The sequence below is a fragment of the Manihot esculenta genome, chromosome 17 (assembly GCF_001659605.2).
Source record: "Manihot esculenta cultivar AM560-2 chromosome 17, M.esculenta_v8, whole genome shotgun sequence".
Taxonomy (NCBI): Eukaryota; Viridiplantae; Streptophyta; class Magnoliopsida; order Malpighiales; family Euphorbiaceae; genus Manihot; species Manihot esculenta.
Genome location: NC_035177.2, coordinates 24762466 through 24880959, shown reverse-complemented (window position 1 = coordinate 24880959; position 118494 = coordinate 24762466). Strand labels below are relative to the sequence as shown.

The 118494-nt window shown below is 36.0% G+C and overlaps 16 protein-coding genes across 23 annotated transcripts; 8 read left to right on the top strand and 8 right to left on the bottom strand.

The window, feature by feature from the left end:
• Nucleotides 1-1164: 1164 nt before the first annotated feature.
• LOC110605371 (apoptosis inhibitor 5-like protein API5) lies at nucleotides 1165-8439 on the bottom strand. Its single transcript, XM_021743895.2, has 17 exons — nucleotides 8274-8439; nucleotides 8012-8141; nucleotides 7731-7892; nucleotides 7336-7435; nucleotides 7193-7258; nucleotides 5875-5969; nucleotides 5713-5787; nucleotides 5459-5608; nucleotides 4867-4932; nucleotides 4707-4772; nucleotides 4060-4170; nucleotides 3763-3852; nucleotides 3575-3681; nucleotides 2244-2358; nucleotides 2092-2157; nucleotides 1913-2016; nucleotides 1165-1642 (listed from the first exon to the last, which is right to left on the bottom strand). Exons 2-17 carry the CDS (start codon nucleotides 8096-8098, stop codon nucleotides 1456-1458), a joined length of 1647 nt encoding a protein of 548 aa, XP_021599587.1. The 5' UTR covers nucleotides 8099-8141; nucleotides 8274-8439; the 3' UTR covers nucleotides 1165-1455.
• An 887-nt stretch (nucleotides 8440-9326) lies between these two features.
• Nucleotides 9327-13838, bottom strand: LOC110605533 (ATP synthase mitochondrial F1 complex assembly factor 1). The gene is made up of 4 exons (XM_021744154.2): nucleotides 13116-13838; nucleotides 12230-12309; nucleotides 12092-12150; nucleotides 9327-10086 (listed from the first exon to the last, which is right to left on the bottom strand). The coding sequence occupies exons 1-4, from the start codon at nucleotides 13410-13412 to the stop codon at nucleotides 9782-9784; spliced, it is 741 nt and encodes a 246-aa protein (XP_021599846.1). The 5' UTR covers nucleotides 13413-13838; the 3' UTR covers nucleotides 9327-9781.
• Nucleotides 13839-22700: 8862 nt separating this feature from the next.
• Nucleotides 22701-25370, bottom strand: LOC110604748 (GDSL esterase/lipase At5g45960). The gene is made up of 5 exons (XM_021743039.2): nucleotides 25018-25370; nucleotides 24785-24915; nucleotides 24074-24307; nucleotides 23238-23502; nucleotides 22701-23092 (listed from the first exon to the last, which is right to left on the bottom strand). Exons 1-5 carry the CDS (start codon nucleotides 25310-25312, stop codon nucleotides 22896-22898), a joined length of 1122 nt encoding a protein of 373 aa, XP_021598731.1. The 5' UTR covers nucleotides 25313-25370; the 3' UTR covers nucleotides 22701-22895.
• Nucleotides 25371-29444: 4074 nt separating this feature from the next.
• Nucleotides 29445-30459, top strand: LOC110605494 (ethylene-response factor C3). Its single transcript, XM_021744096.2, has one exon. The coding sequence runs from the start codon at nucleotides 29555-29557 to the stop codon at nucleotides 30395-30397; it is 843 nt and encodes a 280-aa protein (XP_021599788.1). The 5' UTR covers nucleotides 29445-29554; the 3' UTR covers nucleotides 30398-30459.
• A 1427-nt stretch (nucleotides 30460-31886) lies between these two features.
• Nucleotides 31887-32802, bottom strand: LOC110604662 (pathogenesis-related genes transcriptional activator PTI5). The gene has a single exon (XM_021742921.2). It carries the CDS (start codon nucleotides 32624-32626, stop codon nucleotides 32066-32068), a length of 561 nt encoding a protein of 186 aa, XP_021598613.1. The 5' UTR covers nucleotides 32627-32802; the 3' UTR covers nucleotides 31887-32065.
• A 14877-nt stretch (nucleotides 32803-47679) lies between these two features.
• On the top strand, nucleotides 47680-49346 carry LOC110605005 (rac-like GTP-binding protein RAC13). The gene is made up of 7 exons (XM_021743294.1): nucleotides 47680-48052; nucleotides 48151-48238; nucleotides 48335-48444; nucleotides 48570-48633; nucleotides 48754-48818; nucleotides 48893-48958; nucleotides 49059-49346. The coding sequence occupies exons 1-7, from the start codon at nucleotides 47954-47956 to the stop codon at nucleotides 49158-49160; spliced, it is 594 nt and encodes a 197-aa protein (XP_021598986.1). The 5' UTR covers nucleotides 47680-47953; the 3' UTR covers nucleotides 49161-49346.
• A 1683-nt stretch (nucleotides 49347-51029) lies between these two features.
• Nucleotides 51030-54095, top strand: LOC110605037 (WUSCHEL-related homeobox 9). Of its 2 annotated transcripts, none has more exons than XM_021743332.2 (5): nucleotides 51030-51383; nucleotides 51587-51860; nucleotides 52156-52938; nucleotides 53387-53619; nucleotides 53893-54095. In XM_021743332.2, exons 2-5 carry the CDS (start codon nucleotides 51725-51727, stop codon nucleotides 53896-53898), a joined length of 1158 nt encoding a protein of 385 aa, XP_021599024.1. In that variant the 5' UTR covers nucleotides 51030-51383; nucleotides 51587-51724; the 3' UTR covers nucleotides 53899-54095. The 2 variants fall into 2 exon arrangements, with proteins under 2 accessions (XP_021599024.1, XP_021599023.1); XM_021743331.2 differs by having other exon boundaries at nucleotides 51036-51383; nucleotides 52153-52938.
• A 1896-nt stretch (nucleotides 54096-55991) lies between these two features.
• Nucleotides 55992-57946, top strand: LOC110604998 (ras-related protein RABA1f). The gene is made up of 2 exons (XM_021743284.2): nucleotides 55992-56388; nucleotides 57191-57946. Exons 1-2 carry the CDS (start codon nucleotides 56168-56170, stop codon nucleotides 57621-57623), a joined length of 654 nt encoding a protein of 217 aa, XP_021598976.1. The 5' UTR covers nucleotides 55992-56167; the 3' UTR covers nucleotides 57624-57946.
• Nucleotides 57947-58770: 824 nt separating this feature from the next.
• LOC122722284 lies at nucleotides 58771-60662 on the bottom strand. Its single transcript, XM_043952613.1, has 2 exons — nucleotides 59863-60662; nucleotides 58771-59026 (listed from the first exon to the last, which is right to left on the bottom strand). Exon 1 carries the CDS (start codon nucleotides 60660-60662, stop codon nucleotides 60294-60296), a length of 369 nt encoding a protein of 122 aa, XP_043808548.1. The 3' UTR covers nucleotides 58771-59026; nucleotides 59863-60293.
• LOC110604997 lies at nucleotides 58771-64964 on the bottom strand. Of its 3 annotated transcripts, none has more exons than XM_043952609.1 (9): nucleotides 64487-64964; nucleotides 64056-64259; nucleotides 63411-63905; nucleotides 63011-63121; nucleotides 62736-62924; nucleotides 62221-62448; nucleotides 61779-61899; nucleotides 60291-61699; nucleotides 58771-59026 (listed from the first exon to the last, which is right to left on the bottom strand). In XM_043952609.1, exons 1-8 carry the CDS (start codon nucleotides 64919-64921, stop codon nucleotides 61587-61589), a joined length of 1896 nt encoding a protein of 631 aa, XP_043808544.1. In that variant the 5' UTR covers nucleotides 64922-64964; the 3' UTR covers nucleotides 58771-59026; nucleotides 60291-61586. The 3 variants fall into 3 exon arrangements, with proteins under 3 accessions (XP_043808544.1, XP_043808545.1, XP_021598975.1); XM_043952610.1 differs by having other exon boundaries at nucleotides 61374-61699; XM_021743283.2 differs by having other exon boundaries at nucleotides 63411-63902.
• Nucleotides 64965-65100: 136 nt separating this feature from the next.
• On the top strand, nucleotides 65101-67188 carry LOC110604672 (transcription elongation factor 1 homolog). Its single transcript, XM_021742940.2, has 5 exons — nucleotides 65101-65252; nucleotides 65824-65947; nucleotides 66274-66344; nucleotides 66706-66727; nucleotides 66839-67188. Exons 2-5 carry the CDS (start codon nucleotides 65835-65837, stop codon nucleotides 66897-66899), a joined length of 267 nt encoding a protein of 88 aa, XP_021598632.1. The 5' UTR covers nucleotides 65101-65252; nucleotides 65824-65834; the 3' UTR covers nucleotides 66900-67188.
• Nucleotides 67189-68033: 845 nt separating this feature from the next.
• Nucleotides 68034-72182, bottom strand: LOC110604671 (transcription factor VOZ1). 4 transcript variants are annotated; one of them, XM_021742937.2, is made up of 5 exons: nucleotides 72027-72182; nucleotides 71346-71610; nucleotides 70997-71146; nucleotides 69263-69770; nucleotides 68034-69119 (listed from the first exon to the last, which is right to left on the bottom strand). In XM_021742937.2, exons 2-5 carry the CDS (start codon nucleotides 71571-71573, stop codon nucleotides 68566-68568), a joined length of 1440 nt encoding a protein of 479 aa, XP_021598629.1. In that variant the 5' UTR covers nucleotides 71574-71610; nucleotides 72027-72182; the 3' UTR covers nucleotides 68034-68565. The 4 variants fall into 4 exon arrangements, with proteins under 4 accessions (XP_021598629.1, XP_043808546.1, XP_021598630.1 ...); XM_043952611.1 differs by having other exon boundaries at nucleotides 69263-69761; XM_021742938.2 differs by having other exon boundaries at nucleotides 71950-72151.
• Nucleotides 72183-79407: 7225 nt separating this feature from the next.
• Nucleotides 79408-87759, bottom strand: LOC110604505 (OPA3-like protein). Of its 2 annotated transcripts, XM_021742692.2 has the most exons (4): nucleotides 87370-87758; nucleotides 87117-87251; nucleotides 80350-80436; nucleotides 79408-79777 (listed from the first exon to the last, which is right to left on the bottom strand). In XM_021742692.2, the coding sequence occupies exons 1-4, from the start codon at nucleotides 87496-87498 to the stop codon at nucleotides 79619-79621; spliced, it is 510 nt and encodes a 169-aa protein (XP_021598384.1). In that variant the 5' UTR covers nucleotides 87499-87758; the 3' UTR covers nucleotides 79408-79618. The 2 variants fall into 2 exon arrangements, with proteins under 2 accessions (XP_021598384.1, XP_021598385.1); XM_021742693.2 differs by lacking the exon at nucleotides 80350-80436 and having other exon boundaries at nucleotides 87370-87759.
• Nucleotides 87760-89984: 2225 nt separating this feature from the next.
• LOC110604807 (trans-resveratrol di-O-methyltransferase) lies at nucleotides 89985-91554 on the top strand. Its single transcript, XM_021743114.2, has 2 exons — nucleotides 89985-91029; nucleotides 91117-91554. Exons 1-2 carry the CDS (start codon nucleotides 90253-90255, stop codon nucleotides 91417-91419), a joined length of 1080 nt encoding a protein of 359 aa, XP_021598806.1. The 5' UTR covers nucleotides 89985-90252; the 3' UTR covers nucleotides 91420-91554.
• Nucleotides 91555-93937: 2383 nt separating this feature from the next.
• On the top strand, nucleotides 93938-95561 carry LOC110604802 (probable O-methyltransferase 3). Its single transcript, XM_021743110.2, has 2 exons — nucleotides 93938-94982; nucleotides 95083-95561. Exons 1-2 carry the CDS (start codon nucleotides 94203-94205, stop codon nucleotides 95386-95388), a joined length of 1086 nt encoding a protein of 361 aa, XP_021598802.1. The 5' UTR covers nucleotides 93938-94202; the 3' UTR covers nucleotides 95389-95561.
• Nucleotides 95562-109067: 13506 nt separating this feature from the next.
• Nucleotides 109068-110350, top strand: LOC110605664. The gene is made up of 2 exons (XM_021744309.2): nucleotides 109068-109485; nucleotides 109562-110350. Exons 1-2 carry the CDS (start codon nucleotides 109318-109320, stop codon nucleotides 110132-110134), a joined length of 741 nt encoding a protein of 246 aa, XP_021600001.1. The 5' UTR covers nucleotides 109068-109317; the 3' UTR covers nucleotides 110135-110350.
• Nucleotides 110351-118494: the final 8144 nt, after the last annotated feature.

Genomic DNA, 118494 nt, shown 5'->3' with positions numbered 1-118494 from the left:
TTTACATTTTAAATTTTCATTAATCTATGATGTGCATATAAAAATAGAAATAAAAATTAAATAATAAATTGATAAAAAAAATGTTGAAATAAAAATATGTATTTTAAGTTTTATTTTATTAATATTTAAATAAAATTTTAAAAATTATGTTATAATGTCACATTAATTTTATAAATTTAATTTAATTCTTAATAATAATCGTGATAAATTTTAAAAGTGTGATAAATTTTAAAAGCGTGATTTTTATTATTTCAAAATTTAAAATTTTAAATATAAATATAAATTACCACAAACATTTAAATTTTTTTCAATAAACCTATTTTTTTTAAAAAAATATTTATTCGTTTATTTTATTGTATCCACTTAAAAGTATAGATAATAAAATTAAAAACTCACACTTTAATAATTCCTTTGTCCAAACTCAAAATTAAATTGTCGAGGTTGAATTTTCTAACCCTATGGATAAGTTGGTAGATTGAAAACAACTCTGGTATATACCTATCTAGGAAAAAAGTACAAACGAATTTAATAAAACTAATTTTGAAAGAGTAATATTTGGGCTTGGCTTGAATTTTGCTTAGACTTGATACTTTGCCTTCTCTTGAATAGGAAGATGCAAATTCAGACCTCAAAGAATGTTGATTTCAACTTTCAAGAGAGTATGCTTTGCTTCGGTTAAGATTCTTCCCCATAGGCGGTCATAAAACGGCGCAACATTTTCTTATCATATTCCACACTCACAGATTGCAGTCAAACGATAGAATTGAAGAGCCAAGCAAGATGGAAAATCGGACAGGAGTTTACCGGGCAAGTCTCAATAGGTCGGTATTCCGGCCTTAGACCCCGACAACCACGCAGTGAACAGTAACGCTACTGAGCTTTTCTATTCTCCTCCACAACCAAGTCCACCTCAATTCAGTAAGAGCAAAAGCCAGCCATCGAATCCACGGTCTCAATCAAAATTTGAATACTAAACAAGTTCTTAAAACTGTGTATATAATATGAGCACGATCTCCTCTGCAACTAAATCTAATTACCATCAAAATATTTATACCGAGATATATATATCCTTAAAGCGCAAAGAACGAATGGAAGAATATGCGAATAGCGGAAACATCTAAGATACACCCAACGCACCAGCTAATAAACATGCAAAGATGATTCTTTAGCCCAGGAATACAGCTTGGATTAGCTCATAAATTGGTTTCAGATTGGGAACACAAGGCCCTAATCACTGGCCAATCTAAAGACTACAAACTGAGAAACTCCATAAAAATAAAGATTGTTAGCGTCCACGACAAATCCCAAAATGTGTCGGTCCCCTCATGTATGAAATCTCATTCCAACAGAAAAGAATTTTTCTTAATACATAATCGATTCCCACCTGCATCCCTCTGGTACAAGATAATGCTCCTCCAGATTCTGGTTGTGCTCTTTGCACATATGCATCAAAGTTTACCTATAGCCTCTTCCTCTTCCACGTCCACCCCAACCCCTGCCCCTGCCCCTTGTGCCACCCCTCCCTCCATGAGATATACCTTCCAATGCCCTGTTGACTAGTTGGTTCTGTAAGCCACCAGCACCTCGGCCCTTTTTCGCTGTGTTGCCAGACCCATTAGCAGCATTAACAGGCCGTTTCCCTCTGCACAAGAAAGTACACTCAGAATAAGGATAGATAGTTTAATACACGAAATTGCATATCATGCACAAATATCACCATGATAGTTGGCATGGGTCCACATTTTCTGAAAAATTAATTTTTCCTGCATTTTTACGCTTGTACAAAGTGCACTTGGACGGATTTTCTAAAAAAGCTATGCAGTTGATTATGAAACTAGACAAATAAATTGAAAACATAAAATATAATAAAAAGCAACATGGATGCAATTGCAGAAGTGAGCATTTCTTGTACCCAGTTGCTGTAGTGGTGGAACCAACAGAAGGTTTTGCTGCTTCTTTCCAAGATGGATTGATACTCTTATCTCCAATAAACGATGGTGTCTTCGAATGCAATGGCTGTAAATTGACAAAAATGATATATGTTAGTTCTGGTGATTCAAGAGTAAACATCCATGAAATTTTGATCATCACCTTTGTCATTGCCAAAATGTTATTGCAAGTTCGCAATCCAGTTGTAGTATTCTGTTTCTGAGTTTTCTGCACATTCGATGAGGAATATCCTTGTAAGCAACATGATATAAGAAACTACAGGAGATAATGCCATCTACCAATAATTGACTCACTATGTTATCCTTTGCCTCATCCGACTTTGCAGCTGCCATTGCTTTGTTGTGTTCAGCCATTCCCTGAGTTAATTTTTTCATGGTAGCCCTAGTTAGCTCTTCTACATTACTCAACCTGCATTATCCGAACAGAATGAGAACTTCAAAGCCATATCCAAAAAGCAAATAGGAATAACATGAGAAATAGAACCTCTAATTCACTAAGTAATAGGCTAGTTGGATTACAAGTTGAGATCAGTAGAGAGTGGTCAAGAACACAGCCAAAAATCCTAACCTACCAACAAATCTGCACTTTGGCTTAACCTTATCTTTTATTCATACAGAGAAAAGCCAAACCTTTTCAACTACAAAATCAGTGACATTGCCACCTCCATTACAGAGACCAATAAAAGCAAAGTAGTTGGCAGAACAATTTGGGAAAGCTTTATAATAATCCTTATACCTTCACATAGACAGCTGCAATGGCACACTGGCTAATAGAAGATATTAATCAACAAGTTTTGGAAGGGAACAATAAGGATTGCTTAAAGACAAGGTTTAGCTCTATGGAAATCATCAAAGGAAATAAAAGTATCAATCGAAACATCATTCTCCATGCATGCATTAAAAATTATTAGTACTTTAGTTTGAGAATGGCTACTGAATGATACAGCTTTAACTATTCCTGATCTAACAACAGATTTTCATCCACATAGAGACTCCATAGTCTTAAAATCACCATATAAACACATTAGAAATTATTTCAAGGTCCATTGAACTTGACTAATGGACTCAATTCATCAACAGCCTCAGAAAAATTGCAGTCAACAACCCCACCCCAAGCAGTCAAGTGGTGACCATTTGTTTTGACGACCAATCTAATGAAATTATGTCTCTTGACCACAGAAAACACTCTATTCCGACCTATGAATTATATGAACCTATGAAGTTTACTCAACCATTTTCCCAGACATTTAATACGTGCAATCATTAGATATATCTTCAGAACTTCATCTATTCAAGAAGGTAGTGTTATTTTATCCATGCAGAAACTTCAAACATTTTTCCATCCATAAATCTCTCCTTTTTTTAAAAAAAAAAAAAAAATTTCTCCACAGCTTGGCCAATTAACAGAGTAGGGGCACACAATTGCTTCAATTAAAAAGAAGGAAGAAGGGGGTGGGGACTGGGAGGGGGGGGGGACTAGTTCATACTCAACCTGGATATCTCATAGTTGCCCCAACTAATCCAAAAAAACCATTTGTTCAAAATGAAGCAAGGAAGAATAAGAAATATGTTTAACACAATAACTCTCAAGAAAATACTCGATAGAAAGGAAAAAAAAAACCTACCTCTCAGTAAAATCCTTATACAACTCAGAGAAGTCCTCTCCAAGCCTATCTGATGGCTGCCCAGTAACTATCTTGTAACCACATAAGCTGTTTGTGGCATTGGGAGCCTTGTGATCATACATCAAATAAATATAAAAAATTAGAGAATTGTAAGAGTAAGAAGATGAAGGTAATTAAACAAATATTACCTTATGAGCTAAATGGTGAAATGCATATAACAAGCATTCAACATAAGTGAAGTTCATCTCTTCTCCAGTCTTCCTCCGAGGCATGTAATTCTGCAGTGGGAAAAAGGCAAAAATATTAGACAGTTTATGCCAACAACCAAGAAGTTGCAAAGATATTATGTTATTTGTGAGAGACTTCAATAAGCACACAATAAAAATCTGTCCCAGACGTAGATCTGAAACCTGAGAGAACGAAAACATTAAGACATGGAAGAAATATCATATGTTATCATTTTACGTAAGTAATATAACTTTTACCTTCAACAACTGAACAATAGAAGGAAGAATCTGGCGTGAATCCTGTGGCAGAGTGTAAGGCGAAATTTCTGCAACTGCTTTGAGTAAGTCAAGCTTTCGTTCCTCAGGAAGCTGGCAGCGAATCGGCATTATTAGAATAAAAACATTTTTATTTTCCACTATATAGCATATCTCTCTAAGAACAACTCTACAGAAGCATACATAAATGAAATCAAGTGTCCAAAGCGTAAGCAAACATAGTAGTGAAAGGCTGCCATCCATCTAGTAGTTCCTAGTCAGGAGCAGCAGTTCTGGGCCAGGAGGGGAGAGACAGAACCAGAGAACAGGGGCCAGTTCCCCACAGTTCTGGTTCAATTCAGATTGAGGCAATCCAAAAGAAAAAGATTTGTTCAATGTTTTTTCCTTTTTTTTTTTCTCTTGTATGAAGGTTCAAACTAGGCCAAAGCACTGGTTAAAGGTGGGGAGAGACTAGGACCAGCCCTCTACCAAGAAGTTTTCAGTCCAGTTCAGGCCTGTAAACCATTGACCAGTTCCAGTTCCGAGTTTGTTCCGGTTCCAGGCCCAACCTGGACCATGGCTGAGTACACAGAAGAACCATTTAAAGAATTATAGATGTAAGATATAAAGAAGAAAAAGTAACGCATTACCTTGTCAAAAACAGGTATAATATGCTTGTTCAAATAGTTCAGAAACTTGCTGCCTGATGCACCCCTCTGTTTAAGAATCAAGGTCAGGCTATAAATTTCGGAGAAAGATTACACCATATATGGAATATTTCAACAAAATTGAACAGTCCTTATAACTTACAAGGAAAAATGGAAGCGCCATGTAAAGGCATGATATCAACCTGTCAATATGCTCTCCATCCGAAACCTGCATTGTTATAGCCAATCAAATCATATCAAGGAATCAGAAAAAATTCAACACATCACTTTCAAAAGTTAGTTCTACAAGCTCAGAACAGAAACTAAATTGGCCATATAAGGATCATCATAAATGTGAAAAAATGCTCCCTTCTTTCAGCTTTTAGTTTGCACTCATTAGCAACCAATTAAAAAAGGAAGAGGAGAATACACATGTCACCAAGCTTGCCAAAAGTTACAAAGTGCATAACTGAGGAACAACTTATCCAGCTATAAGCTACCCCCATCCTTTCACTATAAGTATAAAAACCTCCAAATTCTTTTGTAAAGAAAATAGAATCAAATACAAATCTTTGCAAAGAATGCAAACTACTTTAAGACACATATGAGAATCAAGTATAGGTCATCAAAACAAAGCCATTTCAGCACAAAATACAATTTTCTCTCTCTTGTTCATAAATATATTGAACAGTTCAACAGACAGGAAGATAAACCTTCCAAATTTACCAACAAATTGCAGCAAAAGCAGCACTCACATTGAATTGTGCATCTAAATCAGCCTGTCCTTCAATAATTTCAATAAGTTCTTTCATCCGTTCTGGGGGTGCTTTATCTCCAAATATGCTCAAACTTCTTAGGAAGTCCATGAACATTCTGAATTCTGCTGCAGTTACATCTTCTAGGCCCTGCATAGGACCAACACAAATTATTAAAAGACGTTCTAAACAGAATACCAGAGATGAATTTTATGTATGTTGTCAACTAGCAATAAATAAGTGGATGAGTATACCTTTTTAATCAAATCAGTTATGTGCCGTTCCATTTCCTCTCGCGGCCTCAAAAGTTCAGCCTTGAGAGGGAAAACCTGAAATCATGATCAGTAGTTGTCAATTATCATGATAAAATGGGAACTAAAAACAATTATGAGTATCATCTGAGGCAATCTTCTAACCTTATCTCTTATAAAGCCTAAAACTTTCTCACGTACGTCTTCTGGACCTTGTTCATCTGTAGTCCCAATATGCTTAAATAAGGCAGTTAAAGAGGCTGCACATCAGGAATATTAAATAACCTTTAGATAAAACCACAGAGAAGGCATACCAACAAATGGCATAGTAAATAATGTGCTCATGATTATGCAAGTAAATTAATTTCTTGTGCAATTCTAATTTTAATATACAATGCACAGAGAACTGTTGCTTAACAGATGCACCATTTAAACCAAAATGGAGTTTACTCTTTTAGTTGATATTTTAATTGTTCCCCCTTTGTGCTGCAAAGAACCAAATTTCTATCAAAACTATTCTCTTTCTGAAAAAAGAAATGCATAAAATAAATGAGTTTAGGATTGAACAGATAGAAAGAAACAGCAATGGCAACAGCAAGTGTGTCAGGTTAGGACAAGGCAATTTATCCTTGACCTGGTCTACATATTTGTGCAAAGACAAACAATAAAAATGTCATGTATAGGCTATGCAAGGCCAAAAAAAGGGCAAAAGTAAGGCTTAGAACTTAAAATTTAAACTGGTATATATGGAGTATTTATACATACTGATAGAAAACAGAAAGCAGCATATGTCAATAAAAGGTTTAGGTCTGACCCTGTTACCATCAATCAAGTAAATGCTAGATGGATAATGGATTCTTCAAGTCATTTGATCATGAAACATCAAGTAATTACAGCTAAATAAAACTAATCAACATAAAAAAATTATAAAAAAAATTCTCCGACTGGGACAAGAACCTTAGATCAACAGCAAACCATGGAGCTATAAAATCTTCAATAGATTTAGAAACTAGATCCACTGGCTTCTCAATATTATGTAATATCATGATTACATTACAATCTCATACAGAGTGCAAGTACATGTATTCAATAAGAATCAGGATATGGCTACAGACTGAATGAATAATACACAAATAGGCTGGATAATTAAAAACCAGGTCTATGCCAAACAAAGAAAAAACTTATCAAATATAATTTATCAAATACATTTATCAAATATAATTAGAACATACTGATATAATAAACAAAGAATTCTATCGCTGGTTTATGTTAATTACAGAAGGTCAAATATTCAAATATAGAAGAGTTTGACCTTACATTTCAAAGATATAGCACTATAACTTTACTCCATCCTATATAATGAACATTCACATAATTTCACAAACTTAGTGCTATATTATAAACATTCACATAATTTCACAAACTTAGTGCTATATTATAAACATTCACATAATTTCACAAACTTAGAGATTAGGAAAATCACCTTTCACATCCTGCCTCAGCAAAGACATAAGAGCTTTATGCACAGCATCACGCTCCACAATTTCCTCTGAACCATCAAGAATAGTCAAAGATTAGAAATAACACATACAAGTTCTCAAAAAGGCCAAGACAAATCCAATTTACCAGCTACAAGGAGCTGCACAAGAATGTCAATGATTTTGGAAAGATATTCTGGTGTATCCTTGCAGAATAGTGGCAGCCCCCTAATTGCTTGCACCCGTACCTGCAGAAATGATGAAATTCTATTACAAAAATTACAGAAATGGCAACATAGAAAAAAGGATGCTCCACATTTACTTAGTAAAAGCAAAGTACTCACAAATTCCACCCACATATTTCCCTCACAATAAATACAGATTGAAGATGGCCACTAATTAATAAGTTCAAACCCTAAACTTATTTGTTGTTCGTTGATTACAATTACCACAACCAAGCATCAAGAAAAAGAGTGCATCTTTCCTGAGCTCCCATATATGGCAACTTTATAAATAAAAGTGCGTATTTAGAAAAATACAGACCCCAAGCTCTTCTTCCTCGATCAAATCAAGATGGGCATCGACTGCCTGGCTGGAGAGATCAGGGAAGAACTTGAAGAACCTTGGAATCAGCTGAGCCGCCAATTGCTTCGCCTTCACGCTCGTCCTAGCCGCATCTATAATCCCCTGGTAATCCTTCACATTCTGCAAATTACAAACAAACAAATAATAAAAGAAGGAAGAAAAAATAAATTTAATTAAACAACAACAAAAGAAAAGGGAAAAAAAGGAGAAAACCCTAGAAGTGAGAGAAGCAGGGGAACCTGAGACTTGTCCTTGGACTCATTGAGTCTCTCGCCGAATTCGTAGAGCTTCTCGATGTGCTTGGCGTCCTCAGTGGAGTCACTCATTTGGGAATAGAAGAATAAATATAATTATTCTCTCTATAAAGAGCTGAGAGAGAGTGAAATTGAAGAAATTATTTGAGCAGCATTTGGATAAGAATTGGAGGCAGCAAAAGCAGAGATGGTGAACAGTGCATATAATAAAATTTGTTAGCTTGAGATTGGAGAGCAGATGACGTACAAGCTTCTTTTCACTTAGCTGTGTGTGCAGAGCTCAGCGAGCGAGATTTGTCAATGGAAGGAGAAAAGTGCAGAGTTGGAGCTTTCGTAAAGGAATCAGAAATTAGAGAGTAGAGAGAGCGAGCGAGCGAGCGAGCTAAAACGAGGGTTCGATTGAGCAAAGAATAAGAGAGAGGGAGGACTCTGTTCTTGTCGGGGTCCGCTTGTGTAAGGTTGCAACGGCGTCGTTTTCTCTACCATTTGAAACGCACCGTTTCCTCTCCCCATTGTAAATTCAATTATTCAAATATTATACAGTTAAACTCGAATAAATGTAAAAATATTTTTCATCTTGTTTAAGTTTGGAATATTTAAAAAAAATTAGTTAAAAAAATTTATATGAAAAAATTAAATTATTTTTAAAAAAATGGCTAGTTCTTTCAATAAAGATAAGTTATTTTTTGTATTTTAAAAATTTTATTAAAATTTATATATAAAAATTATTAATATATTATATTATTTAATTCAAAAATAAATTATTTAGTTGAAAAATATTTTTATAGAAAAATTATAAAATGTTTATATGAAAAATATTTTTTAAATATAAGTTGTTTTTTTTTTTAAACAAATGAAGGTTTAGTTTTTTTGTTTTTTTAAATAATAATTTATTAATTATTTTTTTATTATATCGTTATTCAATATGCATTGAAAAAAATTATTAATTTTAAAAATAATTTAATAAAAATATAAATAAAAGGATTATCAGTAAAGGCAACATAAAATTTATTGATTTCAATTGGATCTAGAGTATATAATTCCAAACTGCCTCAACAACATAACTATGCTTTCAAATACAAACAATTTTTAATAGTGAATTCCAATTTATTTTGCTGAATCAGAATAATATACAGTTAAATTTTGTATTTGAATTTGATTCGTAATCTCACAGAATAAACATTCCTCAATAGCTCCGACAACGGCCGGTTAGAAATCACACGGTTCAATTGGATGGAAGTCGACATGGCACGTTCTACTTAAGTCACAAGTGAATCGGAGCATTGGACTGAAACTAAAATCGAAATCAAAAGCATCAAAGAACCTTAGATATCAATTCAGACAGGTTTGGTAAACCAAAACATCCAATGGCTAGAACTACCCTCCATGCTGCCAAGAATCCAAACTATAGTTTAAAGCTGATAGCATTAACAGAACAAATTAGCTTAACTTGTCAAGATAAGTTCACAAACTCATGAACTGCACTGCATGAATGCTTTCCGGTGAGACTGATATTATTTGATTTTCTTCTCTCACTTGCATATTTGCAGTTATTAGATGATAACTTATCTTCAAACGGAACAATTTGCAAAAGCAACCAAATTCTATCCCAGTAGAAAAAGAAGTGCATCAGCTTTTCCCCTGGTGCTGTGGAACTTGCAGCTGCTGCATGATAAAATTTCAAAATTCTCAATTCATCAACTCGTTCTCCCTTGTAGGCATACTTCTATTTGGCAGAATTTGTTAGTTCAGCAATCACAGAATAGGCATATCCAGTGCTCGCAAGACATCCTTGAATTCAAAATCACGTGTCTCTTTGTTAAATCTTTCAACCAGCTTGTACCTCCCATCATTCAAATAAAAGGATTGAGCAGTCTCTAAAAGCCATTTTGCCTCTTCATCTGTGAGCTTGCTGGTGAAAACAACATCTCCACGTATAAGGACCAAATCCTTTGTTTCTGCAAATTCAGTATAAAAAGAGACGGTGAAGTACGGTGCCGCCTGAGTTCCTCTTTCTTTGTAATCTTCAAGTCCAGTGAAAAGCATGTATGGCATCTGTACTGCAAGAAAGGTTCAGAAAAATACACAGTAAATACGCCAACACAACAAGGCCAAAACCTAGTTTTATCTTAATGCAGCAAGCTTAGGAAATCATTGGAGATCTTAGGTCAACAAGTAAAGGCTTGATGTATTGAGAAGGGTTGGTTGCTCAAAATGATGAAGAGTTCACTAAGCACTTGACTCGCATTATCACATACAACTATACAAATGTTATAGGTTATAGGAAGTAAATATATTAATATAGGAAGTAAATATTGATAGATGTGTCAGTTGCTTAATTTTAGGAATTGTATAATTATAGACTTGATTTTCCTTTCTGTTTATATACCGTCTGTCTCATGTATAAATAGGTTATAATCTCTATCGTAAAATACAAAAAAAAAAAAAAAATTATATTTCTACATGATATCAGAGCCTCACCAACAGAAATTTAAAGTTTTTTGGGCTTTGTTCATTTGGGTTACCTATAAAAGATAACATTTGGAGACTCAGGGCTCTATGGTTACCCATAAAGAGTAACTTTGGGAGACTTAAGACTCTGTTTATTTGGATTAAACATAAAAGGGTAACATTTAGAAATTTAGGCCTCTCTTTATTTGTATTACTCATAAAAGGTAACATTTTGAGACTCAATCTGTTCATTTTGGTTATCCATAAAGGATAACATTTGGAAATTCAGGACTCTGTTCATTTGGATTACCTATAAAGGGTAACATTTGGAGACTCAGGGCTCTGTTCATCGGGAATTGTTCATCGGGTACTGTTCACGGGAATTGTTCATCGGGTACTGTTCACGGAAATTGTTCATCGAGTACTGTTCACGAGTACTGTTATTGTTCATCGAACATTGTTCACGCGTACTGTGCTTCTGATCCTTTGTTTATTTTGATTGTTTTGGGTTGGTTGTCTTTATGGCTGAAGTTAAAACCAATGTGATTCTTGTGATGACTAAAATCACGAAACACAAATTAAATAGATCTAATTTTTTGGATTGGAGTAAGACTATCCGTATTTATTTACGAAGTATTTAAATGAATGATATCTTATCAAGAATCCTTCTACTAATGAAACTCGTAGAGATTGAATGAGGGATGATGCTTGTTTATTTCTGCAGATTCGAAATTCTATTCATAGTGAGGTGATTAGTCTTATTAATCATTCTGAATTTGTTAAAGAATTCACGGAGTATTTGGAATTTCTATATTTTGGCAAAGGGAATATTTTCCGTATTTATAATGTGTGTAAGGCGTTTTACCAAGCTAAGAAAATGTGGTCTCCCGTTCTAGTACTGAACCTGAATGTCGAGTCATGGCAAAAGCCGTTTGTAAAGTTTTGAGGGTACGTCAACTATTGGAAGAAGTTGGGTTCACAAAGTCGGTGTCTACTAAGTTGTATGGGACGAGTTGATTATATGTAACAAGTTGGGCATGATTAACATTTATGCTCCAACTTGAAGGGAATGTTATAGGTTATAGGAAGTAAATATGTTAATATAGAAAGTAAATATTGATAGATGGGTCAGTTGCTTAATTTTAGGGATTGTATAATTATAGACTTGATTTTCCTTCCTATTTAGATACCGTCTGTCTCATGTATAAATAGGTTGTAATCTCTATCGTGAAATACAAAAAAAAACAAAATATTATAGTCTACAACAAACAAGATAATCAACACTTTCTAGCAATTCCACGTGATCCAATTGATAAACTGACATCAAGAAGTGCATCAGCAATTCCACGGCATTTCATTCATTAAATCTAGGAACAGATTTGCATAACTTGTGCAATAGCACATCAAATCCTAACAGATCCCCAGGCATAGGATACAACATTGTGCAATGGTAATGACAATGGATGGCTTAAGATATATTAATCCACCAATAAGATAATCATGAAGAAAATTTTGCTTAACACAAAAAAATCAATATCAAAAAGGGCAACTTCTAATTATTTGATATCACAGCATGTATGTTAACCACTACTAATCAGAAGTAAGAAGCCTAACCTTGAGCAAACATTGTCGTATAACCACTTCCCCTCCACAGAGGAATAACAAAGTACAGACTGCAAAGACAGAAATATGAACAATAAAGATAGAGTAAGAGGACATGTCTGAAATAAAAACATCATGCAATACAATTACCAATCCGCTGCTCTTTGCACCAACAAATGATAAAGTTTGGCTGTCATAGATGCACCAATATGACCTCTTCCCAAGTGATACTGACATAAGAAAAGTCCAAATGTAAACACTCAATTAAACAAAAGTCAGCCATATATTATATCACAAACTTTATCATTAATAATTGCTGGGAGACAATGAAGTGAATCTCTGATAATCTCTGATAACATCTTTTCCTTTTCCCTTTAGAAGGCAAAAAAAATTGTATGTGATATAACAATATAAATACTTGCTCAAATCAAGATCCTTCCAAATAAGCAAATATGATAGCTAAGAAATGGTAACACCACATGAAGAGATACTGATATAAAACATGTAAAAGGCAAACTTAGTTGTAACCTAAGGAACTGAAGAAAAGATAAAAGAGAAGATAAGGCTAGTCTATGAAATCTTCAGTGTGCATATCCAATTTTGACCAATTTTAATTCTCAGGAAAAACTATAATTGTACTACATCCTTGAAACATTACAATTATACATCCTCGTTACATTATTAAGCAAAATTTGGTTTATTAACAAAATCTTATTTCAACCAAGTTAGAAAGATGATCAAAAGTACAAGTGCTTCCACAAAAAAAAATATATAAATAAATAACAAAATTAATGCAATGGACAAACAACTATCTCCGTAACCAGAATTGTAGTATACTAGCATTAATAGAACATAAGGAATGCAAAACATCTATTTGAGAGAGAAACACTAATTAAACTCGGCCAAAGATTAGATTTCAATCAGAGAACAAACAGAACGCACTTGAAATCAACCTGTACTTCACCACACTTAACATTTTCTATTCTCTGCAAAAATAAAATAAATCAAGAAAAGATTGCAGAATTGGATACATTACATCATCCCAAATGGAAGCGAGATCCTCAGGGGACTTGTCCTTAGCCCGTTCAATATCCATTATCGAATCGAGCGGCTTTCGCTGCAACGGAGTAAACCCAGTTGCAAAGCTTGAGGTTCTAACAAAACCAAGCGAAACCCATTTGAGCAAACGACCTGGAATGGTGAGTTCTTGTTGCTGGAGGGTTTGGAGAGTTGAGCTGACGGACCGGGTAGCTAAAGTTCGCTGTTGTACTGAAGTAGAGGAGAGAATTGAGAGCGATAAGGTTCTTGAGAGTCTTGATGATATGCGTTGCATAGTGTTTAAGCTTATCAAAGAGGATCAAGTTCAGTTATCGACAATTAAAAGATAGCTATGCCTATACCGAGGAGAATTCAGAATGGTTCACGAGTTCATTCGAGAATTTCATCAAACAGCACAGGTGCAGGAGTGCAGGCACAGCGTCGACGTCTTGCCTCATAAAACAACTAGTACATGGCTCGTAGGATTGCGGTCTGCAAAAAGTGATTCCTCCTCCTCCTCTTCCTATGATCGTGTCGATGCGATATCAGCAACCTTTCATGGTCGAGCCGATTTCTTCATTGTTTGTGACAAGGCTGCGATGCCTCTTTCCCTAGTCGAACAAGGGTTTGTGATGTATGTGGGGCTTGGGCTTCTCTGTTTTGATTTGGATAGCTTTAGTAGGCTAGGAGGTCCTTGAAACCTTGGATGTCCTTCCATGGGCCTCAGGCTTCTCCTTCTTAATACACCTATTTGAGAAGAAACAAAAGTAATAATTACTCTTAGCTTTATAGTACTTCTTTGTCTTTTAATGATAAAACAATATGTATCTCTGAGAAAAAAAAAAAAGAAATAATATAGAAATTTGGCAGTAATTATGGTAGCTTGGCAGGTGGTGTAGTCTTCCACATTCTGCCGCAGCTTGGCCATTTAACTCATGTCACAAGCAAGAGGTCGCTCTATTAACACATGCTCTGCATTTAAAGAACTCACCTTTGGTTGAGAAGTGGTATTCACTCTATCCCACTCAAATTCTCTAATATAACTATGCCATAGCTTATTGTCCATAAAAAATGTTCAGTTGTACACAGTTTTCCATATTAATTGCAACTGTTCACAAGCAACCTGACCCTGAAATTGACCCAATGCTCCTTAGGGCACTGAGAGTGTCATGCCCAGATTTTGGCGGAATGAGGATATTGTAGTGCCATTTGATGTTACTAGTCCATGCTTGTTTGACCATGCCTATCATGGAAACTTGGAGTTGGAGCTAGATTGGGCTTGCTGGCATCTGATCAAGCTCTGTTTTTTGACTCACGTACCAAGGCCCTAGTTGAGAAGCCGGAGAGAATAAGCTAAAATTCTTCCAAGCTTTTTCACTAGCAATGGATAAAATGGGTTCTATTGGTGTGCAAAGAGGAAGAAGACATGGATGAAAGAGGAAAGGTTGTAGCATACATGCGTTATAGCCAATTCGAGCTTCCTATATTTGTTTCTTTTATTTTTTTATTGGTTGAATATTTATGTACCTAAATTTTAATTTTAATATTCACATGAGATTCAGACAATTTTAATTATTTATTTAAAGACATATTAACTAGATTTTTGTTAAAATAGTTTTATTTTATTATTGGATACCCATTTCGAGCTTGAGTTGTCGTATTTTAAACTTATATTTATTAATATAAGTTGTGTTTGAATAGGCCACTCGAAGTTGATATTAAAATTGATAAGCCCTGAAAAGTTCATCTAGAGCTATTGTTCTAAACAAGAAGTATTTGGACTAAGGAGGCCTTACTGCTTTTCTATTTTTAGTCTTGCTGCTATTTTTATAAATTGTTATTTATTGCAATTATCTTTTAGTTGTTTGTTTTACTTAGTCAAATAGCATTTAGTTGATTGTGGACAATAATATCTCTTTGTGCTAAGTGTGGCCAAGAGAATAGGACTAGATTGTTTGATTTGTTCCTATTTATATTCTCTGTAGCAGCAGGCTTGGGGGGAAGAAAATATCAGTAACTTCTTAATTTTCTTTTGTTAATCTTCTTGACTTTGACTGGGACCTATCATTGGTATCAGAGCCACATTTTTTTTTCTTCTCAATGGCCACAAACAAGGAAAGGATCTAATTGATATAATTACTGCATATTTTAGATATAATGCATAATTTAATTGTTGCTTTTCAGATTCCGTTCGAAAATAGGGTTTATAAGTTTTATGTTTTCATATCAGCATCGTTATTGTAGTTAATATGACTGTTAAAAGAAGTTGGATGTATGCCCGTCTCAGAGATGGTTTACTTAATCCGAGATATTTAGAGGGGATCAATGAATTTATAGAGAAGACTAAGAACTGCCCAGATTATTTAAATGGCGATCAGATTCGCTGTCCTTGCAATCGATTTAAGTGTCAGAACCGTAGCTTTCAAGATGAAAATACAGTTAAATATCATTTAATGAAGCATGGTTTTGTGCAAAATTACCTTGTTTGGTATTTGCACGGTGAAACTGAAGTGCATGACGGATCTGGTGATGCACTATTAGACATGTCTTATGGTTCTGATAGTGTTAATCACCCAAATTTCAATCGGTTAGAGGACATGGTCATGGATGCAACAAGCCGTCATGTAATAAATAATGATACATATGAGATGCCAAACTCCGCTGCACAGAAACTGTATGATATGTTAAATACATCTAAGCAAGAACTATGGCCTGGATGTGAAACTCACTCTCAGTTATCGGCTGTTTCACGTTTATTAAATCTGAAGGCAAAACGTCATTTCTCATAATGGTGTTTTGATCAGATTTGTGAACTTATAAAGGAGATGTTATCGAGTGACAATGTCATGACGGATAGCTTTTACTCAACAAAGAGACTAGTGCAAGGATTGGGGCTTCCTGTACAAAAGATACACTGTTGTGTTAATGGTAGTATGATTTATTGGAAAAATGATACAGAACTTACCAGATGCAAATTTTGTGACCATGAAAGGTTTAAACGCCTCAAGCACATCGTGGGGAAAGGGAAGACTCTAATGCCATACAAAAAGATGTATTACTTCCCCATTACACTACGTTTGCAAAGACTTTATGCATCGTGTATTACAGCTAAGTATATGACTCGGCACAGTGACCATGCAAATGAGAATGGGGTGATGCGTCATTGTTCAAATGCTCCTGCTTGGAAGCATTTCAACCAAACTCATCCAACCTTTGCAATGGAGGCCCAAAATGTCAGACTCGGCCTTTGCGCTGATGGATTTCAACCATTCGGTCAATCTGGACAACAGTATTCTTCATGGCTAGTAATATTAACTCCATACAATTTGCCACCAGATATGTGTATGAAAGATGAGTACATGTTCCTGACAATTATCATACCCGGTCCCAAGAATCCAAAAGAGAAGCTTGATGTCTACATGCAACCATTAGTGAAGGAATTGAAAGAACTTTGGGAAATTGGTGTGAATACTTACGATGCTTTTCAGCAGAACAATTTTATTATGCGTGCTGCTTTAATTTGGACTATTAGTGACTTCCTTGCTTATTCAATGCTCTTAAGGTGGAGCACAACAGGATGCACTGTATGTCCCTACTGTATGGAAAACATAGATGCATTTACATTAAAAAGGGGGGGGGTAAATAAATATGGTTTAATAGTCATCGAAAGTTTTTGCTTGATGACCACCCTTTCCGTCGAAACAAGATATCTTTTATTAAAAACCGAACTGTCTCCAAGTCACTGCCGCCAATTAGAACTGGGGAATACTTACTAAAAGAAATTGAGCAAATTGGGTTGATGCGGATAACAGACATTGACAGTCATGAAATAAATGGCCGGCTTTCAAAGAAAACTGGTTGGCGTAAGCGGAGCATATTATGGGATTTGCCATATTGATCATCAAACATGATTTGCCACAATCTTGATGTAATGCACATTGAAAAGAATGTATTTGAAAATATTTTTAATACAGTGATGAATGTGGAGGGAAAGACGAAAGACAATATAAAATCACGGGAAGATTTAAATGAAATATGCAGGAGACTAGAATTGAAGAAATATCCAATTAGCGGAAAATATCCAAAAGCTAGTTATTGTTTAGACAAGCAATCAAAGATTATACTGTGTGATTGGCTTAAAACACTGAAATTCCCTGACGGATATGTTTCCAATCTAGGGAGTAGTCGGAAGCTTAGACTTTTTGGTATGAAAAGCCACGACTGTCATGTTTTCATGCAACGAATTCTTCCTATAGCTCTCATAGAATTGTTACCGAATAATGTTTTGCAACCAATAACAGAGTTTAGCAATTTCTTTAGATAACTTACTTTAACTACACTTACTAATTGGGACATGCAACGGTTAAATGAACAAATTCCTGTGATCCTTTATAAGCTTGAACGAGTATTTCCTCCAAGTCTGTTTGATTCAATGGAACATTTACCAGTACACCTTGCATATGAGGCATTAATTGCAGGACTAGTACAATATCGGTGGATGCACCCATTTGGGAGGTACACATATTAATTCTTTACGTATACTGCTCAGCATGATGATTTACTTAGTATACATTTCTAATTTATGTTTCTACACACTAGATACTTGAGAAAGTTAAAGAACAATGTCAAAAATAAAGCAAGGGTCGAAGGTTCAATATGCAATGCTTACTTGGTAGAAGAAGCAGATGCATTTTCTGCTCATTTTTTTGAAGCACATGTAATGACCAGACATCGAAAGGTTCCATGCAACTTGCATGAATTTGTCTCCGATGATGATGTACCGGGTAAATTAAGCATATTCAAATGCACAGGTAGAACTATCGGAAAGGGAAAATCGAGATATATGACTGAAGATGAAATCCAAGCTGCTCAAACATATATTCTCTTAAATTTTCTAGAGGTGAAAACATATATTGAGTAAGTATTGTTAGTTATATTAATAGTATAATACCTCTTACATTGTACATTATTGTTAAACATTACTTATTAATTTGTATGTATAGCATTTATGTAGAGCGAGTAAAGTCGGCACAACCAAATATCACAGATGCAGCTGTTGATGAAAAATTGGAGAGAGAGTTTGGCCAATGGTTTTACAAGTATGCCCATGAATTGCAGAACAATGTAGAAAATCAGCTTATACAAGATCTGTCTAATGGACCACTCAGAAGTGTTATCACTTTTGATGGGTATTATGTCAATGGATGTATTCAACACAATCAATGGAAATTCAAGTACTAACTCAATGAATTTTGGTGTATGTATAAAAGGGAGTAATTACAGTTCTGAAGAAAGTGACTACTATGGACAGTTGGTTGAGGTGTTGCGGTTGGAGTATCCAGGGTTACCAATTAAACAGACTGTACTTTGCAAATGTGACTGGTTTGATCCAACACCAAAAACGGGCACCAAGGTGCATAGACAGTATAGAATAGTCAATGTTAACAATAAGCGAAGATACACTAAGTACGAGCCATTTGTATTAGCCTCTCAGGCAACATAGGTCATTTATGCTTCATACCCGAGCAAGCGTCGTGACAAAAATGATTGGTGGGCTGTGATGAAAGTTAAAGGTAGACCCGTTGTTGAAGTATCTGAAACGTCTTCAAAGACATATAAACCTTTTCAAGAAGATGAGATTGATTACGCTGAAGTAAATCTGGATGATGTTACTCAACAACACTGCCTGAATGATCCTAGTGGAGGAATGACTGAGATTCATGATGACGTTTCGTCAGATGAAGATAAGTTTCTTAGTGACCCAAATTTTGATACAGATGTAGATGGTGATAATGAGTTCAATTCGTATGAATCAAACTAAATTAATTTACATTCTAAATCAGTTTGGAGTTGTATATTTCCATTATTTCTCAGTGAGTAACTTACTACGTTTGTACGTTTTTAATTTAATGTTTATGAACTTTATATTATTTTTTGCGTTGACTATTTTTTTTTTGTTCACAGATGGACGTGGAAGGGTTAAGAAGCCCAGAGGACCGGTTCGACTTCCTGCTAGTACAAGTCAAGAGGAGGCGACTGCAGATGGTGGACAAGAGCATGAGCCGCAGTTACCACGGGCATCGACGGGACTTGGGGATACGGAGCTCCAAATATGGGTACCACTTGCATCCGGTGTACAACTATGTCATAGGGATCGATCATGTCCACCACTTCCACCATGTACCAATGCATTGCCTCCCCGTCCCCTTCCACCTCCTCACCGTCCCACTCCAGCTCCACGACCTGCAGTATCACATTCACATTCAGCTCAACTTGCATCCCCTTCTGCTACAACATCAGCTAGAGGTACATGATATGCATCAGCATCTACTCCATCATCTGCTCTAGCATCAAAGTTTGACCACTGCTGTAGGCAGCACACAGTCATTCCGACAGACCATTTCACTCATTAATAACAAGTAATAGTTAATTATTTCTTAATTACGATTAATTTCAATGTTATCCTATACTAACTCACCATTGTTCATGTAGTTTACATCCGTCGGAGATGTGCAGTCGCATGATTACTCTGATAATAAAAGAAAGACTGGTCGCGGAAGGGCACTGTTGGAAGACAGTGCCAAATGACACTAAGGAGTTTTATTGGTAGGAATTCAAAGTGAAGCATAATTCTTTAAGCATTTTGAGCTATAATATGAAATTTGTAATTACTAACTACTCATAACTTTAATCTTTTTGCAGAAATACTTCATATGAGACCAAGCAATTGACAGCTTGATCAAAATTGTATGGCAGAAAAAGGCAGCTGAGAGATACAGGGGCTTAATGTGGGAAATTAGGAAAGGGAAGACGAAGAATCTGGCTACACCAGATTTTGTTTTGAGGAAGTGGCAGGAAACTTGGAACACTTCTGAATATAAAGAGAAGTGTGACAAGTTTTCTGCCAATAGGCGCAATGAGGCTGGAGGGTCAAGATCTGGCATTTTCAGGCACGCATGCGGATCAGTTTCACAGTATATCCACCAGCAGATGATGGTATTAGTAATCCCTTCACTATTTATTTTCTTATAAATATTTTTTTTCGATACTAATTGCTATCCTTCTCATAATTGGTAACAGAGAGAAAGACTAGGCAGAGAACCACATCCTCATAAGCTTTTCGAGGCCACACATAAGAGAAAGGGGACGAAGGAGTTTGTTGATGTTAGGTCAAAAGCTATTTATGTAAGTTGATAATAAATGTAGTTATAAATAATTTTGATGTACTTAAATCGTTTTACTAATACGTTATTTGAAATTTATAATGCAGGATAAATACGTACAACTGAAGGAGGCAGCAACACAGCAACAGGAGGGAAGCAATGAGCCGACGCCCATAAATGAAGCCCAGCTTTACTACGAAGCGGTTGGCGGGCAGAAAAAGAGTCAAGTTTATGGATTAGGGTCCCAGGCTTCAGCATATTTTCATGAGCCATCTCATTGTTCTGCTTCATACACGTCTGCACTCCCAGTGGATCCTCCTACAATTGAAGCAATGAACAGGATGCAGAATAAAATTGATCGGCTAGAGACAGAGAATGGTCGAATTACCACAATGTTGGACGAGTTGCAGACGTTTATGCATAGAATGATGGCACAACAGGGTATTGAGACATCCACTCAGACATCTGCTCCTAAGGCACCTCCAGCTCCATCTCCACAGTAGCGGCATGATGATGCCCCTGTCATTGGTGATCATCATATAGACAGTGATTATGATACAGATGATGAGCTTGCTAGTTTAGTTTAGTATGTATCTTTTGTTATGACCAATTAATAATTTTTATTTCAAATTATAATTGTAGTACAAAACCTTTAAGTTTTAAATATATTTTAATGATTAATTTGATTTTTTATGATTATAGTTTAATAATATCCAGGATGATGATGGATGTATATGAATGTATAGGGTACAGGTACAGGTGCATAATGTATGAAAATATAGGGATGTTTTTGCAATTTTATGATTTACCAACGGATTACCAATGGAATTTCTGTTGGTGTCACTAACGGATTCATGTCCGTCGCAAAGGAAAACAACGCCATTTTGTATTCACTAACGAATTATTAACGCAAATTCAGTTAGTATAACTAACGGAATTGCATTCCGTTAGTAATCCGTTAGTGTTACCAACGGACATTTCCGTTGGTGATCCATTAGTGACACTAACGGATACAAATTCCGTCAGTGAATAATTTACCAACGAGATTTTTCCCAACGGAATGAATCCGTCACAGATCCGTTAGTGAAATTGTTTACTAACGGAATATCAATGTTTACCAACGGAAATTTCTGTTAGTAATCATTCAAATTTTTGTAGTGCTTACTATTATGTAAGAGAAAGTCCGAGTCGAGACCCATTCTATACTATGGATATATTAGGTTTAAGAAAAAGTCTTGAGAAGTGACCGTCGTGGATCGGACACTATTGAAATTATGGAGGGTTACAGATGAGTATAAGTTCATTTTGATGTGAATTCTTTGTGTTGTGACATATTTGTATGATCATATATTTTATTAAATTGTTTTATAATTATGTTTCTGCTCATTAAACTCTAGTAATTTATCATTTTCCACTAACTCCATATTTGCAGGATTAAAGTTAGCTCAAAAGGCCAATAGTGTTTTATGGTATAGTTATAATGTAATAGTTATAATTGTGGACATGAATAAACTGTGATATAGAATTGTGTTTTGTCCAAATTTTATTTTATAATTCTTTTATTTATGATTTTATTATGTAAAAATTTTAAAGTTTAAATTTTATTTGGACCACATGTAATGATATACTGGAGAATGATATACTGGAGAATTTGATGAGAACTATAATATATGTTTATGTTTTCAGTTATATTTTTTTGCACATGTCGAGTTTTAGTTCATAAGATAAAAATATTTTTGTATGTTTTTAAAATTATGTTTGGAATTATATTAAGTGTAACAGGATGTATAATAGGCTTGCTATGAGCTCCGGTGACCTTAAATCGATCTGAACTCTAACGCCGTTTATGGTCCAGTTTTCGGATCGTTACAAACACTTGTAAATAGAGAATTTGAATTTTTAAAAGAATGTGTTAGAATGCGTAATTTAAATTTTGTGTACATTTTGCATTTGTTTGTAAGAGAACTCGTAATTGTAGGTGTAATGATAACCTATTATGTAATATCTGTATAAAATAACTAAGGACTAGATCAGATTTATAAGACTAACTTTGATGATCCAGATGATCAAGTCTATTCTCACTTAAGAACGAAATCTAAGTGATCAAGAATCGCAATTTATTAAAATTATACCACGTGATCTCATCATATGGCGACAACGCATAATTCTCTTAGGGTAATTATTATATCATATTAATTTCTATACTAAAATACATATGCATCCATCCATTAGAATTTTATTATTTTAAATTAACTTTATCCTGGTTTTAATTAATATATCATGAAATTTTGATTTCATCGTTGTTATTTGACATAACTTCATCGTTAAATTATAAAATTTTATTATATAACTTATAAATTTTTATATAAATTTAATTTTTGCTTATTCACCTTGTATAATGTAAATTCCATCAATAATACAAAAATAAAATTGAAATTTAGTAGAATTTTTTATTATTATGATCACAAAATCACATGATAAAATCAAGTTTGGAATAATACTCCCTAATTCCATTATACAGATTCCTTGACGAGTAATTATACATTTTACTGCATATCCTCTCGTAACAATTTTTTTAATAAAAATAAACATACCCATAAATTTAAAAAAAAAAATTAGGCATCACTTATCAAAAAATCAATAGTAGGACGTGAGGCCATAAAAACGTCATAATAAGTCCTCTCAGTTGGATGTATTGAATCCCAAAATACGTATTTTGATGCATCATCGCACAGAAATGACTTTGGATTGCACAGTATTCCTGCTTCCAGGTACCCCGTTCCACAGCACCCACTGTTTACCACCTCAAACCCTTCAACACCAATAAATAATTATCAGAACAAATATACATACTGCAATTCAAATAATAAATCATTTTTAACCCTAATCGATTTCAGTTTCATTTTGATTAATTACTAAACCTATAAATTATAAAGATCAATTAATTATTCTCTTACTAGAGCTTTGTTGGCCTTGGATCATGTCTGAGAGTGGTCCATATGCATCTGAGATAGCGATTTTGACGTCGGGATATCGATCGTGTAACCGATTTACTTCATTTTGCAGCATTTGGTTGAATTCTCTTCCAACGGAGGAAAAGTATTCAATACAACCGCGTTCTAAAATCGCATTCTTCGAGAAAAGTGTGATCACAACCGGCAAACAGCCCATCGGAGGTAGTCCGGTCACCGATATTCTTTTTGCTCCTTCGCCGATCAATTCCTATAATTATCACACATAATTACCTACATTAATTCTACTACTATATATTTAAAATAAGAAAGAAATTAAAAAAATAAATAAAAAAAAGCCAAATATGCCATTTATCTCCTGATCTCTATATAAAAATCAATTAGCAAACTTAATATTAATTTTTTTTTAAATTAAGATCAGAAATTAAAAGAATAAAACCTAAAATTTCTCATATTTATCGATAATATAGATGTAATTTTTAAAATATTATAATTCGCTAATCAATTAATTTTATAAAATAACCATTAAAATGAAATATTTAAGTGTGCACGGCAGATTAAACAGTTGGGGAGATGGGTCATAACAATAAATGCAGATGTTCACTGAAGAACCAGTGCATTGTGAATTGCATATAGGGACTGAATTTAATATCTGAATGTTTACACTTTACAAAATAAATAAGAAAACACTTTTAAATTTTTATTTTATTACGGAAAATTAAATAAATAATGAAAATTTCAAGCATGTAGTATTTTAAATTCGAATTCTAAAAAAACTTCAATAGAAAAACAAAATTATTGAGAAATTAATATAGCCAAACCTGTATGAATTGCAGAGCATTATTCAATATGAACCGCTGGTAACCTGAAACGGAGTAGGACTTTCGTCGAACAGGTAACGTGAAATAGTTAACAACGAAGTCATTTGTTGCAGCACTTAAAATAAACAAAGCTTTATTGATATGATTTTCTGTTCTTTTCTTTCCAATGGCAGACTCCAGCCTTTTCTTGTACTCTTTAAAATACTCTAATTGCTCTGGTATCCCTATCACATTCTGTCAAGTCCACACACTCGATCATGATCAGTGAATTCACCAACTACCCATAATAAATACCATAAGATAAACTACAAATATTATTTATTCATAAATAAAATGTAACTTAACGACATTAAATTTATTTTTAAAATTATAAAATTTCATGTGGTTCTTAACTAAAATTAAAAATAAAAAATATATATAAATATATACATGTAGTTTAATTTTTACCACCCTAACCACTAAGTATATGTTTTGGTAGTTGATTGGATAATAAATTTCTAACTGCTTTTTTGCTTTTTTTCACCGATATCATTTCATATGCTAGGTGCATTAAGTAATGGTAAAGCAAGCATGTATTTACAGATTTAGTCTGATAGTAATTACATCTGAATAAATTTTAGAGATTTCACGTTCTATTTCTACTGTTCCTAAATCTCAATTAAACAAAAATGATAAGGGGAGGATAAGTAATTGAGAGAGAGAGAAAGAGACGCTTATTTGGGGTGTCAGGGGATCAAATCCGGTGCCGGCCGATGCAAAGCTGACTCCCGTCATGAGGTCCTCAATGCTGAGATTTGGGTCCAAATAAGGAGGCACAAAATCTTTCACACCAACGTATGAAGCTGTTCCAAATTAATAGAATAAACAAATAAATATATATGTTCCATTAATCTATATATATATATTCATATGAGAGAAGATGTTCATGGAAAAGAAAAACTTGCCAATGAAATCAGTGGAGAGGCGTCCATTGCTGAAACGTCCGGTGGGCTGTTGATTTGGAAAATCTTTTCCATAAGGTGCGAAGTTGCCTTTGAAAATGGTCTTGACGAAGTTGTTGTTTCCAGAGTCTACTGTAGAGTCTCCAAACACTAAAACTGCAGTAACCGACTTCTGATTCAAAGCCCTTGCTTTTGCCACAGCTTCACTTTCTTCAGCAAGGAGGGTTGAGAAAGAGGCAAGGAGATGAAGCAGCAGAAGAACAAGAAGAAGAAGACTGTGTCTGTGACATGTATCCATTGCAGCTGCTTCAACTTTAAATGCATCGCGTATTCCCACGAACGAATTTATATATTTATATATAAATTGCACTCATCATAACTGAGTAATGAGTTGAGTTATGGCCGATTGGGTGGGTTGTTTATTGAACATAACTATATGGTGGGTCACGCAGCAGTTGAAATTTTTTATTATCAATTCTTTTCAATTTATATCTTTAATATATATTTGAAATTCACATATTCGATTAATTTACATTCCCAACGAAAGAGGTAAAACGCTACCTCTGAATAAGGGAGAAAAAATTCGTATTAAATTTTTTAAAAAAAATAAATAATTAAAGATATATATCATACCAATTAATGAATAACTTTAAATTTAAATTAATATATTTTTGATGATGAGCTTAGGAACACCTAAGGCATTTCCAGAAAGATCAGTTCTATTTCAAGTTGGTTGCTGCAGGTTTGGAAGCCTAACCTTTCCTTATCAGTCTAAGAGTTCTTAACTACCTTTCCATAATCATCCGACAAAGGAGAAAATTACCTAAACAGCTTTAAAAAAAGTCATAAATCTTAATAATTCAAGTTTTATATCCATGTTAATTTGATTAAATTAAAAATGAATTATTTATTTTATTAACTTGTGGAAATTATTTTTATTTAATTGATATTTTTTTTCAATTTTCTAAAAAATCAAAATTTTTTTAGTTGAGAGAAATCACTTATTGACTTGAATTTTAAAAAATAATATATTTAAATTAAATAATAACTACATTTAAAAAATATTTGAAATATAGTGAAGCACATGTGAATGCAATAAATGTAATGTTGATTAGATATTGGACAATTTATACTTCTTTCATTTCTTAAAATTAGGATTTTTTTTTACATTTCTAAATTATATTTTATTTTTATTTTAAAATAATAATTTATTTATAAACATTTTATTTAATATTTTTTAAATTTAATAATAATTTAGTAATATAGCAAATATGAATAGAAAATATATTAAGAAAAATTATAAAGATTAATTTTTTTTTTTGGCTTTATGGATAAAGAAAGTAATATTATTTGTTGTTTTTTTTTTATTAAAATAATTGTGACAGCTAAAGAGCAATCTGAATGACATTGAATACTATTGGAAATTAAAACAACAGAAAATAAGTGGGATTTGAAAATTGCTGAATTATTTGATGTCATTAATACCTACTAAATTGGGTGGGGTGAAATGTAGGTGGCAGTTTCTGAATTAGGTCAGATAACAAAAACAAGGAATCATTTCCGTAGGTATTTATTTAGATATATTTATCGTCAAATTAAGTATGTGAGTGTTTATATAATAAAAATTTTATATTTTAAATCACATTTAATTTTAAAATATTTTTTATTAATTTATTAATAATATACCTTATTATAATATATATTTAAAAAAATAAGAGTAGATTTTAAAAATTATAAATTTATAATAGGGTAATTGATGTTATATGACTATCACTTAAAATAGCCATGAATTGTCATTCTTTTCGGATTCCCTTTTAAATAGGTTATTTATGTTAGGTTATAAAATATTTTAATTAAAATTATTAAATAATTTAAATTAATTATTTATGTTAAATAAAAAATAATTTAAATTAATTTAAATTAATTTAGATCAGACTGTTATAATATTAAATAAAAAATATTTTAAAAAATGTGTATGGAATTCATTTGTGGTCTCCTCATCATAATTTAACAAAGATGAGAACATATTGGAAATCAATGTGTCGATTTGAGAAATAAGAAGGCACGGGGTTGAGCATTCGGTCGGTTCAGTTTGAAACCAAACCGAACCGAATAAACCAAAAACCGAAATTTTAGTGTTTATGAAAATCGAACCGAATCGATTTTGGTCAGAAACCGAACCGAACCGAACCGGTCTGATTCGGTTCGATTCGATTCGGTTTAATCAGTTTCGATTTTTAATAATTTTTTTTTACACTTTATTTTTAATATTTTAAAATTTAATTAAAATATTTTAATTTTAATATAATTTAATTTCTCTATATTATTGAAAAAATATATTATTATCACTAATCGGTTCGGTTCGGTTTTTTTGGTTTTTTTGATTAAAACCGAACCAAATCAAAATAACCGAAATTTCTGAAATTAAAAATCGAACCGAACCGAAATGTATAAAAAACCAAATTAAATTTTTAAATCAATTCGGTTCGGTCAATTTTTTCGGTTTGAACCGAATATTGCTCGGCCCAAAGTGTAGGTGGTGTGATTGGTTCCACTATGAAAGAAAGAAATCCAGGAAAAAAAAAAAAGGAAAATGCACAATTGGTAATGCGCCATTAGCAGTGGTGCTTTCTCTTTGACAAGTTTTCATCATTTGAATTTTTTTTTTTCTTTTGAAAAAAGATCATTTGAATTTCTTTAATTATAGTCGGAAGTGTACATTTAATTAATTAAAAAAATATTATTTTATTTAAAATTATAATATATCATATCTAAAATTATAATATTTTAAATTTCTATTAGCATAAAGAGGTGGTTGTTAGTTGAGTTCATGTTTAATGTTCTTCATAAAATGATTGGAGTGTCGGTTTTAAAACTGAGTTTCCGGTTTTTAAATTTACACTAATTTATATTTTTGAAAGCTGCACTTTCAATTTGGTCCCTATATTAATGGTTAGCCCAACGACTTTATTGCTTCAAACGCATGATTTAAATTGAAATTCGTTACTTAGATAAGAGGAAAGTGGACGAGAAAGAAAATAATAGTGAAAAGTAAAAGAGTATCTTGATATTCCTTTGTTTGGGAAAGGAAGGAAAACAAAAGAGGAAAATAAAAAAAAAATGTTTATTTCCTTTTAAAATTGGAGGAAAAATAAAATAAATTTATTTTTATTTCTTTTTAAAAATAAAGGAGGAAAATAAAAAATAAAAATATTTCATCCTTTTATTTTCCTTCCTCTCTCTATAAATATTCCAACAGATAGTAAATTGATTTTTATGGTTAATAAAATTTATTATCGGAAATTCAGAACAGATGACCTTGAAAAACCCGATTAATTTGAGGACTTTTTTTCTTTTTTTTGCCAGAAGATAAAGGATACAAACATAGTTCACTAAGGCTAACTAGCCCTTGATGCGAAATCGACCCAGTGAAAAGACCTTCATCATCCAAATTGTCTCTTTTGCTCCAGATCTCGGGTCACCAACAATACAAAAAACGACCGCTTCACCTCATCTCCATCAACAACAGCTTAGAAGCCATACTATCAACTTACTAAAAACTAAAAGGAGGATGTATGTGAGGAGAAAGATCCAAAATCTAGAGGAGATCATCAAGATCAAGGGTTTTCGCAGCAAAGTGAACCAAAAAGCACGGATATCCAGCATCAAGATCAAGGGTTTTCGCAGATCAAAGAGCCGCTGGTGAAGGAGAAGAGAATGCGCTTTTCGGTGTTCCAATCGCGCCTTCTGAAGCTGTGCTTCACGAGGCACCCTCAAACAACCCTCATCAGTCTTAGACTACAAGGAAAAGTCGACCTGCATGCGATCAAACAGAAGCAAACATAAAGAAACGAGAAATAAAAATAAAAATGGCAAAAAAATTTCCTCACAATTTTGCATAGTATGCTAAAAGAAACAGAAAAATAAAGAAAATAGAAATAATTACCCAGGAATGAGGAGGGAACCCACTTTTCGAGAGTGGAAGAGAGATTCCAGGAAAAATCTCTCACTAGAGAAACTTAAAAAACACCTAAAAGAGCTTCTAACAAATGGAAAATTCACCTTAAGCGAAGGAGCGTACAAGCTCCTAAATATCAACAATCAAATGGAAAATTCATCTCTCGTAATTCCTCAATAACTAATTGGAGTATCCTTAATCCAAATAAATATCTAAAATTATTATAATTAACATTAGATAAATAGGTAAAACAATTTGAATTTGAATTTCATATAACTAAGAGAAGCAAAAGAGTGGATTAGATTAAACTCAACCATGCATTTGATTAATTAATTAATCCCTAGAAACATTCTATTCATGTGGTTGATTCTGAATTCTAGTTTCTTGCACCACAAGTTTCCTCTCTCTCTATATCAAGGTTTTAGCTGTTTAATGGATTAAAACACAAGCTTCCAACTGGAATTTTCGTTCATGGAGTAGGATAAGCATAGCTTAGCTGTTAACAGATTACACACATAATCTTCTATAAATTAACCAATCACAAATTTTTTTTTTTTTCCTTTCTAATTAAGACTAATAGTAATGGAAAACATGGCCATCCAAAGCGATCATTATCATCATCATCTGCTGGAGAATGTATGGGCGACCTTCATTAATGGAGATGATGGAGGAGACAAGCGAACAAGAAATACACAAGGGGATCCCAAATCATGGGAAGATCAGTTGCCTTGTCTTGACGGGAGAGAAGATTCAATGAAGATCCTTCAACGGCTACCAAGTCTAGGCAGGTGGATGTCAATGGGAGCTGAGGCCTGGGAGGAACTTCTTGCAGGGATTGTCCCCTCTAGTCAGAATATTACAGATTCTGCTTTCGATTATAGCTCAGAAAAGAAAAGCTCCAAGTTGATGAACAATGTCAAAGGAGAGAGAACGACTCAAAGACATTACAGGGGAGTGAGGAGGAGACCTTGGGGTAAATATGCAGCAGAGATAAGGGACTCGTCGAGGAAAGGAGCTAGAGTTTGGCTTGGAACTTTCGATACGGCAGAGGATGCAGCTTTAGCTTATGACAAAGCTGCTTTAAGAATCAGAGGGCCAAAAGCAAACCTCAACTTCCCATTTGAGACGGTTGCAAAGGCCATGGGCGTCGACTGCTCTAGCAATCTTTCATCAAAAGCTTGTAACAAAACGAGCGAGAATTCCTATAAATTTCTTGCAGGCAGCAATGGCGACAATGTTCCAAGGCATAGAAAAAGGGTGTCAAGAGACTGGGAAGAGAGTAGTACGGACATGATGCGTGATCAAGAGCCTGCATTAAAGAGAATGGCTACTGTGGAAGAGTCGAAGTTTGGCAATGGATTTGATGTGTTAGAATTTCAGGACCTCGGCAGTGATTATTTGGATAGTTTGCTTTCGTCCTTGTGATTTTTCAGGTGTCAAGATAGAAAATTGCTATCAGAGATTATGTTGTAATTTAAATTTATGGGTAAATATTTCTTTCTTTCTTTCAATGCACCTATATAATTTCAAAAAGTTAAATAATTATAAAGTTAAAGGATTAAATAACAACATTTCATAAAATTTAGAATTAAATAATTATATTTTTATGAAAAATTAAAAATCAAATATTAATAACGAGAAGATTAAGATACCAATCATTTTTCCAAAATAAAAGAGAGGCGTATGTTAATAAAATTGGAATATTTGTTGTGTTTTATGAAGTTTGGGATTTGTTAACATCAACCTGTCATAGTCTGTCTCTTATTTGAGCAATTTTATCTTTTTCCAACACATGGATTTCAACACCAAAATTTCTTGATCCGAACCAACGTGGAAAACGACACAATAAAGGGGATCATGCATCTCATTTCCATAATCATCGTGCAAAACGACACTTCAAAAAGGTATACATTACTTCTCTTCTGTTACATGAATAGTTGCTTCATCAAAAGAAATTATTCCTATATATGGAAATTATTCCTAGCATGCAGTTGTTTTCATATTAAATGAATAGATTTTAATTATTAATTATTGATAATGTTTATTTACAATATATTATAGTCAACGAGAATAATTAAAACTATTATATATGTAATATTCAACTGTTTAATGTGGAAATCGGTAAATTATGAATAAATTCTAATTATTTTAAAAATATATAAATCTTAACTTTAATACTATTAAATAATTTGAATTAATTATTTTAGATTAATATTTATTATAATATTTGGTATTGTAGGATATGATTAAAATTTGAACTTGAGAGCAATAGTTAAAAAAAAGAATTCAAGTTGATACATACCATTTGATTAAATTGTGTTCAAATCAAACAGATCTATGAAGTAATAAAATGTTGCTTTTTAAATTTTTAAACCTTTTCATGGACATGGTTGAAATTTAAAATATTTATTTAAAAAAAAGAAATATTATTTTATCTTATTTTTAAAGTATTTTTTTAAATTAATTTCAAAATAATAGAATGAAATTGAAATTAGTGGAGATAATAATATTATTTGGGTGATATATACCAAGCCACCTCTTCAAAATTTTGACCGTTTGAAGATGAGAGTAGGAGGGACTTTCTAGGAAGTTGATGAATTTACATGCGGTTCAAATTTGGTAACCTTAATTGATGACAACTTTGTTGAATTTTCTATAGCGACTATTAATCAAATGAATAGATAGTTATCTCATACACGTCAAACAGGTTCTTGGCCCCTTTGACAAGTTATTTTAACATGTGAGAAACCAGTATCATTTTTTCCCCTTTCAAAATTGCTTAGTCTTCTTCCACTTTTCATCATGACATCGTCAATGGATCACCTGTAACGTTACACATTAAAAAAAAAAGGTGAAATCTGCACGAGGGAGAAGAAGAAATAGTACTTCTTCAAATATTGCATTTGATTAAATTTTGCACACTTAAACAATTTATTTATTAATTCAATACTAAATTTTGTACCAAAACTCGCATTTTCTGGCCAATAGTTCTGGCTCTATCTTGACCTCTAAAATATGCTGAATATTCACATCAAATAAAGCAACCCAATATAGCAAAATGGTAAAATTTTGATGCTACTCAATGTGCCCATCTTATCGACCGATTCTGAGCAAATAATCAGACCCCACCACATCTCCGGATTCCCCAGTAGTGCTGCTCTCCGACTCTGATTGTGATGTCCCATTAATCGTCCCCGTGCTAGAGCTGCCTCTGGTTTCCAAGCTATTCCTACTCGAATTTGGCCTAAGTTTTTGAGGTGTTGTTGCAGCTATCACCACTTCAGCTGGGAAATTCAGCAGGGCCTTAGAACCACGCATCCTAAAAGCCGCTCTATCGTAAGCCAAAGCAGCCTCTTCCGCTGTCTCAAACGTGCCTAGCCATATGCGAGCACCATGTCGCGTCGAGTCGCGAATTTCAGCAGCGTATTTGCCCCAAGGACGACGCCTTACTCCTCTGTAGTGCTTCTTGGCTATGGTCTTCGCCGGCTGGAACATGTTTGATGTGTTAATTGGGTTTAATCTTTGCTGGGTATGTGAAGTATTGGGTGGTGTAGCTTCGTTTATCATTTGGTATATGACCATATCTTGCGAGTCATTCTCATTAAATGGAAGCTCACTTTGAGAGGCTAGCACCATGGTTTTTTCATTCTCCATGGGCTGGAGGGAGACCAAAGGATGAAGTTCGTGGAAAAGGGATTCAAGTTTTGGATAGAAACTTTGGAATATGTGAGGGAGGCTGATGAAAATCTTGGAATTTTATTTGTAGGAACCAAGGAAGGTGGAAGGAAAAAGGGTTTTCCCCTTTTCTTTTATTTATTTTTTTTCGTACTTGCTTGGTGGGTGGTACTTATACAAATACATTGCTCTTAATTCATGTCTTGGTGATTTTACAATATTGCACTCCTCTCTCTCTCTCCCCTAGGCAGCATTGAAAATGTAACAGATTATCAATATGAACCTGAACAAATACACTGTACGCAAGAAGTGGATGAAGAATTTTTAATGGTGGGCTGGACTAGACTGAGCTGATTAAAAACGCAAGTTTTGAAAACAACAACTGAAGAGGAAGATGTTGGAAAATTGAAAATTGATTGCATGGAAAAAGTATTCTCAACTATTCTGTCACTCTTCCTTTTAGCCTAGTCAGCTTGGATCAATCCTATCACCTTTGGAAAATAAATTGTCCATTTTTCACTTCGCTTGCCTAATGTGGAATCTAGTCTAGCGAATCTGTGAAGAATTTAGCAAGGACTCCAAGTCACTTTTTTTATTTTAAATAAGGGATAAAAAAGTAAAATTAAAAATGGAAAAACCAAAGGAAGAATAAAACGTAAAGGGGCAAATGGGAAAATTGATGCGGTAAACAATGGCAAGATTGTAATAGACAACAATTTCTAGATGAACATAATGAAGGGGGACCATTCTAGATGCAAATGACCTAAGCACATAGATGACCTCATCAGAGTCGTCGATTCTTGCTTTTTGGTGGGACCCTTTTCCTGATCGAACCAAAACAAAGCAATCTTTATCTTTGACTTTTCTAACATTTTCTTCTTCCATCACGTGTCAACAAATAATAAACAATCATAAAATAAAAATAAATAAATCAATAATAGAGGATCCTAAATTATTTGGAAAATAAATAAAATGGTTTGTTTGTTATTTTAATTTCAATTAATGAACGATAATTAAAAATAAAAAAATAATTTCAGAATCACACGAGTGTAACAAGACAAGTAGACTGAAAGTGAAAGCTGTAATATTTTTCCTCCTTAACTTATTTTAAAATTAATATATACCCTTTTTATTATTTAAAATTTAATAATTTAATTTTTATATTTTAGTTTTATTAAATTGAAGATACTTCAATCCAATTTTTTGTTAATTATTTAATAAATTGTTAAAATACAAATAACTAGATTCATTTATCGATTAATAATATATGGGAAATTTTTGTTGATAAAGTTTATTGTTAAAAGAGATAAAGTTCATTTGCTATTCAAATAATATCTGAATTAATTTAATTTTATATTTTTAATTAAATATTTATACAAACAATTTCATACTTCATCAATAATTTTATTTCAAAATATTAATATTTCTATTTTTTAAAATTAAAATAAAATAATGCAAAACTTGACTTAAATAACTCTTGAATTTACTTTTCTCTGATTTTAAAATAATTAACTCAAATTATTTAGCAGTTTCGTACTAAGTATTATATACAATTTAAAATTTTTATAATATGTCGAGTGGGACGGAAGCTGCGGTAGAAACAGTTGAATATCACACTCTTTCCTACTAAATTTGTGACGTTCTCGTTGCAATTAAATCAGATATAATTGCTAAATCAGAACCGAACTCTAAGATATTATAGTTCGCTAGTATTTCGGGTGACTTCATTTTATCTCACACGGATAGCCCTTTCCTCGCAAGTCCACTAACTCTGCACAATTTGTCTGATCCGGGGTGACTCTGATACCGATTAAAATATTGTTATCCAAATTGATCCAAATAATTTTTGGACCTACTTTCCACTTGATTCAAAATGGTTAACCCAAACAGTTCAGTCCAAACTGACCTAAATAACTTTTGAATTCACTTTTCACATGATCCAAAATAATTAATCCAAGTTATTTAGTATTTTCATACTAACTATTATATAAAATTTAGATTTTCCATAATATGTCGATATGGGACGTAAGTTGCGGCAGAAGCAGCCGAATATCACACTTTCTCTTGTTAAATTTGCGTAGTCCTTGTCGCAATTAAATCGGATACAATTGCTAAACTAGAATCGGACTCTCGGATATTGTGGTTCGTTAGTATCTCGGACAGCTCCACCTCATCTCTGTAACGACCTGAAAACTGGACCGCTACCGGCGCTAGGATCCAGATCGACTTAAGGTCGCGGGGACCCGTAGCAAGCCTAACATACATCCTGTCATACCTGATAAATCCCATACATGATCAAACAATTACATAAAAACTTTAAACTTTTCACATGTGTACCAAACTTGACCTGTGCATGCACTATAACTATATACATAAAACCCCTTACTGGAGCCCTCATCAAATGCTCCAGTTGGGTTAATATCTCATAAGTCAAGCCTGGTTCAACATGTCTCGTCATTAAAACATTTACATCAATATCATGTACAATAGGGATTTGCAATAAACACTAGGGCCAAACACAATACTAATCCTCATTACATTACTTTACATTACATCATTTTACATTTCATTACATTACATGTCCACTAACACTCTATTACATGACATAACCGTGACCATTACCCTTGCTGACTCCCTGAGCTACCTCTGGTCCTGCAAACCTGGGGGTTGGGGGAAGGGGTGAGCTACTAAAGCCCAGTGAGCAGAGCAATAAAACAATTTATAAAGGTATGCCATCATGAAATGCATCACAACACAAGTAAATCACCTTAAGATGGTATTGTCACCAATAGCCCTTTACATATCCAATAAATGCCCGACCCTCTACGGAGCTCCTCAGGACTTCTTCTTAAACATATCATAACATATCCAACTGTGCCAGGGGCGATACGGCCACACCTGGTCTTCTCTTACATACTGCCAGGGGCAATACGGCCACACCTGGTCTTTTCTCACATATACATATTGCCAGGGGCGATATGGCCACACCTGGTCTTTCCATCTCATAACATATCATATCACATTGAGAGCTAATAGATCATCCAATAACCATCCACATCAACAATAAATAATGCAATGCGTCATATTCGTGGATTCTAATGCAACAACCTATAAACATGGCAATCATGATGCATGAACATGCTTAAAAGTTTATTTGCTTTAAAATAAAAGAGTCGTGTTCTACTTACCTCTGGCTGACGCTTTACTGACTCTGTAGCAGCTAGCTCACTGCAGACCTCCTCAGTCTCTCAGATCCGATCCTACACAGGTGGACTCAAATGAAGGACCAAACATACTCTAACATAACTCTAAACATCTCCCCAAAAATCCCCTAAAACATCACCAAAATATGCATAGAAAACATGCAAAGGAAGGCTGGACAGGGCACTTTCAGCGGCAGGTTCGGCAGCCGAAAGTCCCTCCAGAGCCGAAAGTCAGGCACTTTCGGGGGCAGGGTTCGGCGGTCGAAAGTCCTTCCAGAGCCGAAAGTCACCCACTTTCGGGGGCAGGTTCGGCGGCCGAAACTCCCCTCCAGAGCCGAAAGTCCAAACTTTCGGGGGCTAGTTTAGGCAGCCTAAACTGCCTTCCCTGGCAGGTTCGGCGGCCGAAACTGACTTCAGCGGCCGAACCTGGGCTCTCCCAAAGGGCAGAACCCGAGCCTCACATGCACACCAGCCACCCCAAAGCCTCCCAATTCATACCAACTCATACAAAAGCATGCATAAACACATTTTCAAGCATTTAGGGGCTTAAAACTAGCCTATACCCCAACAAACATCATATTAAGCATACATTTCTCATAAAGGGTACATAAACCCTAACATTTTTGATCTACTCTAAACATGCATTAAAACCCTTAACCCCTTCTTAAAACTTACTTAAAACATGAAAGAAGAGGAGGATCTACACTTACCTCTTGAAGATCGAGAGGAGATGTGATCCCAAACTTGGAAATGTGGAGAAACGAACTCCGGAGGTCTCCAAGCTTCTAAAACCTTGATCTTAGCTTAAAATCTTCAAAACACGATAAAAATTCATAAAAACTATGGGAGATTTGAATGAAAACATAAAATCAACCATGGAGGGTCAAGAACTCATCTTAGCCCGAAAATGGAAAGAGAAAAACTCGCCCATTTTCGGACATAGGGCATTTTATAGGTGGTTGGCCAGAGCACCTTCGGAGGCCAAAGGTGCTTCCACAACTCCACCATGTTTAGCGGCCGAACTTGGGGTTCGGCGGCAGCAAAAGGGAGCCATCTTCGGCGGCCGAACCTGGCATTTCCCTTCAAAACTTTCTTTTCTTTCAAAACTCAATTTTCTTTCTTGATCAAACCATGAAAACATGTAGAAAAATTTTAGAAAACCTTTATTTTGCCCTTCTAGAAGGCTTCCGACATCCGAGGAATTCTGGATTCCAATAGAGATTCCACCGGAAGGTAGAAATTCCGATGACGGGGTCTAGCCGGGTATTACATTCTTCTCCCCTTTAAGAATATTCGTCCCCGAATGTTCAACAAACAAGTATAAGCATCAAGAGAAACACATAAAACCTAGAACACTCACTTTAGAAGAGATAAAGATATTGCTGGAGTATGAACTCCCGGGTCTCCCAGACACACTTTTCCATTCTATGGTGATTCCAAAGGACTTTCACCATCAGGATTTTCCTGTTCCTCAGCTTTCTGATCTGAGTGTCTATGATCCATACTGGCTGCTTAACATAGGTGAGATCTCCTAGGATCTCTACATCTGGCTCATTAAGAACCTTGCCCGGATCTGACACGAACTTCCATAATATGAAAACATGGAAAACCGGATGGATTCTCTCCATGGAAGCAGGTAAGTCTACTCGTACGATACATTTCCAACCTTTTTGCGAGACCTCGAAGGGTCCGATGTATCGTGGAGCTAGCTTACCTTTCTTCCCAAAACGAACCACCCCTTTCATAGGAGACACCTTGAGCAACACCATATCTCCCTCCTGAAACACTACAAGCTTTCTACGGACATCTGCTCAACACTCCTGCTGGCTCACAGCAATTCTGATTCTTTTTCTGACCACTGGCCTTCTCCATGCTGTAATATGGGATAAACTGCCAAGTGATTTCCGGCTGAGGGCATTTGCCAAAACATTTGCCTCACCCGGGGGATACTAAAAATTGTAACCATAGTCACTAAGCAATTATACCCATTTTCTCTGTCTCTGGTTCAACTCTTTTCGACTCAAGATGCATTGCAAGCTTTTATGATCTGTAAAGATCTCTCATTATACCCCATACAGGTAATGCCTACACCTCTTGAGTGCAAAGGTTACAACTGCCATTTCTAGATTATGTGTAGGGTAATTCAACTCATGCTTCTTCAGCTGCTTAGAAGCATAAGCAATTACCCTCTCATACTGCATCAACACACAATCTAGTCCCACTCGGGACGCATCACAGAACACTGTGAAGTCTTCATTACTGGTGGGCAGAGCTAACACCGGTGCTTACGTCAACCTTCTCTTTGACTTTTCAAAGCTTTCTTCACACAATCCTGACCAAACCAACCTCCGATTCCTTTTGGTCAACCCGGTCATAGGAGCAGTAACTCTGGGAAAGTTCTGAATGAACCTCCTGTAGTAACCTGCCAAACCCAAAAGCTCCTAATCCACATTATTGTAGTGAGTCTGGGCTAGGTTAGCTACAACTTTAACTTTCTTGGGGTCTACCTCAAAACCCTTTTTCTGACTTATCATGACCCAAGAAAGATATGCTCCTTAACTGGAACTCACATTTGGAGAACTGGGCATCCAAGCCATGTTCTCTCAGGGTCTGCAACACTGTCCTCAGATAATGGGCATGCTCCTCTGCATTCTGGAATACACCAAGATATCGTCAATGAAGACAATAACAAAGTGATCCAGAAACTGACTAAAAACTATGCTCATGAGGTCCATGAATGTTGCGGGGGCATTGGCTAGCCCGAACGACATCACTAGGAACTCATAGTGCCCATATCTGGTCCTGAACGCCGTCTTCGGCACATCTTCTTCTCTGATTCTTAACTGATGATACCCGAATTTCAGATCTATCTTGGAGAAACAACCGGCTCCTGCTAGCTGGTCTAAATAGATCGTCGATCGCAGGTAACAGATACTTGCTCTTGGTAGTGACTTTGTTCAACTGCCTGCAGTCGATACAAAGTCTTAAGGATTCATCCCTTATTCTCATAAACAACTCTAGAGCACCCCAAGGTGAGGTACTCGGTCGAATGAAACCCTTGTCTACCAACTCTTGCAACTGCTCTTCAACTTCCTTAACTCTGCAGGTGCCATCCTGTAGGGAGGGGTAGAGATGGGTCTGGTTCTCATCATCACTTCAATTTCAAACGCTATCTCCCTAGTAGGTGGTAAACCTGGCAGCTCGTCTGGGAAAACATCTAAGAACTCTGTGACTGCGGGCACTGAGGCGGGCTCCCTAACCTGACCGCTATGCTCTCTAACATGAGCAAGAAACCCCTGATAGCCTCTCCTGAACGACCTACGAGCCTGTAGGGCTGATATCAAACCTCTAGGTATTCCCACACTGTCCCCTCTAAAGACTACCTCTGATCCATCTTGGTCTCTGAACCTGACTACCTCGTCTCTGCCATCCAAGGTAGCACCATGAGTAGAAAGCCAATCCATCCCTAGAATGACGTCAAAAAATCAGTCAAATCTAGAACCACTAGGTCGGCTAGAAGGCATCTACCCTTAACATACTCTAAACTATATTGGCAGACTGACTCTGCCACCGATGGATCACACTTAGGTCCACTGACCCAAAGGGAACACTCTAACCCAGAAGCTATCAAACCCACTCTATCTACGGCTCACGGAGCAAACAAAGAAAGAGAAAAACATCAGGGTTCATTAAAGCATACACATCAGAACATACGAGAGTGAGATTACCTGTCATCACCATGTCCGATGTGTCAGCCTCTTCCTGGGTCATGGAGAAAATCCGAGCTAGAGCTGATGGACCTTCTCCGCGGGAACCTGCTGAAGAAGGAGCTGTCCCCCTTCCTCTACCTCGACCACTGCCCTGCGTCATGGCTGGGGCTGCTGGCTGAGCCACACTACCTGAAGCTGTCTGCTGGGACTGTGCCAACAAGGTCGCAGTGGGACACTCACGTGCCATGTGTCCCTCCTGTCCGCACCTGAAACATGATGTTTTCCTAATCCGATAGACTCCCTTGTGCGGCCTACTGCATCTCTTACATCCGGAGCCATCTGAACCAGAGCTCGAACCATCGCCTAATCCTAGACCAGACTTTAACCGATTCCAAAACTTGTTCTTCTGAGGCCTCTGTCCCCCTTTTTACTCTTCGTGGTAGCCTCGCTCAGAGAGGAGAGATTAACATTCCCTGTCCCCGGGATTCTGGAATCCGAAGATTGTGCCACCTGTTGTTTAACTGACCCCTCAATGATGGCACTAGCCTCCATCTTCCGTGCTGCATCCACAATGGTGTGGAAGCTCTCCCTCTCTGCTGCAAGGATCAGGGAGGAATACCTAGAGTAAAGTCTCATGGTATACCTCCTAGCTTTCTTCTGATCTGTATCATATGCTTGCCCCACATACTGAAGCAACTCAAGGAACTTGTCTGTGTACTCATCCACACTCATATCCTCCGTCTGCCTTAACTGCTCAAACTCAACAACCTTTAGCTCCCTTGAACTGTCTGGAAAAGCCCATCCTGCAAACTCATTAGCAAACTGCTCCCAGGATAAGCTTTCCAACCTTGGGTCCACATAGTTTTTAAACCACTTCTGAGCTTTCTTACATTTTAATGTGAACCCCGCCATCTGAATGGCTCTACTGTCATTAGCTCCTAGCTCATCCGTTATCATTTTCACCGTCTTGAGGTACTCAAATGGATCATCTCCTGTTTTAAACTTGGGTGCATCCAACTTCAGATAGTCGGTCATCTTTACTTTGCTCCCAACTGATGAGCTAGGTTTGGATGTTTGGACATCCGGGACTATTGGTTCTGCTGGTGGTGGAGGAGGTGCAACATTCCCTGGGTTAGGATTTGCTGGGTTTGGAAAGAAGGGTGAGGGTGGATACATGGGATACTGTGGATATGGCGGGTAAAAGGGAGGTTAGGGCATAAAGGTGGGATATGGGTTATAGCTAGAGAAATCTGATGTAACTCCCATCGGATACCCTGGCCCTTGAGGGTAGGGTGGATACTGTGGTGGTGGAACAAAACCCGAGGCCTGAGCGCCTCCTTGGGACTCTCCCATATCCTCTTCTGACATACTCATGCCCAAGCTACCATCTCTTCTCTGATCATCCTCCTCTGATCCCCTCACATCCGCTGACATACCACCCTGAACTGATCTCCTCCTGCTCACATCAAAAGACCTTCTAGGGTCCCTTGATGTTCCTTCTCTACTGGACTGTAACGACCCGAAAATCGGACCGCTACCGGCGCTAGGATCCGGGTCGACTTAAGGCCGCCGGGACCCGTAGCAAGCCTAACATGCATCCTGTTTACCTGTTTAATCCCATACATGATCAACAACATACATAAGAATTTAAAACTTTTCTTTCATACTTGCTATCATACACCAAACTCAACCTGTGCATGCACTCAACATAATCATAATCATAATCTTGACCCCTCTGTGGGATCTCATCAATGCCCCCAATGGGTAGCATAACATGTGTTGAGTTGGCTAAACATAGACATTAATAAACATTAAGATCATGTATCAAAAAAAGGGATCACAATATACTATGGTCAAGCACACTTCTAAACCTCAACATCGTTACATTACATTTCTATACATCATTATACAATTTGTCATGTCCACATTCTAACTATTACATACATAAGACTTCATTACTCTTCTTGACTTCTCTGTCTAGCCCGTACCTGCAAACCTGGGGGATTAGGGAAAAGGGATGAGCTACAAGAGCCCAGTGAGCAGAATAATAGAAAACAATATTTAAAATCTCATGCCATCATGTAATGCAACACATCACAACAAATCACATCTCGGATGGTATTGTCACCAATAGTCCTCTACATTCCAAAGTGCCGGGACGTAGAATGGGTACAACCGGTCTTTCTCTTAACATAACATATCATAACATACCAATGTGCCAGGGACGTAGAATGGGTACAACCTGGACTTTCTCTTACATAGTGCCAGGGACGTAGAATGGGTACAACCTGGACTTCCATACCATATCATGCCGTAGCATCATCATACCATATGAGGACTAAATGATCATTCAATAACCAATCCACATCAACATTATAAATGCAATGCAACATATTCGTGAATTCTAATGCAAACAACCTAATTCATCACATGGCATTCATGATGCATGAATATGCTCAACTGTATAATTCATTTGCTTTAAAAACGTAAATGTTTATTCTACTCACCTCTTGCTGAAGCTCTACTGACTCAGAAGCAGCTGAACTCAATGTTGGGGTCCTCGGTTCCTCGGGTCCGAACCTACACAGGTGGACTCAAATGAGGGACCAAACAACTAGAACATAACTCTAAAAACATCCCCCCAAAACCCCCTAAAACATCTCAAAACATCCATGCAAAAAATACAAAGAAAGGCTGGACAGGGCACTTTCGGCGGCAGGTTCGGCGGCCGAAAGTCCCTCCAGAGCCGAAAGTCAGGCAGGTTCGGCGGCACCTTCGGCGACCGAAACTCCCAGACAGAGGCGAAACTCATGCATGTTCGGCGGCACCTTCGGCGGCCGAAAGTACCAGATAGAGACGAAAGTCTCTTTTCGGGGGCAACTTCGGCAGCCGTCTTTTCGGGGGCAACTTCGGCAGCCGAAAGGCCTGCCTCCCCAGCCATGTTCGGCGGCCGAAAGTTCATTCGGCTGCCGAACCTGGTTTCTGCCAAAGGGCAAAAACTTGGCTCCTTATGCACATTTGCCTCTCAAACTCAAACCATCATGCATTTAGCTCAACCAAAACATGCATATAAGCTCCTAGGGGTCTCAAACTACCTTAAACCCCAACTACAACACATCAAACGCACAATACAAGCCACATTGTTCATGAACATACATTTATACCCATAAACATAACTAAAACCTAAACATGCATTCTACCCCATAGATCTTGCATAAAACTTACTTTAAACATAAAATGAGCTTAAGATCGGCTCTTACCTCTTGAAGATCGAGAGAGAGATGTCCTAAACTCGAAGGTGGGAGATTTTTGAGTTCTTGAACCTCAAAGCTCCAAAACTTGCTTTAAACTCGAAAATCTTCAAAACAACGTAAAAACTTGTGAAAATCTTGAAAGATTTGAAGGGAAGAACTCAAGGATGGTGAGGAATGGCGGAAGGACTCACCTTGGCCGAAAATGGGGAAAAGCTCGCCCGTTTTCGGCTAAGGGACCCTTTTATAGTGGCTGGCCAGGCCACGTTCGGGGGCCGAAAGTGCCTCCGCATGCATGCCATGTTCGGCGGCCGAACTTGAGGTTCGGCGGCCGAACTTGAGGTTCGGCGGCCGAACCTGGACTTTCCTCACTTATGCCTTCGGGGGCCTAAAGCACTCCCGAAGTGCATGCATGTTCGGCGGCCGAACTTTGAGTTTCGGCGGCCGAACCTGAGTTTCCTCCAAGGGTGTTTTTATTCAAAAACTCATTTCCTCTTTACTTAAAATCATCAAAAATATTAAAACATTTCATGAAAACATGGTTTTACCCTTCTAGAGGTCTCCGACATCCGAAATTCCACCGGACGGTAGGAATTCCGATACCGGAGTCTAGCCGGGTATTACATGGACCTACTAGACATTGCCCTTGGCAATGCGGGAGGACGGGCATCCATGCCCTCATTCTCAGGTGGGACTCCAGTCAATCGTACAGATCGACGAGTGCCTTGCATTCTGCTTTCTGAGAAACAACATACACACAAACATCGGCATCATATGATTCATGTGGAAACACATGAACTCACATCACATACACCACATATCATTAATGCACATGCATATTATCATGGCATTTCACATCATCATCAAAACAGGACTCTACATCCTATCCTAGTGGATATGATTTTTCCTATTATGCTTGCCCTTCTATGACATCTATGAGCCCAACACACTCTAGGTCCAACCATATGAACCTAGGGCTCTGATACCACTCTGTAACGACCCGAAAACCAGACCACTACCGACGCTATGATCCAGATCGACTTAAGGTCACCGGGACCCATAGCAAGCCTAACATACATCCTGTCATACCTGATAAATCCTATACATGATCAAACAATTACATAAAAACTTTAAACTTTTCACATATGTACCAAGCTTGACCTGTGCATGTACCATAAACAGATACATAAAACCCCTTACTGGAGCCCTCATCAAATGCTCTAGTTGGGTCAACATCTCATAAGTCAAGCCTGGTTCAACATGTCTCATCATTAAAACATTTACATCAATATCATGTACAACAGGGATTTACAATAAACACTAGGGCCAAACACAATACTAATCCTCATTACATTACTTTACATTACATCATTTTACATTTCATTACATTACATGTCCACTAACACTCTATTACATGACATAACCATGACCATTACCCTTGCTGACTCCCTGAGCTACCTCTGGTCCTGCAAACCTGGGGGTTAGGGAAAGGGGTGAGCTACTAAAGCCCAGTGAGCAGAACAATAAAACAATTTATAAAGGTATGCCATCATGAAATGCATCACAACACAAGTAAATCACCTTAAGATGGTATTGTCACCAATAGCCCTTTACATATCCAATAAATGCCCGGCCCTCGACGGAGCTCCTCAGGACTTCTTCTTAAACATATCATAACATGTCCAACTGTGCCAGGGGCGATACGGCCACACCTGGTCTTTTCTTACATATTGCCAGGGGCGATACGGCCACTCCAGAGGTCTCCAAGCTTCTAAAACCTTGATCTTAGCTTAAAATCTTCAAAACACGGTAAAAACTCATAAAAACTCTAGGAGATTTGAAGGAAAATATAAAATCAACCATGGAGGGTCAAGAACTCACCTTAGCCCGAAAATGGAGAGAGAAAAACTCGCCCATTTTCGGACATAAGGCCTTTTATAGGTGGCTGGCCAGACCACATTCGAATGCCAAAGGTGCTTCCACAACTCCACCATGTTCGGCGGCCGAACTTGGGGTTCGGCGGCAGCAAAAGGGAGCCATCTTCGGCGGACGAACATGAGGTTCGGAGGCCGAACCTGGCATTTCCCTTCAAAACTTTCTTTTCTTTCTAAACTCAATTTTCTTTCTTGATCAAACCATGAAAACATGTAGAAACATTTTAGAAAATCTTTATTTTACCCTTCTAGAAGGCTTCCGACATCCGAGGAATTCCGGATTCCAATGGAGATTCCGCCGGAAGGTAGAAATTCCAATGCCGGGGTCTAGCCGGGTATTATAGTATCACACGAGTAGTTCTTTCTTCATAGGCCCACTAGCTTTATATAATTTGTCTGACTCAGGGTGAATTTGATACCAATTGAAACAAGTCAGTCCACTCTGCACAATTTGTCTGATTCAGGGTGGCTTTAATACCAATTGAAACAACCCGATCCAAACTGACACAAATAACTTTTGGACTCACTTACCACTTATTTCAAAATGGTTAACCCAATTTATTTTGTAGTTTCATGCTAGCTACTATATACAATTTAGATTTTTTATAATCTTGTCGATGTGGGACGGAAGCCGCGGCGGTAGCAGCTTAAAATACTACTAAAAATTAGTAATTTACTCTCTCCTGCTAAATTTGCAACGTCATCATCGGAACTAAATCAGATACAATTGTTAAACCAGAACCAGATCCTCAGGTATTATGGTTCGCTAGTACCTCGGGCGGCTCCACTTCTTCTCACACGGTAGCCCTTTTCTCACAGCCCCACTAACTCTACACAATTTGTCTAATCCAAGGTGACTCTGATACCAATTAAAACAGTCAGACCCAAACCGATTCAAATAACTTTTGGACTCACTTTCCACTTGATCCAAAATTGTTAATCTAAATTATTTAATAGTTTCGTATCAACTATTATATACAATTTAAATTTTTCATAATCTTTGTCGATTTGGGACGGAAGCCACGGCGGAAACAGGTTGAAATACTACTAAAAATTAGTAATTTTAAAATAGAATATACTCGTCTCACACAGTAGCTCTTTTTTTGCAGGTCCATTAACTCTGCACAATTTATTTAATCTAGAGTGATTTTGATACAAATTGAAACAGTCTGATACAAACTGATTTAAATAACTTTTGAACCCACTTCTATTTGATTCAAAATGATTAATTTAAGTTATTTATTAGTTTTATGCTTAGTTATTATATACCATTTAAATTTTCTATAATATTATCATTGGAGACGGAAATCGCGTGGAAGTAGGTTAAAATACTACTAAAAATTAGTAATTTTAAAATAGAATATATTCATACACACCTATATGGGATCTCTACCCCAAGTCAACCGAGCTGCTCGGCCTTACACGAAGGAAAAGAAATTAACTAAGCATTCTTATTTATACATATGATAGATTTTTATTAGACTTCTAGGGCAGTGTAAAGCCAAACCATCAGAGGCAGCGTGTACGTACCTTCAGTGTTGGAGCTGTGGACCGTATAACTGTTGGCTATTCTCAGGAAATTATGATTAAGTAGATTATTTACTCTATGGCTTCTTTGATTTCCCTCTACATTACATTGATTATGATCATGATCGTGAACTGCCGTCGGTTCTTGCTTTTTCTGGCCTCCTGGAGGATGGTTCAGGTGCAGATCTTGGACAATGAAAATCTCCTGTATTCTGTGTTAATCTTTGTTGTCCATGCACAAAATTGGAGCCAACAGTGGATTCACCTTGCTCACAAAAGCTTATCTCTTGACTTCTTTCTGGGTTTCCTGCTTCTTTTGCTCGAAAAGAAGGCAGTTTTCTTTCTTCGCTTATGCATTGTTGATCTTGCGGGTTTGGCCATAAAGGACTACTCAAACTGCTGAGAAGCTGTTCTGTGTTGCCAGTGCCAGTAATCATTGTTAAGTCCAATTCTAAAGTTTCAAAATTTGTAACAAAGTCGCTGTTGGGTACCGTTTCTTTCCCATTAAATTCTTGCATCCCCATCGCAGCATATGGAAGGACTTGTTGCTGCAAATTCAACTGATTTTTCAAGAACTGATTTTCTCGTTCAAGTTTCCAATACTGTCCTAGTGGCCCGTTAACGGGATCTTGCTTCCATATTAAAGCTTCCCATAATAAAGATTTAGCGGCTTTGTCTCTATCTTGAACTTGAAGTCTTTTTATCATCTTGTTCATGTTACTGATCCCAAAAACCCTATGAGCCGCTTCAAGATCTGCCATTCTTTCTACGGGAAAATAAGGACTTAGAAGACAGCACTCGTTGCACTTTCTCTTTACATACTTGCATGCTGCGCATACATTCTTACTTCTTGGTTCCGCATTGCTTTCTCTTGGCATCATTTCTTGCCCAATACGCAAAAAGAAAGAAAACCCAACAGAAAAAGGGAAAGCCAAAAACAAAGACGACGATACAAAGTTATAAGATTGGTAGTTGAGCATGAGAAAAGAGAAAAAAAATCAGGAAGAATAGCTAATAATAATAATAATTATGAAAACTTTTCATATTATTGAAATGTATTTCACTAAATTTTTGATAATATAGTATATAGCAACCTCTTGACGTCAGGCCCAAGCTGGCCCTTCAAGGTTCAAACTAGCGCCAGAGTGGGATGAATTTATAGCACAAGTCACTTGCTCAAGCCCATCAATGTTTGACAATGTCCAGCCCATTATCAAGTGAATCCCAAATGAATCAAAACACTAAAAATTTCTTTTTAAATTAGTTTAGGACATTTGCATATTTCTTTACTTTAACTTCCATCATATTAAAGTATCATAGTGCATTAGTTAATAAAGCAATTCTTTCATTTTCATTATCAATTATTTCCTCCCTTCTCCAACACTTAAACTCACTAACAACCAGCACCAAACCTACTTTTGTCACCAACATCTACTTCTGTCCTTGCACTTAAAGAAAAGAAAACCTCTTCTTGCAATCATTTTACAGTTGATGAACTTCAGCTACAGTGCCTGATTTTGGCTTTCTGGGTTGTTAAATTCCTCCATCTTCCTTCCATTTTCTCTCATACTTCACAACTACTTCTTCTATTATTATGGTTATACGTATAAGTAGAGAAGAAACAAAAACATACTTTTATATATAAAGATTATAACAAGTTTGGCTTAAGTGGCTACGAAAAATGAGTACTGCAAGATTCATCAAGTGTGTGACAGTCGGTGATGGTGCTGTGGGAAAGACTTGCATGCTCATCTCCTACACTAGTAATACGTTTCCAACGGTATGATCATGGTGATTTCTTCTCTTCTTTGTTTGATGATCATGGGTTTTCTTTCAAACATAGTGACTGTTTTAGAACACTTGTTTCTTTTTGTGTAGGACTATGTTCCGACAGTGTTCGATAATTTCAGCGCTAATGTGGTCGTAGATGGAAGCACAGTGAATCTTGGATTATGGGACACGGCTGGTAATTTGAGTTCAATGTGATTTTTGAATTCAGTGGGTGATTATTTACGCAGGGCAGGCCAAGAATATGTGTGAACTTTGTATTTGTGGATTGCAGGGCAAGAAGATTACAACAGGCTGAGGCCACTGAGTTACAGAGGAGCTGATGTGTTTTTGTTGGCGTTTTCTCTCATTAGCAAGGCCAGTTATGAGAACATATACAAAAAGGTCTTTCCATTTCTTGTCCATGCTTTAATTATTATTATTTTCTCTTCAGGTTCCTTTTTCATGCAACATTTTCATTCTTGAATTTTCAATACTTTTGATACTGTTCTTTGATTCATCACTCACAGTGGATTCCTGAATTAAAACATTACGCTCCAAATGTGCCGATCGTGCTTGTAGGAACCAAACTTGGTAAGCAATTCATTTCTGATATCGTCAACTTGATAGACAACCAACCAACCAACCAACCAATATTACTTAATCTTTTTTTTTTCTGTTAATTGTATTTAAATTTTCAACACTTAAACGTAGATTTGCGAGAAAACAAGCAGTACTTGATTGATCATCCTGGAGCAACACCAATAACAACAGCTCAGGCAAGTTTTCAAATCCAAAAACTAATAACAAGAGCTTGCATTTGAATCTCTTAAATTTAATTTTTGATGAGCAGGGTGAGGAACTGAAGAAAATGATCGGCGCCGTAGTTTACATAGAGTGCAGTTCCAAAACTCAACAGGTAGGCCTTCTCCTGTGCATTCAAATTGTAATATAAAGATAGATCAAAAGTCTAATTTGGCTTTTGATTTTCTCTTGTCTTGTCTGGTTGGATGTTTCAGAACGTGAAGGCTGTGTTTGATTCAGCAATAAAGGTAGCTCTGCGACCACCAAAACCAAAAAAGAAAGCACCAAAGCAACAGAGAAATTGCACTTTCTTGTAGATGACATGATCATTCTCTCTGCAACTTAAGATTTACCATATGTAAGAGAGGACCTTATGAGTTTTCCTTGTGTCTGTAAACATGTTCAATTTGTATCCTTATGTTAATTAACGTTTTCAATCAAAGATTGAGCAGAGCAAAAGGGACATATATTAAGAAACCTAATGCATGAATGCTCTTCCCATATCTCTTTCAGTTTTTCATTTTTATTAGGAAGAGAATTCAATTCTAGCTAGGCTGCTTTGTTTGTATTAAAAGAATCTAGCTAGGCTCTAGATCAAGGAAACCCATAAAAAAAAAATTCATGAAGAAGAAGCAACAAAACTTGTGAATTTGATTCAAGTAGTGTATCTATAAAAATGAAAAATCAAATAATCATTCCCTTTATGAATCAAGCAAAGGGAAAAGGCTAAAAGAAAATGCGCAATAGAAATAAGGCAGTGGCAGTAGCAGTAGCAATGCCTTGAATATTTTCTGAAGACAAATTCAGAGGAAGGGAAAACAGACACAAAGATAGAAAAGCAGAATTAATATTAGGGATTTGTACAGAGTACAGAGAAGAGCAGATGAAAAGTGAAGAAATGGGCATGGAACAGAAGAAGAGCAGAGCAAGTGATGAATAATTAAAGCTATTATGGATGAGTAGTACAGAGAGGGTTAAGTTGAGTTTCCTAAAGACCTTTGATGGGATATTTTCCCACACTTTCTGCTGTCAGGACTCACCATCCAAACAAGGAGAGACACTGGGAGATATCTTAACTTCTCTTAAGACTCTTTGGTCCCATGTTACTAGTGTCAGAGTTCACTTGAGAGAGAAACTATTTTTTTTCTCAATTTTATATAATTATAATAAATAAAATTTTGAGTTTATTTCAATAAAAAAAATAAAAATTGACATATATGTATAAACTTCTTTCAAAATTAAAAATAAATTTAAAAATTATTTAAATCAGCATATTCCAATTGGTACGAGAAGAGGACATATCCAAGGAGGTCGTCTGTGAACTTTGGTTGTCGGAATGGGACCGACAACTCCTATTCCAAAACTTTAACTCTCCTCCCTCCCTCGTCTTTGCCTGGGGAGAGGAGATTTAGATTCACTTCGCATTTCTGCTCTATCCTTTGCTCATTTTCTCGACCCCCTATGTTAAAAAATTCAACGCTCTCTCCCCGCTTTCCCATTCAATCTTAATTTTTTATAATCTCAAGCAGAAAGTCAAAAATTATACGAAGAACTAATCAGTTTTTAATTAATATCATGTTTAATTTTAAAATTTTTAATTATTTCAATACGATTCAATTTTAATTATAAAAAAATTTTTTAAAAATAAAACGAATCGATTAGTGATAATAGTATATTATTTTCAATAATGTTGAGAGATCGGATCATATTAACGTTAAAATATTTCAATTAAATTTTAAAATATTAAAAATAAAGTGTAAAAAATAAAAAAATTTATTAAAAATTTAAATCAATCATACTAAATTCAATCGAATTAAATCAAATCGATTCAATTCAATTTAATTTTTAATTAAAATTAATTTAATTTTTATAAATATTAAAATTTTAATTTTTAATTTATTCGATTGCGATCCAATTTTAAATCAATAACTCTCCCGGCGAAATTTCAAGTGGCTTGACTAATTTTTTCAAAGGTGGGAAGGTTTAGATAAACATGTAATTAAGTTTTAGATAAACAAGTAGTTAATTAATAATATGAATAAATAAAGGCAGGCCCTCGAGTCAATTCAAAGCACACCTTACTTTGCCCAGAATAACTCGAACTAGCAATTACTGTACCTCCACCGCTTTCCAATCAAACCCTACATGCCTCTCCTTTCTTGACTTTCAAACACCACAACCACAAATCACTCTCCCTTATTTATTCCTGCAACAACTTCTTCCATTACAATAATCCCACACTTATTTTCTACTCACCATTAATATCCTGCAAGCAAGTGAAGCAACAGAATCCTCTCTATTTAAATCTGAAAAAACTCCTACTATATCAAAAAGGAAAGGGACAAACTCATCAGAAGTACCCATTTCTCTAAAGCTACAAAATTTCTCTTTCTTCACCTTTCATTAACACCAACTCTGTCAACTCTGATGAAGATTCTAATTAAGCACCCGGCATGTATTTTCCTCATCTCCTTAGTTTCCTTCTCGTCCGCTGGAATTGATTTGTACTTTGTGTAGCACTGAGGCATTTCAGTTTTAATGTAAGACTGTAAGAAAGGGATGGGAGTTTGTACTTTCTTCCTTCCCCTTTTTATTTATTTTGATTTCCCTTCTTGTTTTTATTGTCACAGGCGATTCCTGTTGTGGGTTTTGTCTATTTTATACATTTTCTTTCATTATTATATTTTGGGAGAAGGGATTAAGTACTTCTTATTAATTGAGATGAAATTGAACATATGGGCAGGTGAGGAGGCTATAAGAAGGGATGTTTGTGTTTGGGTAGAGCATTCAGTACCAAAGGGCTATATATCTCTTCTAGCTTCTCGTTTGGTTGGCTATTGAGGTATTTTAGCTCAGATTTCTGCCTTTTTCTTGTCATCACATGGCTTCATCAAACAGACACTGGCCTAGCATGTTCAAGTCCAAGCCCTGCAACTCTCACCACCACCAATGGCAGCACGATATCACCCCATCATCTCTGCTATCATCTGCTTGCCACAGAACCCCTTGCGCTTCAGGTACTAATCTCACAATTTCAATCACAGTTGGTGGTTTTCTTCTCCTCCTACTTTCTTATTCACAATTATTGATTAACACGAACACTTTTCAAGCCTAAAGAAAGGCTAGGCTGTGTAGCCCACCTCATAATCGAAGACTTTGTCATCTTTCTGTTAAAATACTTCTTAATTGTCCTTTTTAAACAGTTCTTTCTAACTGAAAATTGTTGACAATTGGGTTTCTAGCGCTCTGGCTAATTTGGTGTAGTCGGTTTCTTCTTCTTTTATCTTTTTTTGTTTTTTTTTTTTCAAGGAGTTCCTGGATGTGAAGAGCGAAGTTCAGAGCCAAAGCCAAGATGGAACCCAAAGCCTGAGCAAATTCGGATATTAGAAGCAATATTCAATTCTGGCATGGTGAATCCACCAAGAGATGAGATAAGGAAGATCAGAGCTCAATTACAAGAGTATGGTCAAGTTGGCGATGCCAACGTTTTTTACTGGTTCCAGAACAGAAAATCAAGAAGTAAACACAAGTTGAGACACCTCCAAAACTCAATGCAACAAACGCATCAAGCCCCTTCCGTTACCACATCAATACCTACCCTCACAGCACCTTCTTCTTCTCCGTCATCTTCCTCAGAGAAATCCTCTCCAAAAGCCTCTCAAGGAACTCTATCTTTGACCACTCCGACTGTTGTTGATATATTCAATTCGCCAACCGGTTCAGTGAATCAGACCTATTTTCAAGCTCATAATGAATTCGTGCCTGAACCCTTTTTCTTCCAAGCTCACCAGACTGGAGCAGGAGGAGGAGCTAGGCCTTTAACACAAGGGTTTTGCTTCTCTGATCTACCAAATCTGGTTCAAGTTCAAGATAATACAGTTGGGCCTTGCACTAGCCTTCTGCTGAGTGAGATAATGAGTTCTGAAGCTTCAAAAAAATATCTTTATCATGAAGACAAGAACTTGAAGATACAACCACGCCTTAGTTACCCTGTCACGGCTCCAATTTCTCACTGCATCGGTTTTGCTCCTCTACCTCTTCCTACTACTCATCCTAATAATGTCACTGTTCCATCTACTATCAGCCAAATTCAAGGTAACTCCTCTTTTCTTGAATGCCCTACTTACAGGCGAGTGAAAACACGCCCAAATATGTTTTTTTGGAAACCTAACGTGCGAGGTAAAGATTCAAAAGTAGGGTAAACTAGGTTAGAGAACATACGTCGTTTGTTCTTTTTATACCAAATTTACTGAGTACGTATAAATTTGAGTATATCCACTCCAAGAATCCATGGACATGATTGATGTATGTATCAAACCATTTTTGGTTATTGTAGCAGCAAGAGTGAAAATGGTACAGTTGTCATAAGTAGGTAATGATGGGGATAGATTTGTCTTTTAGATATTCTGTTTGCAAACTCCTATCCAGATCAACGTGCGCATGTCTTGGTTATGGACTTCTGGTTCACTGCTGTCTAGATTGAAATTAACCATTGTTTTGCCTCAGAGGAAAGAAAAAAATGATGGTGTGCTTGCATGCGCAGGAGAGTCGGCTTCTGTGGGTTCCAGTGGCGCAGTGAGATCAACGGTGTTTATCAATGATGTTGCATTTGAAGTGGGAGTAGGGCCATTCAATCTGAGGGAGGCATTTGGTGATGATTTTGTGCTGATTCACTCATCTGGTCAGCCTGTTCTCACCAATGAGTGGGGTGTCACTTTCCACTCTCTCCAGCGTGGAGCATCCTACTATTTGGTACCCATTTCCATGAACGAACATGTTAGTTTCTATTTTCCTTCTCATATAACAATTTTCTATTATTCATAAGCGAATTTGTTTTATTGGTGGACAAAGAATTAATTAATTAATGTTTTAGAAATGAACTGTAGCCATTGGGGTTTGCAAAGGGCATAATGTTGGCAACCAGCTTGAAATTTTCAGTTCACATTCATAATCCACATTATGAGTTTATGACTTTTTTTCCCTGGTGTGAACTGTGAAGCTTTTGTTTACTAATGATTAAATTATTACTGGGTTTTTCTTGAATTGCAGATTTGAAGGTGGAAATCTTAGGATGTGGGCTAGCTAGCTTATGGTTCCTGTGCTTCTCTTTCTTTCATATCTCTCTTGGCCTAGGGTTTGAATATTAGGTTTGCAGCTATTTATATATGGATCTTAGAACTTGTGGACCAATGTATTGTCTTTCTTGTTATAATATATTTGAAAGCAATACTAAATGGAATATGCTTATCTACTCTTTCTGCTGTACAGTGGTTGATCATGTAGTTGCATCCATGTCCAAAACTGAGCTGAGATCAAATTCTCATAGATAGTGTCTGCCAGCTTTTAGCGTTTTTAACTTATTATTGAAGGAAACCTTGCTGGTTTTAAGGCATTTATGTGATTCACCTGATATTAGGTCAAACCTGCCACCTTGTAGCTTTGAGACTTGTCATGTATATGGATTCTTACCGTATGATCCATCTATCGTAACCACTGTATGTGCTAAAAGTTATTTTCTTTCTTTTTCTTTTTCTTTTTTAAGTTACTGGGGTGCTGTCAACACTTGATTGGTTAATTCGTATATAATCACATTATTGTATTTAATACTTCTATAAATATTTTCTTCAAGAACACTTTTCACATAAAAACATACATGGAAGTTACGATCCACCGATCAAACAGAGATTCAATCCTGATGTGCAAACCCTGCTTGAAAGTCTTTTCTGGGGATACTTAGAAGTCTGTCTAGCTAGCCATAACAAGAGTAGTTTATTATTGGGCTGAGTATTCCATGGCGAGTTTACAGCCATGGTTGTTTCATGTGATAGGGTTCATAAAGAAACAATCCTCAAAAGGATACATAGTTCACATGGCGGAACTGAAAGACGTTTTGCTTGCAGAATCAAAACATACATATCTGACATGAAAACGGAAAGATATTGATGTTGTCCGCGACTAAAAGATGAACGTTTTGGGAGCAGGAAACATGAAACTACTGTTTCTTGTTTTTTTTTTTTTAAATAAATCTGTATATGAAGAGAAAGAAGAGAGAGAGAGAGAGGGTTATGGGTCAAGCCATGATTTGAGTGGTGCAGATAATTTACGTGTGCACTGGTGAGAACAGTGTTAATACTCAAGACTTGGATTTGACTAAGTGATGGATTTTGATAGATCAATTGCCTGATCTGCCTCTACGTCACTCTGTGTTTTTGCATGAACCATCACCAACTACAATCATGACTACCAAGAATCACCATACCATGTAGCAGAGCCCCTCTCCTCTCCTCGTTCTGACTCTTTCACTTCTCGCTTCTGAATATGGACAGAATTTCACAGAATTAAGAAATTTAACCCCAACATCTAGACACACAGGGTCCTGGGCAAGTGGAAATGCTCTCCGAATCTTCAAAAAAATTAATTTTGGGGAGAAAAAAAAAAAAACTTAACTTTATTTTAAATGATTTTATAATATAAAATAATAATATGGTGCGAGGTTGATTTCGGTTTAGGGAAGATAGGCCCATAGTTGCGCGGCATATTCATGGCCCATTGACTTGCAAACCTTTTCAAGTTGGGTGAGCCCAATAATAATTACATTTGCCTTTTCTCTTTCTCTAATATGATTTTTAAATGAAAAGTTATATGAGCTCTGTAAATTCAATTATAATAATTAAAAAATTCTATAAAAATCTTAAAATTTTTCAATTGATGGATAAATACTCTACTTAATTAATTAAAATTTAAAATAAGATTTTTTTTTATGTATAAATATTTTAATTTTAATTTTTTTAAATTTTATATGATTTAATCATAAAAAGAAATAACGTGAGTCTTATATGAATTATCAACGGTTAAATTTTATCTAAATTTAATAATTTTAATGAAATATAATCTGAATTTGTATATATATATATTCTCTAAATTTAAATGTACTTTCTAAGGAAAGTGGCCAATTCAATTACAACTTCAAACCCTATTATTATCCCGTTGTTAAATAATAAGGAAAAAGGATTGTTTTATGCTTTATTTTATTTTTATTTTTATTTTTGAAAATGCTTAAAATAAAATAAACTATTTATTTTTTTAAAAAAAAATTAAATTGGGAATTTGTTTACCAACTTAGAAATTCCATAATTACAGCTCGTTATCCATCTCTCTTTCTTTTTCTTTTTCTTTTTTTTGTCTCTCTTTCTCCTTCAAGAAACAATGCTTCCTTAATCCGTTAATCCAAGATTCCGCCATTCTCAAACCTCAATTATAGAAAATTAATAGCAATAATATTAGAAGAAGAAAAAGAAGAAAACCCCAATAAGAGCCAAATCAAATGGGAGCTTATAGAGCAGATGACGATTATGATTACTTGTTCAAGGTCGTCTTGATTGGAGATTCTGGCGTCGGAAAATCCAATCTCTTGTCTCGTTTTACCAGAAATGAATTCAGCCTTGAATCCAAATCCACCATCGGTGTGGAATTCGCCACCCGCAGCATCCACGTCGATGATAAGGTCGTCAAGGCCCAGATTTGGGATACCGCCGGCCAAGAGAGGTTTCACAACCTTCTTCTCCTTTCATTTATTCTGCATTCTTTTTTCATTTTATTAATGGATATATGTTTGCATGTATTTGGATGCATTCTTTTTTCATTTTATTAATGGATATATGTTTGCATGTATTTGGATCTCGATCCAATTGATCCCCATTTCCACATTTTCTTGTGAAACAATTGACTTCATTTTGCTTCTGATCATTTTGGTGTGGAAATTTTGATGATTGGATTGGCCACATTTTGCGGCAATCTTTTTATATTAGAGGATTCATTATAGTTACAACCCATTAAGGGAAGGAATTGAATTATAGCGAATATCATAGAGCAATGAAATAAAATTGTGCACTTGCCTATGATAAATGGTTCAAATGGCTACTGAATGCAAGAATAAACCGTGATTCCTGTGGCTGTGAATGTGATGGCTGAAGGGTGGCAGATGTGATTAGGGAGATTAAGAAATTCAGGGTTGATTGCTGAGGAATGATTTGAACCTAAAAGAAGACATTTTCCCCCCGCAAATTAGGTGATAGTTCCAACCAAGACTCTTTAATTCTGAATTTAACTACGAAGTCCATGCATAAGCATCTTAATGGTCAAGGTGATTTTCAGAGGAGTAATGCATTTATATGTTTCAAATCTCAGGATATGCAAACAGCTAGCTTCCTTCGCTATTTTCAATTCCACTTTTTTTCTTTTTCCCTTATGTTTGTGTTCTTTCTTCATTATGGAAATCTCTCCAAGTTTATGCAATTTGTTATTTGGATGATGTTTCAAAAATCTGACAAATGTTTCTTTGGCAAAGATATCGTGCCATCACAAGTGCATACTACAGAGGTGCTGTTGGAGCTTTGCTAGTGTACGATGTTACTCGTCATGTCACATTTGAAAATGTTCAGAGATGGCTAAAGGAGCTCAGGGATCACACAGATGCCAACATTGTGATCATGCTGGTAGGAAACAAGGCAGACCTGCGTCACCTGCGAGCTGTTGCCACTGAAGATGCCAAGGGATTTGCTGAACGAGAGAATACCTTTTTCATGGAGACATCAGCTCTGGAATCTATGAATGTGGAGAATGCATTCACGGAAGTGCTGACCCAGATCTACCGAGTTGTAAGCAGGAAGGCTCTTGACATTGGAGATGACCCAGCAGCTTTGCCTAGAGGACAGACAATCAACGTTGGAGGCAGAGATGATGTCTCAGCTGTTAAAAAGGCTGGATGTTGCTCGTCTTAAGCATGGATAAATTGCCTCGGAAGAATCTCATCTTTGAGGATTTCAGGGAGCGTACCTGTGAAGAGAAGAGGAGGTCTAAAGGTCATCAAACTTCAGATTCTTTGCCCTGTTCATATCATAGAGATTTGTCTGACAACATGAAAATGTTATCTTAAAAAAAATTGTTAACTCTTTGAAGCTTGTGTTCCAAAAGCCAAAGAGGATCTGTATGCCGAAAGTTTAGGATATAAAAAAACGAAATTCTGCTTTTATTTTGAAGTTGTGAAGCGCTTGCTTTTCCCCATTGTAGTACCTTGATTATTCAATTGCTGCAGTTTTATGTACAGTTAAGTTTTGGTTGATATCATATAAATAACCTTTTTTCAACCGTATCAGATCATGATCGACAAGCTTTCCAGGCAGACCAATATCATATAATACATAGAAATGGGGAGACAGCCCATCTACTCTTCCAGTATCAAATCGTTGATCTTCCAGCAAGCACCTTTTATTCTGAGGTTACTACACCTATTCTAGGGTAGTTGCTTCTTCTGAGGTTTCGTTTCCATTGCTTTGTGTTATTAGATAGCATTCTACATATCTCGGGCACAAGCGTTAGAAGCAGTGAACAAATTTAGCTCAAGCGTTAGAAGCAGTGGACAAGTTCTTTAGAGGTAAGTTCTCTCGATATCTGCCAGCAATTTCCTTCTCTCAAATTTAGCCGAGCATCTCTCGAAGGGCAGGGGAGATATGGTTTGGTCAGGTCAGCAGCTGTTTCATCTCCGATAGCCTTGCAAGCATCCTCACTCCACCTTGTGGGGATATTGATATGGATATGGCGTTGATGTCTTTAACAGGTCTGAATGTTAAGGTGAAAGTGAGTTTGTAAAGTGCTGTTTGAATGGATAAGGAGTTGGCTGTCAGCAGTTAATTCTGGCCTCCTTCAGTGACTGCTGATCCTTCAGGCTACGCGAGATTCAGAGCGCTATAGGCCAACTCACTATTGTCGCCTCCACTCCCCGTTGAATGTCTGCTGTGTCTCAGATTCAATAGAGGCCTCGGGTTCGGGTTTCAAATGGACCGGTAAGCATGCAATATTTGTATTGGCATTAATTTTTTTTTTAATTAAAAAAAACGACTTCCAGCAATGTTTAAAGAATTTATCAAATAAAAATTTAATTAAATTAAACTTCTTCATTTTTAGACTTTCCAAGCGTTCCCTACAACACTTGTTCTGAGAGAGAATCATGCACGCTAACATGCATATTTTGAACATACAAAAAAGTAAGGATGATATTACTCCAGACCCCAACAACATGAGACTCAAATTTTATGATATTGTACATCAAAACCAGGAGAAAATTGATCTGTTGACCTGCTGATCTGCTGATGCTGTGCCTTCGTCTTCATTTTTCTTATGGCATCTGCAAAATACAGATCCATCATGAATCAATAATCTATTCAGCTAAGGGCCTTACAGTGCTTCAGTCCTTTATCACTATCAAGAATAACTTATGGGTTTTTTTAAGCAGCTGGAGAGACTTATCAACATATCAACAAGACAACAACCACATTTACAAATACTACCCAGAAACACATACTAGTCCCAATTGGACTGCGAAGTAGACTTCAACAGCCAAACTCTACATGTGAAAATGAGCAATTGCTTTGGAATCGGATCATCCAATAAAAGAAATATCATGACTAAGAATTAGCAAGAAGTTTAAAAGTAGCAACTTTGCTGCCTTAATGTGATTCATGCTTTTGTAACAAACATTCAACAAGTAAGACCCAACAGAATGACCACCTCAACAATGCAGAGAAAGTTAGTAGGAGCAGGGAAAAAAGCTTTATGTTTCCCCAAGTCACCTGCATTAATAAGACCATAGATTATATATAATGAAACAGGAATGTACAAGTTACCCATGACAGAGTTTTAGCTAATTATCGAAAAAAGCATGACCCCCCTCTAAAACTCCAACAAATTTCCTGCTCCAAGAAAATTAAATTTCCGCTTTTCATAGAAAATATCATTTTCCTTACTTAACATTCTCATCAAGACTACTAATCTTTTTATCCATAAATCTATTAATATCCTTTCTTTTTTTAGTATTGCTACAACGAAACAAGCCAGTGCAAAAGGAGCTGAATAGAAACAACTCATTTGAGCAAGTGAATAAGCCACTCCAATTCAAGCAACTCAGAAACTGAAATACAGTTAGCAATTTTGCAGCAAAATAACACAGCAATAGGCTATTACTCTGGGAGCTTTCAGTGGTTCCTAATAAACAGTGGCATATATCACCAGACATGCCCAAAAGCATAGATTATGTGCCTCCTAATCCATCTCAAGTAAATTAGGCGATCCAGATGCACTAGCATATATAAAAATGTGTACCACCAGAGCCACTAAACATCCAAGACAGCACCAACATGGAACTAGAAGAACGCATTACATCACTTCAGATAAAGCTGTACACTTGAATTCCTTGTTTAAACCATATTATTTCTTGACTAACCAAGTCTTTTACTTGTTACTCCTCACAGTGCCAAAAATCCAAGACTTTCTCTTATTCAAAGCCAAAAGGCCACAGATTCTATAATTCATAATTACAGCTCACTCCCAAAATCAAAATCAGAATTCACTAATGAAACCTTCACAAAACCCAGAATAAGAATCACACTCACGTTTCACCGGCGAGCTTCGCTGGCATCATTAGGAGATGAAGGGGCAGAAGAAGAATCGTCTCTCTTGAAAGAGGGAAGAGGATTAGAACCCTTGATAATCCAACCCAAAGCGAAGAAAGAGAGACCCGCGAGAATTGCTGTGCCCCAAGCGTGGGAGTACCATTTGCTGTACTGCCGGATTGCAAATCTCCACTGCTCCCTCAGTGTTGCGGGGTCCGGGTTTGCCGCGTCTGGCGGGTTGGGGTAGTGGACCTTCTGGCCCGAGACTTTGGCGTTAGCTTTGGTGTTGGGGCTACCATTTGTGATTTCGGAAGGAATTTTAGGAGGAGGAGGTTTGTTTTGAGGGATATTGGGGTTTTGGGAGTCCGCCATAAGAACACTTCGCAGTTATTACTGTGACTCGGTGCTGACAGCTTAGTTATATACAAGTGCAAATATTTTACTGAGCTTCCTTATGTGGGCTGAAATTTTCTGGGGTTTGAGCCTTTTTCCTCATATTACCATATTCTAGCGGTTGTTTAGAGCTTATAGGTTGTAATGGACTTTAACCCTAATATTTATATAACAAATTTCAATCTCTTGACAAAAAAAAAATCCGCTTAACCTAACGACAATTTTTTCTTTATAAGGTTATCTTCTGACCTTTGATTGTTCACACTTTACATCTTGGCAGATGCCGAATTACCAAATGGTTGTTCAAGGTTTGCTACTAAAAATATCAGTTTTTGTTTGCAACGCTACTTCTTTGGGGCTCACGTTTGGTTCTTGTACGACTCCTAATTTTAGTTGCAGGTTTGCTCAAAATTGTTTTGTCGATATACCAGATCATAAGGCTATTCGACAACAATTTTAAAGATAGTATTTAGTATTTAGAGATTGAATGAGTGAAGAAAAAAAATAATTCTTCATCATTGTGTTTTAATGTGGCAATCTCTCAAAAATGAATTTCATATCTTACATAAAATTTGATAGATTACATAGATGTATGACATAAATCTTCAAGGGAAAAAAAAAAGATAAGATAAATTCAAACCACTTGCAGCTACCCAGTCAAAAATCAAAATGCATCTAAGTTTTTATCACCTGTATTTGGATTTGATTGCTCCAGCAGTGCCTTCAAACTTTTGGAATAAGGATAATAGACCAAAGACTGAAATATTGGGGCTTATCAGTTGTGATCAATGCAATTTATACAGTTTCACACAAGTATCTGATCTAGCAATTTAAATTTCCCTTCTCTTCTATACCAAGTGTCCAAAAGCTGCACATGTGATATTCACATGCATCAGGTAATGGTCAGCGAGCTGGCCTTGCCAATGCAAAGTAGGCATCCGAATTGACTGACATCAACAGCTCTATCACAACAATTTCATTTGGAAGGTGGATCTTGTGGCCACGTTCAACAAAGCCTGCTTGCCATAGTCCAAGAAGTGTTAGCTATCAACTCAAGGCATAAAAATAAATACAAGCAGAGCAACTCATTCTCACCAGGGGACAGCCTTCGTCCACCATACAGCTCCCTTGCTAAGGGATTGGCAGCCCAATGATTCACGCCTACCCGACTTGTAGGCTGGAACCCAACTATTTTACCATCGGTTGAACAAACAACCTAAATTCCAATCACGGATACAAGCAAATTAATAGTGTCAAACAGCAGTACTGGAATGATGATAGACTAAAGCACAGGGACAAGACCTGCAATATTCTGGCTAATAACAATAAAAATTCAATTATCAACACAATACAATCCCAAAAGATAAAAATGACAACAGGTGGCATGAATTTCTGATATATCCGTACCTGCCCATCTTATTTCAAGTTGGGGTTAGTACAGATTTGTATTAGAAAGCGCTAAATATAGCAAAGTAGCAAACCAGGGTTCATATAAGATGCAAACATGACCAAAGATAAATTGAACAAATTGGATTACCTGATAACTAGCAACATCCTGTGCAGATGATTTCATATCTTCATCAATTTTCAGTTCAGGAGCACAAGTTGAACTGTCTTCCCTATTGGATTCAGATCTGCCCATAACTTTCAAGTATTTTGGAACATCTCCAATCCAAGCACCACTGTCTGTTTCTGTGGTTATATTGTCAGGCCATCCAAATCCATCCTTAATCTTTTTGATGATCAGAATGCATATTTCTTGTAACTATCCACATGAAGTTCAAGTATTAATTCTATAAAACCAAAAAATATTCAAATGAAAAAAAAAATCAAGAACCAAGAAGAATATCTATAGGAACTTAATTAAAGTCTTTGGAATAACTCAAACAATACTGAATACGTTGCCCAGAAAAATTTCAAGGCAACACACCAGATGGATACAAGCACTGCCTAATTTTTCATACCAAGTGTTTACACTCATGCATACATGTGCAAGTGTGTACTGCATTGCTGAGCTGGACAAGATGAAGCTAAAGACGTATGCATGTTTACCTTTTCAGGATCCAGAGATTCATTTACCGCAAACTTAATTTCAGATGATGGAAGAGACCTATGTTCTTGAGCATACATTTCTCCTTTGCGCATATGAGGAAAACAAAACTGCCTGAGAGCACTGATGGCAATAAGAAATATTCCACTAGCAAGGCTAACTGACAAGATGTTTAACAAAGAAGACCTCCTCTGTAGGTAATGTAATTAATTAGCACGGTCTCAGTGGATTCAAGCTAAACCTAACAAAGGATGCACAAACCATACCATTGGCATACCTTTTTATTGGAAAAGTTGGTAAAACTTGTAATGGCATGACATGATAGCTCTTTATCAGGCAACGTGTAGATGTCTTCATAATACATATCTAATACTTCAGCCAGTCCAGTCTACAAAATCACAAAAAACTAAAGTTAGAAAGAGAATGCATGTATGATGTATCCAATGATGTCACAACACTGAATTCTGGTAATCCACCAAAATATGACTTATTTACTCTACCAACTTGTTGCATGGAATACATATTGGTGGATTACCATTTTGTGACAATATGGATCGCATGCATTAAAATTCATATCGAGAATAATATCATCCATTAACAGCCCAAAGTAAACATAAAAGGAAAAAGCATGCACCATTGATAACCAAAATGCTAACATGAAGGAAAGAATAGAGTACCATTTGGGAATGGGTCAAAAGAACTTCCCACCTATTCTCTGCAGAGCTTCTCCATCCTTCAAGTTTTACATCCCTTACTTTATCAGCATCAATTTGCAGTCTATAAGCTGGTACATACTCGCTTGTCCATGCACTGAAGTTAGGCCCACCAATTTTTTCCAACTTAGAGTGTGCCACTAGTGTCCACCAACTGTACTTGTTTCTCATTTTTATCCTCCTAAAATTTTTCTTGGTTGACTTAAAATTTTCCAGCAAACTCTTGGCATTTTCTACTATTTCATCTTCAAATAATTTATAAATGACAACAGCAGAATCTTTAGACACAATTCTCTCGGGCTTCTGAAACCAGCGGAAGATCCCACTAGAAGCTTTCCCCAAAAAATCATCAAGATAATGCCTTTCAGTGTTTTGAAGAGCAGCTATGCAAACAGCTTCCGCAAGAACAGAGATAACCTCTTTGTTTGATGACCTGAGAAATAAAGATGCAGGAACCTGCTGATATGAAATGCACAAGAGAACTGAACCTGTCAGTATCAAGTGGTACCTGCAGGACAGACATATTAATATGACATCACACAACCTATTGATGCAGACGTCAACAGGAAAAATAAATAAATAAATAAGACAGAACAAAAAGTGTTCAACCTCTCTTGGATTTTGAAGATCCTCCATGTTTCTTTCTGTGCCAGGCCTTAACACAACAAGCTCAAAATTCCACAACTCTTGCAAAACCACTTGTCTAAATGTCATGGCAAGTATGTTTTGAGATGTAGCCCCTGAAAAAATATCTTCGGTGTAAGACCTTCTGAGCTTGCCCGCTTTTTCTTTAACTTTCTCAGCAGGTAAAAACTGTTCAAAGCATATTACAAATTCAGTGCAATATCCATTACACAGCCTTTGGAATGATTCTTATGCAAAAATCCAATTCATTTCTATTAAGAGAATTTAATTCTAATATTATGTGATCTATTTAGTATACTACCCAATTGTATAAAAGAGCTGAAAACAATAATTCGAGAAGTAAATCATCTAGATTTAAATGAGCATGAAAATGGGGATAATAAATAATTTCTGACCAATCGAGTAGAGATAGTAGCGTGCTCATCCTCGGGGCCAGGGAAAATCGTCTCAACGACCATAGTGGGTTGGCCGGAATCAATGTGCTCAGCTGCGGCCCGGCCTCCATCGGCTGCAGCTGCAGTGAGAGCCTGCTCGAAGCCAACGGCACCTACTAAGCTGAGCCGAGCCAAGTCGTTCTCGAAGGTCCTGACACAAGGGAGGGTCTTCAATTTAGACTCCGCCACGAATTGGAGAAGAGCTTCTTCTTCTTGCTGTTGCTGCGTGGATTTTGGAGAGGTGCAGAAGAGGGCAGGGAAGGGATTTCTGGAACTGGGTACGGGCAATATGGGAAGGGAGAATATAGGAATTGCAGTCCTTGAGGAGAGGGAATGAGAAGGTGGAGAAATAAGAAGAAGAGGTGATAGAAAGGAGAGAGCTTGAGGAGGAGGCATTTTGATTCTGAGATTTTGATGTTGATAACTGGCAAGGGTTTTGGGGGGTTTTGTTTTGAACGTTGAATGTAGCGCACGTTAGCAACACATAGGTTGGGCCCTTATGGGCTTACAAAAGAATTTTTGATATTGATAATTAAAAGAAAATTTTTTTTTAAAAAAAAAAAGTATTTTCCAAAATGGCAAAAATTCAATATATTTGGTTTTGTCAGTGCCATGTCGCAAATGTACAAGTTCCTCTTTCTCATTTTCTGTTTTTCTCAGAGCCTCTCTCCCCAAAATCGTAAGGCTAGGGTTCCAACTTTGTTCCGCCAGCCGGAATTCCTCGCAGGTTTATTGGATTGTTCTTTTTGTCTGAAAGGAATTCCTGAACTCGTTCTATTCCTTTATTTTATTTTGTTTGATTCATTATTATTATTATTATTATTATTATTATTATTATTATTTGGGGATCTCAAGTAATTAACAAGTTTCTGCTTTGATGATTTTTCACCTATCTCTGTAATTTTTTTTTGTATTTGATTTATTTTTACCGTATATGTGTTCATTTAGCTAGGACTTAATTTTTTTTTCCCCCTTTTTAATGGTGATTCGAGAAATGTTATTACTAGGTTTTTTTTTTTTGTTTTTTTTTTTTTTTTGCAAAAAGAAATTTTATTTAGTCTCTGGGCACAAGGAAGGCAAGAAAATTGCAGTTTCATTTTTTGTGTGTGGGAACAATTTTTAATCCATAAAATAAAGCCTGAATTTGCATAGCTCCCTGGTACGAAGGAAAATTTTTTGTTCATAATAATTGTAAATCAGATAGAGTGATTTTATTTAAGATCATTATGAGGCTGACCTAGAGTCACACTGAAAACCTTTTGTTTGTAAGCATTATCTGATAATATTGTTGTTTGTAGGACTTTAAGCAATGGGAAAGAGGAAGTCAAGAGCAAAGCCTCCTCCTAAGAAGAGAATGGACAAGCTTGACACTGTTTTCAGTTGCCCCTTCTGCAACCATGGCACCAGTGTCGAATGCCGAATGTAAGGGATGGTTTCAAATATGAACTTTGCATTATCTGTTACTTGTAAAGGATGCATAACCCCACTTGTATTAAGTATATTTTGGTCCAATTAAATGAGTAAGCACAATGTTTTCTCACAGGGAGCTAACCTTTTGATGTTGCTTGCATTTTAGTTTAGTCTAATGTCATTATTGCAGCCTTTGCCTCTTGCACTGTCTCTTGGTTGTTTTACATTTGTAGTTGTGGAGGGAAAAGAGAGAATGTGTGAATGAGATATTTCTAGATTTTGGATCATTCAGTAGTTGTATTAATAACTTGTGGCATATTTCTGAATTCTGATGTCAGTGATATGAAGAATTTAATTGGTGAAGCACTGTGTGCAATATGCCAAGAGAGCTTTAGCACTACCATCACAGGTATGTTGTAAATCATGTGTTGTCTAGGGCAATAGATGTTGCCATGTTGGATATTCCTCCGCAATGGTGATATTTGGTAGCATATTCGCATTAGTAATAAACCATCTTGTGAGTGTCAGATTGAATGTATTGAAGAGTTTATTTGCTTTTGCATCTCTTCTGAGTTCATATGTGGAAAGAGGTTTTATCATGTTGACATAAAGTCTTATATTGGTTTGGCCTTCCATGATTAAAAAGGGCAATATCAGAAGGCCTAAGAGTGCATAATAGCAGATAGTCCCATAAGGTCTTCGCTATCTGATTTTGTAGATTAATGCTCGTTAACGATTACTGATTCGTTATCATTTCTTTGTTTTTGCAGCCCTAACTGAACCAATAGACGTGTAAGTGCAATTGCAATTTATCAACAACTATTAATCACCTTCCCTATCCCCACCTCCCATCCCCTCCTCTGTATCTCTCTCGCTTTCTAATCTAAATTCTTTTGATTGCAGATACAGTGAATGGATTGATGAGTGTGAACGCGTTAACAATCTCGATGATGATGATGCTTGAAGGGAAGGTTTCAAGCGTAGATTCCAGTTCCCGTGTTGGAGTAGAATAGCTAGTATCTTAGCTTTCTCAAGCTTGTAATTCTGTTAGTCCTGGGCTGGATTAGGAGGTGCAGATAAATAACGCTTGACAATATTAATAGTGCTGTTTAAGAAACTGTTGAATAGTTTGCAACTGCGGGATGGGAACTTGAAAATAACCGTGTTATGGAAAGGAAGCAACCATCAATGGAGAAATATCTAGACTCTATCATGTTTTTGCCTTAATAGAAATAATCAAATGCCTTGATGCACACAGTAGGCCAGTAGCCCGGTGGATGAGTACCTGTCTGCACAAGGGTTCAAATCCTAACAATTTCATCCCCATTTCCTTAGATTAGCAAGTGGTTTCAGATTTCTTTTTTTTTTTTTTTTAATTTCTTTTGAAGAGAAGCTTTTTAAAGCAAGTAGAACATAATAGAAAAAGGCAATCAGCTGGTTTTAGAATTGCTAATGTGGAAGTCTTTTGCAGACAGCTAAAGGGATGGTGGCTCTTTCATGGGAGAGAAGTGCATTCTCTCCTTTCAGAAACGATTGCATGTTATTTAACATTTAATCTTACATTTTATGCAAGATTCAGGTTGAATCCTCAGTAAGAGAGTGCATGATGCAAGTATTGAAAGCCTCCATACACGAGTAAATATGCTTATTTTCCCTACTTTTAATGAGGCCAGACTTGCTTTCGGACATCATCCCAATGATTACTGCGGCATCTATTTAAAAAAGGGTTTACTCCACTTGATTCGGATCTTCGTAGTTCCGTTCCAGGATACAGAGTTCCAGAACATGTCATTCTTCGTTCGTTTCTTTTCTTTTTTTTTTTTTTTTGGTAAACGGGCACAATAGACGAACAAATAAGCAAGCACATTTACTCTTGTAGAGTTGAGAGAAGTTTATCACAATCATTTCCCAAGGATAATGAATTCCAAGTTGAAGGGAGTAACAATCGCAAGCAAAACCCAGTGTCAAAAAAAATGACGTGCAAAAGTATGCTGAACTTGATGCATATTTCCCGAAAGTAAGAGGTAAGGATATACCTCGAATCCATGTCGAGTCTAACGTGGTAAACAACAACTGATAACCAAATTGACACAAGAAATTGCAAATAATATCTGCTAAAATTCGATATAATAATTATTTACAAATTCCTGAGCAAGCCAACTCAGAAACTCTAGTCTGACAATCTAACAGATGAGATTGTATACTTGGAAGAAAGGAAGTTACATATTAAGATCATATCTCCCATTAGCAACATACTAGAGAATTAGTATAAAGCCTTGAAACGCCAAACATGTCAGTAAAATAGTTTTGCTATAATTTGCATCCACCACTTAACATGAATTGGTTTCCAGTATTCACCTACCATACTTGTTAAAAAATGGATTGATGAAAAATAGCCATTTTTCTTCATCTTCGGGTTAAGAATATGCTCCAGCATCTACAGCAGTAGCAATGCAGACAGCACTCCAATGTGAAAACGAACTATGCACAATTCACAGCCGAAAAAGAGCTTCAATTCATGTTATTGACGATGAAAAACTGAAGACGAACCCACCAATAATAAGACAAAATTGCCTCAGCTAATGTAACTAGACAATTGTTGATTGTTCCGCACGGGAAACAATGGTCCTTCAATTCACATAATAGTCACCTAGATTCTCAACGAGATAATTGTATGGTGGACCTAGCTCATAATCAAATGTTTCGTTTGTTGGTGCCACCCGATTTGTAGCTGAATAAACACTTCCGACACCAACCTTAGCATTCACTTTGGTTCTTCCTTTAACACAGCGCTTGTTGTCAGAGGGAAACTCAGCAGTGAGTCTACCCATTTGCTTCTGCAGATCAACAACTGATTCATTTGTTATTTTACCCTTCATACCCTTCTTTCCATCAACAGCTTTCAGTTCCAATCTATACAAAGCACAAGCATCACACTTGTTGATCTCATATTCATAAAGATGCCATTCAAAATTGTTCAGTGGTTGTGGATCCATATAATAGGATCTCTTCAGCCCTCCAAATTCATTCATCACTTGCTTCCTTGACTCATGCCATCCACGCCCACTGTAATCTGGCAATGACCTTTGCTTTCTATTCCCACTCTCAAAAGCCCTACGTGGCTTATCAAAAAAAAGCCATTCCCTAATTGTTTCACCCTCAAGAACCGAAAGATCAAAGAGCTCTGCATAAAAGAGAATTGATTGACAAAACTCAAAACAAGTATCACGAGTTGTTGGATAGTATATGCTGTCTCAAATGTATAGAACACGGGAAAAGAAAAAGCTGCAAATTACTTCAAAGGGGTAACAACTACAGTAAGCTTACCTGGTGCATTCCATGGGGACTTTGCAGTTGCAGCTCCCTCACATTCTGGAATTCCAACATCTTTTCCTTGTGCCTTTGCACTTAGAGCAGCAAAAAGAAGAGCATCCTTCAGGCCAATGCCCCCAGGTCGAAGAACAGGACCCATTCCAGGTGGACCTTCATTTAATGCAAGGGCATGGTGAAAGCTACTGCAATAATCCTGACACCAGTCCAACCCTCCTTGAGCAGGCCTTGGACAGTCCCAAAGTGCACATTTTGGGCCCAGGAAAGCTGAAGGTGGGGGACATATACTCGGCAGATAGCCAGAAACATGAGGCGCACCACCCTCCACACACAAGTCTGTGCTATCAAAACCAGCATAGAAGTTCGATTCAAAATTTTGAGATAAATCATACTGATGATAGTCCAAGTTACCAGCTCCTTCTAAGTTGTTAACCACCATGCTGTGAACTCCTGTAGGAGAGCCTTTACATTGATCAACAAATGGGAAACTGTGATCCTGTTGTCCCTGATTCACAACATATCCCCAACACATATTAAAGCTGGAATCACCTTTTTTTTTTCAGTTCTGAAGACATGTCAATGTGAATGAAATCATAAAACATGACCAAGCTAAGACACAAATTATCCTGAGTACCTCGAACATAAATAAACAGATAGATACAATAAATGAATACAGAAAACTAAGAAAAAAAAAAACAGATGTACATCGTTTCTTAGTCCATACAATTTAGACATTGGAATCACTAATAAAGCAAGACATGGCAACCAAAAAGCAGGTGTAGAACTCTGCACCACTGTCTTTCAGTGATAACTTACACATACTATGGGCCAAAAAGATGGTGTCAAAGCAAATTGACTGGAATTACAGAAATTTCATTGTATAACATTAACTTCAGTTCTCACCCTCAGAGTTGATGGCAATTTACTTAAGATGCCAATTTTATTTCAAGCTAAAGACCATAGCTGTCTGCTAGATGGAATAATATGTGAAGAACAAGGTGTTCAGATATCCTCGATCTTTCAAGGATAGCAACTAATTCCATCATTAACCCACCATATCCTTAGTCGAGCAGGGAAATACTTACAGTGGCATTACAATCATTCTACTATGAAGCAATATTGAATCTCTAACCCTGTTCTTCACCTAGAGCATCTAATTTCTTCCCAAAAGTTAATTGTTTTACTGGCACTATAATTAGGTTCAAACTAATCAAGCACTGCTCATTTGGGCACTGAGACTTAAACCATCACGCAAGCATAGCATCCATACTAAAGCAATTATCCTGTCCACTGTAGACCTCTGGCCATAACCAAGAAACAATTTCAGTTTTCAGATTTCTACATCCAATATAAAGACTTTATACAAGGTCAAGCTCCAGATGTTCACAGTCTTGACTTATTTAACAGTCGTTCTCCTTTCTCCTGCCATTTCCTGACTTAAAGTATTCATATGCTCAATCACCAGCTGGACCTCCTCCAGCGGTTATCACTACAATCACCAAGGAAGCAAGAAATACATACTGAGACAATCAGCGTAAAAAAGACAACAAATTATAGCATGTAACCGCATCTGGTCATCTGATAAAAGATTAACAGAGTGCAACGCTTCATGATCCAGCTCATCACATCCGACAACAATGTAAGAACTCCAAGCTACACTTAATCATTAAAAGTTGAACCAAAGTAAATCGCATACTAGAACAAAACAAGAAATGATGGCAAACAACCAACCTCCTGAAAGACCACATTGTTCCCAATTTGCAAGCTCTGATCATTAGGCTCAGGCTTTGGCGCAGCTAATGCACTAGTGGCATCATCTTGTTCTTCACAGAGCTGCAACAACCTACATATATCTGATGAGAACGACCCAAGACTTCCACCCTATAATCCCAGAAAGAACACAGCTCACAGTTACAACTCTTGATCTTAGAAACCTTCCATCAATCGCGATACAAATTTAAGCATTCTAATTATAAATTATATTACATAAGTATATATGAACATATTTCACATAAGCATGCATGCAAAGTTATAGCAATATACATGTACTCAAAATGGGATTAAAATAGTCAAAGCTAACTTGTTGCAAAGAAGAAGCTGGAGACGGCTCATTGAGCTCAGCTTTCCATTCACGAAGCATCTGGTGAACTTGCTCCTCGAGGACAGCCACATCAACAGTGCGGCTCTCTTTCCTAGCAAACTGCAGATCCATGAACATTCCTTGCAGATCCTCCACACGGTTCTTGGCCTTGTCCTTGAATAGCTTGTGTGAAGCTGACTTGCAATTGATCTTTGAACCTTTCCCCATTTCAACTACAAAACCTCCTTTTCACTCCCTGCAAATTCTGCAGAGGTATAACCAAACAAGAACCAACTTTAGCCCCCCTCCCAAAAAAAAAATCAACGTGAAAACACCAAAATTTCAGTTAAAATACAAAAAATAACCCTGAAAAAGAAAACCTAATTGTCTACTAAAAAGCATAAGAAACAAACAGAACAAATTAACACCAATCTCTTTTGTACTCCAACTCATAATCGGAGAAAATCAACACCAAATTAAATACATCAGCAGAAAAAAAAAAAAAAGGTTAATTTTTCAGAAATAGGTATTACAAAAAATTGAAATTAAATCAGAAGGGTGAGAGAAACTAGCACAAAATCCACAATAAGATACTAAATTTTACCCAATTCTGCTCAAAGCAAGTTGGTCATCCCTACAAAAACAGAAAAACATCAAATTTAACAAAATAACAAAACTCACAGGGGTTTCTACTTCCAATCTCGAGCTCCAGAGAGAAGGAGAGGGGAAAAAGGAAAGAAAGTGCGGCGAGATTGCAAAGAGAGGAAGAAAGTAAATATTCGAGAAGCAAAAAAGCAGAGATGCTTGTTACCTCAAAGTTTTTTCATTTTTCATTTTTCATTTTTTTTAATTTCTTAATTTCCAAAAACTACTATTCCAGTCAGTGACGGTGTTCGTTCGAGTAACACTGAGTTTTTTTTTTTTTTTAATGTAATAATTGTAAGGTTGAATTCGCCCTAAAAATGTTTAATTTAAATATAAAAAATAAAAATTTACCAATTATTTTTTAACAAAAAATGTAATTTAATATCAGATTTTGGAAATATTTGTTCACATTATAATTTTTACTTTTACTTTTGAGAAAAATTATTTATATTATAATTTTTTATTAAATTTTATTTTCTCATTATTATTATTAAAATAAATAAATAAATCAAGATGATAAAAATAGATATGATAAGTGCTGAATCAGTATTACATCATTCTGCTTTATGTGATAAGCTGAATAGCATTTTTTAATAATTTTTAAAAAATATTATTTTTTTATTTTTTATTTTGAAAAAATTATATAAATAAAAAAATTATTGTACTTTTTATTTTAATTTTTAAATAAAAAATTATTTTAACTAAATTTAAACTCGATTAATATTATTAATATATTAATTTATTTTAAATTTAATTATTATTATTTGAATAATATGTAAATTTATTTAATTTTATATATTTTAATTAATAATTTATATAAAAATATATTTATCATTAATATTTTTATTTTAAAAAATATTTCTAAAAAATTAAATGTAAATATATTTAAAAATTAATATCATTATAAAATGTATATTTTATATTAAAATAATTATTTATATAAATTAATAATAAAAACTAACATATAAAATTTAAATTTAATATTAATTTTTAAATTCAAACTCATTCTAAAATAATTATAAATTATATAAATTCGTTATAGATTTGATCAGATCGAGTATATAAATATCTAATCCATTACCATTTCTAAATTTAATATTTTTTATTTTAGAAGAGTTTTTTTTTAAATTAATGTGGAATTTAAATTTTTTTAATAAAAAATTATAAAATTTATAAAATTTATTTCACTCATTTTTATTTTAAAATTTATAATTTAATTTATATTAAAATAAAATATTCTATTACCGCATTGTTATTAATATGATGAATAAAATATAATTATTAATTTATATTTTTAAAAAAATATATTAAAAAAAGATAATATAAAAAAAAAACATAGTGTGTCTTCAACCGAATACTGTTCACCCCTAATCATGGCCTTATAGCTATCATTGTAGGAGTTTTCAAACGATAATCATCAGAACTCATATGCTTAGCACGATGTTTCCAAAATCAAGAGGAGTGTTGATTTTCAAATGGGTCTCTTCCATCAGTTAGGGTTAGAACTAGATCAAGTTTATTTTTTAAGGCGCTTATTTATAAGCTTTTCCTTAACGAATTCTCTTTTTTTTTTTTTAAACAAAATCTATACTTTTGTATTTATAAATTAATTTCAAAAAATTAAGGTTAAACTCAAGCTCAAATAAATTTATACATTTTTCACTTGTTTTCGAGCTTCTCTCTTCTTTTTAAGATTATTAAAAGAAAAAAAAAAAAAAAAAAAAAAGACATTTGATAGTCAAAATCTTTACATGAATTTATGGTTGTATTGACTAATAGCAAGGGTTTATTTGTCCATTAATGCTCCATTTATTTCACAATAATTATATTTTAAAAAATATTTTTTTATATTTTTTAATATTTAAATTATTTTAAAATTTTAATGAATAAAAAATATTTTCATGGTAAAAATAAAAAATAAATCATTTGAAGAAAAATGACTTTCTGTTTTGAGATGAGAAAGTCATTTTCTACCCTTAATATTATTATTAAAATTTTTGTGTACTATATATAAAAATGGAAAGAGAGGGATAATAAGATTGTCAATTTTATCTTTATATTATTTAACTTAATTTTAAAATTTATTAAAAGGATAATAAAGTGATAATAATTTATTTAAATGATAATGGTAATTTTATATTTATTTAAAAATAATAGTTATAATATTAACTTATAAAATAAAAAATTTAAATTTATAAGACAACAATTATAAGATAATAAAATAAAATTTTAATATATATATATATATATATATATATATATATATATATATAATAAATTTGGTAATATTAATTTTATTTTTTAAAAAAATAAAATAATTAAATAATCATATAATTAATTTTTTATATATTTAAAAGAGTCATAGTTGATATCAGTATAAATTATTTTTAATTTTTAATATATTAAATTAAATTTCAAGATAATTAAAATAATTTATTTATTAATTTTATTACTTTTTATACATCTCTTTATTCTAAAAATTTTTAACATAATGTTTTAATTTATAAATATTAATTATTTTCAACATGATTTCATTTTATTTATATTTTATAGTTAATTTATTGATGATATTATTAATATGAAAAATAATAATAATAATCAATACATAAATTATTTTTATTGATAATTTATAATTTTAATAAAAAATAAAACTGTTAAATTTTATTGTTGGTTCGGTTATATAATTTAAAAATAGATTCAGTTAATTAAAAAATTAATATTAATTAATTTCAAAATAAATATTATATTTTGTTATAAATTATATTTTTATATATTTTATATTTATTTTATTATTATAAATTTATAACAATCTATTTTTTTATAGAAAATAAGAATTGAAATTATTATATTTAAAGTCTATATATTTAAATATTTATTTGTTGAGATTAATGTTCACAAAATTTTGAATTAATTAAAATTTTATATTATGAATTATATTTTTTTATTATTTATAATATCAATAATTATTTAAAAATAATTTTATATAAAAATAAATATATAAAAAATTACAAATATATATAACGAGTATTGAGAATGTGTAAGACACATTAACTGATACTAGTATATATAAATTTGTTTATTTTTTAAATTTAAATTAAATAATAAAAAATTATTTCAGTAAAAAATATTTTTCATGAAAAATAATTTTTTAAATATATATTATTTTACATAAATAATAAGAAAAAAAAACATAATTAATGTTAGAAAGGCAAAAAAATCAATTTGTTTATAAATAACATTTTAAATGTTTTTAAAAATTATTTAAAATTTTTTAATTAAAATATGTTAAATGAATTTTTAATGCTAATCAATATATTTAAAATGTGTTTATTAATAAATATCGGATAATGAATTTCAAACATTCAGATAATGCTTTATTTTATATTGTTTTTGTATTTTAGAGCATAAGTTTTAATGATCACTAGACTATTGGCATTGAAATTACAGTGGAGTTGAGAGTTAAATATTAAATTTATCAAAACCTATTATGCAAGTTAGTCTATTAGCGGCAACTTAATACACAATCGAGCAGGTTAGATCTATTGAAATTTGGACTCATTAGAGCGGAATCCAGCTCATGTAACTTTATGGAAAGTAGGAGAATAGGTCCAGTTATACCGTGACACTATCAGTACAAGCGCCAGAGAGAATTAAATGGCCGCTTGAAGATGTATAAAATATAAGTATGTCCATACGTACAACTCTGTTTGATAAGAACACGTGGCACTCTAGCAGACAACAGTTATGTCTGACTAAAGGACAAGGGAAAAAGAATAAAAGAGGAAGGCGTGAACTATTCCACCAAATTAATATACACCTAAACTCTATTTTTTTCTTAATCTCAAATTTTTAATTTTATTTTAAAGGGAGAGAAATAATTATTTAAAAAGTAAATGAAATAAAGAGTATAATTTTATATAATAATAATAATTAAATTATAGTTTACTATGACAAATATAATAGTAATTAAATTCTAAACCTTTTTTAACCTTTTTACATAAATAAACGCTTTTAAGAAATTTGGAAGTTACTTAAATAAGATTTTTTTTAATTTTAAAAAAATAAATTTAAATATGATGAACTAAAATTAAAGCATTAAAGAATTTGAATAGTAACGGAAAAAGATATCTTTTTTTTTTTTTACAATCTATCTAATATAATTTTATCATCTTTAAAATGAAAAGGAGAAAAATAACAATATGTTATTCTAATTTTATCATCTTAATAAGATTTTTTTTTTATTTTTTTATATATTTAAAGTAAAATAAGGAAGTGATTGGTATAAAAAGGAGACAAAATTAAAAAATCTTTCCATATTTTTTTAAAACTAATTTGGTGTAAAATAGGGTTTAATAATTTCATAAGAAAAACATGTAAATTTTCATTTACATCAACGTTGTAAAATCATTAAATTTATTGTAAAAGCACTCATCATATCCAATCTTCATTTTCTTTTTACATTTCATAAAAAGAAAAAAAAGTAAGGAGCTTACAATACATGGATAATTTTTTTATTAATTTTTTAATTATATTTATATTAAGATATTAAATATTAAGAAATATTTTTTAAAAAATTTTAAAATAAAACAGTCATAATAATAATTATTATAGTGTAAAAAAAACAATAAATAATAAATTTAAAATAACTGAAAAAATAAATAAAAATTATGGGACAAAAAAGTAATAGGCTGCCAACAACTTCGTAACGAAGATTAGATTGAGCATTGGGTGAGGAAAATGATATCCATCAAATATCTTTTGGTATACACAATAAGTCAACAATAAACCAAAATCTCAACTTTGACAAGCCACACCCATACGAGTCAATTTTATACTAAATCTGGTCTGGGCAGATTTATGAATATAAATCAATAGTTTAAGGTTTGATTCTAATTTTAATTGATGGGATAATTCAATTTAATTTTAATATAATTAAAAATCAACTTTGGTCAATTTTAACATAGTTTGTTATGATTAAGTTTTTAGCTCAGACTATTATGATTTTGATTTGATTTAACATCAATTTAAATTCAATTTTGATTTTGAATTGGGATGTGGGCAGATTTACCCAAAGCAACCCTTTTTTGCAAGATACAAAAGAAAATTGAAAAACCCATAAACTTATTTGTGAGAGGATAAAGTTGAGCAGGGGAAGAAAAGCATAAAGGACACATCCACTATGAGCTAAGAGATTCCTATCTTGATGCCCATTCATTGTACAACACTTTTTTTTTTTTAAGAGAGGTGCTTAGCCACAATATTTGTCAACTGTGGTAAACGATTATCATCTTTATTTTATGGAAAAAAATTTTTTTTTTTCGGATTTATGGTAATGATACGATATATTTTATATAAAATTATATGATATTTATTTATTTAAATTTTAAATTCACAACGAACTGAATTTAGATTCAGTAACTTTAATCGACTCCATCATTTACATTTGTTAATTTTTTTTTATATAATATTTGGTAATTTGATTGGTGAAAGGAAATCTATAGAATATAAGGTAAGGTTTAGGTAAGAACAGAAGGTTTTGCAACTAACAAATAATTTTCCTTCCTTGTATATGAAGATAGATAATAATAATAAGGTCAAATGGATTTTTTTTTTAGTATTCACAGTTAAGAATATTTGGGATGAATTTACGTGTTCAGAACTTTTTTAAAATTTTGTATAAAGTATTATGCAAAATCAAAATTTTATTTAATAAAACATAAAAATAAAATCTTTTTACTAGTTAAATTTTATTGGTCTTTTCTTTTCTTTTTTATTTCCATCAAATCCGTCGTTTGGTTTCCATCCATCCAATAAAGGAAATATTTAATAATTTTTTGTCCCACCGTCTTTCCTCCTCCTGCCTTTTATGTATCGTTTCAATTTCTTCGGAACCAAGTTAGTTTGACAAAAAAAAAAGTTAGTTTAGCATATCACAGTTCAATCTCCATTACTCTCCCCTTCAAAAGTTAATTACATTTGATACAAGATAGAAATCCAAAAGGATAGATATATAGTGATAAAAATAACAGATTTTCTTCGAAGGTAAATTGTTGAAAATTCCGTTCAAGCTTTATTTAATTAACCGATTAATAAGGAACAGAGTCTCCAAGTAAACTTAAAATTGATAGATTTACACCATGTGATGAGAGCTGATATAGTAATTATCTTCAAGACACTAAAATCTCAAGTTCTAACCTACCCCAATAAATTAAAAATGCATACATTTGTTTGATTGGACAGCCAAACCCTTTGTCCCTTCACAATGGCATGTCCATCAGAAGGCGTTTTCTGTTCATCTAAGGAACAAAAGCATGATTAGAATACGACCACTTTCTGCAGAAAAGTTATCTACGTTGCTCCTTAGATCACAGGCATTAAGCTTTTGTTAATATTATTATTTGTGAATCCATAGGAGTAGCTGAAAATAATAATCTATATGAACACTAACAGTCCGCCATCCCTGATAGAAGTTCATGTGTGCATATACATGCATACGAGTGCATAAATATATATAAACATATATATATATATATATATATATATATATATATTGAAGCTGATAGGAAAGAAAACATGAATTTTAAGTATCTATATTTTTAGCAGCCTTATACATGCTCTAAGCCTACAAGAAGATGCAATTTAAAACACAAGCCCAGAATGAAAATCAAAGCAGAAGCAGAAGCTAATAAAAAAGGTCTGAAACAAAAACACAAGTTCTAACCATGCTGCACCAAGAGTGAGAATTTTAAGCTTCAAATCCAAAACCTCTTGAAAGAACTGGTTCTAATACAACTATAGATCACCACTCTCACCAAAAGTTCAAGTTATCAAGAAGCAGGTCAATATTGTTTATAAAGTTCCATACTCCTAACACTTTTTCACAATAGACCAGTCAACCTAAAACAAAGCCTAACACGGATGTCCAAAACCCTGAAAAAAGTTTAGGATTATTTTTTTCCACCTGCAATGAAGGTATCAAGATTCAGGCACAAGATATTCAGAACAGGTAGCTTTATTGCCCTCCTAGTTTACTGCTACTCCAAAAACGTCAATTTCAAAAAAGAAACTAGTATCAAGATGAAATAGCATAAACAAACCGATAAAAAGATAAGTCAAAAAAGAACACTTGACACCTAACTATGCTGAGCAGATTTCTGTTGTGTGCATATCTCTAACAAAGAGGGAGAGGAGATCAAGAAGGCAGCACAGAAAAATATAGAAATTGGCATTTGCAACAAAAAATGAGATAGCATCCAGAAAAATGACTTGTATTGCAGTAAGAGCCTAGAGACATGGTATGCATTTAATGCGCCACATCTCAATATCTATATATAGTCTGTCATCTTTGTGATAATAAATTAATAACCCCTAATTAACTAGCATTTTACCATTTTCTTTCCTAATCAGAATGCACACCTCAATCAATCAGCATCCATAAATTCCTTCTTTCATTTTATTCCTACAAGGAAAGCCTTTGCTTAAAAAATCATTGTTATGAATATTTGCAGTAGAAGCCAGAACTCAATCTGAGAACCAAGGCAAAAAAGAATGGAAATAGAAGAGAGCTTCATCTGGTGAGATGGAGATATCAGATGAATTAGCAGTTATGGAAATAGAATTGCGCTGTTTTATGAAGCTGGTTTTCCCACTTCTCCTGCTGTATTAGAATGTTTGAAGTGGAAAATACCAGCAAGTCCTCGTCCCTTGGCTAGCTGCTCAATTTCTTCAAGTTTGTGCTTAAGAATTTCCACTTCCTTGCTTAATTCTTCATCTCTTTGCCTCATTGCCTAAAATCATGTGATTAACAGAATTTAGGAGGACTACTAAACGAATGAATGATTAAAAAAAACTAAAAAAATATGCAGAGATTGAACTACAAGTTTTTTACTTGGTAGTGAAATTCAAGCCTCACCAATTAAACACATAACCATCATAAAGCACATTTTTCTTCATCAACAATTTAAAACCATCATAACTCCCCTTCTAAAAATGAAACTAGGAAATAAATTAAGAAGAGATATAACTATTAAAACTCAGGAACAGTGCAATGACAGAGTGTCCCCTTCAAATCATTGTTTTCATCAAGACAATTAAATCTGAATCACATTGGAAAAAAAAAAGAAAAGAGGGGTCCTTATGCTTCAAGCAATTATTAAAGTATATGATAATGAAAATACCTAGAATTAACATTTTAAAACCTTGTCATTATGCTTCTGCATAAAGATGTACCAGGCTAGAAAAACACTTCAGTTGTTACTGTCACTTAAATAAAGAACACAGCACCATAGTGTCAGGTCAATTTTGCCTTAAGAATGGCTGCAGTATTAGTAGAAAGAAAAGAAAAAAATTTCCTTGTTACCTCGAATTCTTGCCGGCGCACTTCCTCCTTTCTTGCTTCTGATTTGGCACTCCTTTGCACCTCAAAAATCACTACACCTCCTGCTACCTATACATGTAGAAGGTTGGGCATCTAAGTAATTGTAGAACAGCTTCTACATCAAATAGAATAAACACATCTAGCACATCATATTCTTGTTCATCATGTATGAAGTATAGATGAAGCATTGAACTCCACTGTCACCAAGCAAAGGCACAAATAACGCATAATAGTTATAACTGCAAGCTGGAGCCAGTCACCAACTTTATTGCATCATATTTGTGCTTCTGGTACCTAATGCTATCATCACAGAGATGATAGACCATAGAAATTTCAGCTGAATACAAGAAATAAGCATCTTGATCTATTTTTCCCCCTTTCCGAGGTAGGAATTCCATTTACTTCTGGACTTGAAGCCTCGGAAATTCATGTAATGATCTGTATTACGATTTTTAAGCTAACTGATGGTCAGAACATGCTACCTGATGATCTGAGATCCAGAAAATAGGGTCTTACAAAGGTTCTGTAAAACTGAAAAAAACTTAGGCCTAGAGGGGAGTATCTCCCCCTTTTATCTGTTTCCTCCGTCTGCTAATGACGTATAACAGACTGGCTATCATTAGGCCACCTATCCCTGCTACATTGATACGGACGTACGAGGAAATCAAATCCCTGCCTTGTGCGTAACAGCCTCTGATTCTCCCTTGACACGCATGCGGATGGACCTGCAAGACAGGCGGGTTGGTCTTCTTCCTGGTTCCGAGCTGGGCCGGAAGATAAGGTTGAGACTAGGCCCAGAGGGGATCTGTTCATTGGGCCGGAAGAGCTGGGCCAGCCTGATTGAAGAATTTGACCGAAGCCCGGTCTTTGAGCAGAGTGGGCTGGACCTGGCTCTTGGAGGAGGCTTAGAAGCCTTCAGATTATGGGCTGTCCTAATGGGCCTGGCCTTAGACTGGGGCGAAGAAACTCAGCGGTCATCAATTGCCCTTTTACCTTTTCGTCAGTTATTGCCCAACTGATGAGGGGGTAAATACCAAGAATCATTACGACCGCACCTGTTTATGTACAGCTTCCCTCATAACGCCCTTTCACCTTTTTGTCATATTGATTTTCGAATCCTCTCTGCCTTTTTCCACTTCTGGCTTTCCTCTGTTCTTCGTGCACACTGCCATCTTCACTTCCCTGCTTTTATCTTCAAGGTACGCTTTTCTTCCTTTCCCATGAATAGCTTTTAAGGATCCTGGTACCGCTAGCCTAGAGTCTAGCATCACCCCGTCCAGCATAAAAACCTCATTCTCAGGACATATCTCGATCACCCCCCCCCCCTTTTTCACCTTCGGGACCCTCACCGGAATGAGAGGATCTTTCTTCCCAATCCACGTATCTCTGGTATAATCGACCCTCAGAAAGACGCGGACTTAATTTTCTCTGTTAAACAGAAAGAGTATGGTTTATCCTTTTCCTCATCTCCTTTCTTCCACAGGGTTTTCTAGTATTTCAAGATTGCTTCTCGAATGCTGACCCCTAATTTCATTCTCTTCATGTCTTCTTTCAAATTTGTCTGTCTGAGCGGGGGTTTTACATCCACAGGACGTCTGTTCGATACCTTTTTTATTACTTTGTCTCTCATGGAGGTCTGTTTTAATCTTGCTTTTGTGATTTTTACTAAGAGTCGTTCTGACTTGCCCCGGTTTTGGATTTTTTGCAGCTTCTAAGATGAAGATGGATCAGATTAAGCCCCCTAAAATTCTTACGCCGCCCAGGGGGAGCCTGAACATTGCCTCGAACGCCCTCCTAGTAGAGCGATCGACGGGGGGGTTACCCAACAAGTGGCCGAAGTCATATCGTCCAGGTCGTCCGGCCGGCCTCCTCCTCCTGCTCCTGCCCGAGCTCCGGAGCCGAGCTTTCAAGGTGCTGAATCTTCAAGGCCGCCAAGTATCGACGGGTCGGTCTCAGCCGCTCTAGCTGTTCAAGCTCTCAGGTCCTCACGGACTTCAAGGCCGAGCGAGGACTCCGGATTGACGGGGGCGAAGCCTGCCCCGCCTTCTGGCGATGCTTCTGGAGAGAGGCTCGAGGCCTCCATAGCTAAGATGGGGGTCCTTGCAAGCAGGACTGAGATCGCCTCTGTGGGGAATGTCCATGGGGTCCTTTCCGAGGTCAGCCCAGCTGCCGAGGATAGGGAACTCAGTTTTGTAGATGATGGAGGTGTAGCGGAAAAGGTCGGGGACAAGCGTCCCATCCCCACCGAAGTGCTTGTCCTGGTTCGCGTTCCAAAGAAGTCTTGGGCTTCTAGAAGACCGACTCCTGCTTTTCTTCCTCTCGGGAAGAAGGAGTAGGTTCCCGGCACCGACTTTCCTCAACTTCTTGAAGAATGGCAAGCATTTCTCTGCCGACCTGGACATAAAGCGATTTAACGCCACTACTCTCCCAGTCAGTCTCTGGACATCCCTTACACAGGTCGGCTCTGGCATATTCAGTATAGCTTCCACTTTCTCTGGGTTGAGCTCGATGCCTTTCCCACTCACCATGTATCCCAGGAACTTTCCTCCTCTGATGAAGAAGGCACACTTCGTTGGGTTCAGCCTCATTCTATATTGTTCTAACACCTCAAATACCTCCCTCAGATCTATCATGTGCTGCTGGAAAGTTAGGCTTTTGACTACCATATCATCTACATAAACTTCTACGTTTCTGCCGATCTGATTTTTGAAGATTTTGTTCATCAGTCTTTGGTATGTTGCCCCGGCGTTTTTTAGCCCGAAGGGCATGGCTTTATAGCAGTAGGTCCCATATTCCGTTATGAACGAGGTCTTTTCTTCATCCGACCTGTCCATTGGGATTTGATGATAGCCACACATAACATCCAGAGAAGACATGTAATCGAAACCGGCCGTAGAGTCGACCATTTTATTAATATCAGGGAGGGGATAACAATCTTTAGGACAGGCCTGATTTAGGTCAGTAAAATCTATGCACATCCTATATTTGCCATTGGCTTTTTTGACTAATACAGGATTTGCTAACCACTGCGGGTACATGACTTCCCTAATAAAGCCTGCCTCTTCTAACTTTCGCACTTCCTCCCTGGTGGCCTGTTGCTTCTCCTTTCCTACCACCCTCTTCTTCTGCTGTACCGGTCTGGCGTCGGGGAGGACGTTTAGCTTATGGGTCATCACCTCAGGGTCAATCTCGGGCATGTCAGAGGGCTTCCAGGCGAAGCTCGACGCGTGACCTCGGATCAGGGCCATGACTTCAGTTTTTTGTTCTTCAGTAAGGCCGGCATTGAGACTGAAGACCTTATCTGTTTTTGCCTCTGATAAAGGAAAAGTCTTCAACTCTCCGACCGGCTTTATTCTGGCCTCTTTCTTCTCATCCCTGACCTCTAGCACCTCTGAGTCGAGCCTCTCTGCTACCGAGCTCGGCTCTGCCACTGTGGCTAAGTACACTGCTCTTGCCTCTTCTTAGCTGCCCCGGACTACTCCCACTCTTGCCTCTGTTGGGAACTTCAACGCTAGATATCTGATACTGGTGACGGCCTCGAAGTCAAACAGTGCAGGTCTCCCCAGGATTGCGTTGTAGCTCAACGGGAGTTTGACCACTAAGAACACCGCATAATGGGTGCGAGTTCTTGGCGCTTCGCCTAAGGTGAGAGCCAGCTTCACTTTCCCCTCTACGGGCACTGGTACTCCTCCAATCCCCTTGACCAGTGCCTGATCCCGAACTAGCTGTTCCTCGGGGATTCCCATCTGCTGGAAAAACTTGTAGGGTAATAGGTTCACCTTGCTCCCATCATCCACTAAAATCTTCTTGACTCGGTAGTTGTGAATGACGGCTTCAATGACAAGGGCGTCATCATGGGGCATCTGAACACACTGAGCATCCTCCGGAGAGAAGGTGATGGCCACTGGAGAGTGCTCAACGACCTGCATGACCTCGACGCTACTGCTTTCCCCCTCTCGACTCCTCTTCTTTTCCCTACGGCTCATCCGACCTCCTGTTCCCCCAACAATCATGTTGATGGTCCCACTGGACCCATCATTCACTGGTCCAGCTCCCGCTCTCCTTGGTACTTGGGCTGCCGGATTGGGCTGAGGCCTCTGTCCCTCCGGTTACCTCACGAAGTTCTTAAGGTGCCCTCTTTTTATCAGCCTCTCGATCTCTGTGATCAACTGGAAGCAGTTATTGGTGTCGTGGCCGTGCGTGCGATGGTACTGACAATATTTGTCCGGATCTCGCTGGTTTACTTCCGTTTTCATAGGCCTGGGCCATTAGAGGAACTCCTTGTCTTGGACGGCCATGAGCACTTCGGCTCTAGAGGTGTTGAGTGGGGTCGGCGTCTCTGGAACCCACGGAGGGAGTGGCCTTTGTTCTAAGACCCGAGGAGGGAGAGGTCTTTGGTCCCTTCGCTCCCAGGGTTGTCTGTAAGGCTCAGGCCTCTTGCCATGCTTTTTCTCGTGCCTCTCCGGCCTCCCTTCCTCCGGTGCTTTCCCCTTATTTGTTGCTCCCCTGACGAACCTACTTGTCACCAAGGCATCATCCTGCCTTATATATTTTTCAGCCCGCTTCATCAGCTCGGCCAGTGAGGTCGGAGGCTTCCTGCTCAATGAGCCAAAGAACTCGGCAGAGGTCGTCCCCTTCTGCATGGCTTCCACCGCCCTTCCCTCATCGAGCTCGGGAATCTGCAGGGCCTCCGTATTGAAACAGGCGACGTACTCCCTGAGCGATTCGTCTCTCCTCTGCCTGATCGTCTCCAGGTAGCTCGTCTTTCTATCTGCAGGCACCCTTGCGATAAACCGACTGATGAAGCGAGTGGCCAGATCTCCAAAGCTGCTGATACTTCCGGCCTCAAGGTTATTAAACCACGCCCGTGCTGGCCCCGAGAGTGTCGTTGGGAATACCTTGCACATCAAGGCATCTGACAAGGTCTGCAGCTCCATGAAAGTTTTGTAGTTCAAGACATGCTCCCAGGGGTTCCCAGCTCCATCATATGCGGCCATAGGCGGCATCATAAATTTCTTTGGGACGGTCTCCTGCTGCACCCACTTTGAGAAGGGTGAAGAGGTAGGTAGAAGAGTTTGGCTGGGGTCCTTCACCCCTAACTCAGTCAAAAGCTGCTCTCTCATCTTTTGCAACTTTTGGTCTACACTCTCCGCTTCCTGCCTGGTTTCTTCTCCAGACGGTATTCCTCCTCTTCCGCTTCGCTTCTCGTCCACTTGGTTGTTTCGGCAGAATAACTGTCGGCCCCATCGTTTTCAATCATCTCTCTCATCCTTCTTCCATGAACCCTGGCCTCCGGTTCTTCCTCTTCCCCAGCTCTTCTCTCCCTTTCTCCAGTTTCACGGCTAACTGTTTGGGGATGGTTGTGGGTAGGTTGAGGTTCATTGGTTCTAGGTTCTTCTATCACTGGCAACACATTCACTGGGGTGTTGAGGCCCCTTTGTTGCATCATTTGTCCCAATCAGTGAGCGGTATTTTGTAATTGGAGGGCCATGGTTTGGAGGTCCTGGTTGGACAAAGTAGCGGCGGAATCATTCCCTGCCAAGCTTGGCGAGGGGTTGAAAGGATTGGTGTTTGGTTGTTTGGTGTTGTGGGGCTGGAAAAGGAGAACTGCTGCCCCTCTTGGGGCAGAGCTCAGGTCATTTGGAATGACGTTGTTTTCGTTGTGGTTAGCCATTGTGGATCTCAGTGGGTATTGTAAGAGTGGAACTCTGATGATGAAAAGATCTCCTTCGTTCCCACAGACGGCGCCAATTGATGATCTGAGATCCAGAAAATAGGGTTTTACAAGGGTTCTGTAAAACTGGAAAAAACTTAGGCCTAGAGGGGAGTATCTCCTCTTGTTATCTGTTTCATCCGTCTGCTAATGACGTATAACAGACTGGCTAGCATTGGGCCACCTGTCCCTGCCACATTGATACGGACGTACGAGGAAATCAGATCCCTGCCCTGTGCGTAACGGCCTCTGATTCTCCCTGGACACGTATGCGGATGGACCTGCAAGACAGGCGGGTTGGTCTTCTTCCTGGTTCCGAGCTGGACCAGAAGATAAGGTTGAGACTAGGCCCAGAGGGGATCTGTTCATTGGGCCGGAAGAGCTGGGCCAGCCTAATTGAAGAATCTGACCGGAGCCCGGTCTTTGAGCAGAGTGGGCTGGACCTGGCTATTGGAGGAGGCTTAGAAGCCTTCAGATTATGGGCTGTCCTAATGGGCCTGGCCTTAGACCAGGGCGAAGAAACCCGGCGGTCATCACTACCTTCCCAGATTTCAGGATTGAGCCAAAAATTGTCTTTCAACATAAATAACTTTAGATTAGATTTTATATAGTTTTTCCTTTGACCCCTTCCCACAATCAAAAAATACCTATCTGATCTGATCTAACACAAAAGGAAACCCTCAATGGTAAACTGATGCAAATTCTAGCTTTGAAGACTAATTAGATGGCACATCCTAAAATTAGTGATATTGTATTATTTTTGCTCTTCAAATAACATCTTACTATATCTTAAATGAGCCATATTATTACTAAACGATGTTCTAACTATACTCATAAATAAACCTACTTCTGTTTCCTAGTTCAATTAGACCAGTGAACAGTTCAGAACTATTTATGCACGAAGAAAACACAAATTATACATGGAGAAAAAAGACAAAAATGAAGCAGAAATAGTTGCGCCTCGGTAATCAACAAACAAGTCTATTGCATGGAAAGGGAAAAAGGCAAAGGGAAGAACTAGAATTCAGAAGAGTACAGTGAAAACAAAAAGTTCCCCTATGAGATCAACGGCAGCCTGGACAGCTTTCTCCTCATTCAAAGGGCGTATCTCAACATCAGTTGAATGACTATAGATTCTCCTTTGCATTCTCGTCGTCAATCTGTGGTTTGCCTTAAGAATTTCAAAATTAATCCACCAATTGAACAGAAAATGTGATCAAAATCATATATAAATTGAAAAAATTACTACTAATTAAATGTGATCAAATGCAGATATAAAATATTAGTACCTGGGCGAAGTTGATGATTAACTGGCGGAATTTGGGGTGAAAAGCAGCCTGTTGCTTGAGCTTACTAGCGAGTGGCTTGCTTAGCGTTTTAACGGCTAACGTCCCGAGCTTCAATAGAGGCAGAACCATCGTCGCCTTTCTTTTTCTTCAAGTTATTGAGATCTGATGCTGCGATTAACTGAAACGATTAACCAATTGGGCTTTTGTAGTGGATCGAATCGGAAGACGAAATGCGTGAATCCGATTTTATATCAATAATATTTCCCTTGATGAGGAAGAAAGATTGGCTGCTGCTGCTGCTGCATTTGCGAAAAGGTCTGAGGTTGGAAGATTCAATTTTGACCTGTGAACGCTAGTTTATTGCGTTTACAGTACACACTCATAATTCAAATTCCATATTTATCAAATGTTTTTCTTTATTATTATTATTTTTTTAAAGTCCGAGCAGAGCAGCTGCTGTCCCTTGACCCTGGCTCAGTCCTTTGCCCCATGGAGTGCGTTTCCCTCCTTAGCTCGCCATTAACGGTCCAGTACTTCTACGGAGGAATGTGTGGAGGTCCAGTGCTCCTCTTTCCTTCCATTATGGGCCTAGCTTTTCCATTGGAGCTTAGGATGGTTGGAGTTTAGTTGGATTGGGCCATGGATTTATTATAGGCCTTGTTTTAATGTCTGCTTATTAAAAGCCTTATTGTAATTTCTCCCGAGAATAATGAATTTTATCTCCATCTTTGGAAAAAAAAAAATCCATCGCATCTCAATTTTAAACCTTATTATATAATTTTCAATCTTAAATTTATACGTTAAAACGTCATTTTCTTGGATTAGTTGCCCCTTAAATTTATTATTTTATATTCATACTAGACTACTAGGTCACTGGCAACCAGACTAAGATCGAGTCTATTAGTCAGACCTAAAGCTAATTAGAGTCTATTACGCAGACTGATCCATTAGTATACAACCCAACCTGCGGTTGAAGTAGATCGGACTAACCGAAATCCGGACTCATCAGAAAGAAATCCAGCTCATCCGACATGATAGAGAGTAGGAGAGTAAACACAATTATGCCACGATCCTATCCGTACGAGCGTCGAAATGAAATTAAATGGCCGTCTGAAAATGGTGGGTAGGCAGGTACGCCCATACGTACAGTTCTGTGTGATAGCGACAAGTGACACTATAATAAGATGGTAGTTATGCGTCATTAAAAGATAAGAAAAAAATGAATAAAAGAGAGAGACATGACCCATTCAAACTAATCTTATTCGTATATACCTGAACTCGATTTTTTTTTGAATTTCAAATCATAACCTAGAATGAAAGTCGGTAGAAGCATGATTCAACCTTTATAACACGGTATATGAAACCTTAAATGGGTTAGGTGGGAGATGATTTTTAATTTTATGGTTAGGTTTGAATCATACATGGCGTGTTTGATGGGTTCATTCACACAATGAAATATTTTCTTTATTTATTTTGTCTATTCTATTCTAATTTATTTCAAATATTTTAAAAACTTGGTAGTTTGAAAATTTTTATAAAATAAAAACTTTCGTGTAAGAAAAAATTAAAAAAATGGAAGAGTTTGAGAACAATATTTATATACAATTTATGTTGAATTAGTATTATGCTTGTATGGATCGATATAAGCCAAAATCAATTTGAATTCGAGTTATTTTTTTATCCAATAAATGTAAACTTATGATTTTTTTTTAAAATTATGTGTGATAATTTATATGTTAATTTTCTAATATATTATTGTTTAATATGTAGTAAAAAATTAAAATTTATTAATTTCAAAAATAATTTATTAATAATTTAAAATGAGTGAAGTGTATATTAATAAAGACAATATACAAATTTTTGATTAAAAATATTTTATTATTTCATTTAAAAAATAAGTCAATTTAAGCTTTTATTTATTTGCAGAAAATAATTTATATTTGAAAAATATTTTATGTAAAAAATATTATATAATAATTTGTTTTTATTATTTAATTTTAATTTAAAAATAAAATATATTAATAAATTTGTATATAAAAATCTAATAAGATATTTAAAATGAGTTTGAGAGGAAAAAGTTATTTTTTTTAATTAAAAAATATTTTTTATTGAATAAAATTTTTAAATTTTTTAAATATCAAAAAATATACAAAATATTTTCTGGAAACTGTTTTCATAGAAGCCTAAATTTGTGAGACTCGTTTTTTCTTAGAAAAATTAATGGCTGAATTTGATCTGATTCCCTTGTCCATTAAATTTAAACTACCCGATCTGATTGGCTGCCTTTGTTGAACTAGTAAATTGGTAATCTGCAAATTTATTTTTATAAATTTAGTATTACCATAGGATTGCGGACTGCAAGTCAAACAAAAAGCAGCAGTCAAATTAGGCAAAACCCATGAGGAAACAGGAATTTTGATGCAGGGAGATAGTCATTAACTAAACTTCTACAAAGAAATTATTAATTTAGCCAGATCATGACTTCTGTTACCTCTCATTTTCTTGGCCTTCACATTATATATATGACCAAATTTTCGAAATTGAAATTCAAAAGATTAGAAATTTAGACTCAAATAAAGTGAATTTTTATAAATATCGGTTCAATCTGTTTTACTCCAGACTCAGCCCGAGTCCATACGACTGCATTCAAGCAATTTCAATAAAATTGACGAATGATTGAAAGATCATAATTACGATGAACAAAGATTTTCAACAAGTCAAGACTCAACAACCTTCTACCCAATTGCAAGCCCTTCATTTGTTATTTCTGACCTGCTTTACGAACAAGTCTCCTATCAATTCTCCATTTATCAGCAATCTTTCTCCGTTAAAAAGGGTACTCCCATCCTCCCATCTGCCAGGACTTTGGAGAATTTCCTAGCCATGGATTCCATGCACAGCCAGAGCAGCGCAAATGAACTGTTGCAAGCTCAAGTTCATTTGTATCATCACATATTTAAATACATAAATTCTATGTCACTCAAGTGTGCAGTTCAGCTACGCATACCAGACATAATTCACAGCCATGGCAAACCAATCACCCTTTCTGAGCTCGTCTCATCACTTCACATCCACCCAACCAAAATCAGTTTGGTCCACCGGTTCATGCGCATGCTGGTGTTCTCTGGCTTCTTTTCCACCACCAAAGTTCGTAATCCTCAAGAAGAAGAACAAGAAGCTTATGATTTAACACCATATTCAAAGCTACTTGTCAAAGATCACCCTTATTGCTTGACACCCTTTGTTGATTCATTGCTTAAGCCAGATTTTTTGACTCCTGGGTATTTCTTGGGAGATTGGTTTCGAGGCAACGAGGTTACAATATTTGAGAAAGCACATGGAATGGCATTTTGGGAATACAATGATAGAAACCCTGAATTTAACAAGCTTTTTAATGAAGCAATGGCCAGTGATTCTCAGATGATGAACTTGGTCATTAGAGACTGCAAGTCAATTTTTGAAGGGGTGAATTCATTAGTAGATGTCGGAGGTGGTAATGGATCACTTGCCAGGATAATATCAGAGGCATTCCCTCATATGAAATGCACTGTTCTTGAAATTCCTCAGGTCATTGCCAATTTAGAAGACACCAAGAACTTGAATTATGTTGGAGGTGATATGTTTCAGCACATTCCTTCTGCAGATGCCATCATTCTTAAGGTATCTTCTCTGTTTATTGAGTGATTAAATTTCACATCTTCAAATTTGTTCCTGTATTTTATATGTCTGTTAATGATGTTTTGGCAGTTAATTTTGCACGGTTGGAGCGATGAGGAATGCCTGAAAATACTGAAGAAATGCAAAGAAGCCATTTCAAGAAAAGGGGAAGGAGGAAAGGTGATCATCATAGACTTGGTGATAAATGAGAAGAAAGATGAACATGAATTAACAGAAACAAAGCTACTGTTTGACATGCTGATGATGTACGTGAGTAGAGGAAAAGAAAGAACAGAGAAAGAATGGGAAGATCTATTCTTGAAGGCCGGTTTCGGTCGTTACAAGATAACACCTGTACTTGGTTTAAGGTCTCTAATTGAGGTTTATCCTTGAAAGTGAAGAAATTATGTATCACAATCTGATCAGATTGTTGAATAAATTTTATCCCCTTGTTGAGGCAAAGCTTGTATTGTTCTTGAAATTTTCTTTCTCCGAGTAATCAAGAATAAAATATCAATTTACTTTGAAGTTTACTTGTGTGTATTCTTCAATGTGCTGTAGACTATTCTAACAAATATCAATGATATGTGTAATTATTTGACGCGTACCAAATTAAACATTAAAAATAAGATTTTGCTCTGTAATGAAACAGAGTTGCCGGTTAAGTTGTAGCTGCAGAGCAAAGAAAAATGAAAAAATTTCAGCTTATTCTTAATAATGATTACATGCATGGCTGGTTAAATCGTAGGGGAATTGTCTAGTTGAACCATGCATTCTTTGTAGATCGTCTTTTGAAAGAAGTTTTAGCTCAACGGGAGGTTGCCCTTTTTGTGACTAATGGATCATTTGCTCCCCTCTCTGCCCTATCATTTCTGAAAGTTCCTCACAAAGTTAATAAAAACTCTCTGCATAACAATGATAACTCTCTGTATAACAATGATAACTCTGCATAACAATGATACTCAGATGCCCTTGACAGATGGAGTATGCATGGTTTTAAAAAAATGGTACTCAGATCTGTCAGAAAAGAGTAGGGGTGTAATCGAACCGAGCCGAGCCGAGCTTTATAAAACTCAAGCTCGTTTATTAAAAAAGTTTGGAAGCTCGCGTTCTAATATTTGATTCGAGTTCGGCTCGAAAATTAAATATTATAATCGAACTCGATTCGAGTTCGACTCGTGAAAGGCTCGTTCAGTTTAATAACAAGCCTAATTCGAGCTCGAACTCGAAAAGCTCGATTAAGAAGCTCGTTAATAAAACTCGAGTTTGAACTCGAAAAACTCGATTAAGAAACTCGTTAAAAAAGCTCGAATAATATTAATAATTATAAATTTTTAATAATAATTATATAAATATATTAATAATGATTAATTAAATATTTATAGTAGCATCTAGTTTAAAAAGATTTTTATAATTATACTTTAATTTTAAAACGTATCTAGTTTTACAATTTAATTTATCAGGTAATACTACTTGAATAATAATATTAAAAAGTACTTATTATTATTTGGAATTTCTAAAAATATAATTTTTAATTATTTATAGTATTGATATAGGACTGATTATATTTTTTTAAGTTAAAACTTTTAAACAATAATACTTGGTTAAGATGAAATTTGAAAACAAAATGTGAGAAATCGAAAATTATTGTCGATAATTATTATTTTTAACCAATAATACTTTGATACTTTAATCAATAATGCTTAGTTAAAAATTTTAACTAAAAAATACTTGATTAATATATATTGTTTACTTAATTAATTATTATTAATATATTTTGATTATTATTATCATCTTTTATATTGTATGCTTAATTATATACAAAAAAAATTTATAATTATACTTTAATTTTAAAATGTATATAATTTTTACAACTTAATTTATCATGTAGTACTATAATTTTAAAAAATATTTATTATAATAATTAATATTAATTATTTATGATTATACATTATTTTATTGAATCTTATTATAATAATTATATACAAAAGATTTTTATAATTTAATTTTAAAGAATACTAATTATAATAATTAATCTTAATTATTTGTAATTTTCAATACTATAATTTTCAAGTATTTATAATAGTTTAAATTTTATAACTTTATAGTTATTTTTATTTTTTTAATAATATATGAACTTGTTCATAAATTTATTTAATGAATTAGTTCATCAATTTATTTAAACAATATTACTCACGAGCCTATGTAACGAGTCTGCTCGTGAGTTTTCTCAACGAGCCAGCTCACGAGCCTTCTCAACGAGCCAACTCGCGATCCTAAAAACGAGCCAGCTCGCGAGCCTTAACGAGCCGAATACTATTGAGCTCAAGCTCAGCTCGTTTAAGTGACGAGCCTCAAAATTGAACTTGAGCTTGACTCGTTTAAAAAGCGAGCCGAACTCGGTCGAACTTTTATCGAGTCGAGTTTCGAGTAGCTCACGATTGGCTCATTTACAGCCCTGGAAAAGAGGGTACTAAGAATTTTTTTTTTATTATTTAATTATGGTTGCCCTAGAATTTTGGGAATTATTTTTCACAAGAAACCAACTTGCTGCTTCAATTGGACTAGTCTCTTTCTTGCATCTTAATGGTTAGTGTGACTTGAAAATTCTAACGTTACAATTTTGTCTTGGCAGTCAAGTAATGCTGCTACCAGAAATCCTAAAAAAGAAATTGCAGAATTTTTGTCCTGACACGAAAGTAATAAGGAACCTATCTTAGCAATTGCATATGTTTCTTCTCTGCAATTTCTTCTTTGCCAATGCCAGTCTTCTTGGCATCATATTTTATAAACAGCTGTTGTTCTTGTCCAAGTCAAGTCAACAGTGTGACTGAACCTAAATAAATTAATAAACATTTTCATTAACGTTTTGGTATGTTAAAGGAAAACTTGAAGTCCCTTTTCAAGATTAAACCATTGTTCTCCCTTTTCATCTTAGAATGAAAATCCTTCATTCAAACTCTTTGATTTTTTCAGTCAAGTATCATATTTAAAGCAAGATTATGTCTTGTTTTTCTATGCAAGGTTCTTCTAGAATAAAAGAGGAACTTATCTTGCAAAGAAACTTCCTTGTGAACCAGTCATCACGTAAAAGCACAGTGCATGATTGTATTATATAAGCAGAAAGCTGCAACGCTAAACTTCGTGAGCAAACAAGGTGGCAAATTTTCACCTTCATGGAGTTACATCAAGAGCTTGGATCTAATGATGAGATGTTCCAAGCTCAGTGTTATATATATAAACACATGTACCACTATTTTGAATCCATGTCTCTGAAATGTGCTGTTCAGCTTGGAATTCCTGACATAATCCACAAACATGGCAAACCTATTACCATTCCGGAGTTGGCTTCTGCTCTTCAAGTTTCCCCGACAAAAGTGAACTCTCTGCAGCGCGTTATGCGCATGTTGGCGCACTCTGGCTTCTTTGCTTCAGCCAAAATGCATGAGAATCAAGAAGGAGAAGAAGAGGGTTATATTCTTACAACAACTTCTTCTATCCTCCTGCGAAAAGATAGCCCCACCAGCTTGACTACAACTGTTCTAGCAATGCTAGATCCTGCGCTGATAACTCCATGGTTTTCCCTTTCTGATTGTTTCCAAGGGAATGAACTCACAGCATTTGAAACTTTTCATGGAATGAGTTTTTTGGAATATGGAAGGCAGAATCTTGAGTTTTTCAATTTCTTGAAAGAGGCCATGGCCTGTGATTCTCAATTGGTGAGCTTGATTCTTAAGAACCATAAGGAAATGTTTGAAGGAGTAGCCTCACTTGTAGACGTAGGGGGTGGGACAGGAACCCTAGCCAGGGCGCTTTCTGATGCATACCCTCATATGAAATGCACAGTCTTGGACCTCCCACAAGTTGTTGCAGACTTGCCAGAGAGTAAAAGCTTGAAATTCGTCGCTGGTGACATGTTTCAGACGATTCCTTCTGCAGATGCAGTTCTGATCAAGGTATATTTTTGTTGCTTCAATTTATTGACATAAAAGCTTAAGGGCAAATGGTTGTTTGTCTCAAATCTTATGATCGTGATGATATTGACACTCTTTGCAGTCTGTTCTGCATAACTGGAGCGACGAGGCCTGCATAAAGATTTTGAAACGATGCAGAGAAGCTATTGGCTGCACAGACAGGGGAGGAAAAGTGATAATCATAGAAATGGTGATTAATGAAAAGAAAGATGAAAGTAAGCAGCTGGCGGAAACAAAGCTCTTTGCAGACATGCAAATGATGCTTGTATGCACTGGAAGAGAGAGGAACGAGAAAGAATGGGCAAGGCTCTTCATGGACGCTGGATTTAGTCGCTATAAAATGACTACCACTTGTGGGTTAAACTCCATCATTGAGGTTTATCCATAGGCAATAACTTTTTATATTAGTTTCATGTTTGTTCCTTGTGGGTTGCTGCAGGCAGTTGCTGAGCGAATAATGCGATCGCAGCTTAATGTATCGGGTAGAAGCAGCTTGCTCTCTAAACATATGTTTAAGTTTAATGGTCATCAATAATAATAATAATAAGTGATTCTCCTAAAGCCCAAATCCTGAAATCCATGAGATTTTGATTCCAGTTAAGAGAACTCGTATATGAAGAAGAGAATAAGGAAGCCCATAAAGGATGATCTGGGCCAATTCCAAGCAAAGATGATAAGCGGTTGTCGAAGCCGTCAAAAATAAACCTATTAAACAATCAACAATAAACTTGTAGATAGTGGCAATAGGGTCGAACCACAGGGAATTGACACCAATGATTTTCCTAATAATGACTAGGTCAAGTAAATAACAAGTAATTAAAAGAGGGGGTTTTGATTTGATGATTAAAATTAAATAGCAAAAGAAAGCAATAATTTAAATAGATGAGAATTTCAATGAGAAAGAGATTCTAGCTGAAGTGTGAGTCTAATTCAGTTTGTTCAGAATTGATCATTGATTATTAAAGACTCCTATTTGATTTCAATAAATCAGTTTTGGTTGTGGAAGACGCTTCTCACAATCCAAATTCTTCCTTAGTTCTAGTTTGATTAGGAAACGTTCGCTAATCAAACACTAATCAACAAGTTGCCAAGGAACGTCCTTGGGGCATTGTAGCATCGAACAACTGTTGACTGCATTAAGACTTATAAAAACCCAATTCTATCCTTGCCAACCGCGTGGTCAAGTTTAGATTATGCAACTTGATTAAATGTGTATTTGAACAACCTAAGTAATTACGGACCTAAATCATTCAAACAATATTACTTAAGCAATTTAAAAGCAATGGGCCCTTATTGATTCTAAAAGCAAAGTAATAATTATGGAAAAGATCAGTTTGCATAAATATTGAAACAAACAAGAGTTCAACAATGGAGTATTAAACCTCCCAATTCATCACAAATCTGAATATTCTCAACTTCAACTAGAAAAGGAGGAGTTTAGCCACTCATGGTGGACTAAATACACAAAAAGATGAAAAGAAAAGAAAAAGGAAGATGCTGGAGAGTTTCTGGCGAGTTGAGTTGCTGATCAGAAGATCCTTTTGCTGGTTTGGAGGCTCTCCTTTTATAGCTGCAGAATTTCTCTCCATCTAGGGTTTTGAAATCCCTCTTTGATTTGGTGTTTGACTCCTCTTTTGATGTTGATTTTAATTGCAATTGGAATTCCTTGGATGAGAGACTCTTTCGTGGCTCTTGGTTTTGTGTTGAAAGTGATTGGATTGGATTTGGACTTCTGAAAATTCGGATTTCTGTTTTCTGCCCATTTTCCCGCTCTGCTGTAAGTTTCTGCTGTCAAAGTGATTTGCCCGGTGATTTGACCAGTTTCTTCAAGTGATTGGGCAAATCACTGACCAGATCGCTTCTCTGTGAGTCGGTCCTCTATGTCTCTGCGAGTGATTTGGCCAATGATCTTCGAGTTTCTTGGGCAAATCACTGCCCATATCACTGCTGTCTGTTGCCTCCGGGTTTCTGCTTTAGCTTGATCTGGGCAGTGATTGGAGCAGTTTAGCTGGTGATCTTGGGCAAATCACTGGGCAAATCATCCTTCTGTACTTTTTCTGCACTTTTTCTCCCATTTTCTAATTTCTTCCTTTTCTGTAAAAACAAGATAAAAACCATAAATTAAACTAAAAAATGTGTAAATAAGCAACAATAATTATGATAAAAATGTGGCTAAATTATGCTTGATCAAATACCCCCACACCTAGCTTTTTGCTTGTCCTCAAGCAATAAATAACTTAGCCAATCAAGCCCCCTTTTTCTTTAGAGCCTAAGTTCCACTTAATCAGCTCCCCTTAGACTCCTAAACTGAAGTATCACAGTATAGAGTACATGCACTAAGGTCATCCTCTCCTTTCCTTGTTTCCTTTCACCTACCATGGTCAAGAGAAAGGTTTTTGACTCAATCATGCTTATTCCTTTATGTTAGTTTTAATGCAACCCCTAGGAGTGACTCGCCCCTTTTCTTCTCTATTTCTTTTTATTTTTGTTTTTATTTTCAGCAGCACTTATTCTTATCCTTGCCTGAAAAAGTCACTAACCTTTTTACGCGATTGTGTACATGGGTGATACACCCCCGGTTACTCAGTTAGTCACTTGTTCAAGTGGCTACTAGCTCTGTTCATAGTCTAGACCATCGAAACTTATTTGCTTGAAAAAGTTTACTGACCTTTTTACACGATTGTGTACATGGGTAATACACCCCCGGTTACTCAGTCAGTCACTTCTCCAAGTGGCTTTTAGGCACAATTCATAGTCTTAGACCATTGGAACAGGTTTATGATTTGTGCTTTGTGCTGGTTTTTCATGATAGTTTGGGCAAATCAACTCATAGGGAGTTACACTAGCTTTGTGTTTGCATGTATTTGTATTTTTATTTTCCTTGACCTTAGCACATTTAAGGATTCAATTCAAGAGAAAAACTCCATAAGTGAAGGTAACATACTGTGAATAATTCAATTTAGGCTTAAAGGGGTGGCAAATCAATGGGATCATGAGATAAGGGTACTTTTTCAACCTTGTTATCTATGTTGAGTAAAGCAATTAGCTACAAAATTCTGTGTGTGTGTGCTAGGAGTGTGAAAAAATTCTGGTGTGTGCAAAAAGGGGTAAAAAAAAATGCAAAAAGAAACAAAAAGAAACAAAAAGAAATCAAAAAGGTGGTGTGATAAGTGAATAAATACTCTCCAGTACCCCCACACCTATCCCACATATTGTCCTCAATGTGTGAATAAACATATAGAAAACTGAAGGAGAAAAGGGAAAGGGACTCCCTGGCCTGTGAGTGATTTGACCAGTGACTTGGGCAAGTACTGGGCAAATCACTGGGCAAATCGCTATCTGTTACGGTGCTGGGGCAGAAAATGGTCCACCAGCAGGTCCAACAAGTGCTCCATCCTTTGCATTCGATCTTCAATCCTTTTGAGACGAGCCTCTACTGTCTGGTTGGGGGCTTCGTCTTCAGGTGGCTGAGGAGCATCCTGTTGGGGGGCTGCTGGGGGTGGCTCATTTGCTGGTTCCTGCCCTATTGCTTGTGTTGTCTCATCGGTAGTAGCTGCTATAGTGGTTGGCTGCTGGGTGGTGGTGCTTATGGTGGCTTTCTTCCTTCTGAAAACACGCTCATGGCGTGGCGTTACTGGACCTGCAGGTGCAATGAAAAAAACATCCCCCACCTTGCAAAGCAACCTCATGTCATCTAATGTGCGAAGGTCCAAGGGGGTTGTCTTGGAAGTGGGGGAGAGGTCAGTATATGCTGGGTGCAATAGTTTGAGATTCACTGCAATGGCAGTGATCAAGGGGCCAAAAATTAGTGGCCTGTTATATTGAATGATGCTAGATAGTTGGGTGGCAACCCAGTATCTCAGATGTATTTTCCTTTGTGTGTGCATGCACCAAAGAATATATAACTCAGTTCTGGTCAGGATGTTGGAGGCATCCTTCCTCCCAGAAAATGTGTAAGCCAGGAATCTGTGGAGGTATTTCAGGCTGGGGTTTCTGAGGTAAAGGTCCTTGGACCTAGTGGGTGAGTATGATTCTGGGGGATTATCACTTAATTCCAAGTACACAGAGCTTGGATCAAACTCAGCAGGGAAGTCCCAGGTGGACTGAGGGCATTCACAGCCCATGGCTATGCCGAATTCCTGCAGGGATAAGCGAAATCGCTTCCCCAATAACCTAAATCCAACAGTGCCTGGTGTGTGTATGTTGTGCATGGCAGGTTTATCAAAATAGAATGTGGTGAAGAACTCATGTGTGAGTTCAAGGAAAGAGGGCATGCGCAGGAGGAAAAAAGTGTCACAGCCAATAGCAGAAATTAGAGAACGTACCTGGGAATGGAGTCTCAGTGCTCCAAGGGTGGCATGGTGGATATACTTACCTGGGTGATATGGTAGGGATGAAATTTTAAGCAGCCTGGTGCGCTCAGAAATTTTGTTGAATGTCAGTGATTTGACGATGTGATCAGGGTACGCTGGCCTGGGCAAATCGCTGGGCAAATTGCTGGGCATATCACTAAGTGTGTCGCTGGGCACATCGCTAGGCACATCACTTGGTAAGTCCATGGGCGCATCGGTGGGCACATCGCTGGGCATAGCGCTGGTGAAATCAGTAGGCGCATCGCTAGGCACATCACTTGGTAAGTCCATGGGCGCATCGGTGGGCACATCGCTGGGCATAGCGCTGGTGAAATCAGTAGGCGCATCGCTAGGCACGTTGCTGGGCATAGTGCTGGGCATAACGCTGGTGAAATCAGTAGGCGCATCGCTTTCTTTGTGTCCCGCGGGATGCATGGCAGGTTCTGGCTCTGCGTCTGATCTTGGTGGCGACTGTGTTCGTGGCTGTTTCTGGCTGTAGCCGGAGGAAGTGGTGGCTTCAGGTAGCATTTCGCCCGCAGGGTTTGCCGATGGGGCTATTGTGGATGGTGGTGGCGGTGTCCTTTGCCGTTTCTTTTGCCGGCGATATGTCTGGGCGGCCGGTGAGTCGGTGCGTCCTGTTGCTGTACTTGTGGCCGGTGGTGTCTCGGTGTTGGTGGTGGCCGGTGGAGGTGTGTCCCACGTTTCATCGTCACTGTCAGAGGGGATGGGTTTCGGCAGCCCTAGTTTCTTCCACATGAACGGTCCGCCTGTGGCCTTCATCTTGATTCTCACCATGGTGGTCTTGAGTTTGCCGGTGGGTGAGTGGTGGTCGGAGAGGAGAAAGCTTGAAGAAGAAGAAGAGATAAAAAAAACAGTAGTTTAGCGTAAAAAGTAAAAGAATAAGAAAAGAACTACTTAAAGTGATTTGGGTATGTGAATCTGCCCTGATCATTTAATGCTGGCCCTCTGGATTCTTGACAGGGTGATTTGCCCAGTGATTTGGACAAATCACTTTGGCCAGATCACTCATCCTTTGCAGTCGCTGGGCTGGTACTGTTCACGCCCTTTGCTGATGATGTGCTTGCTTTTGCGATGGGACCGGTGATCTGGTCACATTATCAGGGCAATTGGGCATATCACTGCCCCGATCACTTATGATTCAGTCGATTTGCCCGACGATTTGGGCAAGCAGTGGGCAAATCACTGGGCAAATCACTGCCTCTGGGCTGCCTCCCAGTAGCGCCCTGTTTTCTGTCTTGGGCTGGACTTCAGTGTTTTGCTCAGCAATCTTGGGAAGGGGGATCCAAGGGGACCTCCTCCACAACATGAACAGTAAAACCTTCATAGAATCTCTTCAAGCGATGCCCATTAACTTTGAAAACTTTGCTTGTTTGTGGGCTCCTAATGTCAACAGCTCCATGTGGATAGATATGTTCAACCAAGAATGGTCCAATCCACCTAGACCGAAGCTTACCAGGGAATAATTTGAACCTGGAATCAAAAAGCAAGACTTTATCACCAACCTGGAAGTGTTTTCTGGAGATATTCTTATCATGGAAGGCTTTAGTCTTTGCTTTATAATCCTATGAAGCTTCATAGGCATCACGCCGGATCTCCTCAAGCTCTTGAATCTGTAATTTTCTGTTAACTCCAGCTTCTTTTTCATCAAGATTACAGCTCTTCATAGCCCAATAGGCTTTGTGTTCAAGTTCCACAGGAAGATGGCATGCTTTTCCATAAATCAGCCTATATGGAGACATCCCAATTGGAGTTTTATATGCTGTTCTATATGCCCATAAGGCATCATTTAGGCGCATACTCCAGTCCTTGCGACTTGGGCAGACTGTTTTCTCTAAGATTGACTTGATCTCCCTATTTGACACTTCAGCCAGCCCATTTGTTTGAGGATGATAGGCGGTAGAGGTTCTATGGATGACATGGTGCTTCTTTAGGAGAGTTTCTACCACCTTGTTGCAAAAATGGGTGTCTCGGTCACTGATTATGGCCTTGGGCAGTCCAAATCTTGAGAAAATGTGGGACTTTACAAAATCACATACTGTTTTTGCATCATCAGCCCTTGTTGCCTTGGCCTCGATCCACTTGGACACATAATCCACAGCAAGAAGTATGTAGGTGTTGCCAAAGGAAGGTGGGAATGGTCCCATGAAGTCAATGCCCCATATGTCAAAGATTTCACACACCATGATGGGTGCTTGTGGCATTTCACTTCTTTTGCCAAGGTTTCCTGTTTGTTGGCATCTTGTACATGACCTACAAAATAAATAAGCATCTCTAAATATGTTAGGCCAAAATAATCCACTTTCAAGGACTTTCAAGGCTGTCTTGCGTGGCCCAAAGTGACCTCTACAGCTGTAAGAGTGGCAGAAAGTTAGGACAGATGTGATCTCATGGTTTGGGATGCATCTCCTTATGACTTGGTCTGCACAATGCTTCCATAGGTAAGGCTCATCCCACACATAATACCTTGCATCTTTCTTGATCTTGTCTCTTAGGTGTTTGGGCAAATCAGTGGGCAAATCACCTATGGCAAGGAAATTAACAATATCAGCATACCATGGTTCCTCTTCTTGGACAGAAAAGAGGTGCTCATCAGGGAAGGTCTCATTGATGGGGCATGTCTCTATCTCGGTCAGAATTCTGCTGAGGTGATCAGCCACAAGGTTCTCCTTGCCTTTCTTGTCACGGATCTCCAAGTCAAACTCTTGTAACAGCAATATCCATCTCACCAACCTAGGTTTGGACTCCTTTTTCTTGATTAAATACCTTAGTGCAGCATGATCTGAGTATATAATCACCTTTGTACCAAGTAGGTAGGGTCTAAACTTCTCCAATGCAAACACAACAGCCAGCAACTCTTTTTCCGTGGTGGAATAATTGCATTGTGCAGCATCTAGGGTGCGGGAGGCATAGTGGATGACATGAGGAGAGTTACCTATACGCTGTCCCAATACTGCACCTATAGCAAAGTTGCTGGCATCACACATGATCTCAAATGGAAGAGTCCAATCAGGTGGCTGGATGACTGGGGCAGAAATTAGGAGTGATTTGATCAAATCAAATGCTGATTTGTAGCTGTCATCAAAGTTGAAGGATACATCATGTTGTAACAATCTGCAAAGAGGCTGAGTTATCTTAGAAAAATCCTTGATAAACCTCCTGTAAAAACCAGCATGTCCAAGGAATGATCGAATCTCCCTAATGCTGGTTGGGTAGGGCAGATTTTTGATGGTGTCAATTTTGGCTTTGTCCACCTCAATCCCTTTTGCTGAAACAATATGGCCTAAGATTAAGCCATGGCTGACCATGAAGTGGCATTTTTCGTAGTTGAGAACTAGATTTGTCTCCAAGCATCTTTGAAGTATTTTCTCCAAGTTGGCAAGGCATTCATGGAATGAGTTGCCATACACCGTAAAGTCATCCATGAAGACTTCAATGATCTTCTCCACATAGTCAGAAAAAATGCTCATCATGCACCTTTGGAAAGTGGCTGGTGCATTACAAAGACCGAAGGGCATCCTCCTAAATGCGAATGTGCCAAATGGGCATGTGAAAGTGGTCTTCTCTTGGTCTTCAGGTGCAACGGGGATTTGATAAAACCCCGAATATCCATCTAGGAGGCAGTAATGGCTTTTTCCAACAAGTCTCTCAAGCATTTGGTCCATGAAGGGCAAGGGAAAGTGGTCCTTCCTTGTGGCTGTGTTGAGCTTCCTGTAGTCCATGCAAACTCTCCACCCATTTTGTACACGAGTGGGTACTAGCTCTCCTTCAGAATTAGGGACAATGGTAATCCCGGTCTTCTTTGGTACCACATGGATGGGACTCACCCATTTACTGTCAGAAATGGGGTAGATTACCCCAATGTCTAGGAGCTTCACAATCTCCTTCTTTACAACCTCCATCATAGGTGGATTCAGCCTTCTTTGTGCCTCACGAACAGGTTTGCACTCATCCTCCATAAGTATCCGATGCATGCACATTGAGGGTGAGATACCCTTTATGTCCTCCAATGTCCACCCAATTGCCTTCTTGTGTTTCCTCAACACATCCAGGAGCTTTTCCTCTTCTTCTTGGCTGAGCTGGTTGGAGATGATTACTGGAAGTGTATTTTCAGCTCCCAAGTAGGCATATTTGAGGTGGTTAGGCAAGGGTTTCAGTTCTGGTGCATTTTCTGTCTGCTGGTTTTCTGCCTGCCTGCTGTCTGATTTGAGCTGTGATTTGAGCAGATTTTCTAGTGTTCTGGGCAAATCACTGGGCAAATCACCCACATCCAGCAAGTTACAACAATCTGCTGTTTTGTCTGCTTCAGAGATGTTGCTGTCCACTTCTCCTCTCCTGCAAAGACTTTCATAAAGTAAGTTTTCTTGATCAAAATCAAAAACTTCTTGACTTAAATTATCAATAACATCAAGGCCATAAACAGGAGAAACATCATTGGGGAATTTCATGACATCATAAACATTAAATTTGATAACTTCCCCTTCAAACTCCATAGTCAATGTGCCATCATGCACATCAATTTTTGTTCTTGCTGTGCTCAAGAATGGTCTTCCAAGTAAGATATCAGAGGTGGTGTTGCTCTTGTCTTCCTCCATGTCAATAACATAAAAATCTGCTGGAAAGACTAATTGGTCCACTTGCACCAACACATCTTCTAGCACTCCTTTGGGGTAGACAATGGATCGGTCAGCTAATTGGATCACAATGCTGGTGCCCTTGAGTGTACATGCATTCAACAAGTTAAAAATAGACAGAGGCATGACATTTATTGAAGCTCCAAGGTCACACATGGCCTTCTTTATTCCCACATTGCCTATCTTGCATGAAACCGCGAACATTCCTCTATCCTTGCATTTGGTTGGAAGTTTCCTTTGGATTACAGCTGAAACACACTCCCCCACACTTACCTTTTCACGTTCAGCAAGTTTCCTTCGGTTGGTGCATAGCTCTTTGAGAAACTTGGCATACCTTGGAATTTGCTTTACAACATCAAGTAGGGGAATATTGATTTCCACCTTGCGGAGTGTCTCCAATATCTCTTTTTCCTCTTTTTCCTTTTGGGACCTTGCAAATCTCTTTGGGAAGGGAGGTGGTACCTTGAATTTCTCCATAGGTTGCTGTTTCTGCCTTTGACTTGATTCTGCCTGGTTTGTTGATTTGGGCAAATCACTTCCTGCCTTCTCTGGAGAATTGGTCAAATCACTGCTGGACAGCTTAGTTTGCCCAGCGATCAGGTCAGTTCCTATCAGTGAACTGGGCAAATCACTGCCCTGATCACTTTCTGGCAGAATTTCTTCCATGGTCTGTTTTTGCAATTTTTCAGCCCTATTGTCTTGCAACTCCTTTCCACTCCTCAATGTGATGGCACTAACATTTTGCCTTGGATTTATCTCAGTTTGGGAAGGTAGCTTTCCTTGAGATTCAATTTTGTTCAAGGATGAAGCCATTTGCCCCATTTGTTTCTCAAGATCCTGCACAGTATTTGCCAAATTTTTCACAATCTCTTCAAGAGATGCATTGGGATTCTGAGGTGCAGCTTGAGCTTGATTCCTTTGCTGGTAGCTTAGATATTGATTTCCCCTTGCATAACTGAAATTTGGATGGTCCCTCCAACCTGGATTATAAGTATTTGCATAAGGATCATACCTTCTTTGCCCATTGAAGCCTCCAACAGCATTGACTTGCTGGTCCTCCTCTTGAAGGGAAGGACATAGATCAGTTGGGTGGTTGTTGGTACATATTCCACATGTCTTGGGCTGCTGAATCTGCTGGACTTGTTGGGTTTGACTCACAACAAGGCTACGGACAGCATTGGTGAGTTCAGAAAGTTGGGATGATAAAGTGGAATTACTCACCTCATTTACATTCCTTGTTGGCAGTTCTTGGTCTCCAAATTGTTGAGAAGCTGCAGCCATGGAGGAAATTAAGTCCCTCATCTCTCGAGGTGATTTTTTTTCAATTGTTCCTCCACAGGCTGCGTCAATAAATTTTCTCTCTAAGGGTAGCAAACCTCCATAGAAGTACTCAATGAGAGATTGGTCAGAAATATCATGCCGAGGGCAGCTTGTGCACAACTTTTTGAACCTCTCCCAGTACTCATACAAGCCTTCAGAGTGCTTTTGCTTTATGCCACTTATTTCCCGACGGATGCCTATGGCTTTTGAGGTTGGAAAGAATTTTCTCAAGAATGCTCTTACCATATCAGCCCATGATGTGATGGATCCGGGTGGCAAGTAGAATAGCCATTCTTTGGCATAGTCTTCAAGGGAGAAAGGGAAGGCTCTAAGCTTGATATCGTCTTCTGGAATGCCTTGGGGTCTCATGGTTGAGCACACAACGTGGAATGCCTTCAAATGCTTGTGAGGATCTTCATTCTCTAGGCCTCTGAATTTAGGAAGGAGATGAATCAGACCTGTCCTTAGCTCGAATGGTGCTGTCAATAGGGGATATTCAATGCATAAGGGTGCTTGATCTCCTGCTGGTTCAGCTAACTCTCCAAGAGTTCTCTCCCGTGGCTGTGGTGCTTGGATGGGCACGTTTCTTGCTTGATTTTCAGCTTCTACATGTGCAGCAGGTGGTGCTGCCATTGCTGGATTTTCTGCCATGACCAGAAATTCGGTTTCTGGTAAAAATTCTGCTGTAGCAGGTGCGGTGGTGGAAGTTTCTGCTGGTGCAGAAATTTCTTCAGCAGGGGCAGTAGGTGGTCTGTGAGGTGGAGTTGTTGATGAAGATGGTTTTGAGGCTTGGTTCCTCAAATTTGCTTGCTTCCTTAAGCTCTTGGCAGTTTTTTCAATCTCTGGGTCGTAAAGAAGACTGTCTTTACGGCCAGACCTGGTCATAAAGGGAAAATACGTTAGTTAGATCAAGTCCCCGGCAACGACGCCAATTTTTGATAAGCGGTTGTCGAAGCCGTCAAAAATAAACCTATTAAACAATCAACAATAAACTTGTAGATAGTGGCAATAGGGTCGAACCACAGGGAATTGACACCAATGATTTTCCTAATAATGACTAGGTCAAGTAAATAACAAGTAATTAAAAGAGGGGGGTTTTGATTTGATGATTAAAATTAAATAGCAAAAGAAAGCAATAATTTAAATAGATGAGAATTTCAATGAGAAAGAGATTCTAGCTGAAGTGTGAGTCTAATTCAGTTTGTTCAGAATTGATCATTGATTATTAAAGACTCCTATTTGATTTCAATAAATCAGTTTTGGTTGTGGAAGACGCTTCTCACAATCCAAATTCTTCATTAGTTCTAGTTTGATTAGGAAACGTTCGCTAATCAAACACTAATCAACAAGTTGCCAAGGAACGTCCTTGGGGCATTGTAGCATCGAACAACTGTTGACTGCATTAAGACTTATAAAAACCCAATTCTATCCTTGCCAACCGCGTGGTCAAGTTTAGATTATGCAACTTGATTAAATGTGTATTTGAACAACCTAAGCAATTACAGACCTAAATCATTCAAACAATATTACTTAAGCAATTTAAAAGCAATGGGCCCTTATTGATTCTAAAAGCAAAGTAATAATTATGGAAAAGATCAGTTTGCATAAATATTGAAACAAACAAGAGTTCAACAATGGAGTATTAAACCTCCCAATTCATCACAAATCTGAATATTCTCAACTTCAACTAGAAAAGGAGGAGTTTAGCCACTCATGGTGGACTAAATACACAAAAAGATGAAAAGAAAAGAAAAAGGAAGATGCTGGAGAGTTTCTGGCGAGTTGAGTTGCTGATCAGAAGATCCTTTTGCTGGTTTGGAGGCTCTCCTTTTATAGCTGCAGAATTTCTCTCCATCTAGGGTTTTGAAATCCCTCTTTGATTTGGTGTTTGACTCCTCTTTTGATGTTGATTTTAATTGCAATTGGAATTCCTTGGATGAGAGACTCTTTCGTGGCTCTTGGTTTTGTGTTGGAAGTGATTGGATTGGATTTGGACTTCTGAAAATTCGGATTTCTGTTTTCTGCCCATTTTCCCGCTCTGCTGTAAGTTTCTGCTGTCAAAGTGATTTGCCCGGTGATTTGACCAGTTTCTTCAAGTGATTGGGCAAATCACTGACCAGATCGCTTCTCTGTGAGTCGGTCCTCTATGTCTCTGCGAGTGATTTGGCCAGTGATCTTCGAGTTTCTTGTCAAATCACTGCCCATATCAGTGCTGTCTGTTGCCTCCGGGTTTCTGCTTTAGCTTGATCTGGGCAGTGATTGGAGTAGTTTAGCTGGTGATCTTGGGCAAATCACTGGGCAAATCATCCTTCTGTACTTTTTCTGCACTTTTTCTCCCATTTTCTAATTTCTTCCTTTTCTGTAAAAACAAGATAAATACAATAAATTAAACTAAAAAATGTGTAAATAAGCAACAATAATTATGATAAAAATGTGGCTAAATTATGCTTGATCAAAAGATGAGAGAAGAAAGGTGATTTAAGATTCTAATAAGTGATTTTACTATTTCGGTATCATTAAATTTAGGGTAATTTACAATTTAGTCCCTGGGTATTGCCATTATTAATAAGTCAGTCCCTGTATTTTCAGAAACCTATTAAAACGTCCTTATGTTTTATTTCCGTCAACGAAATAGTCCTTCCGTCCTATTTTCCGTTAAAATTAGATAAAGGAGGAGAGAGAAAATTTTTAAAATCCAATTTTACCCTCAAATAAAACCATTTATTTAGTCCTTGTATATTGTAATTATTAACAAGTTAGTCCTTACATTTTCAAAAATCTATTAAAATATTTTTATCTTTTTTCATATCTATTAAAACGTCCTTATTATTTTTTTCCATCAATGAAATAGTCCCTATCTTTTCTCACATCTATTAAAACATCCTTGTCGTTTATTTAAGTCAACGAAATAGTCCCTCCTCATCGTTTTTTTCTATCAACGAAATCGTCTCTCCCTATATTTTTAGAAATATATTAAAACGTCCTTATTGTTTCTTTTTGTCAACGAAATAGTCCCTATCTTTTCTCAGATCTATTAAAACATCCTTATTGTTTCTTTTTATCAACAAAATAGTCCCTATCTTTTCTTTCCTCTTCCTCCTCCTCCTCCTCCTCCTCCTCCTCCTCCTCCTCCGAAGAAGAAGAAGAAGAAGAAGAAGAAGAAGAAGAAGAAGAAGAAGAAGAAGAAGAAGAAGAAGAAGAGAAAGAAGAAAAAGAAGAAGAAGGAGAAGAAGAAGAAGAAGGAGAGAAAGAAGAAAAGGAAGAAAAAGAAGAAGAAGAAGGAGAAGAATGAGAAGAAGAAGAAGAAGATAAAGAAGAAAAAGAAGAAAAAGAAGCAAAAGAAGAAAAAGGAGAAGAAGCAGAAGAAGAAGGAGAAAAAACAGAAGCTGAAGAAGAAGAAGCAGAAGCTGAAGAAGAAAAAGGAGAAGAAGCAGAAGAAGAAGAAGCAAAAGGAAGAAGAATTAATGAAGAAGAAAAGGAAGGAGGAGGTGGAGAAAAATAATTGGGGGTAATTTAGTTTTTTACTATATTTTTAACGGCAAAAATAGATAGAAGGACTATTTCGTTGACGGAGAGAAAACATAAGGACGTTTTAATAGGTTTCTGAAAATACAGGGACTGACTTGTTAATAATGGCAATACCCAGGGACTAAATTGTAAATTACCCTTAAATTTAATCATCAAAAGGCAAACGCTTATGCTTAAAGGATGACTGCTACATCCAGGTGAAAACAATCTATAATTGAGGCTAATGATCCCGACGTTTAATCATTTTGCTTCAGCAAGTAAGGTTGCTTAAATAATTTTCTTAACTGCCCAAATGCCTACAGAATCCATGAATCCAACATAAAAGATTGCAACTTGTCACTGCAGTCCAAATGAAGGAACTCAAGAACTTGCCATAAACACCAGCAAATCCTCTTATGGCAGGAAGCCAAGTTTTGAAGCCTTTCATTATCATTTAGTTTGGAAAAAGCAAGGGAAAAAAATAACATGGATTTCAAGAAGGACTATCTTGATTTGATATTGGTTCCTAGTGGCTTGCTGATCATGTTTGGTTATCACCTCTTTCTTCTATACAGATATCTCAATCTCCCTCACACCACAGTCATGGGTTTTGACAATAATGACAAAAGAGCTTGGGTTGAGAGAATTATGCAGGTATCATTCACTAATTAATCTCTTTCTCTCTACTTAAAAATTATCCAGTCACCAAGCTGTGGTATTTGATTTGCAGGCAGATAAAAGAGATGCCAGTATTGCTCTAGCTGTTATAGCTTCCAATACTTCAGCAGCAACTTTTCTAGCAACAGTCTCCTTAACTCTCAGCTCTCTAATTGGAGCATGGCTAGGGAACTCCTCCAATAACATCTTCCAAAGTGAATTAGTCTATGGAGACACTAGTTCTTCCACCATTTCCATCAAGTACATAAGCCTCCTCACTTGTTTTCTCCTAGCTTTCTCATGCTTTGTTCAATCTGCAAGACACTTTGTGCATGCTAATTATCTCATAAGCACACCAGACAGTGACATACCTGTGAAAAATGTGGAGCTTGCTGTCATAAGAGGAGGTGATTTCTGGTCTCTTGGACTTAGAGCACTGTATTTTGCTCTTGATTTGCTTCTCTGGTTTTTTGGTCCTATACCCATGTTTGTTTCCTCTGTTATTATGGTAATAATTCTCCATTACCTTGACACTAATTCCACGCCGTTGCACCGGTATCGACCGCCGGAGAGTCAGATGATCAAAAGGGTTGGTGAGATATTATCTGAGGTAGTTGTTGACATTGAAGAACATCTTGTTAAGTGAGAGTTCAATCCAAACAAATTTACCATGGTTCTATTGATTTGGGAACCAAATTCTCTGCCAGTCAATTCAAGGGTATTATGCTGTTAATTTATGAACAGAGAAGTTAAATCTTATTTGCATGGAAATTCAATCCTATGCTATTGCCATTGGGTACCATTCTTTTTTACCATTAAAGACGGGAAAAATCAATATAAATATATTTTATGTGAGATTCTTTAATCAGAAAAAATTTAGTTCAGATATAAAATATCTATTCAGAAGTTTTTATTACAACGATTTTTTTTCAGAAAATTCTAAACGAAAAATACACACTATTCCTTATTTTCTGTCGAATCGATTATAACTATCTAAAAAAGTGTGACCCGACAATAATATTTTTAATACGAATTTTTATCGATTTTTCTTTACGGTTTTCTCAAAAAAAAATATTTATTTTATTTAAATTGACACACTAAATAAATAAAGTGATATTGTGTGGATAAGTGGCTTAAGTTGTGAAGCAAAGGATTGCTTCTTGTTTATGTTGCTTGACTGGTTGGTAATTATCAATTGGCTATTTTGCATGATTGGACATGAAATTTTAGTACTATGATAAATGTAATCTTCTTAAAGTTATATGAAAGAGAGAACTTTCAAAGAATATTTTAAAGCACAACCCTATCCACTCTACACCTTCTCTATTCTTTAACTCAACATCCTCCACTGTTTTATTTAATAATCTTTTATTTCATCATTAGTGAGCAATAAAAATATTTTTAATTTGATTAATAATTATAAAAAATAGTGAAGATTATATTTTATTATCTCATATTTATGTATCTGATTTTCTTGATTATATAAAATTTATTTAAAACTCCCTTAATTATTGAATTCTAAACAATGGCCCCTCTCAAATGCATTGGCGGGCTCAGTTTACGGCCTACTGGGTTTGTTGTTTTCATTTTGGCCCGTTAGGCCCCACTGCACAGTTGCTTCATAGAATACAGGGCGAAAAATGGAAAGAAAATTAATTTATTTTAATTAAAAAAATATTGAGATTATTATTTTAATAATTAATAATAATGAGGGTGTAAGTAAGTGGGGGGTGGAGGTGACAGAGAAATTAAAGTTTTGGGGCGTTCGTAGCCGTACGATAAGTTAGCAACGTGACCATATTGGTAGCCGACAGCGTCTGATCCGACAAGGACCGGTCTAGTTCCTTACTTCCTTTTGGCAAAATCCTACATGGGCTGCCACGTTTCGCCCTACATCTTGGGATAAGAGTACTTTTTTTCAATCCATAGCTCACTGGGGCGGTTTTCGAGATCCTCCATTACGTATCCTTGTTCACAGTCACCCTTAGCTTAAACCAAGAGTTTTCTTTATTAAAAACATCTCCCTCCATTACATTCATTATAAATTTTATATATTCACAGTAATTTTTGATAAATAATTGATTTATTTAAAAATAAATAAATTTTAATAAAAAATTAAAAATTATAATTGATGATCTGAAATCCAGAAAATAGGGTTTTACAATAGTTCTATAAACTTTAGAAAAAATTTAGATATAGAAGAGAGTATTTCTCCTTTTATATGTTTTCTTTTGTGCTAGTGATGTGTTAACAGAACGTATATCATTGGGTCACCTGTCCCTACTACGTTGATTCAGACGTACGAGAAAATCAGATATCTGCCCCATATGTAATGGCCTCTGATCCTCTTCACGCGCGTGTAGATGGGTCCACAAGGCAGATGAATGAGTCTTCCTTCTGGTTCTGGACTGGGCCGAGAGATAGGAGCAAAGCTGGGTCCAAAAGAGTTCGACTCGAGGTGCAGTGAAGGCGAGACCGGCCTGGTTGAGAAATTCGGAGGAGTTCGGTATCAAAGCTCGAAAGGGCCAGACCTACTAGTGCAGAGGGTGTGTGAGCTTCTGAGCGATGGATCGCGATCGAGAGCTTGGCCTCCGACTGGTTTGAAAAAATTCAGCGGTCATTAATAATATTTAAAATTTTTTTATTAATAAAATAACATATCAATTTATAAAATTTTTATTATATAATTTTATTTTATTATAATAACTTGTAACCGAGCTATTATTATTATTGTCACATTAAATATGTATAAAATTTTTACCAATTCACGTTTTTTTACTGAGGATGAGTAATTTTCTTTTAGGGTAAACTGTAATTTAGTCCCTCTGGTTTAGTGAAATATAACCTTTCGTCCCTCTGTTTTAAAAAACCTTTAATTTAGTCACTGTGATTTTTAAAAACTATGCAATTAGTCCCTCCCGTTAGATTTTCAGTTAAATCACCGTTAATTTTAGTTAAAAAGACTAAAATACCCATTCTTTCTCCTACCTCTTCCGCCTCTTCTTCTTCTTCTTCTCCTTCCCGATCTCCTCTTCTTCTTCTTCTACAACCCAGTACTCTACCAAGAATCTATTCAAATAAACAAAGACCAAAAAGATGAAGCAAGAACAGAACCCCGAGGTGAAGATGGTGGAGTGGTTGAAAATCTTTAATCTTTCTCTCTTTCTTGTTTTTGTTGGTTTCTCTCTCTTGTTCTTGCTTATTTGCAGAGAAAGCTGTGCTGGGTTGAGTTTTAAGATAAGAATCAGTTTAGAGAGAGAGAGAGAGAGAGAGAGGTTTGGGGATTTGAAGCCATTGCCAATGCCGATGTCGAGGCAACTCTTCAACATCTACGAGCTTCGTCCAATGCTGAGCTCCTTCGCTATTCACTACCACCATCTGTTCGTTGTTATTCTTGCATTAGCTTGTGCTGCTTCTGCAGCAAATAATGAAGTTGATACTCTTATTTCTTGGCTTCACAGCTCTCCTTCATCTTCACCTTCTTCAAACTTCAGAAGCTGGAGAAGATGTTACTATGGCAGAACAATTTTCATGGAACTATTCCAGGAGAGATTGGCAACTGTAAAAGTTCGATAGTTATTGATTTGTCCTTAAATTTTTTCTCTGGAGCCATACCTCAGTCTTTTGGAAACCTTTCAAACCTCGAAGAGCTTATGCTTAGCAACAATAATATCTCTGGTTCGATTCCACCAGTTCTTTCAAATGCAACAAAACTATTACAGCTGCAGCTTGATACTAATGAGATATCAGGCACAATTCCAGCAGAGCTTGGTAAGTTGACACAGTTGACAGTCTTCTTTGCCTGGGAGAACAACAATGGCTGTGGCCAACAACAATGGCTGCAGAGAAAGACTCTCAAAATGACAGGTTAGACATTAGGGGAGTTCAGGATTCCTTCTCCACTAAAATAAAAACCCTAGGTTCTATCCGACACAAGAACATTGTCAGATTCTTGGGTTGCTGTTGGAATCGAAACACAAAGATTGCTTATGTACAATTATATGCCAAATGGAAGCCTAGGCAGTCTCCTCCATGAAAGAAGTGGAGGTTGCTTGGAATGGGAAGTGAGGTACCGAATCATCCTGGAAGCAGCACAAGGCCTTGCTTATTTACACCATGCTTATCGGGAAAAAGGGAGATCGAAAAGGAGAAGAAGAAGAAAAAGAAGAGGAGAAGAAGAAGAAGGAGATCGGGAAAAAGAAGAAGAAGAAAAAGAAGAGGAGGAAGAGAAAGGAGAGAAAATGGGTATTTTAGTCTTTTTAACTAAAATTAACGGTGATTTAACTGAAAATCTAACGGAAGGGACTAATTGCATAGTTTTTAAAAATCACAGTGACTAAATTAAAGATTTTTTAAAACAGAGGGACGAAAGGTTATATTTCACTAAACCAGAGGGACTAAATTACAGTTTACCCTTTCTTTTACAACTAAAACGTGAAATTCAACTGACTTGCTAATTTGATAGAATCCGTTCAGATGGTGTATGCAGTTCAAAATGAGAAGTGAGATAACACGTGTTCGGTCAGGAGAAGTGGGGCACACAGAGCGTTGGGGCGCGTGTATGTAGCGGGGGTATGATTGACACGACCAAAAAGTACGATGAAAGGCTGAGACAATGGCAGAAAGGACGGCAGATAACGCAGTAAGCACCCGCGTAAAAGTCGAGGGGGTTTGCTCTGCAAAAAGCGATAAACTTTAGTAGCTGTAGGGGACCGCTCTTTGTCTACGTTACCTGCAACTCGTGTCTATGCACGCTAGCTCAGGGAGAATGTAGAGCTTCAGCGTGGCTTTTGATTGGCAAGTACATTACACTCGCGTTTAGTAGAGTGACTGGGGTGGGTGGGGTCTGCCACGGGTACGTATCTTGACAGAAAAATTATAAGCTACGCTAATACAACATACTACCTCTTTTAAGTGAAAATATTCTTCTTGCGTCTTTCACGTTAAATTAAGGTTTTTAAAATGATAATTTATTCTTTCCCAAAAAAAATAAATTTTATTAACAAATTTATACATAAAAACTATTATTAATAAAATTCTCGAATTTTAAAAAATATTTTCTTTTGGAAAATGATAAAGTTATTTTCCTTCAGCTTCTTAATTTACATTTTATAATTAAAATGATTTCAATTAATTAAATTTCTAAAAGCTCTAAATATTAAAAAATACATAAAATAATTTCTATGAAGAAAATATCAAATAATTGAAGCCAATCCATCTCATTGCATATATTCCAAAACTCTAATTGTCAAAATAATTTGCATCAATTATTTTGACTAAAGTGATTTAAAAGGTTTAGAAATACATAATAATTGATTATTAATTATTTAAAACAGTTATTTTAATTATCATTTTATATTTTTATTAAAGGTGTAAATAAATCAAATCATTCGTGAGCTACTCAAAATTCAGTTCAATAAAAATTTGATCGAACTTGACTCGATTTCTAAACGAATCAAACTCGAACTTAATTTTTAGGCTCATTTAGTAAACGAGTCAAATTTGAACTCCATAATATTCGACTCGTTAAAATTCATGAGTTCGACTCGTTTCTGAATTCATGAGTAGACTTACGAATAGGTTCATAAACAGTTTCGTTAAGTAAACTGAGACTATTATCATAAGAGAAATAAATTCAAACTATGTATATATTTTCATGAGTCAAACTTAAATTTTTTTAAAATTCAGCTCTATATAACTTAGCTACACTCTTAAACTTACATATATTTGAATCATTAAGATTTAAAAACTCATTCTTATAAGTTTACGAGTTAATTTGTAAATATATTTATTTAACTAAAATTATTTTAATTTTAAACTCATTAATTTTAAACTAAAACTTATTATATATATAAATAAATTGAACTATTTGTAAAATGATCGAAACTAAACTAGATAAAAACTCGACTCATCTAAACTCGTTTGCTAAACGAGTCAAATTTGAATTTTTTAATATTCGATTTAAGTTCGAAACGAGTAAAATTCGAATTCGACTCGAATTCAAAAAAATTTTAACGAATCAAATTTAAACTCTTCAAAATTCAATTCGATTCGATTCGTTTATAATTCTAATTTTTACTCTTATGCGTTAGAGCCCGAAATCTAATTAATGATTAAAATTTAAATTTTTTTGAAAAATAAGTTTTGTGGTTGTAATAGGGAAAGATATTAACGATAATCACGACCACCAACCATAGTACATTAAGCATTGTCTTAATGAAACGGACAGAACACCAAGTGCAATCGCAAATTATTTTTATGGAGACAGAAGTAACCATGAAAGAGAATATTGTTGGTGTCAATTTGAAGTAACTGGATTCAATTTTACCTTTAAAAAAAGGTAGGATTTTTGAATTAATTTAAAAAATTTAGTTTTTAATTGGCTAATTTAATAGTGGTTATTCAATTTATTAGTATTTATTATTAAAAATAATTCAAATTGACATGATTAGCGGGCAGCTGGGAGCTTGGGCTGGGACAAAGGAGAAAAACAAGACAAAGTCGTGTTGGGGCCCCGAGAGGTCGTGTTTTTGTTCTTTCGGCCAACTTTTTTAACAAGGTAGAATTCCATTGGTGTGAAACAACTCATTCTGTGAATCTAAGAACCAATAACTTTACGGTACTTCTCTTTTGCTTTGCTCTTTTTTTTTTTACAATTATAATTTTAGACAACATGCAATAGTTATGATTTTCACTTGATAATTAAAAAATAATTAAATTATTTAAATTGTAAATTAACTTTTATTTCACTTAATTATTTTAATATAATATTACAAATATATAAATTTAAAATTACTTGAAATTATTATTATTTTTTTAAAATTTATGTTATTAATTTGATTTGGTTTCGTGTTTAAAAAAAAAATCATGAGAGTCCTCTATAGATGCCGACAAACCAAAATTTTGTCCAAAGGGATGTGATTATAAGTTGGTTAAAGATGGGATTCATAGTTAATAATGATGATTAGGATTAGGATTAGGATTAGGCAAACATCATCATCATCATCTCCCCAGCATTATCTACATTGCACGTGGGATCTCTCCATCATTCCCCTTCTCACTCGTGTCTCCTATAAAAGTTCAATCACTTTCTCTCTTTCTTTATTTATTTCCCTCAAATCACTCCATACGTAATTATTTCATTATATTTTATTTTTCTATTGTTATTTTATTTTCATATTTAATATATTTTCAATCATTAAAATCACCCCCAACCCATCCACAATTCCAACGTTACCCATGTTATTAATATAATTTAATAAGATATTTATATAATTTTCATCCAACGGAAATTATCATTTAATTCTTAAATTAAAAAAAATATTAATTTATTTCATTTAAAAATTATTCAATTAAAATATATTTATCTTTTATAAGATAAATTTTTTAATATTTATAAATTCATTAATATATTTTAAATATTTATATTATTTAGTTCATATAATTTTAATTATATATATTATTTAATATTTATACTATTTATTATCTTTAATTAAAAATAAAATAAATTGACTAACAGTTATTTTAATAAATAGACTAAACAATTTAATTTGATAAAATACATAAATTTTTTAATTAAGTAATTTTCATAAAAATAAAAATTAATAAAATTTTTAAAAATTTAGAAATTTAATAATAATTCTCTTATAAATAGAGACAATCTCAATACCAATACAATTTTAAAGCTCTCATTTAAATCTATATTTTCTTTCTTATTTATTTTTTTTTCGATTTAAAAAATTTATGTTTAATTTTTAAGATTTTAATTTTATTACTTACTTTTTTATTTTTAAAATATTTATAAGCTAAATTATTCACTAATTATTTAATTTATTAATTTAATATATATGTAGATCTCATAATAATTAAAATTATTACATTAAACACTTGAAATTATAAAAATTATGTTAATTAAATATAAATTAACCATTTATTAGAAACATATTAAATTAATCACATATATTATTAATTGTGCTTTAAATTTACTAATTGTATTTTAATTTTTTATCAATTGATAAAATTAAACGATAATAATTTTATTATCGTGAAAATTTAGAGTATAATTAGCACCACTATTTGATGAGAATAAAAAATAAATTTAATAGTTCACAGTTATATTTTAAATTTAAAAAATCTTAAATATATATCAAAATATTAAAACCAAATAATATTTTTTAACGGATAATAGTTTAGACAATTCATATTAAAAAATTTTAAAAACCTATATTTAATATTTAATGTGATAAATTAATTTAATTTGTAAAAGTTTATACATATATTTTTTTTGTTTCTCTATTTAAAATTAAATTTTACGTTAAAAATTTTACGCATGTAAATAAGTATTTTTTATAAACTAAGTAAAATTGAAGTTGTTACTAAAAAAATAAAATTAGACTCCTATCTTAAATTTATGCATCTGTCACGAAATATAATGAATAATATTATTTTTTATAATAAAAGAGAAATAAAAACAGAAGAAAGGTAGAAAAGTTATATGATTGTGTGAAGAGAGGAAAGTTCATAGTGATATTGGAATTTGATTTTGACGTTGCAGTTTCGTTTGGTGATTTTGCTTATACCTTCCTCTGTTTTTGGATAGAGAAAGAGAGTTTTGCATCTATAGTTTTAGTCGGTTTTTGAAGGATAATTTCCCTTGTTGCCTCTTGTTGTCAACTCCAATGAGTTTATTTAGTTTTATTTCGTTCTATCTTCAGGTTGTTGTTAGTGTAAGAGTGAGTTTTTTTTTTTTTTTTATATGGTGTTGATGGGTTTGGTCAAGTTGTAAGAACTATCGTTTTGTTTGTTGGGAGGCTTTGTATATTGTTGATAATGGAAGCTTAGGGAGTTGTCACCACGTCTGGTAATTCAACTCCCTCAAGTAGGTGATACCGCAAGCTATTTTCTATTTCCTCTTCGTGATTTTTTTCTGTGTTTTACTCAACTTTAACATCTAAATGCTAGTGGATATTTGGTGATACGAAACAATTAGCCTTGGACTTTACGACA

Excerpts from the sequence above, each read along its gene's own strand:
- LOC110605494 (XM_021744096.2), top strand. The coding sequence starts at position 29,555 with ATGGAAAACATGGCCATCCAAAGCGATCATTATCATCATCATCTGCTG.
- LOC110604662 (XM_021742921.2), bottom strand. The coding sequence starts at position 32,626 with ATGGAGAATGAAAAAACCATGGTGCTAGCCTCTCAAAGTGAGCTTCCA.
- LOC110604671 (XM_021742937.2), bottom strand. The coding sequence starts at position 71,573 with ATGGGGAAAGGTTCAAAGATCAATTGCAAGTCAGCTTCACACAAGCTA. Across the intron at positions 69,771-70,996 it reads ACAATGTGGTCTTTCAGGAG|GGACAACAGGATCACAGTTT; the intron begins GTTGGTTGTTTG and ends GTTGTGAATCAG. Across the intron at positions 69,120-69,262 it reads GTCCCCATGGAATGCACCAG|AGCTCTTTGATCTTTCGGTT; the intron begins GTAAGCTTACTG and ends TCTTTTATGCAG.
- LOC110604748 (XM_021743039.2), bottom strand. The coding sequence starts at position 25,312 with ATGGATACATGTCACAGACACAGTCTTCTTCTTCTTGTTCTTCTGCTG. Across the intron at positions 24,916-25,017 it reads CCTCTCCACTGATTTCATTG|CTTCATACGTTGGTGTGAAA; the intron begins GCAAGTTTTTCT and ends AATTTGGAACAG. Across the intron at positions 23,503-24,073 it reads ATGCTCTGCAATTCATACAG|GAATTGATCGGCGAAGGAGC; the intron begins GTTTGGCTATAT and ends TGATAATTATAG.
- LOC110605664 (XM_021744309.2), top strand. The coding sequence starts at position 109,318 with ATGGATTTCAAGAAGGACTATCTTGATTTGATATTGGTTCCTAGTGGC. Across the intron at positions 109,486-109,561 it reads GGGTTGAGAGAATTATGCAG|GCAGATAAAAGAGATGCCAG; the intron begins GTATCATTCACT and ends TTTGATTTGCAG.
- LOC110604998 (XM_021743284.2), top strand. The coding sequence starts at position 56,168 with ATGGGAGCTTATAGAGCAGATGACGATTATGATTACTTGTTCAAGGTC. Across the intron at positions 56,389-57,190 it reads GATACCGCCGGCCAAGAGAG|ATATCGTGCCATCACAAGTG; the intron begins GTTTCACAACCT and ends TCTTTGGCAAAG.
- LOC110604807 (XM_021743114.2), top strand. The coding sequence starts at position 90,253 with ATGGATTCCATGCACAGCCAGAGCAGCGCAAATGAACTGTTGCAAGCT. Across the intron at positions 91,030-91,116 it reads CAGATGCCATCATTCTTAAG|TTAATTTTGCACGGTTGGAG; the intron begins GTATCTTCTCTG and ends ATGTTTTGGCAG.
- LOC110605037 (XM_021743331.2), top strand. The coding sequence starts at position 51,725 with ATGGCTTCATCAAACAGACACTGGCCTAGCATGTTCAAGTCCAAGCCC. Across the intron at positions 51,861-52,152 it reads CAGAACCCCTTGCGCTTCAG|GAGTTCCTGGATGTGAAGAG; the intron begins GTACTAATCTCA and ends TTTTTTTTCAAG. Across the intron at positions 52,939-53,386 it reads TACTATCAGCCAAATTCAAG|GAGAGTCGGCTTCTGTGGGT; the intron begins GTAACTCCTCTT and ends TTGCATGCGCAG.
- LOC122722284 (XM_043952613.1), bottom strand. The coding sequence starts at position 60,662 with ATGGCGGACTCCCAAAACCCCAATATCCCTCAAAACAAACCTCCTCCT.
- LOC110605005 (XM_021743294.1), top strand. The coding sequence starts at position 47,954 with ATGAGTACTGCAAGATTCATCAAGTGTGTGACAGTCGGTGATGGTGCT. Across the intron at positions 48,634-48,753 it reads GCTTGTAGGAACCAAACTTG|ATTTGCGAGAAAACAAGCAG; the intron begins GTAAGCAATTCA and ends ACTTAAACGTAG. Across the intron at positions 48,819-48,892 it reads CACCAATAACAACAGCTCAG|GGTGAGGAACTGAAGAAAAT; the intron begins GCAAGTTTTCAA and ends TTTGATGAGCAG.
- LOC110604672 (XM_021742940.2), top strand. The coding sequence starts at position 65,835 with ATGGGAAAGAGGAAGTCAAGAGCAAAGCCTCCTCCTAAGAAGAGAATG. Across the intron at positions 66,345-66,705 it reads CTTTAGCACTACCATCACAG|CCCTAACTGAACCAATAGAC; the intron begins GTATGTTGTAAA and ends TTGTTTTTGCAG. Across the intron at positions 66,728-66,838 it reads CTAACTGAACCAATAGACGT|ATACAGTGAATGGATTGATG; the intron begins GTAAGTGCAATT and ends TTTTGATTGCAG.
- LOC110605371 (XM_021743895.2), bottom strand. The coding sequence starts at position 8,098 with ATGAGTGACTCCACTGAGGACGCCAAGCACATCGAGAAGCTCTACGAA. Across the intron at positions 2,158-2,243 it reads ATGAGGCAAAGGATAACATA|AAAACTCAGAAACAGAATAC; the intron begins GTGAGTCAATTA and ends TCGAATGTGCAG. Across the intron at positions 2,017-2,091 it reads ACATTTTGGCAATGACAAAG|CCATTGCATTCGAAGACACC; the intron begins GTGATGATCAAA and ends GTCAATTTACAG.
- LOC110605533 (XM_021744154.2), bottom strand. The coding sequence starts at position 13,412 with ATGCAACGCATATCATCAAGACTCTCAAGAACCTTATCGCTCTCAATT. Across the intron at positions 12,310-13,115 it reads TCGCTTCCATTTGGGATGAT|TATCACTTGGGAAGAGGTCA; the intron begins GTAATGTATCCA and ends TTCTTATGTCAG. Across the intron at positions 10,087-12,091 it reads TACGACAATGTTTGCTCAAG|TACAGATGCCATACATGCTT; the intron begins GTTAGGCTTCTT and ends CCTTTCTTGCAG.
- LOC110604802 (XM_021743110.2), top strand. The coding sequence starts at position 94,203 with ATGGAGTTACATCAAGAGCTTGGATCTAATGATGAGATGTTCCAAGCT. Across the intron at positions 94,983-95,082 it reads CAGATGCAGTTCTGATCAAG|TCTGTTCTGCATAACTGGAG; the intron begins GTATATTTTTGT and ends CACTCTTTGCAG.
- LOC110604997 (XM_043952609.1), bottom strand. The coding sequence starts at position 64,921 with ATGCCTCCTCCTCAAGCTCTCTCCTTTCTATCACCTCTTCTTCTTATT. Across the intron at positions 63,122-63,410 it reads TTTTGACCCATTCCCAAATG|ACTGGACTGGCTGAAGTATT; the intron begins GTACTCTATTCT and ends GTGATTTTGTAG. Across the intron at positions 62,925-63,010 it reads CCAACTTTTCCAATAAAAAG|AGGAGGTCTTCTTTGTTAAA; the intron begins GTATGCCAATGG and ends CATTACCTACAG.
- LOC110604505 (XM_021742692.2), bottom strand. The coding sequence starts at position 87,498 with ATGGTTCTGCCTCTATTGAAGCTCGGGACGTTAGCCGTTAAAACGCTA. Across the intron at positions 87,252-87,369 it reads TAATCATCAACTTCGCCCAG|GCAAACCACAGATTGACGAC; the intron begins GTACTAATATTT and ends GAAATTCTTAAG. Across the intron at positions 79,778-80,349 it reads TGCGCCGGCAAGAATTCGAG|GCAATGAGGCAAAGAGATGA; the intron begins GTAACAAGGAAA and ends ACATGATTTTAG.